Below are 144,179 nucleotides of genomic sequence, written 5' to 3' on the forward strand. Positions count from 1 at the left end.
AGACTTATCTGAATATTCTGATAACGTGTGAGCATTAATATTCAGATAATTATTTCACCACATGTCTTTATGACTTTGGTTAAACTTTAGACAGATTTCAACACCATTGCAAACCATATGAAATAGTTGCACTTCTTTCTTACAATTAACTCTGATTTTCATATTACAGAATGTTACACTTAAGTCAGTGTTTCTGTTTAAGATGTGTGAACTTCAATTCCCAGAATTCTGGGAATTCTTAAACTTTTTGTTTAAGAATTTTGGACCAACTGATATAGGATCAAGATGAAGCTTTAACATATTGGTAGTCCTCGTCTTTCAAACACAGTTGAGCCCAAAATTTCTACTGCTAAACAAGACAGTTGTTAACTGAGTTTTGCCCCCATTTTTACGACCTTTCTTGCCACAGTTGTTAAGTGAATCATTGCAGTTGTTAAGTTAGTAACACAATTTGTAAGTGAATCTGGTTCCCCCATTGACTTTACTTGTCAAAAGGGTTGTAAAAAGTGATCACGTGACCCCGGGACACTGCAACCGTCATAAATACGAGTCAGTTGCCAAGTGCCTGAATTCTGATCACGTCACCACGGGGATGCTGCAATGGTCATAAGTGTGAAAAACGGTCACAACTCCTTTTCCAGTGCCGTTGTTAAATTGTTAAATCCTTCAAAATTAAAACATCTACTGTACATTTTTACAGATGTTTGTTGTCAATAAATCAATTTGATATGCAGATGTAAATACATGAATGACATAAATAAAAAGTATTAGAAATATATCTGTACTTGAATAATATTTGCATTTGATAACTATATATAGAATTGAAACTGATTACTGTACTGACATATTTCATAGAATACAGTTTTCTTTCACTGTTTCACTAGAACCCTTTTGATGTGTTTTCCCCCCTTCTCCTTTCTCTTTGACAATTATGTATCTCTGTCTTCATCATCTTGTCTTTTCCTTCTTTCTCTTTCCCTTTTTTTTACCATTAAAAGGCAATAAATAACTAATACTAAAGATCTGAAGATTCCAGGTGTTTACTGCTTGTTTTCATCAAGTTGTTTTCAACAAGTGGGCATCTTGTTAATAAATGTGGTACTGAGGATGAAGGGTCTTCTCCTCTCATGAAGATCCTCTCATTAAGATTGTCAGATCCTGCAACTTGTTATTATCCCACGATAATTAATCCCAGGATAGGAATTATTAACACATCAGTAGCTCCTCTCCCTGGTGAATAAAAACCACACTGAACTGTGATCCAAGAAATGCCCAGGCTTCCAGCAAGTTTCACAATTTACTATTTATTTTGCAATCTGCAGCAGAGCAAGTGAGGGCCACTCACATATTTCACGCTGCATCTAATTGGACCCTAAAGAGTCTGTAGCTAATCTTTGCTTAACAATATTTACTGTTGTGCCCAGATCATTAGTAATTCTTCTTGCAAACAGTTCCACATTTAATCACCTTCAAAACAGAACCATTTCGGTTGTTTTGTCATTTGTCCCATGCATGCGATGGGTGGATTCCATGAGCCAAGTGATTCATAAGGAACTCTTTTATTGGCACTCATTAGTATTTCTCATCAGAATCAAGAATGCAACTTGAAAGAATTTAACGGGATGCCTGCAGTGGAGAAATTTGTGAGTAAGCTTTAGCATTATTGGCTAGGCATAATGCATTTGCTAGCTGTAAGGTTCTTCTAGATGTTGTATTGCTCTTCTTTGGGGGTTGGGATGTTATGGGGTATTTTTCTAGTTTGGGGAACTACATTGCAAAAGAAACCTGTTATCTCTGGAAGTGTCAGAGGAAGATAACCAGGAGTTTGAGAGACCAAATCTCAAATCAATGTGGAATAATTAAAAGAATTGGATATGTTAATCAGAGAAAACAGATGAAGTGAAGGCATATTTGGATGTCAGACAACTGCAAGTATGCCCCCCTCTAAGCAATAGCAATAGCACTTAGACATTATACCCCTTCATAGTGCTTTTACAGCCCTCTCTCATGGTTTACAGAGTCAGCATATTTCCCCCAACAATCTGGGTCCTTATTTTACCGACCTCGGAAGGATGGAAGACTGAGTCAGCATTGCGCCTGGTGAGATTTAAACTGCAAAACTGCAGGCAGCCAGCAGTCAGTGGAAGTAGCTTGCAGTACTGCACTCTAACCAGTGGTGGGTTCCTACCGGCTCGGACTTCTTGGGAGACAGCGAACATTTTATTCACTTGAGTTATGTCAGGAAAAAACTCTACAGTGTAGGAAGTTAGATGTATTGCTTTGCTTGAGGCTCCTTGCTAATGTATAACATTTTGATTCTCTTTTAGTTGATTGTGCACGTGTGCGTCTAAACAAGGTGCACTGAGAGCAATATGGGTTACTTTCAAGGAAAGATGAATACAATTTCAAGTGTGAATTGCATTTGTCAGTGGACCTAATCAAGCTTACTCTCTTGTAAGCCTGTCTAGAATTGCTTTATTAGTTACAAGTTGTAAGACTGCTTTAGTTTTCACTATGTGGCTAGTTCTACTGTATTTACAAAAGCAGCATGCTAACTAGGGAATTTTGGGACCAGATAGCTTTCTAGTCCAGATAGCTTAAGGTTGCCGAGGTTGAGAAACACTATCCTCAGTCAATGAAATCACAATAAAGGCCCTGGAAATCACGGTCATTTTCCTGCCTCAAGGTAAAACTATAGAGATGAGCTGCTTGCTTGCTACATCGTGCCAGGGATGTCAATAGTTTGGCTACATGCTTACCCTGTTTTCCCAGAAATAGACCTCCCAGATCATAAGCCCAATCGGGCATTTGAGCACATGCACTAAAATAAGCCCTCCCCTGAAAATAAGCCCTCCCCTAAGATATTTAAATGCATGCTCAGCCGGTCCCCACCATTTCCTGGGGAGAAAGGGGGGACATGCCCTAAGCGCCCACATGCATCTGCCATCCACATGGAATGTTCTTGCGGATGGCCGTTCCCACAAACCCTACCTACTGTGCTTCTTCTCTTAGTGGCGGCTGCAAAAAGAGCAGCAGGCCCAGTGATGCTAGGGCTGGCAAGAGTGTGCCAGAAACAGAGACAGAACCTCCGGCCCTCTCTGGATCAGCTGATTCACGGGCCAAGGTTAAGTGGCCTCCTGTGCCTCAAAAATAATAAGACCTCCCCCAAAATAAGGCCCAGCACTTATTTCGGGGGGGGCAAAAGAAAATAAGACCCTGTCTTATTTCAGGGAAACACGCTATTAAGGGCCTGAATAAAGGTCTATGTTAAAGGATTAATTTATTTTGTCGTTCTTGTTTTATTTCCGCCAAGTGAACGTACTGGATCTCTGAAGTATAAAGAAAATGGATTTTGCCACTTTTTCTCCAGCAATCACGGGATCTCTTTGTGACCCAGAGGAAGCTGAGCTGGAAATATAAACTGGCCCTTTTTGCTCTATGCAGCGCCATCAGTTTTAATAGCAAACCTGTTCCTGCTTTCTACCTGGGTATTCCTTCCTGTTGGACTATCCAATGCTCTCTATCATCACAGTCAATATTTTATGGATTCTCCTGTCTATAAATCTGTACTTTTTCCAGTATTTTCGCTGCTTTGTGGTGGTATTCTTCCTTTCTTGTGGATTGCGCGAAGGCAGAAGAACACTCTCATTGCTGCTGGAACGGCGATGGTGGTTGCTGGCAACATCCAAATATTTTTTTCAACCTGAAGCAGCTGGCAGACAGTGTGACTTGTGCTCTCCGTTCCCACAACTGGACTTTCCTTGACCTCACCTATCTTAAAGCAATCCGGTGGATTACAGTCAATTGAGGATTTCAACACATCTGTTTGTGGTGCGTGACAGTTTAAACATGTCCTTTTTTGGTTTCAGACGAAGACCTGAAGCTGCAACTGGAAAAAAACAAGACTGAGCTTCACAATATCTCCAGCCAGATCTCCTCCATAATAGCTCTACAGTCCCTTTTGGGCAAGAAAGTGCTGCCTTTTGTGGGGACAATTTTGGTTCTGCTTGGCACATACCTCTTCATCCGAAACTTCCTGAGACCACAGACCATCAGGTTTAAGAACACGTACATTACACGAGGGTTCATCAAGTACAATGAGCAAGTATGGCAGCAGGAAAAGCTCTCGGTGCTCCCCCTGAGTAAAGAAGAGAGAAACGTGTATTCGCTGGTGCCGTCTTTTTGCCAAACACCTAAAGAAAGGAAATGCACAGCACGCTTTTTTCTCCCTGTGCTTGCTAACCTTTGCATTTGGGTCGTCTTTTCAGCAGTAGATTATTTGCTTTACGGCTCATTTTTTCCCGTGAGCAAGCATCTCCACGATTTCCCTGAGCTAGAGGTCCACTTCAAATTATATTACCACGTAAGTATCTTAGCTACAGGGCAACACTTTGGTATTGCTTCTGATACAGATTTTCTACAGAATAAAATTATGCTAAAAAATAGGATTGGAAAAACTGGAGGTGGGTAGGCATGGCATTTAAAAAACAAACAAACCCCAAGGTTTGAAGGGCCTGAATATTAAACAACAAGCAAATGCAATACCAAGGTTGGTGTTTAAGGCAGCTGAAAGCATCCATTGTGTTATCAAGAGGAATACTTGATGTGCCTGAGGGAGAGAAATGTGAAAAACATAAGAAACTCGGTTTTAGAAGGTATGGAAAATGCAGTGCGATGGTCTTTACCTGACTGGTTTAAGCAAGGTCTGTGACTTCAGCCAATATAAAGGCACTTTGCATATTTTAAGTGTCTTCAATAAGTGATTTTTAAATCACCGAAATTTGGAGATTTACTGGGGTAAAAGATTCTTTGTGTAGTGTTCTTCTCGTGCCTTTATTTCTTAACATTTGTATTTTATCCATTTTCAAATGATGTGTGAGGATGACCTTCATTTTATCCCAACACCACAGTAGGGTAGGGCAGGAGAGTAGTGTTTCTCAACCTTAGCAAATCTGAATTCCCAGAATTCCCCAGCCAGTGTGATGGCTCGGCAGTTTAGAATTTAGAATTTATTTGTTATTATAGGCCGCCCTTTTCCCTGAGGGGACTCAGGGCGGCTTACAGTTCATGGGAGGGGGTGCAAGATAAACATAAGACAGTGCGTAAATAAAAAATAAAACAATAAAACACAACTTTCATTCAGCATTCAGGTGGGGTGGATTAGAATCTTATCCCCAGGCCTGATGGGATAGCCAGTACTTAAGGGCTGTGCGGAAGGTCTGGATGGTGGTGAGGGTGCGAATCTCCACGGGGAGATCGTTCCAAAGGGTCGGAGCTGCTACTGAGAAGGCTCTCCTCCGCGTAGTCGCCAGTCGGTTAAAGATGTTGAGTTGGAAACTAACAGCCCGGGTTTGCGACCCAAGCACTGTGCAATGGCATGAGCTCCCATACTTGTCCTAGCTCCTGGCCACTTAGCAGTTCGAAAGCATGCAAATGCAAGTAGATAAATAGGTACCACTTATTGGTACCTATTTCTCTACTTGCATTTGCATACTTGTTGGTTGGTACCTATTTGGTGGGAAAGTAACAGTGCTTCAGGGTACAGTCATACTGTACACATGACTGCAGAAGTGTCTTCAGACAATCCTGGCTCCCTTGGCTAAGAAACATAGATGAGCATAGAGTTGGATATGACTGGACGGGGAAAACCTTTACTTCTTTTTTTTAAAGTTTCCATGACTGACTACAACCTGGGTCTCCCCAGCCACAATCCTACACCCTTAACCACTGTGCCACATTGATTTTATTAACTGCATTGTCAGCCAAGTGACCTACATAAACTGCTTGCCCACAAAACAGAGCCTGGAACTGTAAAAAGCAGAGAACAAGAAGCTGAAACCATATTAACTGCAGACAAAGCTAACAGCATCTAAAGCTCACATATAACACATCAAGAGAATACCTTCTCATATTAAACTAAAGTCAACCCCAATAGATTTGTTACCAGATTGCTTCCAATTCCCATGAGCTACCGGAAGCTGCTGGAAGAAAAATGTATCTTCTTTTGCTAGCTCTCAAAGAGGCAATAGGCATACAACTCTTGGAAATGTTCTTTTTTTCAGCTGAGGTTTTCAGATCTGCTTGCTAATGATGAGTGACTCAGCATTCAGCTGATTTATGGCCTGTATTTCCTGCCAATTGTTGGGCAAACTGGAACATTGAGCAACCCCTTATATAAGGACACAATCACTTCATAACTCTGGAAGCTAAACAATTCTCAGCAGGCATCAAAATGTTTCTCTGATACAATGGCATAAGCTAAGATTTTTTTTCTTTTTGCTAGCTCGCTTTGCTCTCAGCAAGTTACCTCACTTTCTTGCTTTTCAAAAGGAGAGAAATATATATTTTTTTAAAAACACAACTGTTGCAAACACCATTTTTCATTTGGGAATTTTTCCTTCAACTATTTTTGACTTCAAGTTCATTGCATAGATTTCCATAAGACTCTCTGAAAATGCTTTTTGGCTGTATTCATGCATTGATTGAACTTAGTGCATGCTTTGGGATTAGGGTTTTAGGGTTTTATTAACACTTATAGGCCGCCCTTTTCCCTGAGGGGACTCAGGCGGCTTACATAAATCAAGGGAAGGGATATACAAACAATAACACATACAAAACATAGAGTAAAATAATAAGCAACATTCATTCATCATTCGGGTGGGGGCACTTATCTTTGTCCCAGGCCTGACGGGCTAGCCAGGTCTTAAGGGCTGTGCGGAAGACCTGGACGGTGGTGAGGGTACGAATCTCCACGGGGAGATCGTTCCAAAGGGTCGGAGCTACTGCTGAGAAGGCTCTCCTCCTTGTAGTTGCCAGTCGGCACTGACTGGCAGATGGAACTCGGAGGAGGCCTAGTCTATGAGATCTAATTGGTCGCAGGGAGGTAATTGGCAGAAGGCGGTCTCTCAAGTATGCAGACCCACTACCATGAAGGGCTTTATGGGTGACAAGTAGCACCTTAAAGCGCACCCGGAGATCAACAGGTAGCCAGCGCAGCTCGCGGAGGATAGGTGTTATGTGGGTGAACCGAGGTGCACCCACAATCACTCGCGCGGCTGCGTTCTGGACTAGCTGAAGTCGCCGGATGCTCTTCAAGGGCAGCCCCATGTAGAGCACATTGCAGTATTCCAGCCTAGAGGTCACAAGGGCCCGAGTGACTGTTGTGAGAGCCTCCCCGATTCAGGTAGGGTCGCAACTGGCGCACCAGGCGAACCTGGGCAAATGCCCCCCTGGTCACAGCCGTCAAATTATGGTCGAAAGTCAGCTGTGGGTCCAGGAGGACTCCCAAGTTGCGAACCCTCTCTGAGGGTGTAGAATTTGACCCCCCCAGCCTGAGCGATGGAGCACTGGTCGAATTGTTGGGAGGAAAGCACAACAGCCACTCGGTCTTCTCCGGGTTGAGTACAAGCTTGTTATTAGTTTCAGAGGTGGTATTCAGCAGGTTCTGACCAGTTCTGGAGAACCAGTGACGGAAATTTTGAGTAGTTTGGAGAACTGGTAACCCTGATTGGCCCCATCTGCATCTATTCTCTGCCCCCTGAATCCCAGCTGATCGGGAGGAAATGGGGATTTTGCAATATCCTCCCCCCTGCCACGCCTACTAAGCCACACCATGCCCACCAAGCTATGCCCATAGAACCGGTAGGAAAACATTTTTGATTAGTTTCAATCTAAATTATGTTGTGTTTGGTGGCATGCAAAATATTCAGTATGTGCCCTGCTTCTTTTGACCATCCTGAAAGAATTTTAAGAAACTCTTCCTAAATGGTTGGAACAAGCATCACAAACTTGGGAACCATCCAATTTTGCATACCATGTTTGTGGTGTTTGTGGAGGTTGCCTTGATTTCCAAGAAAAAAGTAGGGTAATAATTGAGAATATATATGTAGAATTAGCAAATGCTGAATATGACATAAAACTGTGATCCAAAAGCACATAGTTCTGAAATATCGAAGCACTCCATAAAACAGCAAAAAAGAAAAAAAGAAAAAAAAAGAATTAGCACTGAACAATCATTTTTCGTCTCACCCTTGAGGAAATTATTTTACAAGAAGCAATTATGAAAACATAAGTTTTCCAGCAAACAAGTCATTTGGGTTCACCAATATAACTGGTTCTTATCTTCTAATTACAATTAAACAGGAAAGATGTAATAACTGTTACCTTACGGTGGGACAAGGCAAATTAATGGTCTCCCATTACATGTATATGTTAGCTAATTTTATCTCCAGAGGAAACTAAAGTCTTTTAGTGTCATCAGAAGGGTCAGATGAACAGATAACAGAGTTGGAAGGGAATTTATAGGTCATCTAGTCCAACCCCCCCTTCCCCTGCTCAAGCAGGAGACCCTACACTATTTCTGACAAATGGCAGTCCAATTTCTTCTTGAAAGTCTCAAGTGATGAAGCCCAGGGGTGGGTTGCTACCAGCATTACTGTTGGTTTGGTGCAAAAAGTTCTTTTGCAATGAAGATTGTTCTGTACATGTGCAGAACCAAAAATCAAGATGGCGCCGATGACGATAGAACCAGTTCAGGGGCCATGGCAGACTGAGTTACTACCTACTCAGCGGAACCAGTAGGAACCCACCTCTGATGAAGCCCCACAACTTCCGAAGGCAAGCTGTTCCATTGATTGATTGTTCTCACTATCAGAAAGTTCCTCCTTATTTCTAGGTTGAATCTCTCCTTGGTCAGTTTCCATCCATTATTCCTTGTTGGCCTTCAGGGGTTTGGGAAAACAGCTTGACCCCCTCCTCTCTGTGGCAGCCCCTCAAATATTGGAACACTGCTATCATGTCTCTCCTGGTCCTTCTCTTCACTAGACAAGACAAGCCCAATTCCTGTAACCGTTCTTCATATGTTTTAGTCTCCAATCCCCTAATCATCCTGGTGGTTCTCCTCTGCAATTTTTCTAGAGTCTCAACATCTTTTTTATAGTGTGGTCTGCAGAATGTGGTCAAAAGAATTGAGAGGGTGACCATGAGACTATGAGTTGCTCATAATAAAAAACAGGCAAAGTTTTAATCACACTACTGCAGATGCGATCTTGAACTTTTCTGACCATGCCCTGTAGACATCCCTTGAAATTCTAAAAGGTTTAATTCTGAATAGCCAAGGGATTTGTTTGGTTTTCATTATCTCTCTGTCTTTCCTTGCTCCAAAGGGCTTTTCTGAAGAGAAATGTATTTCAAAGAAATGTACCAGAAAGTAGCAATAAGAGAAATAGCATGCTTCCAACAACAACAACAAAATAAACCCAAAACACCACCCAGGGAAATTTGAAGCAGGTTTAAAAACACCTATTCAAGACAGAAAAGCAGAAGTTTATTACAAGAAGATTTTCTTTGAGATAGCAGACACAGTTCTGGGCTGCATTAACAGAGGAATAGAATCAAGATGACGTGACAGGTTAATACCACTTTATAAAGCCTTGGTAAGGCCACACTTGGAATACTGCATCCAGTTTTGGTTGCCATGATGTAAAAAAGATGTGGAGACTCTAGAAAGAGTGCAGAAAAGAACAACAAAGATGATTAGGGGACTGGAGACTAAAACATGTGAAGAACGGTTGTAGGAACTGGGTATGTCTAGTTTAATGAAAAGAAGGTCTAAGGGAGACATGTTAGCAGTCCTCCCAAATCTCAGGGGGTGCCACAAAGAAGAGGGAGTCAAACTATTCTCCAAGGCAACTGAGTGTAGAACAAGAAGCAATGGGTGGAAATTAATCAAGGAGAGAAGCAACTTAGAACTAAGGACAAATTTCCTGACAGTTAGAACAATTAATCAGTGCAACAATTTGCCTCCAGAAATTATAAATGCTCCAACACTGGAAGTTTTAAAGAAAAGATTGGATCATCATTTGTCTCAAATGGGGTTTCGTGAGAAGGGGGTTTCCTGAGCAAGGAGTGGGACTGGACAAACTCCAAGGTCCCTTCCAACTCTGTTATTCTGTGCTGTTATTTGGAATATATAGTTAAAGGAGAGGTGCATAGATGCAAACACCCCACAAGAGCTCATTATTGAGCCTAAACAACTCTTTGCTTCTTTTCATTGATCAACCACAAATAATCTTTGTATACCTGCAATGAGTGGGAACAGTGGCTGGTTGCCAGATCCTACTTTTAACAATTGTTAGCTGTGAACTGAACTCTTTGCTTAAATATTTATTTAAAGTCTTCTCCAATATGATAATATTGAGATGTGGAACTAGATCAGCCTAGCATGGCTCTGCTATTGGGATTGAATGGACCTGCAGCCCAAAATAAATGACCACATTAACATTGTCCAATTTATGCTTAATTATACATTAAATTGTCTAGTGCGATGAAGGAAGAAATGCTAGGATATTGTAACTTTCTATGACCATCACATTGATCAGATAATGATAGGGTATGTGTGCAGTGACGGTGATGGAGGGATATTAGGAGATCTACCATTCTTGATTCTCTTCACCTGACTCATGCTAATCTGTTTCTTTATTTATTAAGTTTCTATTGTGTTCATCTCACTGATACAGTATTGGACTCTGTTGGAACTCTTCAGTTTGCTCTCATCTAATAAATTGTATGGTAGTCACTATCTAATGCTTGCCACATTCATATGGCCAACACATACATACACATCCAAAAATATAAATTTCAATCAACGTATCCATAAATAACTAAATAAAATATTTTGTTTGACTGCCCCTCATTCTTTTTTAAAAAATATTACCAAGCTCAACAAAAGTCATGATCATTGGTCAACTCATTCTGAAAGCTTGATCAACAGGGTGTGGGTGCCACCCACAATTTTGGAAATCACAGAACATAACAAAGGGTTGCGAGGATCCTTAGAAAAAGAGAAATATGGAAGGGTTGAACTATATCCTCACCCAAAGGGTAAAATGTTTCTTAACAGAGTGACTTTTTTTTAATTGCCTCCTAAAATTGCGGAGGGATGTGGGGGGAGAAATCATCATCAGGAACAAAAATATATTGTTAACTAGCCAAATTATTTGTTCACTGACATATAATTAATGGAGCAAGTTGAAAACCACTAGTTCTTTCCAATACCAATTACTGGAAGGTGACTAGTACCTGTTCAGATTTGGATTATATTTTTATTAAACTTTAAGAGGACCATTTGTGCACTTACTATAAACTCAACCCTCTGCGTGCTGTTTGTGTCTTATCGCTTAGCTAGTTCCACTTAAATGGATCTGTTAAGAAGCCCAGAGACATAGAACCATCTCTTCTAATCAGGGCAGCCCAGATGTAAGAACTTCAGCTGTAAAGTCTGCCTTTTGTGTGCAGGAGGGGGGGGGGGAGGAAATGCTCAGCCCTCACTTCACCCAGACTCTGCTAAATAAGTTGGTCAGCAAATCATGAAATATTGATGGCATAATTTCCCATTGATTTCTGACAGAAAGCCAAAGAAGTAAGGTCTGGGAAGCTTTCACGGAGTCTTTGCACGCATAAAACAGCAATTTTAGTAAGCTTTAAAAAATTAAGTAAGGGGAAAAACTTCAGCTCTGCATGATATCATCATCCCAGCCTCTGAATCCCAGACACTGGAAATTATACATATAAAAGAAAACCTTTGGCTGTCAGTAGATATGATACCTCATTGTAAGTACCAGCCATTACTGCTTCACAGCAGTTGGGAGAATATGGGAAAGGAATATCTCTCTTTCCTGGCAATTGCCTTTTCTCTTTTATTTTCTGCTAGAATGCTACTTTCTATTTTCATACTTTAGTGCACTTGTTCTTCTTCATTTGGGACCTTATAGACTGCATGTCCACCCTACAAGCCACCTGCCCTCATTACTGTTATCTTAGCCTGTCTATAGTTGGGCGATGCTAGAAAATGCTATAAATCACGGAGTTATCCAAGGGAAATCCATGCCACTAATCCAAATGCTTCTGCTACTTCCTCGGCCTCATTTGACCCAAACAGTACTTTTCCAAACTGCTGCCTTCAGGCACGTTGGACTACAGTTCCCAGAATTCTAAGTCTGTCTGCTAGGAGTTGCTGTCCAAGGTATCTGTAAGGCACAAACCTGCAGAAGTGTGCTGGGCCTTTTTTCCAGCCCTCCTATGTTAGAATATAATAGAGTATAACAGAATAGAATAGAATAGAATAGAATAGAATAACAAAGTTGGAAGGGACCTTGGAGATCTTCTAGTTCAACCTCCTGCCTAGACAGGAAACCCTACACACCACTTCAGACAAATGATTATCCCACACCTTCTAGAAAATGTCCAGTGTTGGAGCATTCACAACTTCTGGAGGCAAGTTGTTCCACTGATTAATTGTTCTAACTGTCAGGAAATTTCTCCTCAGTTCTAAGGTGAGAATTTTTTTTCAACAGGGCATTTGGCACTCAAGGAGAAAAAAATGGTGCTCCTTTGGATATCTATTTACATAACTGTGGATATCATCCCACAGTTTAGGTACAACCTTGGTAGATCCCCTTTGTACCAGTGGGAAAAACCTCCACAAATTGCTCTCCTTCCGGTGGGATACAACTGGGGAAGGAGGAGGCAGGGTCTGACCAATGGCAAGAGTGGGGGGATTAAGCCATCTGTCAGAATCTGACTTGGGGGAGCTCTCAGTGAAGCAAGAGAAACTCTCAGAAGTATCTGCAACAAAATAGCAAAGCCTCACCCACCATTGATGTCATTGTATAATCCCCGCCTTTAAGTGCCTATGTCATGATGTCATTGTGGGCAGGGCTACATCACAACATTCTTTCAAATGTTCAACTGCATGAAATCACATTGTGTTCCTTGCTTGTTAGAAGAAACCTGAGGCCAGTCTCTCCAATTGTTTTCTTTTGGTATGATCTCTTGGCAAGGAATAATTACATCTCCATTTATTTATGTTTTAGTCACACTCTGCTTGAGGTTTAAATGTTTAGTTTCTAGGATGTGAGTTATATCCATTCATGTACTGACTGTGAGGATGCTTCTCTCTCTTCTCCTAAAGCAGGGATGTCAAACTCATGTCATCACGGCATTGTCACATGATGTACCACAACTTTCCCCCTCTTCGCTAAACCAACCATGGGCGGGCCACAAGTTTGACATCCCTGTCCTAAATCATATGGTACACTGGATTAATATACCAGAGGCAGCAACCTCTGGATTGTGCTTGTAAGATTCTCAGTAAAGGAGGAGAGGTTTTATTGCAAAGCTCCCAGATCTCATGACCTACCCAGGGGTCAGCAACCCTCGTCTCTGGAGCCCCATATGGGTCTTTCATCCCTCTGCTGTGCCTTCCTGTTGCCAGTCAACCCCACAATTGATAGGGCTTTCAGTTAGGACAGGTAGAGGAAAAAGGACGCTATGCTAGAAGGAGACTCTATCGTGGGGGAACCGGAGTTCAGGTTGGCAGAGGAAAAAGGATGCCATGCTAGGAGGTGGCTCTATGGTGGGGAACCGGACTTCCAGTCAGCTCCAGAATTGAAGGGGCTTCCAGTTAAGATCTTTGTGGCTCTTTGAGTGTTTAAGATTGCTGATCCCTGATCTACCCACACACTGACAGACAATAGCACTGGCTAATCTTGTTTCAGCCAATCCAGCCACTTTCTACACAACCAACTCAGGTGAGCAATTGTACAAATCACTGATATATTGGTATGTACAGGACTCTGGATTACCACACGGGAAGGAGTGCAGTGAAGTTTAGATTGTTTGGTTGGGAGGAAGAGAGTTAAGACAGTTCCTTCCTAGGAGTTCTCAGAGTATATACTTAATGATGCAAATAGTTTTCTTTAGCTTCATAAAATTTCTGTCTGTAGGTGAGAAACGATAAAGGAAACTGTTCAGAAAAACCTCAGCATATCTTTCCTGCATTCTAGAGCCTGGCATCTATTTGGCATGTCAAAATTACATTGACCTGTGACTGAATTTGGAGTGTTCTCCCTTTCCTACCAGAAATGTGTCAACAACACTGTTGCCTAAGCTGACAGAACACCCTGCTGGGTATACTGACTGGATAGTCATATTGTTGAGGTGACTGACAGGAGCCAGGCAAATTTTAATCTCTTTTAGGTTATTGGCCCAAGTGTGACATTGCACAATAGACAGACTTCTGCAAGGAAAAGTGGAAAATGCAAATTCAGGTGTTAATTCTGAAAAATAATGGAAATCAACTGGCTTCTGCTACGGGCTCTGGATAACAGAAAGGAGACTCCGTCTGGAAACTTCCTTCCAAAATGGTTATCCAACCATCTTAAATTAGGTCATGGAGAAAACTTTTACAAATGTATGGGGATCCTGCTTCTAATTGCAGAACAGAGAATCTAACTTCAGAGTTAGTATGACAGCAAATATTTACTGAGGGGGACTGTATGGGAGAATAAATAATTTAGGTCTGCTTCCTCCTGATTCAATATAGGATTTGGCAGTGCCAAAACAACATCACCAATAGATAATCTAGACGAATATTTCTCAAGCTGGGGAACTTTAAGATATATGGACTTTAATTCCCAGAATTCCCCCAATCTCTTCACGCAACACTATTTTAGCCCTCTGATAATCTTGTTCTTTCCTCAAAACCATTTGAGCTTGTTTCACACGTTCTTGACTCTTATATCGAAAAGCACATAGGTGACCATTGCTGAATCGAGGGGGCAAGAGAGTGGGATCTTTAATCCCATCCATCATTATTCTGTTCTTATTTAGGACCATAATTCAGATGATGATGCTTTTAGCATTGCTAAATCTTGCACTACTGCCAAATGTGAAAGATATACTAATGGCTTAAGGTCTAGGCCAGACAGTTAAGAGACTGTTACATCCTGTTACAGGAAAATAAACACAGACATCTTATTGAGAAATGTCACCATTGCCTTGTAATTTGAGGGGGTCCTTGGTGCTCTCTGAACTTGCCTCATTACCCAAACATCAAGTGCTAGTGCTACAATGGTACCTAGTTTGGATAATGAAACATCTGCAGGAAAACAAGCAAGCTTAGAGAGCACCAAGGATTCTGCTTTTCAACCCTGGGCTACAAATATTCTTCTTTATTGGTGCATTGTAATTTATTCAGAATAGCCATTTTAAAGATCAGCATAGATCATGGCATAATTTTTATCTTTCATTTCCTCTTATACAGAAAAATGCAGCTAAATTTATCTTGAACAATGGGGAGATTGTTGACAAGACTATTTACTTTAAGACACCCCTTTTTGAAGAGAGCTGCATTCCCAAACCAAAGATTTCCCTCTCTGCTACGTGGATCCAACTTGGAGTTATTTTGTTCTTTCTAATCGTGTTGGGGCTTATGACGTCTATACTCACACAACTTAAAATATTAGTGGCAACTGCGTTCTTTCCGAGCACAGACATGAAACGGCTAAAGTATCTGCACACAAAATTGTTAAACAGAAGATCCAAGTTCTCCGGGAAAAACGTGAAAAGGAAACTTAATTCATTTGCAAAGGTAAACTGTAAATAACATGAAATACAGTGCTGGTTGGTTACTGTTCAGAATGTAATTGTAGAATCCACCAAAAATAAGCACCATCAAAACTTTTATCTATAGAACCGGGATCAATACTACTCTCCTCAAGATTGCCCTAAAGGGAATCTTCACGTATTTTTCAATAAATATGGAAGCTACTTAGACCATAGACCACATCACGCTGGTTATATCTCTATTACAAAGTAATGTTTTGACTCACATAGCTATTGTCTCTGCACAAATACCTATAGCCATTATTGAAATGCATATGTGTCTGAGGTTAATCTTCCCGCTTTCTCCATCAATACCTGAAGGATGAAGGAGAAGAAATGCTCAGCATTCATCCTGAAATGGGCCTACACATAATTTTTCTGGGGTTTTTTCTTCATTACTTTTCACTTCTGCTTAGGAGACAGATACCAAATAAAAACCTCTTCTTTTGTAATAAGTAAAACTAACCTTTTTCTCTTTCCTTTCTCCTTTACAGTTGCATTTTTGGTTTCCCATCTTCCAGGCGCTGGGAAATGCCAGGAAGAAACCAACCAAGGTGGAAAAAGAAAGTCCTATTTTATAGCATTAACTACAGGTTCTCAAGCTCAACATTTTGCCTAGTGAAGAGCTCTTGGAACTTCAAATGTTTGGGTGTGTTTTGCAAAAGACTGATTGCCTTAATATGAAATTTGAAAACATTAAAGAAATATTTAAAAATGTAAGGCTCCATTAGTAAAAAAAAAAAAAATCAAAAACATTTGCCTCATTTCCCTTATGCTGCTTCATGTTTCACTGCAGAATTGTGCCATTTAGCTTAAGGTGACTCAGTTGAGCAGACTATTTTTGACACCCCATCAAAACATCACTTCCTTTCCAGATATATAATTATTATTATTATTAAACAGAAGAGGAAAAGAGAAAGAACTGGGGAAAATCAGGAAATACAATGACCGGCAAATAGTAATAGAAGGACTTTGATGAAAGTAAGTACCAATAGTATTAGGTGCCTTAGGTGAAATGCCAAAACATCAGCATTGACAAAATCACTGGTCAATTGCAAAAACCAACTTTAGTTGGAACAGTTTAATATCATCAAGCAATAACATCTGCCTATCCCATCTCTTTGGGAAGGAGTCGGTAGGTGAATAAAAATGCAAATCCAGTCTAAACATCTGGCTGACTGGGTGACCAGCTATAATTCTATGGAAATTCTCAGTCATCCAGGTCATGGTTGTCCTAAAGGTGCTTTTTCAGGAGGCAACTGGAATTTCTTGTTTTTTCTTTGAAGATGTTTCGCTTCTCATCCAAGAAGTTTCTTTAGTTCTGACTGCTGAAAAAGCACCTTTGGGACAACCATTAACTGGATGACTGAGAATCTCCACAGAAATTTAACTATGGACTTTGGGATGAACACCCTTTAAATAATATGAGAGTATGAACAGATTTCCAGAAAAATTGCAGACTATAGGAACCATTTGCAGTTCAATTTGAGATGCAGAAAACACAAACTCATTCCCAACAGCCTGCATCTGTCTTCAACAGTGAAGGGACACATGGCAGAACTCATCCTTCAGCCAAGAAGGCTCCACACCCATTTTCACTAATCAGGTGACCCTGAGGACACAGGTGAACCTCCAAGTGGCCTCAGCGACTGTCTAACAGAATAAAAATGACCAGCTGTCTGCAAGGAATATAAATCCTTTCATTCTCTACCATCCTGTTAGAGCTGAAGAAGCTTCTTCAATGAGAAGCGAAACATTTTCAAAGAAAAAAAATAAAAATGAGAAAGTTCAATTGCCTCCTGAAAAAGCACCTTTGGGACGACCAGCTATAATGTATTAAATATATATGCTTCCCAATTTTTTCCAATATTGTTTTCAATTTGCTTTCTTATGCCTTCTAAAAGATTTGCCCAATCTCTTCTCCTTCACTTTTGCCCTATAATGTTTTGTGTCTGGGCATTGTCTTTTCTGATAAATCATCATTATCATCATCAAGTGCCTTCAGGTCTTCTAGCAATAATGACAAATGTGCATAGAAAAACCCAGAACCCCACCCCCATCTCCCTTTTTTTCTTTGAGGCAAGGGGAAAAGACATTTAGTTTGTTGTGCAAATTTCCTCAAATCAGAGCGGTTGTATTTTCTTAAAACTATAAAATCCTGGTCCAGTTGTCTTGAGATGCCAAGGCAATACAGGTCATTGAAATGTGAGGCAAAAAAACCCATTTAGGGGTAATCAAGCTTTGTTCCGAGTTCAGTAAACCAGAGCAAAACCAAAAATCTGATTAAATAAACAAGAACAGTTCCAATTGATGACTCAATGCCACTTAACAGATAAAACCAAATCTGCTTCTGGAATGCTGCAGAGGTGTTGGATGTACACCAGGGGTAGGTTGCTGCCGGCATTATTGCTGCTTCCCTCGTGCGCACTCCAGATGTGCATCCTGTGCGCATGCACATTTACAAATAAAAAGGTCTGCGCATGCGCAAAACCTAAAAAATGAAAAAATATATAATTTTTTGCAATGAAAATTGTTCTGCGCATACGCAGAACCAAAAAACAAGATGGCGCCGCTGTAGGAGAACCAATCTGGGGGCATGGCAGGCCTGGGTCGCTACCGGTTCCAGCGACCCAGGCTGCCAAGTTGCTACCTATTCAGCTGAACTGGTCCAAACCAGTAGGAATGTGATGTACACATTCTGAAAGGGAGTGCAGTAAAAGGATCTAATGAGGGTTTTCCAAAATGGAAAGGAAAATACTTGAGACGAGGAAAGGAAAGCATTTGGGATGAGCCCATCACTTAGCTCTCAAATACAGGCATCAAGTCATATATCCAGTTTAATCATGATTGTTTTCATTGTTAAGATTAACTCATGCCTTAAAGCTGGAAACATTTATTTCAAAGACTGTTGAGTTAAACAGCAGTTGAGGAGCTGCTTCCTGCTCAAATCAAATAATTCATCCTGTCCAGATTTTATTCTAGCAGACATTCATGGCAGGTGCTCTATGTCATCTAATTGGACAGTTCTAATTGCTATAAATCAGGCACTAAAAGAAGACCTGAGAACGAGGTTATCATGTGCTGGAAAAACAACAGTGATTTCTCTGAAAGTCAAAATATGTGAACAGAGGGAGGATCTTGCTTTAATTTTGTAAGATATAGCAATGATTACAACAGCAATGTCCAGTTTCATCATCCAGAAATCTTCAGGCACCACAAATCAAGAATTGCCACTGTTTTGACCTACAGAGAAAAAAAAGGAAATGGTGTGAATAAATCTTTTTTTAAAAATAAAGCAGTCTTCCGCTTTGCAATTTGTCACCCAGTGAAGCAATAACAAAATTAGAGCACACAAAAGAAGAAGAAAAAAGCCCTCCAAGGATGACAATATTTTCCTCAGGTTCTGCCACTTTAGATTTTCCTTCTTGGTCAGAATTATGCCTTCCTTAACGATAACGGGGAAAATATTGATTCCACGAACAGTCTTTCCATCTCTGCAATTCTAGGAGTTTATTCCAGTCATGTTCTGGCTGAAAGAAATTCTACAACATTGTTAAAGGAATATAAGATGAAATTATATGATTGTGTTTGCCTAACCCAGGGGTTAGCAACCTGTAGCTCTGAAGCTGCATGTGGCTCTTTCATCTCTCTGCTGTGACTCCCTGTAGCTGGTTGGCTCCACAATTGATAGAGCTTTCAGTTAGGACAGGTAGAGGAAAAAAGACGCTGCGCTAGGAGGAGACTCTATGGTGGGGAGAAGCAGACTTCCGGTCAGCTCCAGAATTGAATGGGGGTCTTCCGGTTAGGACTTTTGTGGCTCTTTGAGCGTTTAAGGCTGCTGACCCCTGGCCTAACCCCTTGCACTGGTTCTGAAAAATAGGAGCCCACATCAGACAGGATCTCCGCTACTGAAGTACTCTAGCAAAAGAAAAGTGTTGGGCAACAGGACAAACTGTATTATCTGAAGGCACAGAAATCCTAAACCTGAATAAAGTACAATAATCAATTGGCCAATACTTACTACCCAAGACATGTGGAATTCAGGACTTCCTCCTGCTTCTTCAAAAGATTTTGATTGTGTAATGAAAGGTGTTTTTAAAAAACATTCTACTGCAGGTTATAGGATCTATACCCAACACCTTCCTTGTTTAGCTTTATTTCCTGTAATTTGTATTCCATTTTTTCTTTGTCAACCCATGTAACATTAATTCATCTCAAAAAGTTCCCAACAGCTTAGTAATTGGATGGGACACCATTATAAAACCACATGGTTACAGATTATTTTTAAAAGTTGGGGGGGGGGGATTCCAGAAAAAGGCAGTTAATAAGCCACTTTTCATACTGTTCCCAAGAAAATTACCTGGACAAGTCCACGAAGTCACCACTCAACTCAAAGAAGTCTTTATCTTTCTTCAAAGAAGCTCGCAATGATAGGATATGCCTATTTTATCCTCATATACAATCCTGTGAAGTAGCTTCCATTAAAGATCAAATTGCATATTCTGCTGCATCTACACCGAGGAGGGTTAAGCTTTCCCTCTCTTGTCATTGATGCTAAAATCCCATTGCAAACACCATGGGCTAAAATCCTATTGCAAACACCATGGGACTGCAGTGACAGCAAATGGGTAGGGAAAGTTTACCTCTTCCAAATCAACACAGGTCCTGATCAATGGTGGGTTGCAAATATTTTTACTACTGTTTCAGGTGTGCTCGTGTGTGCACTTGCGCATGTGTGCAAAGCTTCTACACATGTGCAGAAGTGTCCGGGTGGGTGGGTGAGACCTCCTGCCACTGCTACAGCCAGTTTGGTCGAACCAGGCCAAACCGGGAGCAACCCACCACTGGTTCTGATCCATATTAGGTGCCATCCACTTATAATGCTAGAAAGATCTAGGATCTGATGCATGTTATTGTCCAAGCTTCTATAGGGACCAAAGTGGGCTCATGGCCATTGTGCACAAGGGAAAGGCTTGATCAGCTATTTGCCAAACTTATTTTCATAAGATATAATAAGAACATGCCTCCTGTTGGCATCTCCTGAGTGGGAGGAGGCAACAGATCCAAAACTAGGAGAGATTTTTAAAAGTGCTTTAGAGTAATCAAGAACATCTATTACTGAGATGATTTACAGCAGGCCTGTCAAACTGGTAGCCCCTGGCTCAATATGGCCCATGCAGGCCATGCCAACCCCGGCTCTGTAAAGGCAAAAAATATCCCAATACATCATGATACGACCCAAGATGTGATCGGGTTTGACACTCCTGATTTACAGGGTTCAGAACTAATGTGACTAAATTAATTAAGCCAGAGTCTTTAGAAGACTCTGGCCTTAGAAGAACTGAGTGCTTAACCCCTAAGGTGGAGAACAGTATTTGAATTGCATTTGTAAAAAAAGATGATTAATTCAAGCCTATATCATAGTATCATAGTATCATAGTTTGGCAATTTCAGGAGAATATACACATGGAACTGGGAAGAGTCTTACATATCAAAACACTTTCCAGTTTGTCAAAATAAGCAAAATCTTTTGGACTAAGAGGGAAGTTAATATGTATTTTGATTGGTACAAAGTTCAGAAAAATAATCCTTGGAATTCCATGACACAATATTAATTTTAAAATATTTTGATTTTGGCTCTTCTGTAGTGGGCTCCCAAATCATTAGAAGTAACCTTTCTGAAAGGTTTTGAGTTATCTTCTGCATTTCATCTGACTTACATCTCCTTACTTTGTCTAGTCGAGATGGTTCACAATTCCAAAGTTCTGAAACTGGTCTCAGTATGTCATTCAACATACTTTCAGTCCAATAAAAGAATTCCTGCATGAGGATTTGAGCCTATTGCTTGCCAATAAAACTCAAGCAAATAATGAGCAAATGAGACAGTTACCTGAAGAATACTAAGTATATCATGAAGTTATTTTGATGCAGTGACGAGTGAGTACACTTTTCCCACATATGGTGCTCGCTTCACACCGACAGGCTGACATTCCTGCAATGATATATTTAATTATTTTAAAATCTTGTCTTTCTTTTCTTAACGGTGAAGTCAAAAATAAAGAAATAGAATACCTAATAGTCGTGATGCTTTGCAAATCTGGCCTAGATGTTAAAAAAAGGAGGAAGCTGACAAAACTCTTGTCAATTTTACTTGTCCGGACTATTGAGGGAGAGCTGCATGACCATCAATGCAGCATTTCCCTTACAGGACCCTATAGATTCCTAGTATCTCTTCTCATTCCCCCTTAACTTCACCTCACTTGCCTCAAATTCTAGCTCTGCAGTGTTTTTAGCACCATATCAGTAAGTTGAGATAAATCAAGTTCCGGTTTCCTCTAAGAAGTCTGACATCAGACCCAGAATTCTGAAGTTGTTTTCATAAAATCACAGAAGTCGAAGAAACCATTTAGATTTATAATTGAACTCCCTGCTCTATGCAGACATCCAAATTAAAATATCCCCAAGAGATGGCAGTCTAGCCTTTGTTTGAAAAATTAATGAAGAACAGTCCAACATTTCTCCAGTTAATTGGTTCCATTGTCATTATGCTCTTACTGTCACAGATGCCTCGTATGCATGAATTGGCAGCATTAACTGAATATATAGAATTACTCTAACAAAATCTCTTAGCTGAAAATAAAAAAACAAAACTTTGGAACAGTAAAAGTTATAACATACATAATTAGTGCAGAATCCACTAGAACATTTCTGACAGATCCAACTTCTGTTTAGAGACCTCCAAACATTTTATAACAAGATATAACTTATATTTAGGTTAACTTCATCTATATCTTCTATAGCAGAGATTTTCAAACTTGGCAATTTTAAGACTTGTGGACTTCAACTCCCAGAATTCCGCAGACAGGAATTCTGGGAGTCAAAGTCCACCTTACTTTATTGTCATTGTACATATATACACAGTATACACATACAACGAAATTCACATAACACCCAGAGACCAGGCCCAACACACATAACAATCCCCAAACACTCCCACCCACCCACCAAAAAATTCTCCACCCCTAAACCACCCAAGCATCCACACAACAGATCAAGTAGTGCTGTCCAATAGTTCACTGATGGTGGCCCTTTAGTTCATTGTTGAGTCCATTTATAGCTCTGGGATAAAAGCTATTCAGAAGATGTGTGGTCCTAGTTTTAATTGTTCTGTATCTTCTGCCAGAAGGCAACAGTCTGAAAAGATTGTAAGCATGATGGGAAGAGTCTCTGAGAATGTTATGCAACTTCCTCAAACAGCGAGATGCAAAGATGTCATCCAGGGCTGGTAGCTGGAGCCTGGTGATATTCTGGGAAGTTTTAATGATTCTCTGTAGAAAGTTTTTGTCCACTGCAGAGCTGCTCCCATACCATGCAAGAATGGCGTATGTCAGGACACTCTCAATAGTGCTGCAATAGTAGGACAGAAGTAGATGCTGAGATAGATTTATCTTCAGCCTCTTCTGTGTCTTCTTCACAAGCATGTTAGCATTCATGGTCCATGAGAGGTCCTCCGAGATATAAATGCCCAGAAATTTAAAACTACCAACCCTCTTCACCTCCTCACCATTTATGTACAATGGTAAATGTACATCTCTCTTCCTCCTGAAGTCAATTATAAGTTATTTAGTTTTTTTGGTGTTAAGTGTAAGATTAAAAGTTGCCAAGTCTTAATGTTGCCAAGTTTGGACACCTCTACTCTATAGTTAGGGAACCTTCAGCTATATGATTCAAAGCCATGAGAATTATATGTTCAATTAAAAGACTTAGCAAAATTTGCTATGGTTTGATTGGCTGTTTTTGTCAAAGGAAGAAAAGGGAACATTCTGCAACCTCTAACCTATTTCATGAAACATACAAAACCTCAAATATTTGTTTAATCAAGAAAAGAAGCAATATACTGTATAAATACAGACCTGATCCCGTTGCCAGATTCGTTTGTAAACATATTCTGGGAAAGGGTCACAAGGAACGTATCTCCCCTCTCCTGCTTTGATATGAAAGTTTCCACTTTGAAAAGCCACTTTGCCCCGTAAAATTGTCACAAGGGGAACTCCATGGCAGACCATTCCTTCAAATATATTAAAATCAGTGGCCTGATGATGTGTCTTTGCTGAAATGGTCCTGTGTTTGAAAGAAGAATGAAATGATACCAGCTCTTATTTTGGGCTTTCTGTTTTAATCCAGAATTTAAGCCTCCTGAGAACTTTTCAAAGCTCAAAACAAGCAGCAACAACAACAACAATAACAACAACAACAGAGAAGCAATATCAAAAACACTCCTTTAGAAATTCCACTGAAGCAGACAGAATTTTATGTAGGTTACAGTTTTCAGACACAATCAATATTGATATTTATATGATTTTTATGTTTTTAATTGTACAGCTCCCAGAGACAATCTGTAAGTGAGATAGGCAGCCTCTATAATTTGATATATTAATAAAAAATAAATCAGAAATATTTTCATACGATGGAGAACTTTTTGAGTATCACGGTTTGGAAGGAAAGAAACTCTGAAATAGTAATGTAGTTCATTGGATCACTGAAAATATTCAGATGGAAAAACTTCGACATACTCAAAAAGAGCCTGAAAAATGGCTAAGGAACTGTTTGTCTGGAGCTCCTTAAATCAATGTTCGAGGAACTAAGTAAGAGTTAAGACAGCTGATAGGGAGACTAAAAATACAGGGAAGGCACAGATTGATTGAACTACCAATAAATTACTCAACATAGAACAATACAGAGAGTGAATGAGAAGGTACTCAAAGGGTAAAGGAGTGCAAATAGATTTGTTTCCTATAACTCCTATTGCAAACACCACTTGAAAAATTTCAGCTTTGTATTTTCCATTCAACTATTTTTCACTTCAAGTTTATCTCATAGAATTCCATAAGACATTCTGAAAATGCTTTCTGGCTGTGTTCATGGAGATCTTCAACTCAGTGCATGCTTATGGATTGGTTTCAACCTAAATTATGTTGTGACTGAGGCATGCAAAACATTCATCATGTGGCCCTGCTTGTTTGATCATTCTGAACATATTTTCAGCTAGGATTACTTCCTTAATGGTTGAAACAACCATCTCAAACTTAGAAAACTTCACAATTTGAATACTTTTTTTTGCTCATCTGTGTTCGTGGTGGAAAGAAATAATTGAAACGTCTTTGTAAGTTGCCTTGATATCTTAGAAAAAAGACCATAAAATGCAATCCGTCTTCATAATTACACAGAGCTAAAATCAACAAACATTAAATGTGGCATAAATCCATGATCCCACAGTACACAGTTCTAAAATATTGAAGTGTTACTGTAAATAAATCAGTGAAAAAAGGAACTCATCTAGGACAATACCAGGTGCTCTAACTCACTCATGTCCTTCAAGTTAGGTAAAGAAAGGTTTTGACATAAAATCATAGCATTGGAAAGGGTAATTAAGGCCACTGGTTCAATTCTCTGCTCATTACAGGATTAAAACATCTTGAACAGATGGATGCCTAATCTCCACTTCAACTTTGCAACAAACCAGACAGGTATATTGGTATATAAGGGATTGTACATAGGTGTAGGGACGTGGTAGCTCAGTGGCTAAGATGCTGAACTTGTCAATCAGAAGGTTCGGCAGTTCGAATCTCTAGCGCCGCATAACAGAGTGAGCTCCTGTTACTTGTCTCAGCTTCTGCCAACCTAGCAGTTCGAAAGCATGTAAAAATGCAAGTAGAAAAATAGGAACTACCTTTGGTGGGAAGGTAACAGCATTCTATGAACCTTCGGCATTTAGTCATGCTGCCTACATGACCACGGAGACGTCTTCGGACAGCACTGGCTTTTTGGCTTAGAAACAGAAGTGAGCACTGCCCCCTAGAGTCAGGAACGATTAGCACATATGTGCGAGAGGAACCTTTACCTTTACATTACATAGGTGTAATAGTCTACAGGTGTATCATTTTTTTCTCATGACACCTATTCTAATGTATCCTGCAATGGTGTTGTCCCTCACAATTCTGTACTCTCACTGCTTCAAATACAAGTTATTCATACAAATGCAGCTTCCTAGCCCTGTTGAGTACAATATAATTCAAAGTGGTATTCTCAGTTTCATGAAGGAACAATGCCTTACATAAGAAGGGAAAATCCAGGTTTAGGTTTTTTGAAGGAACTGAGACCCAACCAGCACAGATGAGTCAGTGCATGATCAGCTTGTTAAATGAAGTAGAAAGCGCAAACTTCCCAAGATGAGGGTAGGGGGCATAAAGTATGCTCAAAATGAGGGTGAGGGATAAACATTGTCTCCAAGATCTTTGCTTCTCACAAAGGATAATGATAACCAGGTTTCTTTCTTTTCTTTAACAGCATTATCAAACATGCAGGAATAAAAAAAAATGCTTGCTTCAACCTGCCCATATTTGCAGACTGAAAAAAAATGGATAAAGCCCACAGCCAGAAACCATGGATTATGCAAATGCTGGTTTTCTAACATCTACTCCTTATTTTTCCATAATTGCCAGTTACGCTTCATCTTATGTTGGAAACCCAGCAGATGTCAGCCATTTAGGAAGGACTCATAGGCTTCATTGTTCCCTCAGGCATTATTGCTAGGACACTGGAGAAGCGTGCCCCTTGTACGTCAACTGTGTCTTTTGCGGTTGTTTCTATTTTTTGTTGTATTGTAAATTTGCTTTTGTTGTTTGCCACCAAGAGTTGCACTTGTATTAGTTGGGGTGCATATATAAATCTTTAAAATAAATGTAATAAATAAATGTACCTTCAAATCAAACACTGCATTTTGTTCTAACCTAGGCATCCCAAGAGCATGAAACAGTAAATTATATTAATTTACTGTGAATTCTGCTCATTCACATCCAGCAAAGTCTTTCAAGGGAGGATTTATAGTCACAGACCTTATCTGGTTTGGAGAGTTGCCAGGCCGATATCTGCAAAACTTGGCAAGAAGTCTTGGAGAGTCACAAACCAATTAAGCAAACTAATTGTCTCCTGCAAACTCCACTCCCCTTTTGCTCCTCTTTTATTTCCTCTGGGAGGGCCATCCATTGTACACCTGTGGCCTTACTACCAAGTTGACCCCTGTTCTCCACAGACTCCAGGACTGCCCATGTTCCTCCCCAACTTCTTCACTGTCTGAATCTGCTGCCAGCTCTGCTGGCTGCTGATGGGCCACAACACATTTTGGCAAACATCACTACTCAGAACTATACAAGTAGTCCTCGATTTAGAACTGATCGCTTAGTATCCATTCAAAGTTACAATGGACCTCCCCTGAGCCAAAAAAGGTATTTACAACCAGGTTCCAAAATTCTGACAGCCAGGCTTCCCTTCTGTCATGTGACTGTATTTTGGCTGTTCTGCAACCAATCCTCATTTATGTCTGTTTGCAGAGTCCCATGGTCACATGACTGCAATTGACAACATTTTTGCTGAAAACCAGCACCTACAGTTTCTGGCAAAAATGCTCTGTAGCAAACATTTCGCTTAATGACCACAGCTTGGCTTAATGAGTGCCGCATTTGCATTGTTTGCTTAACAACCACCACAAAAATGGTTATAAGATTGGGTCGGTCACAGGATGACCTGCTTAATGACTGTCACAACTTATGACCGTAATTAGTAAAGGTAAAGGCTCCCCTCGCACATATGTGCTAGTCATTCCTGACTCAAGGGGGTGGTGCTCATCCATGTTGTAAAGCCGAAGAGCCAGCGGTCTGAAGACATCTCCATGGTGATGTGGATGGCATGACTAAACACTAAAGGCACATGGAATGCTGTTACCTTCCCACCAAAGGTGGTTCCTATTTTTCTACTTGCATTTTCACATGCTTTCGAACTACTAGGTTGGCAGAAGCTGGGACAAGTAACGGGAGCTCACTCCGTTACATGGGGCTAGGGATTGAAACTGCTGACTGCCGACCTTTCTGATCAACAAGCTCAGCATCTTAGTCACTGAGCCACTGCATCCCTATGACTGTAATTAGCAAGCTCAATTAGAGTCATAAGTTGAGGACAATCCGTAGATTCTATTGCCTGAGATTCCCCTGCTGCAGTGAGATGTAGGCTAGATTTAAAATTATAGCAATGCAATACATTATTTCCGAATTAACATCTTGGTCTATAAATTAACTCTGAAAGTTTTAGGCCACTCTGTGTTCTCTTTCCTTTGGTGATACCTTCCCCCCTTCAAACGGTAATGCAGGAGTAGAAACTCTTTTTATAGGAGATGATCCTAATTTCGCAAACAATCAGCATTCAGGGTCAGAGTCATCTCTTGGAACACCACTTATAGACTCCTTCAGGCCTAAAGAGGTAAAAGAACATGAACAGTCTTCTCTTATATCCATCAAAGCTGACAGCGGTTCCAAGCCAGCACAATAAAATGAAGCAAAACAAAACAAATAAAAAATGCAGTAGTTCTAAAATGCAATTTCCCTGAGCAAAACTAATTTACTCTCAGCACCACAAACTTGCCCAGATCAAACGGGGTGCTGTCGAAGGCAGGCTGAAGGTCACAGTAATATTAACTTTACAAACTGTTACTAGACTCCTAAGATTTCCAATCTGGAACCGGAGATAAAATACAGGAACAGAAACATGACACAAAACAGAAAATTCAGGGCTTGTTGGGGCATCAGGTGAGGTCAGACACCCCCCCCCCCCGAATTCACTGAAATGATTAACTTTTATATGCTAATACACACTTGTACTGGAGAAGACTCCTGTGAGTCCCTTGGACTGCAAGGTGATCAAACCGGTCAGTCCTAGAGAAGATCAACCCTGACTGCTCTTTAGAAGGCCAGGTCCTGAAGAGGAGACTCAAATACTTTGGCCACCCAATGAGAAGGAAGGACTCACTGGAGAAGAGCCTCAATGCTGGAAAAGACTGAGGGCAAAAGAAGAAGGGGACGACAGAGGATGAGGTGGCTGGATGGAGTCACCAAAGCAGTTGGCGTGAGCTTAAATGGATTCCAGAGGATGGTAGAGGACAGCAAGGCCTGGAGGAATGTTGTATATGGCCTAGGACCTGGGTATCTACGAGACCGTCTTCTGCCACATATCTCCCTCAGACCAATAAGATCGCACAGGATGGGCCTTGTCCGGGTGCCTTCAGTGGGACAATGCCGGCTGGCGATGCCTAGGAGTAGGGCCTTCTCTGTTGCCGCTCCGGCCCTATGGAATGAGCTGCCGCCAGAGATCCAGGCCCTGCCCACTCTCATGGCCTTTCGCAAAGCCATTAAAACCTGGCTTTTCCGGCAGGCTTGGGGCTGTTGACCCCTTGATTGAGGTCCAGCCCCTTCTGATTGGGTGTCTGTTGTGTTCCTTTTTAACTTGTTGTGTTCCATTGTTTTTAATAATTCTTCTTAATTTTTTTTTTCATTTCTGTAAGCCGCCCGGAGTCCTCCGGGATTGGGCGACATAGAAATTCAATAAATGAAATGAAATGAAATGTTGTACATGAAGTCGTGGTGGTTTGGATACGACTTGGCAACTAATAACACCACAGACCTGTTGTTTGGGCTGAAGATCAAGGATTCTAATAGCCCAGAAAAGTAGAAGTTGCATTTGTTTTGCCATGCTTAACCATCTTACCAAACTACCACCTCTTTAATGCTACACCTTCTATCTTGCAGATTTTAATCATATCCTCCAGAGAGAGACCCTTGAGATTCTGTCTTAAACTCGTCCACGCTCTGTAAGATATTTAGCAGCAGACTAAATAGCCACAACCTTTGGGCATGGTGTACTTTCTCTACCCAGCAAACCCACATTCCCAGAACACAAATTTATGCAACGTTTTCCTTTTGAAAATGTAACTGAGCCTGGAATTACAGTCATACTTTATAGCCAAAGCATTTGGACTTACAAAGCATTTAGCCCCATAGCACTTTAAAGCACTCTCTGGGCAGTTTACAATGTAAGCATTATTTGCATATTGCCCCCAAACTGGCCCCTTATTTTACCGACCCCAGATGGATGGAAGGCTAAGTCAACCTTAAGCCCATCAAACCGAACTCTAGGCTGTGGGTAGAGTTTGCCTGTAATACTGCATTCTATCCAATGTGCCACCCATAATGCCATCTGTTGTAGCTCGCCAGCAGAGCTGGCAGCAGATTCAGACAATAAGGAAGTTGGGGAGAAACATGGGCCAGTTGTGGAGTATGGAAAAAGCTCTGATGAGAGCTCTGTTTTGGAGGCAGAAAGGGGGCCAGAGCCGTATGCCAGATATCAGCTGCCTTCAGAGTCAGACATCACTGAGGCAGACGAACATCTGGAGCCTGTTCCCAATGTGTGCCTGCGCAGAGTTGCCAGACGAAGGGAACAGCTAAAAAACAGGGGTTGACTTGGGGAGTAAAGCCACATGTGGATGATGAATGGCTCCTCCCAGAGGAACTAAAAGAGGAGTGAAAGGGGAGTGGAGTTTGCAGGAGACAATTAGTTCACTTAATTAGTTTGTGATTCTCTGAGACTCCTTGCCAAGTTTTGCAGATATCGGTCTGTCAGCTCTCCAAGCCAGATAAGATCTGTGACTGTAAATCCTCCCTTGAAAGACTTTGTTGGATGTGAATGTTTTGTTCCGATCACTAAATTAATGCCATGGCATTAAGTAAATGTGATATTCACTAAGCAAACCCATATTAGCCAATGGGTGCTTTTTGTGGGAAACTGGAAGTAAATACCAGTTTGGGGCAAAAAAATATAATAAATGACCACAGGATGCTGCAAATGGCCATAAATGTGGTCCAGTTGCCAAGTGCTCAAAATGTTATCATGTGGCCACAGTTGGAGGGAGGGGAGGAAGCTGTTCTAACTTTGAAACCAGGTTGTAAGTAGCTCTGGGGAGGTATGTCTTAGCTTCGAATGGTTGCTAAACAGCCAGTCATAAGTGAAAGACTACCTGTAATAAATCAGGGGCATCTTCAGGATGAATTAAAAAGGCAAGATGGTAGCACATATAAAAATATAGGATGTAACTGAAGACAAATGGCAAACAATTATTTTAATTTATCCAGGTTATACATTTATAACAGTAAATTAAAAATAAATAAAATGCATCCAGTTTTGTCCCATCAATAACACTGAAGTATATCTATCTGCTGTGAATGATACCATTTGGTATTCAGCATATATTTGGTATGACTTTTATGATGGACTTCCTTTCATAACAACCTTTTATTATTTTTCAATCACTTTTCCACTTATCGTTAAAATAAGCAAGCACTGAAATCAAATCAAAATAGTACTTTAGTACTTTAACATCATCATGCTTTTTAGTATCAGAAATCACTTTTTAAAAGTTAAAGGGCAAGTTCATCATATTAAGCATGTCATTTTTGTTTTATGCTGTCACAGAAGTAAGAAAAAAAGATGTTTAAAAAGAAGATCGTCTGGAAAGTAGGTTATTCAGAACTAAAAGTTAATAAAAGAATTTCATAAATTATTGTATGATGATAGAGTCCACTAAGCAATTGATGTTTAATTGTAACAGCAGGAAAATGCTTTGCCATTGTCTTGCCAGGTAAAGGTTTGGTCTATCTTGCGATCCCAGAGCTCTCTAATGCTGTGATTTAAAACTAAGTAATAATAATAACCAAGCCCAACCACAATTAATTTTTGACTGCAGATAAAATCGCCCTGATCTGTCACCTGTTGTCTGGTACATGATCTCAAAATCCAGTTCTTCAAAAAAAGTAAAGAAAATAGGGGGAAACATGTCTTGCAGGATTCAATCTGAGTCAGTCACTGGGAGCAGAAGTTTAGCCTTCTGAGATGGTGCTGATGACTGACCCAGGTTGGATCCTGCAACATTATTCTTGGGCCATCTACATTTGCCTTCATTTGTGTAAACTCCTGTTTTCCAAGATGAAGCTCTACAGAAGCCCTAGACCTCATCCCTAGTGTTTATGCTTGCTGTAAATATAAGAGTTAGGCTGCCCGATCTTGAAGGTGCCCAGCTGGAGGAGGCTGGGTGACTATGACTATGAAATTCATCCAGACTGCTTGCTGTTGTCACAACAGTGAATAATGCTAGAATTTAAGGAGGAAAGTCTAATTATCTGCTATATCCTCAGGGAAGAGAGCACTGGCATTTTAAATTTATGGATTCAGAAAGGATATAAAATGAGTCCGAAAAACAAATAAACCTTGAGTGTATTGTTTAAAAGTTGGAATGATTAAACTACTTTGACTTACAAGTTGATTCTGGAAAACAAAACAGGATTTATAGATTTATTTACAGTATGCCTAGATAAATAGCTAAGGCATTATGTTAGCCCTCTTCAGTCTGCCCTTCTGTTGTATTAAGTCAATGACTCCCAGACTGTCTTAGTATGGCCTGTGTGTCATGAGCCCTTCTAATGCAGAACTGAGGCTATGCCTCAGCCTTTCTCAACCTACTCTACTCAGAAAGGCTTCCAAAATTCCCTAACCAGTATGATTGGGGAATTCCAGACTTTTCAACTGCAATACAGACAGGTTGCATCAGGTTCAGAGGTGGGTTCCTAACAAAATGTCTTCTGTTCACTAGAATTTATTTCTTAAAAATTATTCTTCCTTTACCCAGAGATACGATGGCCAAATGGATAGGTCAGACCTTACCTTGTAGCTTTGGGGTCCCAAATGACGATGTCAGCATCAGAGCCCACGGCTATTCTTCCCTTCTTTGGGTATATGTTAAAGATTTTAGCTGCATTTGTGCTAGTAACAGCTACAAATCTGTTTTCATCCATTTTGCCACTATGCTGTAAAACAAAGCGGGTGGATTCTTAATAAAAACATATGAAGAAGGGAAAATATTCATAAGCTTAGTGCAGGCGAGCCCCGTTTTGTCATTGGATATGAGATGAGTGGCAAATAAATGTTATACAGGTAGTCCTTGAGTTACAACCACAATTGAGCCCGAAATTTCTGTTGCTAAGTGAAAATTTGTTAAGTGAGCATTGCCCCATTTTACGACCTTTCTTGCCACAGTTAAATGAATCAGGCTTCCCCTTGACTTTGCTTGTCAGAAGGTCACAAAAGGGGATCACATGACCCTGGAACACTCCAAACGTCATAAATATGAGTCACTTGCCAAGCATCTGAATGTTGACCATGTGACCAAACAGATGCCACAATAGTAGTAAGTGTGAAAAAAGGTCATGTCCCCTTTTCCAGTGCCATTGTAACTTCAGGGCAGAGGTGGTATTATACCGGTTCTGACCGGTTCGCCCGAACCGGTAGCAGAAATCGCGGGTAACCCCACCCATTCTTCCTGGCTCTACGGCATCCCATTTGGGCCCTTTTTTCACCCAAAGTGCATGCACGGAAGGCTGGGCGCATGCGCTGAGGTGGTGCATGCAAGCGAAGCAAGCGAGAGGACACGGGCTCACATTTGCAAACTGGTAGAGAAGGTAAGTGAATACCACCCCTGCTTCAAGAGGACACTAAATGAACTGTTGTAAGTTAAGGACTACCTGTATATAAATCAATCCAAGACTGGACTACTGCAATGCGCTCTACATGGGGCAGCCCTTGAAGAGCATTCGGAGACTTCAGCTCGTCCAGAATGCAGCCGCGCGAGCGATTGTGGGTGCACCTCGGTACACCCACGTTACACCTATCCTCCGCAAGCTGCACTGGTTACCGATTGGTCTCCGGATACGCTTCAAGGTGCTAGTCATCACTTATAAAGCCCTTCATGGTATTGGACCTGGGTACTTGAGAGACCACCTGCTGCCAATTACCTCCCAAAGACCCATTAGATCACACAGATTAGGCCTCCTCCGGGTTCCGTCTACTAGCCAATGTCATCTGGCCACTACCCGGGGGAGGGCTTTCTCTGTGGCAGCTCCGGCCCTTTGGAACGAGCTCCCTGCAGAGATTCGGACCCTCACCTCTCTCCAGGCCTTCTGAAAAGCCGTTAAAACCTGGCTGTGTCAGCAGGCCTGGGGTCGATGAGTTCCCTTCCCCTCTCGAATCGTGTGGCTGTTGGTTGTTTTAAATGCCCTGTACTTTTTGTAGTTTTTGTGTTTTTCCCTCCCCCCTCCTTGGGTTTGTGCGCCGCCCTGAGTCCCGCTGGGAATAGGGCGGCATATAAATAAAATGAACCTCGAACCTCGAATCAATCAATCAATCAATCAAAATGATAAACTTTCCAATCTGGGAAAATAATTCCCATATAACAAAGGTACTATACCCGGACTTTCAAAGTAGGATGGGGGTGGGGTGTCAAAAAAAGTAAAGGCAGATATAACCAAGCAATCAGGACCCCACTCATTTTGATGTACATTTGTGTATTTGTGGCTGCCGTTTTGGGATTTTTGAATTTACGTGGATCATTTCGTCCTGGACAGAATATTTCAAGACATAAAATGTCAACTCCCAACAGCTAATCAAAAACATAGCACCAAGGGAATAATTTTCTTAGGAGAAACTCGTAGTTTGGAAACAGCTCCAAATTTATAACCTGGATACATTAAAATAATGGTTGGGTATTTGGCTTCAGGGAAATTAAACAGGCTAATACAGTAGGATTTAGGATTTTTTTTTAGGATTTTATTGAGGATTTATATGCCGCCCTTTTCCCTGAGGGGACTCAGGGCGGCTTACAACAATGAGGGGAAGGGAGTGCAAGACAAGACTTAAAAAGAAAAAGAATCGTGAATAAAAGAAAATTATCCATAAAAACACAACATTCACTCAACATTCGGGCGGGGTGAGAGTAATCCTATCCCCAGGCCTGACGGGATAGCCAGATCTTGAGGGCTGTGCGGAAGGCCTGGACTGTGGTGAGGGTACGGCTCTCCACGGGGAGGTTGTTCCATAATGTCGGAGCTGCAACTGAGAAGGCTCTCCTCCGCGTAGTCGCCAGTCGGCACTGACTGGCGGATGGAATTCGGAGGAGGCCTACTCTGTGCGATCTGATGGGACGCAGGGAGGTAATTGGCAGGAGGCGGTCTCTCAAATAGTCAGATCCACTACCATGGAGCGCTTTATAGGTGGTAAGTAAGACCTTGAAGTGCACCCGACGATCAACAGGTAGCCAGCGCAGCTCACGGAGGATTGGTGTTATATGGGCGAACCGTGGTGCGCCCATGATCACTCGCGCGGCCGCGTTCTGAACTAGCTGAAGTCGCCGGATGCTCTTCAAGGGCAGCCCCATGTAGAGCACATTGCAGTATTCCAGCCTAGAGACCACAAGGGCTCGAGTGACTGTTGTGAGAGCCTCCCGGTTCAGGTAGGGCCGCAACTGGCGCACCAGGCGAACCTGGGCAAATGCCCCCCTGGTCACAGCCGACAAGTGGTGGTCAAAACTCAGCTGTGGATCCAGGAGGATTCCCAAGTTGCGGACCCTGTCTGAGGGGTATAAATTTTGCCCCCCCAGCCTGATTGATGGAACGTTAGCCAAATTTTTGGGAGGAAAACACAACAGCCACTCGGTCTTTTCCGGGTTGAGTACCAGTTTGTTAGCTCTCATCCAGTCTTTAACAGCCTCAAGGCCCCGGTTCATCACGTCCACCGCTTCATTGAGTTGGCACGGGGCGGACAGATACAACTGCGTATCGTCCGCATATTGATGGTACTTAATCCCGTGCCTCCGAATGATCTCGCCCAGCGGTTTCATGTATATGTTAAATAGCAGGGGGGACAGAACCGAGCCCTGCGGCACCCCATAGGTTAGGGGCTTCGGGGACGATCTCTCCCTCCCCACCAACACCGACTGCGACCTGTCCGAGAGGTAGGAGGAGAACCACTGTAAAACAGTGCCACCCACCCCCACCTCCCGCAGTCGTCGCAGAAGGATACCATGGTCGATGGTATCGAAAGCCGCTGAGAGGTCGAGGAGAACCAGGATGGACGCGTAGCCTCCATGAAACTAGTACATGAAACTACTACACATTCTTAAAATTCATACAGCTTATCACTATAATAATTCTGAAGTGGGGGGCCCAATAAATAAATAAAACCAAAAAAAGTCTTGGCGAAAGTATAGAGAAAGGAAGTGCAGCAATCAGCAAAACTGAATATGTATGTTATGGATACAATTCCTGCCTAAACAGAAAGCTTGCCTAAGTGAAGTTCTAAATTTGATGGCTATTAATATAAATTGTTTCAATAATTTTGCATGTGCTGTCAAGAAAGCTCTCAGAGGTTGCCATTCGTTAAAAGGTAGAACAGGTGCAAATCAAATAGTAGATTATTTGCAAATTTAGCAATCCTGAGCATATTTAAAATTAAAAAAAAACTCATATAGGAACTCATTTCCAAGCTGGTAAAAACATTTTTACTCTTCTGCTAGGGAACTGATTTGGTTCCTTAGAATTATTAACTATATTTCAAGAATAACTTTCTGTAGTACAAATGAGATGTTCTCTTTTGGGGCAAAGTAAGATGATATTCCCTTTTGGTGCATAGTAAGATGATAATGGGACAAGAGTAAAGACATTATCAAATAAATGAACCCTTTTAAACTCCCACAAAGGTCCCAAACCAGAGTGAGTTCCTATGCCTATTTTAGAAATCTTTTTCATGTCCTTGTTCTGATCTATATCTGAATAATCTTAGTAGATGATCTAGTTATTTAGAATAGTTTATCCTTCTTGTTTTCTTAAAAAGTATTCAGAGTGATTTAGTTTGATCTAGCTAGATATTAAGGATTAAGGAACGACAGATGATAGAAATATACTCAAGCATCTAAGACAAACATTTATATTAACCCCAGATCAGAGGTGGGTTCCAGTGGTGGGTTGCAGGCGGTACACCCTGGTATGGGCGTACTGGAGCATGGCTGGAGCACTGGATACCATCCCGGTATGGTGCGCCAGAGGGCCTACCCACCCGCCCAAACTCCTTACCTGTCTTTTAAGGCTTCCGTGCACACGCATGACACATACAGCACCTGCGTGACGCTCCACTGAACAACTGGAGCATTGCAGAGGTTTGCAGAAGTGTCGCTGACAGGAACAATGCATGCGTGTGTCAGACGTGTGTGCACGTGCGCTACGCACATCCATGTGGGCAACACTAGATGTCCAGAGCCCACCACTGGTGTGTTCCTACTGGTTCGGACTGGTTCAGCTGAACCAGTAGTGGTTTGGCAGCCTGGGTTGCTGGAACCGGCAGTGACCCTGGCCTGCCACTCCCCCAAACCGGTTCTCCAGGTGGCGCCATAGGTGCTGCCATCTTTGTTTTTTGCTTCTGCGCATGAGCAGAGCAATTTTTATTGCACTGCACATCAAGTGTGTGCGGCATGGCCACGAGCGAACCGCAGTAGTGACTGCCATAACCCACCCCTGCCCCAGATCCTTGAATTTAGGTAAAACTCACTCCCCCCTCCCAACAACAGGGCTCAAATAAATTTCTAATGTTTTTTCCAGGCAGCTAATTCTACAAATTTACCTGCCATAGTCTGGATCATTTCCAGGTGCTATCCAGTATCAAGAGCAACCCAAAGCGATTTATATAATCAAATCAGAAATATTACTAAAATAAGTACAGTAACAAGGCTTCTATCTTCCAGGAAAGAGAAATCAATTACATATCTATATTCAAGCCATACCTTTGAAAGAATTTAGTTCAGATCATAAAGCTAGAGAAAAGAGCAACTATTTTGAGAGTGCATGCTTATTGTGCATGCTTTAGATTTAAAGATACTTTAGACACTAAAAATATTTTAGTGCCCACAGAGGGTGCTCATGAAGTACCTTTCTGCAGCTCTGAGGTTAAGTATGTGTGCTGGGGCTTCACTGTAGCTGAAATGGCGAGCATGCAATTCTAGGGAAAGACGTAGCTGCTTTAATGAGAACTCTTTGTTCTTTGTTTTCACCATTGTGGTAAAGAATGAATTGAAATCTCACTTACCACTCCTTTTTCCCAGATCACAGACATCCTGTCTTCCACTCCATTCACTCCATATGGGATCTTTGTGAAATCATTTTTTCCCACAGCCTTCTGGCAGATATCATATGTACAGTTATCTGTTCCCGTCAGAGTCAAGTCACCACTTTTTTTAAAAAGGTAAAAAGAAATACTACTATTGAAGTGGCATAAAGGACAAGATAATTTTATATGCCCCAACAAACCTTACATTTCAGAATTATACACCCTACATGCTTCATTGTTTAAAAAACATTAAAGTGAAAAGAAATTTGTTGAGAAAATGGTAAGGAAAGAAAAAGAATGAATCACCTATAAAGGAATCATATCACTTTCAGGTAAAACCAATACAACTCTAGTGAATGCTGACATTTGTGAAGATAATAGCTTGTATTTGACCATAACTCCAAATTAGAAGGGACAATGTCATATGAGCAGTGAAAATAGAGCAAGGCAGATGTTCTGTTCAACCACATCAGGAAGCTCCTAAGATCTTGATAGCCCTCATATATTGCTTCCCAAAGATGATAGGGACTCAGCGGCTCAGTGGCTAAGACGCTGAGCTTGTTGATCAGAAGGTTGACAGTTGGTTCGAATCCCCAACGGAATGAGCTCCTGTTACTTGTCCCAGCTTCTGCCAATCTATCAGTTCGAAAGCACGTAAAAAATGCAAGTAGAAAAATAGGAACCACCTTTGGTGGGAAGGTAACAGTGTTCCGTGCACTTTCGGCATTTAGTTATGCTGGCCACATGACCACGGAGACGTCTTCGGACAGTGATGGCTCTTCGGCTTTGAAACGGAACTGAGCACTGCCGGGAAGTCGGGAATGACTAGCACATATATGCAAGGGGAACCGTTACCTTTTCCTAAAGAGGATATTGCTCCCTAGTGATATTAGGATCATTATTCTACTGTAGATTCTGGAAGTACAGGTAGTCCTTAATTTGCAACATTTAGTGTTCAAAGTTACAATGGCGCTGAAAAAAACACTTATGACCATTTTCACACGACCATTGCAACATTCCTATGGTCAGGTGATCAAAATTCAGGCGCTTGGCAAGGGAGTCATATTTATGATGGCTGCAGTGCGCTGGGGTCATGTGATCCCCTTTTGTGACCTTCTGGAAAGCAAAGTTTGAGCCAAGGTGGCGCAGTGGTTAAATGCAGCACTGCAGGCTACTGCTAGATCAGCAGGTCAGCGGTTCAAATCTCACCGGCTCAGGGTTGACTCAGCCTTCCATCCTTCCGAGGTGGGTAAAATGAGGACCCAGATTGTTGGGGGCAATATGCTGACTCTCTGTAAACCGCTTAGAGAGGCCTGAAAGGCCTATGAAGCGGTATATAAGTCTACTGCTATTGCTATTGCTATAAAGTCAGATTCACTTTGCAACAGTGTTATTAACTTAATGATTGCAGTGATTCACTTAACTGTGGCAAGAAAAGTCATCCAATGGGGCAAAACTCATTGATTGAACTGTCTCGCTTAGTAATGTAAATTTTGGCCTCATTTGCGGTCGTGAGTTGAGGACTACCTGTACTCTTTTGGTGGGTTGAGGGGCAGGCTTAAATTCCTTTCATTAACCAATGAAAGGAAACCTAGAATGCTGCAGTATGAAGAGTGCCTTGGAGCCACATAATCCTTTCAGGAAATAGAAATGGTAGGTGGATGCATTCTAATGCTTTCTTTGGAATAAATATTTAGAAATTGACCAAGACAAGCTGGACAAATTAGGAGGATAGTGGAGTTGGGCTAGAAGAGGAGAGAAGGATGGAGAAAGCAACCTATTGAAATTGGGTCCTAGTAAACAGAGATTAAAAGGGACGCGGTGGCTCAGTGGCTAAGACGCTGTGCTTGTTGTTCAGAAAGGTTGGCAGTTCGGCAGTTTGAATCCCTAGTGCCGCGTAACGGAGTGAGCTCCCATTACTTTTCCCAGCTTCTGCCAACCTAGCAGTTCAAAAGCATGTAAAAATGCAAGTACAAAAAATAGGGACTACTTTGGTGAGAAGGTAACAGCGTTCCGTGTGCCTTTGGTGTTTAGTCATGCCGGCCACATGACCACACAGACATCTTCAGACAGCGCTGGCTCTTTGACTTTGAAACAGAGATGAGCACTGCCCCCTAGAGTTGGAACTGCAAGTCGAACCTTTACCTTTAGATTTAAACAGAGACTTGTTACATTATGGCTATCAAGAGGGCAATAGCTCCCCAAGGGGCTGATGTTGAAAAACTAAGCAGGCTTAGACCTGGTTATTATTTGCCTGGAATGCCACAAAGAAATACCTGAATTGAGGTTAGATGGAAAGTTGGAAAACAACTCAGGATATAGCAATGGCAAATCAAGTAAACAACATGGATGTGTCTCTAAGGTCAGGCTTGACTCAAAGGACATTTTCATTTTTAATCTTTGCTACTGATGAAATTTCCCTTCCAAAATCAGCTATTTTCTGAGAGGGTCTATGACAGAGGTGGATTTCTGCCGGTTCAACCCAGATCAGGTGAACCAGTAGCGGCAGTGGCGGGAGGCTCCGCCCATCCACCCGGATGCTTCTGCACATGCGCAGAAGCGTCACAGGAGTGAGCAGATGAACCAGTAGTAAGAAAAATAGAAAGCCACAACTGGTCTATGATATCCTCTCAAAATAAGCTGCATGACTTCTGTTCCAATATTTAGCTGTTTCCAAGCAAACTGGGACAACCAAACTGTAAATAACAACCGTACATATATCAGAATCTTAATTATTTCTCCCAAAAGGAATATTAGAACTCCTCTCCATATTAGTTTACATTTTCTCTTCAAAATCCATTGAAACACATTGCTGTATTTTGCATTTTTGTCTATGCTGGCTTTAACAGCCACTTAGGATCCATCTATGAAAGGGCTCTTGTGAATTGTTAGGAATATAATCTAATGGTTGGGTTGGCAATATATAAATCATGTAACAATGCTATACCTGTTTCTTTAAATCATACTGTAAAATGTGATTGGTTGCTGTTTTCCTCAATCGGCCATAAGAGGGAGCCAGAATGACTGTTAGTTCTCTGTTTGTTAGATGCTAGGCTGATCTGATCTGAGTGTTTTGGAAGCTGGCTGTTAGAAAGTGCCATGAGCTATTGTAAGTTTTGCAACTGCTAGCAAACTTTGAGTATTGAACTGATTATATGATACTGGACTATGTTATTTGGATTATCCCTTAACTGAAAGACATTGATGACTGTCTTATCCGTGTATGACTTGGACTGTTTGATGGACTCTGATACCTCTATTTCCACAAAAGTAAAAGCCTATTTAAACTGCAGTGTCTCTGTATGCTGGTTTGTGTGATCTCCAACACAACCATCACAACGCTCTCCCAATGGGGAGCTTACCTAACATGAATGATAAACCTCCTTACTTTGCTAGAAGATTCATGAGGAAGTCTGGAGTGGAAGCATCAGGCCTCAATGGAGGAGCCATGACGTGGGCTGCTGCATGAGGCCAGTCCTTATTCCAATAGTGAGTGCCATCTGTAGCAAGGCTTGCAGCTATCGGCTCCCCATACACAACTTTGCCTAGGGAGAGAAAAATGAGGCAAATTAATGGTAAGAAGAACAAGGCTAGTAATACTAACTTGCAATTCCACATGAAAGGATTGGATCAGGTATAATATACTCAATGCATGTAACCTAAGTGTAACCACCCCAATTAGTGGATGAGCAGATGTCGGAGGGGAGGGGACTAATGATGGAGTGGGCAAGTTTGGGGAACACATGTACACTCCCCCCCAGCTTTTCTGTGGTCACTGAAGCTTGCTATAGAAATTGTTATTTGTTGTAAATCATGTCAATAATTGTATGCACACACTGGTCTTCCAAGTATGGGTAGACATAAAATCAAAATATATACACATGCATGTTGGAATCAACAGCAGTGGTAGGATTCAAATAATTTAACAACTGGTTCTCTGCCCTAATGATTTATTCCAACAACCAGTTCATCAAACTGCTTAGAAAGTTAACAACCGGTTCTCCCGAAAGTGATGCGAACTAGCTGAATCCTACCACTTAATAAGTCCATATAGAAAAAATGATATGAACGGCAAAATTTTGATGATAAGGCTTAGAAAAGGTGATGGGAAGTTAATATTACATTGTGGTTCAGATAATTTAAAAGAAGGATTGATGTCTGTCCTCTTATGCAAAATAATGAAGACAAATTTCCAGATAGACCAACATTTAGTAGCAAAGTGCCAAGGAATATGATAGACTTTGGCATACTTCTTATTGATCTCTTTCCCTCTCTCCCTCTCACTTTTCTCTGAAGGAAACTCTAATTTCACTCATCTTAAAATTGTCATGGTTGAGAAACAATGCTCTAGGGGTGTCAAATTCAAAGCGCTTAGATCTGGTCCATGGGGCCACCCTGGAAACAGCAAAGGACCAGCCCATGGTCCCTCTGCCAGTAAAAATAGAGCTTGGAAGGGCCCCCCCCCCCCTGAGCTCAGTTTTCACTTTGACTGCCTACTGCAACCCTCTGGATGCACACACACACACACCCCAAGCACGATTTTCACTGGCATAGCACTTGGGCCATCATAGGTGCCCCTAAGGCAAGTGACATCGAGCTGGCCACACCCCTCCCAGATCAAATGCATCCCTGATGCGGCTCTCAATGAAATCGAGTTTGACACCCCTGCTCTACAGGAAAGATAGCTTTACCTCTAGAGCATCATCATCATCATCATCATCATCATCATCATCATCATCATCATCATCATCATCACAACAACCACAACCACCACCTACTAATATAGAATCAGTAATTGGACTCCAGCATAAACTGTTAATTAGAGGAACTACTGCAATTTACCACTGGTTAATCATGATCATTCCCATCCTTCCTTGTCTCCCAAATGATCTTTATATTAATAATCACACATTTTTTAAAAAAAAATCTATATTTTTGTTCTAGGTGTTTTTAAGGCTACTTGTTACAACTATGCAATAAGAAATAACATTACATGTTCGTGTGCAGCCTTCTACCTTCTGCAGAATCTTTAAATCAATATTGTTGACATATCTCTGCCCATCTATTTTTGACAGGGAGATCAAAGAAACAAAATAACCATTGAGGATATAAAGGCAAAAGCTCTGGGACCAGCTGAAGATGCTGCTGCTTCATATAGGTTTAGAGGGAAAAGCTAAGAGTGTTTACTCAATAGCTGATGCTTATTTAAAAACTTTGTAAACCATGTTTCGTATTATTTATCCCAGGACTGTTTACTATGCAAATTGAAGTGAAACAAAACAATAACATGTCTCATAAAAAAATAAAACCACAAAAAGAATTTAAATTCAAATTAAAGCAGCCCTTTGAAAATTTGATATTTGAATCCCAAACTATTGAAGGCTAAGAAAATTGAAGACAATCTATCCAGGACAGATTTTGCAAAATTGACAGCATAACTTCCCAAAGAGCCAACTCAGGAAAAATTTGACTGCTATATTTTGAACTGTGATTGTAGCTATGTATTGAACTACAATTGTCATCAAAAACAGCTCTGGATCTACATACAACAGATTACAATGTACAGATTACCTTACTACCATGTTGAGGTTACATAGACAATTACTAGTTGGCAGCAAAAAAAAATCACAGAAAGCTAACCCTTTGTTGTCACTTAGTGATTATTTTTGCCAGATGTTGTACAGGAAAAAAAATAGAACCAGTTTGATTTGGAAGTTAAGGCACAAGGCAGGGAACTGCAAGATTGGGAGTCCTAGTCCCACTTCTGGCATGAAGACCAATTGGGCCAGTCATTCTCAGGCCATAGCTTCGAAGAGAAGCCAGTTGGTCAATTCCTATTGCAACTAATAAATCAATACTTTGTTGACTCAAAAAAAGTGGATGCTAGGAAGAAGAAAAGAAGCTACAGGTGAGATTTCATAGAACTTGAAAACCTGAATGTAAGATTTTATAATCTTGCCATCTGCAGCTTTTATCCTAAAACAGAGATTCCTCCTATTGTTTCCCATTAGATGGCTAGTTCAACCATTCCCAAATGAGGATAACTGGTAGGGCTACTGCAAATGATTTCTTATTTGCAATAAGAACAGCATCCAATGGGCTTTCCATGCATCATAGATAGTAAGGAAAGTGATCTGGATGGAGATGTGCAGAATCATTACCTGCACAAAAGGGGCTGAAACATATTAAAAATCCAGAACAGTGAAATAACATTCAGAAGCAATCAATGCAGATGCCTCCTTAATTCCCTGAACTGTTAAATAGAGGAAGAAGAATAACACAGTGTAGGAACTGTGGTAGTGCAGTGGTTAAATGCAGCACTGCAGGCTACTGCTAGATCAGCAGTTCAGCGGTTCAAATCTCACCGGCTCAGGGTTGACTCAGCCTTCCATCCTTCCGAGGTGGGTAAAATGAGGACCCAGATTGTTGGGGGCAATATGCTGACTCTCTGTAAACCGCTTAGAGAGGCCTGAAAGGCCTATGAAGCGGTATATAAGTCTACTGCTATTGCTATTGCTATTATAATGCAGTATTATTGCAGGCTAACTCTGCCTATTGCCAGGAGTTCAATCTTGACCAAATCATCCATCCTTCCATCCTTCTGAGGTCAATAAAATAAGGAGCCAGGTTGTTGGGCAAAATATGCTGACTCTGTAAACCACTTAGAGAGTGCTCTAAAGCACTATGAAGCGGTATATAAGTCTAAATGTTATTGCTATAATCGGACTAGCAAGATTCTGTTATTATAGCCAATAAACGTAGTTTTAGCCTTCCTGTGCAGTTGATTTCCTGCTCTGGATCATCTAGTGGAGTTGCCAATGCCTGAGGTTATCTGAATCTCAATGCAATTTTTCCTAGAAACTGCAGTAGTGAATGTACTGCACTGAATACAATGTTTGCAAGTGGCCATAATAAATGCTTAGAAATAGCTGCAGTTTATTGCTTCTTAATGTACAAGTCTGACTCCTCTCAGCCAAATGTGTTTATGTGGTGTCTGCAAAAACATGTGATGATGATTGATGATTCACATTAAGTGGAAGGTTGGGAACCATTGGCTTAATTGATTAAGAGCCCTATAATGTTGACTTCAAAATAAATGAAGTTGAGTAATGACATAATCTCAGACAAGAATTTATACAAATGTACATTTATATGATCAGATGAATGTTAAGAGATGTACATTAAATATATTTCGCCTGGCAAAAACTCATATATAGCTGAATAGGGGTGATGAACAATACCTTTAAACCTGTCTGGTCCCAGCTCAAAAAAGTTATTCAGTAGCAGACATGGTTAAGAGTTGTCTAGTGTGGTCAGACTTAGTCATCTTAAAATCATTCTGGGAAAAGGCAATAGTGAATCTATGTAGTCACCACATTATTTACTCTGATTTTTTTCTCCAGTTGTTAGATCATCTCCCTACAAGGACATTATCTGAAGAAACAGGATCTATAATGTGTAAAAATGATAAAATACACTGAACTAGTCGGTTGGATACCTGTGCTTCGCTACAGAACTATGTGATCGGGCTTGATAAATTGACGATTAAAGCTTGAACATTAATGAGTAGTTACGATCAGCCTTTCCTCTCCCTTTCTCTCCCTCAGGCTTGTCCCACCGAAGCCTCTCCTCTCCTATTCTCCTTCTCTCCCTCAGGGTTGCCCCACTGATCTTCTCCTATCCCCATCTCTCCCTCAGGCTTGCACCACAGAAACCTCTTCTATATTATCCCCTTCTCCCCTGCTCAGGTGGGGAGGGGGAGTAGAATGTCTAAATTCCCAGCCTGCAGGCCGGATGAGTCACACGCTGGCCATGACCACACACAAGTGGCAGTTGAAACATATTTCTTTTCAGGTAGGGAGGAGGAGTAGAACGTCTAACTCCTTGGTATCAGAGTGATATGTATGTATGTAGTATGTATGTGTGTGTATGTATGTATGTAATTTTTGCAGGTGAGTTCTGTATTACAATGTTTCTCAACCAATACTATGAGTTGAAGTCCACACATCTTAAATTTGCCAGGGTTGAGAAAGACTGAATGTATATATGTACATGATGAAGCACAAACACTCTAATCCTTACAGTTTGGAAGCTTCTGGATAGCCTTGGGAAATTTTGCTCTGACCTACATATTTTAGCTGATTATACAGTTTATTACACTTGATTCTGAAAACACCTCAATTCCCACCAAAGATAGCTATTCCAACTGCAAAATAAATTCATTGCATTGTCAACAGTGACATCTTGTGGACATCTCAGGGACAATGAAACCAGCCTAATAATAAGGGGAAAAGGGACTCAGCTCAGCCTTATATTTAGGTTAATTAAATATTGATTAGTTACAGGGAAAAGAACTGAAGCCTAGACTGCAGAAGAAAGTAGAAATGTTCTTTAAGCCCAGAGACAGACTCCATTTAAGCTGAAAGATTAATCACAGAGAGCTTTGCAGATTCATCTATAAGGAAATGCAATGTTTCATAGTCATATCTTCATGTAACCCGGACTCCAAATCTTGTCAAGCTTTTAATACAAGAACTTGAGCTCCTAAATATAAATCTAAGACATGCCTGAGAGCATATTCTGTAAACTCAGACAAAATGGCTGCCAGTGAGGGATAAAATGAGGATAAAATGGTGAAGTGGTTCTCCACAAGGGTTTTTAGTCCTACAGGATGCATCCCCTTCTAGAGTTTACTTCTACATTCCTCATCCCACTGGTAGGTTTACAGAAAAAAAAATCCAAACGCAAGAACTTCTAATTTTCATTTCATAAGAATACCTGCAGGTCTTATGTGGAAGCTGAGGACATTTTTCTAAATAAAGGTAAGGGTAAATAGTTGGGACTTCGCTTTGCAACTTGCCCATTTCTTTTTGTTTAATTAAAGACACTGTAAGGAGTGGGGGCAGGATAGCAATAGCAATAGCAGTTCGACTTATATACCGCTTCATAGGGCTTTCAGCCCTCTCTAAGCAGTTTACAGAGTCAGCATATCGCCCCCAACAATCCGGGTCCTCATTTTACCCACCTCGGAAGGATGGAAGGCTGAGTCAACCCTGAGCCGGTGAGATTTGAACTGCCAAACTGCAGTTAGCAGTCAGCTGAAGTGGCCTGCAGTACTGAACCCTAACCACTGCGCCACCTCGGCTCTGGATGGAGGAATTAAAACTGGATAGGACAATCAACTAAGCAACCTCCAATGGAGATGACTGTAGAATCATATTGGAGCCCCAGGTCTAACCAAATAAGAATATTCAAGCATGTTTAGCAAGTACTTACCTTGCCTGCGGGCATCTGCGACTATCTTGGCTGCAGACTTACTCATCACGTGTACAATATAGAGAGGGCAATTTACTGAATTTGCAATGGTAATAGCTCTCAACGTGGCTTCTGCTTCCACTTCTTCTGGTCGGGCCATTTCATGTCCCTCTGGACCAGTTATTCCCAAAGCCAGCATCTTCTTTTCACCCTGTAGGCCAACCATGGTGAATACATGCCAGCGTTACCAACAGCAAAACTAAGAAATGAAATTCGGTCAACAAATCGCTGTAAAAATTGCAGTCCCACTCATTTGCTTGCCATGGTACAGGAAGTTTTGGTCCAACAACCAGTTTGAAGTTTTATTTTATTTATATGCCGCCCTATTCCCTATAGGGACTCAGGGCGGCGAACAACTCAAACGGGAAAGGGAACATACAAATACAAAACAGGCATTTAAAATAACCAACAACCACACCTGTCGAGAGGGGAAGGGAGCTCATCAACCCCAGGCCTGCCGACACAGCCAGGTTTTAATGGCTTTTCGGAAGGCCAGGAGAGAGGTGAGGGTCCGAATCTCCGCGGGGAGTTCGTTCCAAAGGGCCGGAGTTGCAACAGAGAAGGCCCTCCCCCGGGTCGTAGCCAGATGGCATTGGCTGGTGGATGAAACCCAGAGGAGGCCGACCCTGTGCGATCTAATGGGTCTTTGGGAGGTAATTGGCAGCAGGCTGTCTCTCAAGTACCCAGGTCCAATACCATGAAGGGCTTTATAAGTAATAACTAGCACCTTGAAGCGTATCCGGAGACCGATTGGAAGCCAGTGCAGCTCGCGGAGGATAGATGTAACGTGGGTGTATTGAGGTACACCCACAATCGCTCACGCGGCTGCATTCTGGACAAGTTGAAGTCTCCGAATGCTCTTCAAGGGCTGCCCCATGTAGAGCGCATTGCAGTAGTCCAGTCTTGAGGTCACGAGGGCGTGGGTGACTGTTGCGAGTGCCTCCCAGTTCAGCTAGGGACGCAACTGGTGCACCAGGCGAACCTGGGCAAATGCCCCCCTGGTCACAGCCGACAAATGATGTTCTAAAGTCAGCTGTGGGTCCAGGAGGACTCCCAAGTTACGAGCCCTGTCTGAGGGGCGTAAAATTTCACCCCCCAGCCTGAGTGATGGAATACTAACCAGATTTTTGGGAGGGAAACACAACCAAACTGATTATACCATGATACTTAGAATCCAGCAAAGCAATTGCATTATATTCAAGTCCTAACGTGGGAAACTACTTAGGGCTAAGCTACATGTTACATGAACAAATGCATGATTTTTCAGGGAAAGAAAAGTCGGGATGAACTTTTGCTAGTGTTGTTTGCAGGGATTGAATGTGTGTGAAATGATTTGGTATACCAAAGCATTGTTATGCTATTGTGATGCAAACCCTACCCTTTTTGTATGGGCTGTCATACACAAGCACACACATATCCCAAAAGGGCAGAACTTGCAGGTTGACTCTGCTTTCATTCTTTTGACAATATAGATTTAGGTATATGATCCCCGCTGCATTCCCCAACATTAATTTGAAATTTTCTGCCTTCCACTGAAGAAGAATTTTCTTTTAGTTCAATGAGAACATACAGGCTGGGAGAGATCACCTATGATTTCTCATATGATCTCTCGCACCTGAGGGTAGAACAAGAAGCAATGGGTGGAAACTAATCAAGGAGAGAAGCAACTTAGAAGTGTGGAGGAATTTCCTGACAGTTAGAACAATTAATCAGTGGAACAGCTTGCCTCCAGAAGTTGTGAATGCCCCAACACTGGAAGTCTTTAAGATGATGTTGGATAGCCATTTGTCTGAAACGGTATAGGGTTTCCTGCCTAGGCAGGGGGTTGGACTAGAAGACCTCCAAGGGCCCTTCCAACTCTGCTATTGTATTGTATATATGAATATCATAGGTGATATTCAGCATCCTACTATAGAATAAAGATTATTCCTACCAGCTATTTATGGAGAACAAATTATGGGATTAGCTTTTGGTTTGGTTTGGTTCTTTCTGGTGGTATGTAAAGGAGAGATTAATTACTGATATAAAAGGAAATAACTACACACTGTAAAAATTCAATGACTTTAATGGGTACATACTTATTTCCTTTAAGGAATCAAGGAATGAAGTCATTATTCAATCACTTTAACTAGCAGATCCCTTAAAGAAGTGGCATCTTTCTTTTTAAGGCTATGATGGACAATTGGAAAAAGAGAGACTGTTTTAATGGCTGGCAGAGATGAAGTGCCTTTCTCAGGCTCCTAAATTTTTCCTCCAAATCATTTGCAAAGCACGAATATATAATGGATGTATTTGTAACTGTTGAATGCTTAGTTTACATGCACATACATAGATGTGTGACAGATGCATGCAATATAATTAGGGTGGTTAAGGAGTGAGTGTGTGTATCAGTGGTGGGATTCACTTACCTTCCCTACTGGTTCGGAAATCTGAGCACCCATGTGCAGAAGTATTATATTGGGGCGGGTAGGCAGACCCTCCCGCAGCCACTGCTACCTGTTCGCCCGAACCAGAGAGAACCGGCTGAATACCATCTCAGGTGTGTGTGTGTGTGTGTGTGTGTGTGTGTGTGTGTATGTGTGTGTGTCTTCTCCTAGGTTTCCTGTATTTTGGTCAAATCTGAGGTTCTTTGCAGTAGAAGAGGTCTTGAGAAATTGCACGGCAAACTGAGGGCATTGATCTGTATAGGCATCTTGATTGAATAAAGCAAATTGCAGGTAGAAACTGGATTGCTTTTTTCAAGCAGACATAAATGCCCCAAAGGGAATAAGAAAGAACTTGGAAACACTGAAGTGGATCTAATGAGTCAGGTTTCTTTGCACTTCCATGTCTTCTTACTTCTATGTATGTATGTATGTATGTATGTATGTATGTATGTATGTATGTATGTCTGTCTATATGTATGTATATATATAGCGGCTAATACTAATACTACTGCCTAATATGTAATACAGCCCAGGTTCGAATCCCAGTAAGGGTATGGCTAGCTGATGAGAGCTAAATAGCTTGAAATAGATCTATTTGTAAGGATTTATCTCCCTTTATTTATTTATCAGCACAAATGCAACACAAATGTAACAAAGGCAACAGTAAAAATAATGGCTTTCTGTCTGGATGGTCTCTTGTGATGAGCCGATAGACAGAGAAAGGAAGCAGTATGCTTCCTCCCATATTTGGGCATACCAGGGGTTGTGACACAATACATACCTATTTCCCTGGCTTAGCTGATAAAGGAGTAGAGCCTGCGGCTTAGTGGCTAATACTACTGCCTGATATGTAATACAGCCCAGGTTTGAATCCCAGTAAGGGTATGGCTAGCTGATGAGAGCTAAATAGCTTGAAATAGATAGATCTATACTAGTCCATGAGAGGCTACTTTTAGGACTGTGGACATCTTGGATGCTTTGCTTTGATGGACGTCCCATCTCCAAATGATCAGGATGTACCTTCTCTGACTGCCTCGGTCGTCACTCCGAGTTGCAGGGCAAGACTGAGAAGTGAGATCAACGCCTTATTAAGCAGCTTGTGGAGCTTCAATCATGTACTTGGAGACTTTTTAACACACACAATTTCCCATATACTCCTTTGGTGTCCTAGGTGCTCTCTGAGCATGGTTGTTTTCTTGCAGACATTTCATTACCAAACTAGGTAACATCATCAATGTATTTCACCAATGTGCATTACCCAACTGTCTGCAAGAAAACAACCAAGCTCAGAGAGCACCAAGGACCTCACAATTCAACCCTGTATGTCATATATACTGCATATTATAATTGCAAGTGACTGAAGAGATCATCTTAAACATGGGAATTACCTCTGCAATCAAATCCCCATTCTCTGCATGAACTTGAGCAATTGCACCAATTTGTTTACATTGACTGAAGAGGGTGTGCAATTCTTGATCTCCAATCATATAGACATCTTTATATGCCATAAACATCTTAAATGAATTGACACCCTTTTCCTTGGTAAGAAGTTTCATTTCCTCTTTGACCTGAAAAAAAAGTAAGAAAAATATTGTCACAAAGCTCAATTTGTTCTCTTCATAGTGCTGAAACTTTTCCTTTTTTTAAAAAAAATCAACATATCCAGCTATGATCATTCCTGTTTCAGCGTTATGCCCATAATCATTCTGGTAACATTAATTTTTCATTTCAAAATTATCTAGTGCAGTGTTTCTCAACCTTGGCAACTTGAAGATGTCCAGGCTTCAACTCCCAGAATTCCCCAGCCAACATTTGCTATAGTTGTAACTCTCCTTGATAAGGTAGAGAAAGGAACTGATTGTAGGAGGACTTCCAAGAGTTATTAAAACTGTAATTACTGAGAAATTCAGTTTTAATTATAAGAAAAAAACCTCACATGGGACATACCATTCTTCCTGCATCAACCAATTAGTATCTTACATTGAGTTAATCACCAGAAGGTATGTTGAAGGCTATAAGCTAAGATGGCTTTAAGGGGGATTAGACAAATTTAAGAGGAACAGATATATTTGTAAAACATTTCCTAAAACATTTGTATGATTAAGCACTGCCCTTTAGTGAGATTAATTATTTTCATAATTGACTGTAGAAATCCCTTACATTTCTTGGAAACTTATCTGGGGTTATCCATGTGAAAATCAGTAAGTGGGTGTTCCATAACTGGAGGTTTTAAAGAAAATAATGATATAGGGTCTTCTGCTTGAGCAGGGGGTTGGACTAGAAGACCTCCAAGGACCCTTTGAGCTTATTCTGTTACGAGTGTGCAGTTTTCATGAGAGACACGCTGCACCAATTTGTAATTAACATTTCTAGGATAGATCATACCTTAATTTCAAACAACAATTATGGAAATGCATTTAACTATTTCCAAATGGATAAGTTCCAGATGTTTTGGGACTGCAATATCCCAATATGATCCAGGAAGGATTGCAATGATATTAAAGTGGGATGTGTGACCAGATGATCAAAGCCCTGTCCTTGTTTATATGTTCTTGAGTTTCCAGGGACTGCTGGTTTAACAATCCCAGTAGATTTATTTATTTAAAAAATGTACACAGCTGTTTATTTTCTAATCAACTCTGGGTGACTCCCAATTAAAAGTTAAAACAGCATAGAAAACTATACTGAAACTATAAAACTAAAAACGTTAAAAACCACAGAAACCTGGCGCCGAGTCAGACTTCTAATTTAGTTCAGTTATCTAATCTTATCCTGATGTGTGGAGGGGAAAGCCAAATCTTCAAAGCTTGATGGAAAGTTAGGAGGGTACAGGTCTGCCTAACCTCAGGGGGCAGAATATTCCAAAGGGTGGGGGGCTGTATTGGAAAAGGCCCACTTCCTAGCTGCCATCACATGGCAATGTTTAGGGGAAGCGATTTGGAGCATGCCTGCCCCATCTCACCTGGTAGATTTCCCTAGGGAAAAGTGGCCCTGCAGATGATTTATGCATAAACCATCAAAAGAAGACCAGATTCGGAAAGGCTAGTTCAGGAGTCTTCAACCTGAAACTCTGGAGCCACATGGGGCTCTTTCATCCCTCTGCTGCAGCTCCCTGGTACTCAAAATATGCGTCACAACTGCCAATGTATGATATTTTGACTCACCTTTTTGTGGGGTGGGGGAGTTCAATAGCAATAGCAGTTAGACTTATATACCGCTTCATAGGGCTTTCAGCCCTCTCTAAGCGGTTTACAGAGTCAGCATATCGCCCCCACAGTCTGGGTCCTCATTTCACCCACCTCGGAAGGATGGAAGGCTGAGTTCAAAATGTTTTTGTTGCATTCAGAAATAAAAAATTGTTTTCTCTGCAGCAGTTCAATGATTTCATAAATGAAACACACTATAGTTTTTTTTTTACACATAACATAAATGCAAAAAAATAATATATGCAGTGCTCTCTTTGTTTTAGGTGTCAAAGGGGTTTTGTGGCTCTCGGTGTTTTCTTCTCTGTGGGAGATGGGTCCAAATGGCTCTTTGAGTGCTTAAGGTTGCCGACCCCTGGGCTAGTTTAAAGCCAGGTCTTTGTCCACATTGTTAAACAATCCCAGCAGTGGTGGGATTCATTTTTTTTTACTACCGGTTCTGTGGGCGTGGCTTGGTGCGCATGTCATGGCTTGGTGGGTGTGGCTTGGTGGGTGTGACAGGGGAAGGATAATGTAAAATCTCCATTCCCACCCTACTCCAGGGGAAGGATACTGCAAAATCCCCATTTCCTAGCAATCAACTGGACTCGTGAGGCAGTGGTGGTATTTCTCTGAGCAACTCAAAATTTCTGCTACCGGTTCTTCAGAACTGGTCAGAACCTGCTGAATACCACCTCTGAATCCCAGGTTGATACCCTATACAAATTAAAAACTCATTCTAGTTTTTGCAGCTCTTTGAACATTACAACGTACTTTTCAGACCTCAAATTATCCTAGCTGGCTAGGGAATTCTGGGGGTTGAAGTACGCATATCTTGCCAAGGTTGATAAGCACAGCCCAACACTCAATCAACTGTCCTCAGGTTGAGAGAGTTGCACCTCTATGCTCCAGTTCTCATATTCTTGAATCAGGCCAATGACTCTTGATACTTGTGCCTAGGAAAATGGCAATCCTTTTGCTTCTGTGCCACTGGTACCATCCATGCTGCATGCTGGGCTTCCTTAAAGAAATAAATGTACAGTTGATGTTACCATACCTGCTCACTGCACCATGATACGACCATATGAAGTGCATAATCACAGCAGACTTTAGGATCAGCCCTGTTTCTCCATTGGTTATAGGCTTCAATAAGGGAACAGCCTTTCTGAGCGAGTGCGAAGTCCATGATCATAGTGGTACCTCCTGCAAGGGCAGCCTGAAAAGCAAGGTTGAAATTAAATAGTTATTTTCCCACTGAGCAATATATAATATTAGAATTATAACAATTTAGAACCATTCCAACATGAAAGGAACCCATCTATAAACTATGGGGAAGGGAGGATGAATTAATGACATACGGCTATAATATACTACAATACAATACAATAGAAGAGTTGGAAGGGACCTTGGAGGTCTTCTAGTCCAACCCCCTGCCTAGGCAGGAAACCCTATACCATTTCAGACAGATGGCTATCCAACATCTTCTTAAAGACTTCCAGTGTTGGGGCATTCACAACTTCTGGAGGCAAGTTGTTCCACTGATTAATTGTTCTAACTATCAGGAAATTTCTTCTCAGTCCTAAATTGCTTCTCTCCTTGATTAGTTTCCACCCATTGCTTCTTGTTCTACCCTCAGGTGCCTATTATTCACACACGCACACACCCACAAAAATTTATGTCTTTATTAAAAATATAAGCTCCTTTTTAATGACTCTGTAATCACTTCATTCAGGGTAGAGTCAGGGCAACTACTGGGTGGATATAACATAACACAAATTTGTGTGGTATACATGTCAATTTATGAAAAGTGATGGAGAGATAAAAAATCATGTGAAAGTGATGGAGACATAAAAATTTCTAACACAATATAAATTCCCATAGAACTAAAATCATTACACATAAATCATAATATTAACATTGAACTATGTAAATTTATTATACAGTATACTAGAGTATTAAAAAAAACTAAAATCATACATGCAGTCAATTAAAAAAAAAACTAAAAAACCTTTTAAAAATCTGAATGACATATAAAAGTAATTGATTTACAATAGCTCATTTATTGACTGTGAAAAGTTACTTTCAAAAGGGATTTATGACCATTTTTTTTACTTATGACCTTTGTAGCATCCCCATGATCATGTGATCAAAATTCAGATACTTGGCAGCTGGTTCATACTTGTGACCATTGCTGTGTCCCAAGGTCACGTGATCCTCTTTTGTGACCTTTTGACAAGCAAAGTTAATGGGGAAATCGGATTCACTTAACAACCTCCCTGCCTTGAAAGAAGAACCAATTTTTCACCAATCTTCCTAATCTGGGAAGGGACTGGTGATCAGTGGTGGGATTCAAATTGTTTTACTACCGGTTCTGTGGGCATGGCTTAGTGGGCGTGGCATGGCTTGGTGGGTGTGGCAGGGGAACGATACTATAAAATCTCCATTCCCACCCCACTCCAGGGGAAGGTTACAATTGTGGTCATATGTCAAAGCTCTTGTAGCTTTGATATGCTTCCCAAAGACAAAAGCATCTCCTCAGTTAACTGGGGAAATATTTTAAAGATGCATCAAGTAAAAAGCAATGTTCCACACCCAGAACTGCTTTTATATGAATACACATGTACACGTATGCATAAAGGAGAATATTTGTAGGTCTCAGGGTTGGCATGAGGGGTCCTTGGTGCTCTCTGAGCTTGGTTGTTTTCTTGCAGACATTTCATTACCCAAACTAGGTAACATCATCAGTACTAGTTAGGGCAAGGGTGTCAAACGTAAGGCCCATGGGCCAGATTCTGTCTGTGGGGGTGCTTAGATCTGATCCATGGGACCACCCTGGAAACAGTGAGGGACCAGCTTGTGGTGCCTCTGCCAATGAAAAGGGAGCTCCGTTTTCGCTGGCAGAAGTTTGAAGGAGGTCGCCACAGCCAAAAACAGAGTTTCAGAGCCCATTTTCGCTGGCCGAGCTCTCAGTCACCATAGGTTCCCCCGACATGAGCGATGTTGATCTGGCCATGCCCTCCCCCCCCAAGGTCAAACCCAATCCTGATGCAGCCCTCAATGAAATCAACCTACCCTTGAGTTAGGGTAATGAAACATCTGCAAAAAAACAACCAAACTCAGAGAGCACATGAGGACCCCTCATACATATATGTGTTCAAGACTACAGGTAGTCTTCGACTTATGACCACAATTGAGCCCAAACTTTATGTTGCTAAGCGAGACATTTGTTCAGTGAGTTTTGCCCCATTTTATGACCTTTTTTTGCTATAGTCATTAAATAACTCATTCCCGTTGATAAGGTTGTTGTCCAGTTGTTAAGTGAATCTGGCTTCCCCACTGACTTTGCTTGTCAGAAGGTCGCAAAGGATGATCACATGACCTTGGGACACAGCAAGGGTCATCAATGTGAACCCGTTGCCAAGCATTGAAATTTTGACCACAGGGACACTGCCAAAGTTGATAACTGTGAAAACAGCCATAAGTCACTTTTTTCAGTGTCGTTGTAGCTTTGAAGGGTCGCTAAATGAACTCTTGTATATCTTGTGGTCCACTGGTGGCCTGCGGAGTTGGCAGCAGAGTCAGACAGTGAGGAGGTTGGTGAGGAACAGGGGCCAGGCCTGAGGGAAGCTCAGATGAAGGCTCTGTGTTGGAGGCAGAGGGAGATAGATTGCAGCGAAGCAGAGGAACAGCTGGAGCCTATTCCCTGTGCACGCATACACAGACTGCCAGAAGACAAGAACAACTAAGAAAGCAAGGTAAAGCCACACCTTGGAGGTGATTGGCCCCTCCCATAGGAAACAAAAGAGGAACAAAAGAGTGGGCTTTTGCAGGAAACAATTTGTTCATTGGTCTGGAAAGTTCTGTTTGTGAGAAACTCTTTGCCAAGTTTTGCTTTGCTCTGTGTTTGGACACTAGTTATCTGGCAGTGCTCCTAAAGAGATAAGGTGCGTGTGGATAAACATTCCTTTGAAAGACTGTTTGATAAGATTTGCTGACTGTGAATGAAAGGAATTCACAGTCATGTAAATAAAAGAGGTTTTGGTGGGACTAAGACTTTGCTTTTGCTTTCTAAGGAAGCCTGGATCAGAACAGTATGTGGAGGACTACCTGTATGGGCAGCCTCAAAGGCTTTGCCTGGAAGTTTCTGCATCATTTATGTGTTACTGAGCCTCACTAGCTCACCAGGCCAGATGGTCTGCAGATAAGGAAGAAGGGAGCCAGAAGCACCTAAGGCACACAATTTTCCGAGTGACTGCTGAGCTGGAAGAATAAATCTGTATCTCAGCAGAACAATAACAGAAGTGGAAATGATGACTTTGAAATACGGCAGTTGTGACCCAGAAGAAGAAAGCAAAGCCCCTCAGGGATTCATGAGGGTTTCATGTGAAATACCTTTATCTGGTCTCAGGGAAATATATCAGTTGAAGAAACAGAGAAGGGAAGGTAGATTTCAAGTAGATCCTAACATTAATATGGGCAGGGAAGACTCAAGAACATCAGGGTCTTAGAGAAGAAAGGCAATGCAGCCAGGGGTGGGATTCAGTCGGTTTGGACTGGTTCAGGCGAACCGGTAATTCCGACAATCAGCTGGGAATGGACTGGTTTATTCCGACGATCAGGTGGGCCTGCCCACCTGCCCCTGCGCTTTACTTACCTATATCCTCTCAGCTGATCTGCACGGCACAGCGGATTGCCACGTTTCAGCTGTGTTATTCTCCAGAAGTAGCGTGAAAGGTAAGTTTTGTTAAAACTGTGCATATACACTGAGCAAAACATGCGATCACCGAACCAGTTGTTAAACTGGCAGGATCCCACCATTGAATGGAGTGAATACGATACTAAGGCAGACAAAGTCGCCACGATGTAAAAAAGATGTGGAGATTCTACAAAGAGTACAGAGAAGAGCAACAAAGATGACTGGGGACTGGAGGCTAAAACATATGAAGAACGGTTGCAGGAACTGGGTATGTTGTTTAAGAGAAAGAAGGACTAGGGGAGACATGATAGCAGTGTTCCAAAATCTCAGGGGTTGCCACAAAGAAGAGGGAGTCAAACTATTCTCCAGAGCACCTGAGGGCAGAACAAGAAGCAGTGGGTAAAAACTAACCAAGGAGAAAAGCAACTTAGAACTAAGGAGAAATTTCCTGACAGTTAGAACAATTAATCAGTGGAACAGCTTGCCTTCAGAAGTTGTGAATGCCCCAACACTGGAAGTCTTTAAGAAGATGTTGGATAGCCATTTGTCTGAAATGGTATAGGGCAGTGATGGCGAACCTATGGCACACGTGCCACAGGTGGCACACGGAGCCATTTGTCAGCACGCAAGGTGCTGCCCTGTCAGCTGGCCAGCGTGCATGCGTGCGCTGGCCAGCTGAGTTCACCCTTTTTTAAAGCCTCCCCAGGCTCCAGAGGCTTTTTATGAGCCTGGGGAGGACAAAAAGAGCCTCTCCCAGCCCCACCCGGAGGCCCTCCGGAGGCTTCATGAGCTTCCCCGAAGCCTCTGGAGCGCAAAAAACCGTCCCTACAGGCAAACCGGAAGTTCAGGCTTCTGGTTTGTTTGGAGGGTCATTTTGACTGCTTTGGAGGCTTCAGGGAAGCCTCCTGAAGGTCCGTTGAAGCCTCCGGAGTGCTCAAAACGATTCTCCGAGCAAACTGGAAGTGACTTCCGGTTTGCTTGGAGGGTCATTTTGACTGCTCTGAAGGCTTCAGGAAAGCCTCTTGAAGATCCTTGAAGCCTCTGGGGGGCGGGGAGGCTGTTTTCGCCCTCCCCAGGCTCCTATAAAGCCTCTGGAGCCAGGCTCCTATAAAGCCTCTGGAGCCAGGCTCCTATAAAGCCTCTGGAACCTGGGGAGGGCAAAAAAAGCATGAAAAAAATTAGGGGGAGCACCTGTAGTGCGCGCATTCGCACTGGGGGTGTGTCACACATTACATTATGGGTGCGGCACATCTGCACATGACTACCCCTGTGCTCCCTCACTTATGGCACGCGAGCCAAAAAAAGTTCACCATTGCTGGTATAGGGTTTCCTGCCTAGGCAGGGAGTCGGACAAGAAGACCTCCAAGGTCCCTTCCAACTCTGCTATTGCATTAATGCATTAAAGCTGGCAGTTCATGATTGCTAAATAAGACACCCAGATGAAAAGGACAGTTGCTTTCTTAATGGCACGCATCCCTCCAGGATGAATGGCAGCACTCCGTAATTCTGGCATTTTTCTGACCAAACTGCTCCAGAGGAGAAAAGAAGTAGAACTGAAACAGCCTTGACAAGGTGCTTTGGTGCTCAGAGAGTATACGTAGAAACTAACTTTGCTTTTGTCTTCCTTGGTTTCAGAGAACATTTAAGCCACAATGTGATCTCTTAATTTAAGGCTGCTTTTGGAGGATGTTTTTTCCTAGGAAAGCAGCTTGTAAACAGAATTGACTGAATCCTGTTGCCAGCAAGAATGAGCAAAGGGCTGTTTAATAAGGTTTTCATGTTGTCCCCCCCTACATCAGCAGGAACTGAAATAATTATTTCTGTATCATTATTTATTTATTTATATTTATTAACCAAATTTATATAGCCATCCATCTTTCCCAAAGGGGACTCTGGGCAGCACACAATAAATACAACAGCCAATATATAACTGATAAAGATCTGATAAAAATCACAGGAATAAATAACATAAAAATAAAAATGCTAACCTTGGGAAAAGGGAGGATAAAAATGGCTCTCTCAAATCCCCTGGGAATTCTGGCTCTGGCAGTATAACCAGGTCTGGAGGGTCTTATGATGGGACTGATCCAGCGGTGGGATTTACTTACCTTCCCTACCGGTTCACAAATGTGAGTGCACATGCCTCATCTGTGCATGTGCACCGCCTTCTGTGCATGCGCAGTGCTCACACATTACGTCGGGGGGTGGTGGTGTAGGTGGGCAGAGCCTCCCGTAGCCGCCACTACCGGTTCACCTAAACCGGAGAGAACCAGCTGAATACTGCCTCTGGACTGATCCCATTAGCAAGTTAATTCCTCCTTATCTGGGTGTTGGCTGTTTCTTTTTCTTTCCTTTTTTTGTTGTCTCTTTGGAAAGATGTGTAAATGTGGTCCATCTATATGTGTTTAGTGATGGGTGATGTGTCTGAATGCTAGGTTTCTATGAATTCCTAAGCATGGAACCAGATAAACAAGCAAAAAAACAAAAAAGCAAAGCCTTAATCAAGGAACTACCAATGAGAAAACTACATACTCCAATCAACACTACCAGTTCAAACTACAAACCCCACATTCACTAGCAGTGATGATGTTATCTAGTTGAATAATGAAATGTCGGCAAGCAAAGAAAGCACCAAGGACTCCATAGTTCCATCCTGAGTTACCTATGTTCATTTTGGGATTTCAATATCACTTTGTGCAACTTATGATTTATTTTTTTCCTGATTTGTTATTTTTATGAACAACTCAAGGTGGAACAAGAATCCTTCTTCCTCCTCCTATTTTCCCCCCACAACAATCCTGTAAGATTGAATTGGGCTGAGAGAGAGAACTAGCTTGAAGTTACCCAGCTGGCTTTCATGCCTAAATTGGGACAAGAACTCCTAGTCTCCTGGTCTCTAAATTAAAACTGCATTGTTCTTGGACATATTCTTAGGGAGAAGTGATGAAGGCAAACACTAATGATTTATTTGGTATAGGAGTCTCAATCAAGAAGATACAGACCTGCTTCTTTCCAAATAAAAGTGTCAAATGATTGTTCCTCTTTACTAAATTAAAGATAAAACCTAAGTATGAGATTTATTTCCTAATTTATCTCCTGACCATCTTTGATGCTGTGGGTGGCAATCCTCCAACCATTAAGCAGAGTTTCAGGAGGCACAGTTTTGGAGGTTAAGTGTTAGAGGACAGAGTTGGGTTCCACATGACCTACTCTGCACTCCTAATTCAATTGTGGTCCCCAGGTGTCTGTGTAGATTAACCTCTCTCTGTCATCTTTTATAAGTGGAACAGAAGCTGTGTCAGCTCTGTCCTCTTCACCTTGGACAGCCAACTCTCCTGATTATGAAATTCCGACTTCCATTAACCCTAATCAATGGTCAACAATGATGGCAGCGGTAAACTAACACTATCCGGAGAATGGAACATTCATTGCTCTTCTCACAGTGACTCTGGTGATATTATTATATATTTTATGTTATATGCTATGAATATATTACAAATATGGTATTAGTTATGAATATAGAAGGTCTGTAACATGAACTTCTTAGGAACCCGTTATGCAACCACTTTTAGTCATGAAAAGACTAAAAGTGGTTGCATAAGAGGGGTTCATGAACAAGGGTTCATTCCAGGATGCTGGAATGTGTATACTACTGATAAGTAAAGATGGGTGTGTATACAAGTGATTCATTGTTGGTGGTAGAACATTAGTGGGCTTAAGGAATGCAGTGGCTTCATTTTTCATTGAGTCCTGGAACAAGAGTGAGGATCCAAAGATTCTGATGTGGCTGGGACAAGATGTACCATATACATGGATTGTGGGTAAACAAGTTGGGTATAAAGGGAAGACTGGAATGGACCCAGACTCCTGAAGTTCGAGACAATTCTTGTTGTAAATATTGTGTGAATGTGTAGCCTAGTTGGGCAACAATACTTAACTTGAGTAGCCTTGTTGGGCATACTAACTCGAATAGCCTGGTTGGGCATAGTTTATTGTAGTAAGATAACTTTGAAATTGGACAAGTATGTGTACAAATATAAAGGAACTAATTAAACTTAATTGCCCGTTTGTTTTGCTTTTTGTTCGAATAACACAAAAATAAAGGAACTATTTGAAAACTTTATTTTGAGTGGCTTGAACTCAATTTTATAACAACATAAGCATTCTTCCATTATTCACAGTCCTAGATTATTACTGGCACTGTGAACAATATCCCTGAATTGGGGTTATCCTTTTGAACTCAGTTTGTTGGTTTGTATTAGCTCATGCAAAATAGAAATTATATTTCATAATTTAGTTGTGGAAGAAAGAGCAATTTGATGGCAACATACAACAGTTATATTGAATACTTCAATTGGCCATATATGCTGCCCAGGGCATGGAACCACTGGGTTTGAAGCATGAAAGTGGAAAGAAATGTGTTTTAGAAATATTGGGTATATATAGACTGAAAAGGGGCTGTTTTGTTTTTGATACCCATAAAACAGTTATTTTGAAAAGATGTTTCGCTTCTCTTGAAAAAGAACCTTTGGGACAACCATTACCTGGATCACTAAGACTCTTCATAGATATCTTCTCTAGTGGTCAATACTTGACATGACCCAAACTTTCCCAGCAGAATCTCACAAAGGGAGAGACGTGGCTTCCAAGTGAGACAAAAGGGAGATATAAAACACCTTTAATATAGACCCTCCTTTGAGAATCAGGTTTGATTCTCAATGAATCATAGACCTTTCCATGTAATTGTCTGGTAACAGTATGGAATATGGAATAATATGGAACAATATCTTATATATCAGCAAAAAAATCCAGAACACAAAATATAAGCTGGCTGGATACGACCTCGTAGATGATCCCCACTCTGTCAAAGACCTTGGACTACTCATCTCTAATGATCTAAGTGCCAGAGCCCATTGTAACAACATTGCCAAAAATGCACTAAGAGTTGTTAACCTAATCCTGCGTAGCTTTTTCTCTGGTAACACTGTACAACTAACCAGAGCATACAAACCATTTGCTAGACCAATTCTTGAATACAGCTCATCTGTCTGGAACCCGCACTGCATATCGGACATTAATACAATGGAGTGAGTCCAGAGATATTTCACGAGAAGATCCTTCACTCCACTGCTCGCAACAGAATACCTTATGCCATCAGAAATTTTGGGCTTACACAACTTAGAACTAAGCTGCCTTCAGTCTGACCTAAGCGTACTACATAAAATTATCTACTACAATGTTGTAGTACTACCTGACTACCTGTCAATGATTACTTCAGCTTCAACTACAACAATACACAAACACACAATAGATACAAAATTAAGGTAAATCGCTCCAAACTGGATTGCAGAAAATACAACTTCAGCAACAGAGTGGTCAATCCTGGAATGTGTTACCTGACTCAGTGGTTTCTTTGCCTTAACCCCCACAACTTTAACCTTAGACTGTCTACTGTTGACCTCACCCCAATTCCTAAGAGGTCTGTAAGGGGCATGCATAAGTTCACTAATGTGCCTACCATCCCTGCCCTAATAACCCCATTTATTTGTACCCATTTCATGTATTCATAATCTTGTATGTACTTATATCTATTATCTTATACACACTTGACAAAATAAATAAGTGAGTGGCCCTTGGTTGTAAAGAAGACCTTCTTTACAATATAATATTCTTTACAATAACATACAATACTGTTGTAAAGAAGACCTTTTTTTAAAAGAGTGTTGCCTTAGTTACTCCTATCTTCCTAAAGGGGATATTAAAGAAAATGTCTTGCAGGGTTTCACAAGCTACACAATTTACCAGTTGTTGGAGGAAACTGGAGGGGGGGGGGAGCAGGATCCTTGTTGGCCATCTCAGAAAACAGCTCCACTCACTCAACCCAAGCGAGGTAAGGAAAAGCAGCTGGTGCTGATTTGCAGGACCCTGTAAAAAGAAGCGGGAGTGGGCACACCTGCAGCAGCTGCTCTACCGTTCCTAGGGGCCCTCACGGAAGCCATGGTGGGCGGGAGGGAGAGGGTTACCTTCGTTCCTTGGTAAAAGTCGTCTTTTGTCGGAATCCCCATGAAGGGGAATTCCATGTGCGTGTGCGTGTCGATTCCGCCGGGAAGCACCAACTTGCGAGTGGCATCCAACACCTGGATTCCATCGGAAGAAGGCTGAAGATTCGGCCCCACCGCCCGCACGATCCCGTCCTCGATGTACACATCGGCCACTTGCGAGAAGTCCGCGTTCACCACTTTCCCACCGCGGATCAAGAGTTTCTGCATGTTGGACGCTTCTGGGGGAGTTTCTGAGCTTTCGGTCGCCGCGCGCGGAACTCCTCGGAGCCGCGTTTTAAAGATTCCCTCTCCGCCCCACCCTCGGGGCCTCCTCCCCGCCCCCTCCGAAGGGACTCGGATTCGCCCCTGCGTCCTTGCCAAAGGCCGCTTGGTGCTTTCTTGCGACACAGGTGAGGGTGGCTCTGGAGGAGCAAACGGACCCCGGGTCATTATAACTACAAAGAACCCTCCCACCCCCATTCTATTAAACCCGCCAATAATTACTGTGGAATAAGAATACATAATTAGCATTACTGCCCAGTTTTTTTTTTACTGAATCTGGTAGTTTAAGGCATGGAGACATTTTCCCTCTCTCCCCAATGCGTATTTTTCCCCCCGTAGAATTAGTTTTTCTACTTTGTCCTGATTCTAACTCCATAATTGCTACCAGGCTTGCCAACTAGGGTTTGCAAAGGCCATTCATAAATTGTTTCAATTTCTATGCTCAAAACTATAGGGCACTGCACATCAGAACAACTAGACACACTGTCCCCCCCCCCCCATGCCATCACTCTGCTAAACAACTAATCCCCACAACCCTGTCATATTATCTACTAAGACTGTATTAATATATTATTCTTCTCATAACTATAACCTCGTTGCTAGTGTCTTTAAAATTTATATTGTTTTATTTGTTCCTAGTATAATTTGATTGCTTATTAGTAACTTATAACTTTCACTAAGTGTTGTATCTTATGATTCTTGATGAATGCATTCTATTTGTCTTTATGTACACTGAGAGCATATGCACCAAAGACAAATTCCTTGTGTGTCCAATCACACTTAGCCAATAAAGAATTCTATTCTATTCTATTCTATTCTATTCTATTCTATTCTATTCTATTCTATTCTATTCTATTTGTGATCCAGATTTTTGCAGACCAGATAAAGTAGTCCTAAATTTGGGATTACCGCTGTTGAAGTCAAACATCTTAGGGGAAAGAGGAGAGTATTCTAGTCTATGAAATATCTTTAATATAGATTCAGGTTTGATTTCTGGTGAATTGTAGATTTTTCCATGTAATTGTCTGGGTAACAGAATGGAAGGAAGGGGTCCTTGGTGCTTTCTGAGCTTGATTTTCTTGCAGATTTTTCATTAGCCAAAAATCATCATTGCTACAAGGAAGTGAGATTTGCTCCCCGTCTATATTCCAATGGCTTGCCCTGTCAATGTTGGTGGGAATGGTCTTGGAGTTACTTTGATAAGATTGTTTACTGTTAGCTTGTTGGCAGTTCCTTGATTGGGGTATTGTTTACTTCTTGATTGTTGGTCTGGTGTTCTTGATGTCAATGTATGCAAGAAAACAACCAAGCTCAGAGAGCACCAACGATGCCTTATTTCCACCCTGAGCTACAAATATTCTCCTTTATTAATATGGAAGTGATTTAGCACTGCTTATTCCTGAAATGGTTTTTCAGTTCTTTGAGCTTGTGTACTGCTCCACTGTTCCTTCTGTGCAGTATTTCTCAACTTTGGCAACTTTAAGATGAATGGACTTCAACTATCTAGCTAACATTCTGCGAGTGAAGTCCACATATCAAAGATGCCAAGAAACACTGTCCTGAAGGAACAATATCCCAAAACCAACTAACCTACTCCTAATTTCCCACCTGACACATGGTTAAACTATACTTGCATTACCATATGCTGAGTCAATGAACTTTATCTCTTTTTCTTTTTGGCTTGTTTACTTTTCTGATAAGAAGTTGAAATTTAATGTTTGGTCTGTAAACATTCAGCGGCCTTGTGTCTATGGAGATCCTCGGTCTTCCACGTCAGTTATCTCAAAGGTGCTTTTTCAAAAGATAACTGCACTAATTTTTCTTTGAGGAAGACCGATGTTCTACTTCTCATTCAAGAAACTTCATCAAGCTTGTCACAACTGATGAAGCGTCTTGGATGAGAAACTAAATATCATCTTCTTTCTCAAAGAAAAAACAGCCCAGTTGCCTTTTGAAAAAGGCACATATCAAATTCAGTGGCCTTGAACTCAAACACAATTTTCTCTTAGGTAATGACAGATTTGCAAAGTGCTAAAGGGCCCATTTGGAAAATGAATCGATATTCTTGAGAAGTAACAGCAGTGGTGAGGAAGGTCTATTCAGAAAATACCAAATTGCGATAATGCTGCCTAAAATTGCCTGTAGACTTCTCCGCCTACAGTGAGGCTCTCTATTGCCTCCCTCAACTTAAATTACTTATATATTTGATCCATGTTTGTTCACCAAAACACCACAGTTGTTACATGAATCCCATTAACTTTCTTTGTTCCAAGTCGGCTGGGAAGATTGCAAAAGGAATTCACATGACCCTCAGGACGCTGCAACCATTACAAATACATGCCAAGTGTCAAGCACCACAATTTTGATCAAGAGACTGTGACGGTCATAAGTGTGAGGACTGGTTGTAAGTCACTTTTTTCAATGACCCTGAAACTTCAAACAGTCGCTAAACAAATAGTTGTAAGTTTAGGACTATCTACATGGTTTCATTACAGAAATGGCCAACAATTTGAATCTGGTTTTCTCCAGGTAATCACAACTTAATATCTACTACCGTGTTTCCCCCAAAATAAGACAGGGTCTTATTTTCTTTTGACCCCCAAAATAAGCACTTGGCCTTATTTTCGGGGAAGTCTTATTGTTTCTGAGGTGCAAGAAGTGGCGAGTGTGGTCATCTCATGGTTGCTGCTATGTTGCAATATTTTTGGGAAGTGCTTATTTTAGCGCATGCGCTCAAAAGCCCAATTGGGCTTATTCTTCAGGGAGGTCTTATTTTCAGGGAAAACAGGATAAATCAAGGGTCTCCAACTTTGGCAACTTTAAGCCTGGTGGACTTCAACTCCTAGAATTCTGGGAATTGAAGTCCACCAGGCTCAAATTTGCCAAGGTTGGGGACCCCTATACTAAATCATACCAATTTTTGCTGTATCAGCTCAGGATGGCCTATTATTTACCAGATTAAAATAGAGAAATCTCTAACTATTTTTTGTGGTGGTAGGAAGGCCTGTCTCTTCATATGTTTTTGGAAGGGTGGCTTTTCTTTGCCAACTGCAAACAAATTAAATACAACAGAAGGCATATAAATTGAATACAAAAATAAATAATAAATGTTGTTTTTGCTGCAACAAACAGGGTTGGAATCACTTCAAAAATATTTTGTTGACAGTACATTTCACAAATGTTCAGTTTCTTATAGCCCTGCTTAATACAACCATTTCTGTAATATTATTTAATATATAATCTGTAATAATGCAATAAAAGTATGATAATCCATAATACTTCTGTCTCTCTCTCCCTGGACTATAATTGCCATCAAAACATTTATGATAAGTTACCTCCATCTCTGCAAGTAGATCTTTTCCCTCTTTCTTCACATTGCTGGGCTATTAAGGTCATCCAAAAGATTGCAGCTTGTTTCACAAACGTTATCTTTGACTGAAAAGTACTTTGCTCTTTCTGAAAAATTTGTCAATTGCTTTGCAGGAAAATCTATTTTAATTTTTTCCTATTTCTTCAGTAGACATAAATGATCTGCTTTTTACAAATCATGTTTCCCTTTTAATAACTATACATTATGCATAGAAAAATAGGTTGTTCGTGCTACTCTACGTAAGCATATTAATTATTTCCTGACTCTGTTTATAACTAACTAAAGGAGGTGAATATATTTACAATATTTTTCAGAGTATAAGACGCACCTTTTTCCCTCAAAAAAAGAGGCTGAAAATCTGGGTGCGTCTTATAGATTGAATACAGCATTTTTGCCCCCCCCCCCCAATCCCGCTCCCTTCAGCAAAATGGCTGTGCATAGCCTCTAGGAAGCTTTTAGAGAGCCCGGTTTTTGTTCAATTTTACCCCCCACCACCCCAGTCCCCAGGAGCACTCTATAAGCTTCCTAAAGGCTATGCATGCCCTTTTTAAATGAAAAAGGGCCATTTTTTGCTTGTTTTTGCCCCCACCTCCAGGAGCACTCTGAAAGCTCCCTAAAGGCTATTCATGCCTTTTTTGGGGGGAAAAACAGGCCCGTTTTCATGAAAAATGGGCTGTTTGGGGGAGGTTTGCAAAGTGCAAAAACTTTTTTTTTTATTTTCCTCTTCAAAACCTTGCTGTGTCTTATACTCTGGTGTGACTTATACTCCAAAAATACGGTAATACACTATGCTCCTCCTATTTTCCCTACAGCAACCATCCTGTGAGATGGGCTGGGTTGAGAGTATGACTGGCAAAGGTTGCCCAACTAGCTTTCATGTTTAAGGTGGGACTAGAATTTACGACTTCTTGCATGGTGTCTTAACCATTAGACCCAACTGGATCGCTTGTGGACTCTTATGGAGAAGTTTGCACTTAAGCTTATGAATAGTGATTCTAACACCACAGTCACTCTGAACATAGCATGGTAGAAATGGGTGAAGGGTCCATCCATAGAGATGTTCTCTCCTAAAGTGTCCCTCTGCTATAAGGCTATAAAAGAGTCAGCACACAATTTCATTCACATGTGCTGCATGATCAAGACAAGATCTGGCTCTTACCTAATTCAAGTGGTCATCTCATGCTTACAGGTGATACATTTATACAAAGGCCCATCTGAGACCTTACAGAACTATGTGGCAGGAGCCCTCTCCTCCAAGCATACCATAATATTATAGTCAGCTTCTGCTAAATGCTCAGTTTTAAGATAAACACAGCAGATTTGAAGAAGATATAAGACAAAGTGGGTTAGAATTATAGGTCATGTGAATGCACAGGTAAACCATTCAAAGGCCCTGGAAATACAGTTCATTATCTCATTTCTTTGTTTAAGTGTAGAATTGTCTATAGAAGTTGGAGCTTGTTAAAGGACACCCTCTAATCCTGCTTTGGAAATGTTTTAATCACCTCTGTGAATAACACACACTGATGAATAGTAAAATATAGTCCTAGCAAAATGATACCATAAAATAAAAGGCAGGAATTTAATAAGACATCCAGGGAACAAAGCAATGTTTCCATTGGTGTGAAGGAGTTGGTAAAATACAGGAAATGGATCATAATTCAGAAGGAACGTAAAGTCCAACTTTGAAAGGAAGTAAATCTTTAGATTTAAGAACTTTGTAATAAGCAGGGTTCTCCAGCTCAACTAGCCAAAATTACAACAAAAATTGCATTTCCATTGAGGAGGAATTTGGGATGGCAGCCACAAACTCAAAGGATTTCAACATTAAAATAGAACAAGAAAGAAGCTCAAAGACAGAAGTGGTAGAGACACTGGATGGTAGCGAGGCATGCTGTCTTTCATGAAATGTTTTATTAGCAAGTTAGAAAAAAAGAACCTAAGGGCAGTAGAAAAAGGAGGCCTGTAAGATATGTTTTTATACTTAAAGAAAAAGGCAAGTTAATGAAAGAGAAAAGCGGAAATGAGATGGATCTGATATTAAAAAATCAGATTAATTGAGTTCTTTACTGGTCTGTTGGAGCCTTACATTTTTTCCCATAAAATTGGCTGGAAAATTATTTTTCTACATCTAGGAAAATGTGTGTGATTGCATCTAAAGTTGCAAAATAATGCATGCCTACTTAGTATGAAGCTGCTTAAACAAACTAACAATAAGAAGGGACTTCTATGTATAGTATTATACAGAACAACTTAATTGTTTACAATGCAGGATAAAACAAATGTTTTATTCTTAAAAGTCATAATCTATTCAAGCACTGCTTCATTATTTTCTTGAAATCACTGAAAATGAAATGTTTAATTCTAGGCATTCAACTTTTGCAATAGGTTTGTATCTTTTTAAGTTATTTTAGCCTAATTCCGCCAGTATGTTTAAAGAAAAACAGCCTGATATTTAGCTTCAAAGATTAAATAATACTTGAAACTTAGCAGCCAATTTTGCAATTAGAAATCTTGAATTTGATTCCAGAATCCACTCCCCACCCCCAAATATAAAACATACTGAGTACTCTATGTCAGGGTCCCCAACCCCCGGGGCCACAGCCCACTACTGGGGTTGCGGCCTGTTTGGAACTGGGCCACGCAATACATGACAGGTTTTTTTAATGTGATATATCTTAAAACATGAGGTTTTTTTTGATAGCATAACAAGAATTCCACAAGTCTTTAAACATGCTTTAAAATGACATTCAACAATGTATGTAAAATTTAATAAATAAGACACAATCATACACAAATACATTTTTCATAATAAATCATTAAACCTACTTAGACTGCCCAAATATAAATATAACAGCAATTCACAACCTTTTCTTCTCAAAAGATTCTTTTCTTGGTATCATCAAAAAGTAACAACCACCAGCTAGCCATTAAACTGGAAACTGATTTTTTTCCCCTATTGCTGATATATTTTGCACTAACAACGGGATGTAATAAAATAAAAACCTAGAACTTTTTGTTGTTTTAAAGCGAGAACTGATACTACATAAACTAATTTTTTTAAATACAGTGAATAAATAGGAAGTTAGTAAAGCAAATTCAATTGTATCAACCAACAAAAGAAAGTTAGAACACAAGAACAGAGCTATGGAACTATATATTCATTGTTGCATTAGAGACTAATATTTAAAGTTATAGTGCATGTGCACTAATTCTTTAGAGACCTTAATATAGGTTTAGTGCAAATCCCTTTAGACTGAACAAATTTAAACTCTATTAGGGAAAGATTCATTGTAGTTTTCTAAAGTTATGTGTACCTATTTCATCTTAAAAAACATGTTATATACAAGAATCAAATGCATATTTATCTGCTTTAAGTATCTATCTACAAAGATAGATGAAAAATTTCTTTGAATTTTTACACCTTATTTGGTTGTACCATTCTAGACCAACGTATTGAAATTAATGTTATAAAAGCTACAAAACATTTTTTTGCCATCAGTTTCTGCCATTTCAACATTTACAAGTAAAAGAAAAAAACAAATACAGTGTAGTGTACTGGAAAAAAAATCCAACCTTTAAAAAAAAACTTGACAAGAGAACATTCAGTAATTTGACAATATAAACCACAATACTTTCAGAAATAATTAGCATTTAGTATATTGTATTAAATTATATTGGCAATTTATGCTGGATTTGATTTTAACATGAAGTAAATATTACATAAAAAACAATCTGACAAATGGGAGTGAATGGTAGGCAGACAAAAGTGTGGATGAGCAGCCATGTTCCTACTGTAAATTACACAATGTTAAAACTATCTGAAACCAAGGACCACTTCCTAGATAGCGCTATTCTTTCTTTCTTCCAGAAAGCATGAGTAAGGAACTGGTGATAGATGCATGCCTTTACAACACTGAAAATGCACACGTACAGGTATGCCAGAAAATTGCATGCTGCAAAATTCCACCAAGTTCATTCGTTGGTGACATGTTTTATAAATTACAGAGGCAACGTACTCTCCGTCAACTCCTTGTGCAGGCTTTAAGGAGTCTAGTAGAAAAAGCAGTACTAGGAAAAGCTCTCAAGAAAAGGACCCTTAAAGGGTAATAGTAACAACAACAACAAAACAACCACTCTAGCAACAAACATACGTTATGTATGTAGACCAATAACAATCTTTCTTTGTTGCAACAGATTCATTCAGTCATGCACAGTCAAATTTGGAAGTCATGTGAGTTGCCCTGGATTCTTTTTTGAAACAAAAATCTATTTTTTTCCTTAAAGATGAAGTACAAAAACCAATCACCATATTGCTCCAACTTGCAGACATTTCCACTCATTCAATTAATACTTAGCAGAGTAACAAAGCCTCATCATCACTAGTTTCATTTTTCAACATAGCTTCTAAGCACGAGTCAGGTATCTGAGCAGTGTGTACTATTCCACAGTGCTCACAGGGGCCCTCTCGATTGGAGGGCTGTACTCCATTAGGTGTTGCACTGTATGGCTGTCTAGGCCCTTGTCCTTGATCTGAAGTGAGATCGAGCAGAGGTTGTGAACAATCATTCACATCAAAGTCTGATGCTACATCAGAAACTGGAATTAGCATTTCAACATCGTCATCTTCATCTCTTCCTCCACCTACTCCATTATCAAGCTGTCTCAAAGGGCTTTGGTTCTGATTAACTGGACTTGATCTTCCTAAGGTAAAGCGTACCCAACGTAACCCTTGAGTCATTCGACTTAATGCACTAGAAAACTGATGGCGTCCTGGACTAGAACTTGGAGGTTCCATGCTTGCTGGTTCTCTTCCACTGTCTGTACTACTGCTAGTATTCTGGATTGAGGAAGTTCCACAGAAAACAGTTGCTTCCACGGCGGTTGCAGGAGGGACCTTTTGAGGCAATGTAGCAGCAACACCACCAACTGCACCTGTTGTGTCTCTTCGTTCAGTTTCTGTATCAGTATCATCAGATTCCACCGAAAAGAGATTTCGATGTGAACTATTTCTTTCCGTTTCTCTGTTACTGTTCTGGCTGGTAAGATCATCTCCATCTGATGACACCAATGACATGGATGCAGAATGACGGGATCTTGCAAAATTAAAGATTCGGTTCCAAATATTGCTTGACCGGCCAGCAATTGGAAATCTAATAGATGTAAATCCAAGCTGAGATCTCACTGCCAGTCTCAAATTTTCTAAGACCGAGGCCTGAAAAACAAACATAGGGAAACTTAGTGTTATAAAAGGGTAAACATGAATGTAATAATTGGTTTCATTTTATTTTTTCTGCAAGTCATTTTCTGCTAACATGGAACTAATAGCTTACTGAATCTGAGCAGAAGAGAGATGAGGCAGCCAAGAAGCCTGCTTTGGCTAAAAATGTCTTAAAAGTAAAAGTATTTAAATCATGCTGAAGATTGAACTTCTACTTCATCTAAGAATAGTCTTTCAAAAGTATATTGCCCCTACTTGTTACTAGACAAACAATCTAGAGTGCACTTCATGCAGCATTAATTTTAGTTTCATAAGTAGCTTGAAACCCAATCCAGATTGTTTCCTGATTTGCTACATATCATCTACTTGAAAAAAACTAAGGGTGTGTATGAGTGAGGCATGGCCAAATAATAGAGTGGAATGCTTAGAGCCCCCACTGTTGACCCTGAAGGAGGCCTCCAAGATATAAAGTAGAATTGTTAAGAGCCTTGAGACAGGCCCACCAGTATTCTGAAGTACTGGGCAATCTTCAAAGTCAGAGTACAGACCTACTAAACATTGTGTTAGAAAGAGGAAAGATACATGGATTTGTCCCAGGTTAATTATAATTTCAGTTCTTTAGTTCACCATACACACTGGCTTGGTAATGGATTTAATTAATGGTGCAGCTGCTATTATTTTCCAGATTGAGACATTACTGACAAGAACAATGGTGTTCTGATATTTAAAGAACTACTTAGAAATTTTTTTAAAAATAGGACATGGTGAAAATTCCTGTCATTGGTTTTTTTTTTGTCATGGTGCAATAGTTTGCCAACAGTAACATCTGTCCAACTACATTATTACAGTGATGATATAAATACTATGCATATAAAAATCTGTATGATTTCCCCCAAACACTCCACAGAATTTATACTGAGACTAGTAATGAGAGAAAAGACGTTATTTCAACATGCTTTGAGGACTTCTGTTTTTTTTTAAAAAAAAAAAACAGGAAGAATTTCAATAGAAATTAAAAGACAATAAGAACTCATAAAATGCAAGTAATCAAAATTCAACTTTTCGTGTATAATGAGCAGAACTATTACTCATACTGTATATGTAGCGTACGTAAGAGTCATTCCCAAGGTAGCATCCATATGCAGTTTGTGAATCTGAAATATTTTTCAGATTTATTTCAGAAATGTTTCAAGAACCCATGAAATGTAATTATTTCACATATTAAACTAAAGCACCCTGAGTTTTATGACCAAAACTGTTGGCCAACTTTGTATCTCTGTAAAAATCCTAATCTTGTGGCAATTAGATTTAGCAAAAAAAAATATTCCCAATCTAATTGCCTTATTTTGAAGAGAAAGGAAAAGGCAGGATGAAAGAGGTGCTGGGTTGGATCTAAACAACCCAGTGTGTCAAAAATTATATATCTGGCAATTATATATCTTCCTCTCTTTGAGGGAGATGGGGTGTTCAAAAATGTAAATAAATATAATTTGAGTCTAGAGAACCCTGTTTTTGTAGTAAGGAGCTGAACATAGTGCATGATTTTCCAGAGCAACTGATTTATAGTTACCGTAGAAGTTCTTACCTGATTTGGTGAACAAACTGGGAAATCTTCAACGGGTGGAATTAGTCCTTGTGCAATCAACTGTCCATAAGAAGGAGGAGCTTCTCTTCTCAATAGCTCTGCCTCAACCCTTGATAGCTGTGTTTCAAATGACCTGTCCAAAAATACAGAGATACTATATGGAGTCCAATTCACTTGTTTCATGGTATATATAACAGCAACCACATTTTGTGTTATACAGTACCTTTGTGCTAATCTTAGACGACAACTGCCAAGGAAAAAGACATTCGCAAATCATTTTGTGAAATAATTTCTCCAAAGGAAGAACTAACTTTGTGTAAGCATATCAACTTCATTTTTTTTATTTTTTTTCATATATTTCAAGCAGTCACCTTTTAAAAAACTTTTTCTTTGACAAATAATGTGTAGAATTAATCAGTGACAAAAGCTATTCTGTGTACATCCAGGTAGGCTTTGACTTATAACCACAATTGAGCCCCGAATTTCTGTCTTAAAGCAAGACAGTTTTAAGCGGGTTTTGCCCCGTTTTATGACCCTTCTTGCCACAGTTGTTAAGTGAAGCACTGCAGTCCTTAAGGTAGTCACACCGGTTATTAAATGAATCTGGCTTCCCCATTGACTTTGTTTGTCAGATCACAAAAGGTGATCTATGATCTCAAGACATTGCAACCCTCATAAATATAAACCAGTTGCCAAGAATCCAAATTTTGATCACGTGACATGGGGATGCGGCAACGATCATTAGTGTGAAAAACAATCCTAAATCACTTTTTCTCTGCTGTTGTAATTTTGCATGGTCACTAAATGAATGGTTGTTAAGTCAAGGGCTACCTGTATAATATTTTCAGACAAAGAAAAACAAGCCAGCAGTTTAAGGTTTAAACAGGTTGCTTACCTTCGTTCAAACATTCTTAATGAATACAGTTTACAAGTACATCCCAACGCAATGACAAGAAGCAACCCACAGATTAGGCTTCCAATGACAGCAGCTGTGATTACTCTGGTGGGTACAATCACTGGACAGTTCTCTTCATCACTGCCATCACCACAGTCATCTTGAGAATCACACACCCAGCTTTCAAACACACAGCGATTGTTTTTGCAGTGGAAGTTCCCTGGCTGGCAAAAGAAGCAATTCTTTTCATCAGAACCATTGGGACAGTGATTCTGGTAGTTGCAGCGATCAGACCGTGGGTAACAGACACCATTCCGGGAGCAGGGGAATTCTTCCTTCTGACACATGGTGCAGTTGGTTTCATCCCTTCCATTTGGGCAATGCCAGTAGCCATCGCAACGCTGCTGCTCGGTGTAACATCCCCAGTTTCCACCACAGGGAATTTCCCATGGCAGACAAAAACCGTCTACTTGATAGGTAGCATTAAACCCTCTTGCAGCATTTACTTTGTCAGCACAAAAATGCACTCTGATTTGACCAGAAGTTGAAACAACTGTAAGAGGTGCATGGGAGTCAAAGGCAGTTAAAACACGCAAGAGCTTGTGTGGATTTTCTTCTAGTCCATCGTATATTTTGACATAATCCCCATAACCAGTACCGTCAAGTTTAAAGTCAGTGAAACGCAAAATAACTTTGCGGTGATCTCCTGTATCTATCAGCCAAGTGCAATTGCTCCCTGGTGGATAAAAGTCTGGATAATTAGGAGAATTGAAAGTACCATAAAAATATTTTAGTAACTGCCCACAGCTTGGCATGCCACAGTCTATTTCATCTCCTAAATCAAGACAGTCAAGATTTCCGTCACATCTTGAAGATTCTGGAATGCAAGTGTAAACATTGAAACGTGAGAGACACTGGAACTGATTGTATGCACATGGCGGGAAGGGAGCAGCAGTTGGAGGACTAGCCTTGGGACAGATCTCTTCATCAGAATTATCTCCACATTCATCCATGTCATTACACTTCCAAGATTCTGGAATACATTTTCCATTAGCACAGTGGAACTGGTTACAGTCGCAATGCAATTCGCTGGATTTTCCTGAAACCGATATATTTAAGAAACGTTTAATTATTTAACCACTTTATATCCCTACTACTTTCTAATTTTACATTAGCCTCATCTACCTGTGAGGTAAACTATAGAAAAAGGAACTGGAGTATAAAGATCTGTTTTTTTCTCCTAGCTTACTCATATTTCTGTGGATATCTGAGGTTTGGAAGCCCATCCTAAAATAACTAGGTTCACCTAAACTCTTGCATGTCTGATGTAACAAAATCAAGAATCAGAATCCTGACTCTCGGCCACATGGAGGGGTTAGAAACTAGCATTGACTGTCAACTTTACGAGGTACATCCAATCAAGAAATTGAATCTACATGAAGAGTAGAATTGCACTTCATTGAGGGTAAACTTTACAGAAGAGAATCTAGCAAGTATGCATGCTGGGCTTTCTATGTCTTAAATGCTCTACTCTTTCCCTCTACTCCTTAATGTATGCTTTAGCATTTGCTGCTTCCTAACAGCTTCTCCAAGGTGATGCTAAGGTTCTTTATACTTTGAGAGAAAATCTTAAAATGAAAAATCATTTTTGTGTCTAAATGCTTTTATTCCTTTTCATATGTGAACAGTCCTGTAACTTAATTCTGACATAATTAAGAGCCAGTTTGGTGTAATAGTTAAGGAATAAGACTAGAAACCAGGAAACAGTGACTTCTAGTTCTGTCTTAGACAAAAAGCTATCTTAAACACCTTGGGCCAGTCACTCTCTCTCAGCCCTAAAAAGGAGGCAGTTGCAAATCATTTCTTAAACCTTGCCAATAAAATTGCAAGAACTACCTAGTTGAGGCAGCCATCAAGAGTAAAAATTGACACAAAGGCACAAGGAATAAAATATACATAATTAATAAAGCTTTCACTAATTAATAAAAAATGATTGGATTGTATTCTATCAACTTGAGCAATACATAACATAAATTTATATTGTGTGTCACTTTGTCTGTTTCAGAATGGCAGTAAGTATTTTTCAGAGTATATTTTCACATTATTGCCAAGACTAGGAACTCTTCCTAAGCTGTAGATCAACTATTAACATATTTAAGTTAATCAAATTGTCAATGCCTAACAATCCTCAAGTGTTTCTAAAATTAAAATATAAAAAAAATTACCTGTTAGCAGTTTTTTCACCTAAAACACTAGAAAAATTATAGGATTCTATCATAAAGAAGGCTTATGTATAGACTAAAGCCAATGACAATGAAATTCATTTAGTTTGGACTTAGCCATTCATGTATACTGAGCCATTTTTGTTTGTAAATCACAATTTACAAATTTGTATGTTGTGTGATTTGATAAACTCCAGTTAAACAAAATCACTTTTTTGAATCTAGTCATTACTTTCCACATGAAACTATACTGAGCCCACATTTTAAATAAATATGTAACATATTGACCATACCATTTTAAAATTTAAACATACCCGCAAAATAAGTCAATCTGAAGCCCTTTCGTGATATGATATCATCTGAATGAAATCTGATCCAAACATGGTCTTGTGAAGAGATATATGGAGATGGAACTGAGGATCCACAAACTCTGTAATTTTCCATATTTTTGTAGGTCCCTATTGTTAAAGAATCTGAACTGCATCGCCGTGATCCCTGAACATCAAAATCCTGAAAACTTTTTTTGGGGGGAAAGGAATTTTGTTAATAATTACCAACATTATTTAACAAAAGGCAATTTCATACATATATATGATTAATTTCTGATATGAGCGTGTTTAACAAGACTTAAAGAAATATTAATAACATTATCATAAGAGTCTGTATTTATTTTATTAAACAAATTTATATAGCTGCCCAACTCACATAAATGTGGCTTACAAAATTTAATAATTTACATATATTCTATTCAATAAGTTAATACATTTATCATTCAATCTTTTGCCTAATTTTTTGAAGAGAAAGGGAAAAACTTTGAAAGCTCTACCAGTTTTAAACTAAACTGTATGGTATAATACCTAAAAACTATCTGCATCTGTGACTTTTTTTGTCATTATAAAAATATGGGTTATTCTACTTCTCTAGTATAATTGAAGGATTATTCCCTTATGAGGGAAATTAACCTGTCAAAAAAGTAGGATATATCAGTCAGAATATTCCTTTTTCTCTTTTATCTATCCTAAGGAAGCAATCTGTATCTATGTCAGAGACTTGATAGTCTACTATTAAAAACCATAGCAAATTTTATATTTTTTCTTGTGCAAAAGGTAGATGAATTGGAAACAGTTTTCAATTTTGTTTCACTTTGGACGTTTCGAAAACTTGTCACATCCCTTCTCAGCAAGTTAAATGTTACAGTAAATAAGAACATCCAAGAATGGGGGGGGGGGGGGAAATCTTCGGTATAATTAAGATTTTTTTTTTTTTTGCCTAATGAATGTTATTTGTTCAAAAGATTTTGCTACTTTGTGGCAAGGAGTCTTTGTGCCACCAAGATACTGCTTTCAAAACAAAATTGTGATGGACATGGAGAAAATCCATGGTTAGTGACCAGTTTTGCTTGACCTTTTTCAAAAAGTTGAACTTGTAAATATTTACTTCCTGCCTTAATAAACTCTGCAACAGAATCCAATATGATAAATTATGGGAAATGTTATTGGGCTTCATTTTTTACTTTTGGATTCAACATTCTGTCTTAATAATAGAAAGATTTGTATTTGAAAGTCTAGTATAAGGATGCTTTTTTTAAATAATCAAGTGATACTGATAAATCTGAAGATAGATGCAATTAATCAAAATATCTGTAAAGCTCTTAATTTTCAGTAGAGAAGCATCTAATACAAACATGTTTAATTAACACTTTTCACATTATATCCCTAAAATATAAATGACTTACCTTATTGTAATAATTTCTCCTGGATTTGCCTGGATATACCAGCTACAATTCAATCTAGCAGGATATTCAAGAGGCCAGCCTGGGCTTGTGATTATCCCACTTGGACCTTTAATTTGTTCTGGAATATCTCCACAACCTGAAAAATATATATGTAGAGTTGATGTTACTAGTCACAAAGTATTATTACATTCTGTTACTTAAGTTTAAGCGAAAGAACATTTGGAGCTGCACCCAATAACAGTCCTTCTAGTACAGGAGTGTCAAACTGGATTTCATTGAGGGCCGCATTAGGGTTGTGTTTGACCTCCACAAGCTGGGGCGGGTGTGGCCAGGTTAGGTGTAGCTAGGGTGGGCTTCACCAGTTCGATGTCATTCGTGTCAGGGGTCCCTGTGGTGGCCCAGTCTGCCAGCAAAAACAGGCTCTCGAGCTCCGTTTTTGGCTGCCATGGCCTCCTGCAACCCTCTGCCAGCAAAAATGGACCTGGAAGGGTGCATGCAGCCCTCCTGAACTCTATTTTCATTGGCAGAAGCACTGCGGGCCAGTCCTTCACTTTTTCCAGTGCAGCCCCGCAGGCCAGATCTAAGTACTCCGTGGGCCAGAGCCTTGAGTTTGCCTAGAATCCCTGTTCTAGTAGAACCATCTTTCCACTTGAAGCCAAACACATATCTCGAAATCTGTTATATAGAACTGTAGTTTATCAGGAGAATGGTTGCACAACAAAAATAACATTTCTTTCCCCTAGCAGTCATTTTTCACTACTATCACAACTGAATAAAACTATAAGTAAAATAAAACTTAATAAATATTTTGATGGTCATTTTTGGAAAATGCATATACATATTTTAATTAATTTCAGTAAAGAAATAGCTTTTATTATAATAATTCATATAATTTACATAGGAAATTGTAAATCACAAATAGGATCAGATTTTCAATCCAATAGGTAAATTAATTGTAGGACATTAAATATGTTTTAATTTAGTATTAATTTCATTGCATCTCCAACAACATGAACTACTAATAATTTTAACCATATAAGTGTAATAGAATTAAAATAATTCTGAAATCTTATTTTTTGTTGTTGAATAAACTGTACACTAAGATACACAGCATTGTTTTGACAAAAATGGGGATATCCAATTCCATGCTCTATTCACATCAAATTGCTTAATCAATACCAAGTACTTATAACTAATCATGGATTTTTAAATATCTTATAATTACATGTACTAATTTAAGTATCATTTAAATGATTGCTTCTAATAACTTAAGTGCCTCTAAAGCTAAAATTGTCACTTGTCCAGATCAAGTTATTGAGATATTGTTACAAGGCAGCAACAGTTAAATGATATTTGACTTTTAAATGTCAGTTCAATGCATAACCATTGCAAACATTTTCCCAAAGTCTATACAAACTCACATATGCAAGTGCTCAGAAATGAGGTAAAAAATACTGAAATGCATTTAATATTTCAATCATTTATTCTAAAGAAAACAAAACCAGAAATACTAGACCTATATGATAAAAGAACAAAAATAAAAATAAAATGGAATGAAAATTAATCTTGTCAATAAAATAAATATAAATGCAGCAGCTCCTTATTATGTGAGAACAATGTAAGATCCAACATTGTACTACGTAAAATACAGTGTGCACAAATGTAATATGGTAAAGGTTACAGACTGTAGGCAAATATACCTCTAGTAAAAATGTTTTATTATATAGCTGAAATGAGCACATGTTATAAAGTAAAGAAGTTTATGTTCATTATATACGATTACTATTACTGGTAAAAATGCAAACCTTAAAAGATTTAGAATTCAGATTTTCCACAAATATACAGCAATGATTTGAGAGTTTATTTAGTTTATTTTTGTTTAATTACTCATTAGGTGGTGCTCTTATCCCACCATTTGGGGGGAACTTCTATATTTATTTACATATATGTAATCTTTTCTTGGAATTCATGATATTATCTAGAACAGATGATCTCATTTCCATAGAAAGTTCAACAAATCTCAAGACAAATCATTTCCCTTCCAAAGAATTTTGAAATCGTAATTTTAAAACTGCAGCTATATATCATTAATATTAGTTGTTTTTTTAAAAATGCAATTAATTCCTTCAAAAACAGAAATTTCCCAAATGTCATTCTCCCAACAGACCTTTAGTAATAAAAAAAACACTGAAAAAAACCTCTAAATGTGTTATGACAAGTCATTGTTTATTTTGTTTTTATCTTTTAACTGGTAAGTTAACTCTCAATTTTGTAAAATCTCTAAATCTAATTCAGGCTACTTTCTTATGAACCCCAATATGGCCAGAATATCAGACTAAGCTTTAGAAAGAACTTTTGGTAGAAAGACCCTTATGCCTCTTGTGGGCAAAAGATGGAACGTGGTTGAACTTGTTAGCTTTTGGACGGGCTTCCTATAGGAAATATCACATGTAGGCTTGAGAAAACACACCGGGAGAAGCTAATGGCAAATTGCAAGTCCATGAAATCATTAAGCCCCTAAAGCAATAGAACCTTTAAAGCCATCACTGTGGTTTTTTAGGACCAAAGTCCATCTAGTTTAGCAACAATTAGTCTTCTGAGCCTGCAGCTGCTAATTGAACTTAGCCAGGAATTTTGCCACTAAAATCTCTCTGTCTGCCTTTAAGAGTAGGCATGAAGATAGAAAAGAGGATGCTGACTCACTTCTGCCCATCTCCTTAGTGGGACAAACTGCTTTCTACAGCAAGCCCTGTCAATTGTAATGAATATTATTATGCAAATTACACAAATTAACACAAATTAACTTCTCATGAGATGGGTGGCTAAAGAAATTTGGTAAATAAATAAAACATGGAACTAGAGATCTTGGGTAGGAATTTCAGAAACCCAGGAAAGAAACAAGGCAGGAAGAATTCTAAATACAAATGGATTCAGAGCTGGAATGTGGTCTGATTGGATTCTTATTCTGTACTAACAAATCAGACGGGCACCTTTTCAAATTTGCTAAAAGCTCGGGGGGGTGGGGTGGGGTTGTAACTCACAATCTCAAAATTACAATACAGGATTTGAAAGCAATAAAATTAATGGAGGGCACAATTGATTATAGTACTTTCAAACACTGTGATTCATTTGCAGTTCTTTAGTGTATACTGTTTTGCCCGCCTCATGCTTCTGTTAGAAAGAAAAAGACCAAGGAAAAATATATTTCTGACTTTCTATTAATGGTTGTTCTTTATTTAAGATTGCCTTTCTACCATTATTAAAATTAAAGCCCCAAATATTTAAAGATTTAGTGTATACAGACATTCCATTATTCCCAATTCCTGATTTCTATGGGATTTCAGATGGTTAATGCCTTTAGTATATGTTCACTCAATTCTTATAGCTTATGAAGTAAATCAGTATTATTATCTCCATATTATATATGGTGAGTGGGGGGGGGGATTAGTGGCACAATGCTTATGTCAGAGGCTAATACCAACTATAACAATTAAAATGTAAGGTTAGAAAAAAAAAGTAAGAACCCCATAAAATTAGAATAGATTAAATTCTGTAGAATCATGCTGATTTCCAGTCATACAATATTCCTGGCAATTTGAATGTTATTTAGTGAATGCATACCGGACACATTTAATTAATAAAATATAGTTTTGTTTTAAACTAGAAATGCATGTTTGGTCTGAAAGAAGTTTAATTCCAGAACTTAAAAGAACTATCAACCTATTCTCGTCAACCTTTCTCCAAAGCACCTGAAGACAGGAGAAGAAGCAATGGATGGAAATTAATGAAGGAGAGAAGCAATCTAGAACTAAGGAGAAATTTCCTGTCAGTTAGAACAATTAATCATTGGAACAACTTGCTTCCAGAAGTTGTGAATGCGCCAACACTGGAAGTTTTTAAGAAGATGTTGGACAACCAATCTCTTGTCTGGAATGATATACTACTTCCTGCCTAAGCAGGGGTTTGGACTAGAAGAACTCCAAGGTCCCTTTCAACTCGGTCATTCTGTTTTGAAGAAATTTGGCTGAATGAATAATTTCAATCAATTGTAGATATTGAGACTTATTTTGAAGCAAAGAAAATATGTGTCAAAAATATACTTTTTTCTTAGCTTGCTCCTTATTTTAAAAAAAGGTCAAAGTATAGAAGAAGTAGCTCCAGAACTGTTCCCTCTAGCTTTTAATCCGGGATTTTTATTAGGGATTTTTAATTCCAATTGCAGGTATGCAAGAAATACAAAAGATCTTTTGTTTTGAGAACAAAATAGCCTGACTTTAAATCTTTTTGTTGGAACTTTCTGAGTACAAAACTCAAAAATGGTCCAAGTGTTCCATGTTCTGACAAAAGTGAAATAGTTCAACATTGGAGGCCATAGGAAGCAATGAGAACTTGAACAAACCCATAGTTTCCTTTGTTTGCACCTTAACTGCTACCTCCTATCTAATTTGTCTAAAACCAGATAAGATGTATTTTACTGTTTCCTATGTTTGCCATGCCACAGTATTCTCTGTTTACAAAAGTAGAAGAAGTTTGAAAAATGATTATAGTTCCTTGAAATTCAATTACTTATCTTACAGTGTCCCATTTTACTATGGTGAATCTCGACCACCCAAAACATTGTTCAATTAACTTACTTAGAAAATTATTTGTATATATTTATATATTTAAAATCTTATAAAGTTGCTTGAGGTCAGGCAACATATACAGTTTATAAATTATTATTACTACTACTACTATTATTATTATTATTAGTAGTAGTAGTAATAATAGTAGCACCATCATCATTATCATTATCATCAAAATTTCAATGTAGAAAGTTGTGATTAAAGGACAAATCACACATCAGCCCTTTTCCAGCACTATTCACTGTGTTTCCTATTGAAGGTTTATGTTACATCTTCCTGCTGATGTCTGGGGAACCATGTCCTTGCAGAATTGTTTTTGCTTTATCCTCATATTTATGCTTTCTATTAAAAATACTTGGAATGAGGACCCAGATTGTTGGGGGCAATATGCTGATTGTAAACCGCTTAGTGAAGGCTGTAAAAGCACTGCAAAATGGTATATAAGTTTAAGTGCTATCGCTACAACTGAAGTTTTTTTTTTTTAAGTGTGTGATTATTTCACTTCGTATATACGAACATTTATTTGTGTACCTTTGAATCAGTTTTTCACTCTACTGGTTCTTTTCATCAGAACCATTGGGATCGCGACTACTGGGACACGTTCTTGCAGGTTTCCTTGGCAAGGTCTTTCAGAAATAAGCTTGCCAATGTCTGCTTCCTGGAGTTGATATGTGTAACTGGACCAAGGCCACCTACCAGGCTTTGTTCCAAAGGCAGGATTAGAACTTGTGTCTACTGGTTTCTAACCTGGCATCTTATCCACTATACCAAACCCACTGACTCTCTTACTTACAATTCAGGTGAATTGATTCACTATGCAAGACCAGACTTAATTCATATTCTATTCATAGCAGCCTTAATGCTTGTACATTAATATAAAGCTGGAGCTGCAGATGTCCACACTATTTATCCATCAGGTAGACAAGCAAGAAAGGTCAATGGATTTTTTTTTTTTTGAGAAAACGTGTCCTGACTGGCTTTAAAGCAAAATAATTCAATGATTGCTTTCACCCTGCTTGTACTCTGCGTTTTATGTTCAGTAATAGAGATCCTTCTTGCTTGTCTACATTTGAGGCAACTAAAGTAGCACGGGCAAGGAAGATGGCCTTTTCTATAGCCATAGCCTAGGCGTGGCACAGTTTTCTACTTGAAGTCCATTGAAGCCAATCATTATAGATTTTCAAAAAATCTTTGGATACCCTTCTATTTTTTTCTTTTTCTTTGCTGTGTTTTAATGGGCAATGTATCTTTTTATTCAATTGTTTAATTATAAATATGAATGTTTATTACTGCTTAATATACTTTATTAATTTTGTTCTTTAGGATGCAAAAAAATTGAATTGCTTTTGCTATTTTAAATACACACACACATGCCCAAAACAATACAACCAAGTATCAGGAATTCTTTGTATTTTTTTTCCTTTTGGCTACAAAGGAATAGAACAAACTTTAAGGACCTCACCCTATTATTCTGTAGAGTAGATTGTAGTGTAGTCAAATGAACAGTATCCTCAGATGTTGCCTCATGTTTTTTGATGTGTAATACACACTTTAAAAAGACTCAAAACATTTAATTGCACAAAACTTTGATATAAGAAATCAAATTAGCTAACTTTTCTTTTTAATGTTTCTATGAAAATATAATTAAACAGAGAAGAATAATCTGTTCGTGACCATAGTAGTGGTATCAAATTTATCTTATGAAAATTTTTTTCCATGTTCCAGTTGCTTCCTTCCTTATTACATGCTGCAAAAGGCAGTAATAATTTTTATAGCCAAATATCTCTTCATAAGATACCAGGTGGCTTTCAATATTTACTATTTAAGTCATGCATGAAATTTAAACATTACAAAAAAGAGAGACTTACCAGTTGAGCTTTCTGAAATATGCACATTTTCGGAACGTTCTGCAAGAGCACTGTTTCCTAAAATTAAACATAATGAATAAACTAATTTTCAAGATAAAATTTGTAAAAAAATATTCAGATACAGTATTACAGAAAAGAATAAAAAAGTGAACTACTTTAATATTCTAATTTAATACTACGTTAACATTTAATTTTCAAATAGTGCAGATCCTAGGTCTCTTGTGCTGTATTTTTAAAAGAAAAAGAAACGATGGGTGGGAATAAAATGATGATATAATTAAAGAACCAAAGGAATCCATGTTACACAATGAATAAGTTATGCAAAGAACTAAGTAGGTTCTAAGAGCTTGGTTAGCCTGCAACAGACAAGGGATTTGAACTATTTAGTTTAGTTTAGTCTTCCAGTGCTCTTCCACTCTATTTATACTTCCCTACTTGCTTTTAAGGGAAGAATATAATGAGGCACATAAAGATAATAAAAGGAAAAATCCCAATGGCTGAAATACTTTCAGATTTTCTCTTATAGGGAGCCAGCATATGAACCCTGACCAAGCAGATACTGATTGCTTTTGAAATAAGCTAGCATCTGACATTTTTTTTAAAAAAAATGTTGCCAGGTGCTTTAATAGCGTCATCTTTATGATATTGATGTACACACTGCATCTCAGTTCCATTTATTAGATAGGCAGCTACACATATCACCCTGTGATGGTTGTCAACAAGTGGAGTGGTTTGTTTCAGTGACCTGTAGGAAGTTAGCACCCACCCCTCTCCTAGAAGAATGACATATTCTAAAAATACTAAAAAGACAGAATATTATATTTCCCTGGATGAAAAATGGAGAAACATGTTTTTTTTAAGGCAGGAAGCAGACTCACTCTTCATAGACCCTACCCTCCTCAATAGTCCACAGCAGATGTCAGCACTTAAGAGAAAAAGAGATGGCTAGGTCTATTCATAAGCAAATACCCTCACCCAAGATCCAACAAAGGTAAGATTAGCCCTCAGCTATTATAGGAATTGCCCCAAACCTCTTCATTACATCATCACACAGCAAGATTCAACCACGCCTGGGACAACCTACGAAGTTACCCCTGCATGGCCGCATGGGACAACCAATCAGGATACCTGGTCTTACACAGGAACAGGAAGCTCTAAGGCAGGGCCCAAGAGAGGGTATGTATACATCTATATCTATATCGTCCATCATTAAACCATATTTCCAAACAGTCTCCATGCTTCCAGGGTCTTTCTCTCCCCACTTGGAACTCAACCCAGATGGACATTTCTTTCAACAGACCAAAAATATAAATCATGTCATCATTGATAATCAAGCAGCATGTAAGTTTAATGAGTAAGTAAATAATATTTACTACATAAGAATAATAAGAATATCGGTTCCCACCCAAACAGAATGTAAGGCAATATTTTCTATTGCATAATACACTGTGTTCCTTCCCATTGGATTCTAAACATTTTCCCCCTTTGGTCTATGGAGATTCTTAATCATCCAGGTCACGGCTGTTTGAAAGGTACTCTTTTTCCCCTCAAAAGGCAACTAGACTTTCTTTGTGTGTTTTTTTTCCTTTGAAAATGTTTCACTTCTCCTCCAAGAAGCTTCTTCAGTTTTTCAGGAAGAATTTCAAGAAGCTTCTTAAAACGAAATGTTTTCAAAGGGGGGAAAAAGGAAGTCCAGTTGCCTTTTGAGGAAAAAAAAAACACAACTTCTGGATTTTCTCCCTTTGTTAATGTTCTTTTATTACCATGCATGAATGTGAGGGGATGTTCTTTATGATTTTTATCCAGCAAGGCAACAGCTACCCTAGAAATGATATACTTATTATAGTTATGGAGAAAACAAGTGCTTCAATCTTTTTATTCTGTGCCAAAAAAGGACCCTATGGCACACTCCGAATATTTATGAATTTCTGTATTGTCTGAAACTGCAGACTGAAATCTTTGGCAAACTGGACTTCAACATTACTGCATAGTACATTATGTAAATCTTAAAAAATAAAAAATAGGCATAAAGAAAGGCACTTTCTAGTAGAACAGATGAAATCTAATACTCTTCTAAACCTCTTGAGAATTTTTAGTTTTCTAAACTCCCCACCAAATGCTTGAGACTTACAACTTCCCCAGGGCAGAATTATTTTGGGGGGTGGGGAGAGGAGGGAAAGGTACAAGATGAATGATGAAAGAACTGAGTTGGATTAAAGCTGTCCTCATTTCATGACTACATGGTGAGAGATTTTGAGCAGCTGTTGGCAGATGTAGTGATTCCTCACTCAAAGCAGTATGCTGGGAAAATCAGATATAAGGGGAAAAAACAGGACAATTTGGCTAAAAACCTGGTACAAATCTAAAGGAATCTAAAGTGTTTTAGTTAAACAAATGTAATTCTCAGTTAACTTTCAAAAACTTTCATGAGGAAATCTAAGAGCAAAAACATTTAGTGTTAGCTGCTCATAAATAAATCATGATAAACAGAAACTGTAACAAAATAGCAGCTTTTTATATAAGTGATATAAAGGGAGAAACCTTTGAGACAGCAATGAGCAATAACATTTTGAAGGATTATGTAGAACTGACGCAATTACTCAAAATGATCACTAACATCAGAAGAGATGCTAGAAAGAAAACAAATAATCCTGAGTACATTACAGAGAATATCGTATTATCTTTGGCTATAAACAAGGTCTCATAAACAGGATGTACTGCACAATATTGTACTGAAAATTATTCAGTATAACAGAACAGAAGCTTTAAAAATATTGCAAAAGTATTATAAAAGAAATAAAATTTGTTCACCATTGGTTGACTCTAAACCTACAGAAAACTAGCTATCTTTCTTAGCATTATCTCCTTGACTTAGTAAACACTTAAAACTGAACATTTTATATTGTATTACCTTTTTTAAAAGTTGTCAACAGTTGCTCAATGCAATTCACAAACTGCATTAAGTATTACTCTGAGAAATGCATAATGTAAACAATTCAACTTAAAGGTAATGAAATGTAACCTTTTTCATGTATGTATTAGCATAACTGATATAATGTAGTTTGTTGCAATGAGTAGTTTGAAAAAGACTGGTACTTCAGAAATATTCAGCTATATAATGGAATCACAGACTTAGATGGAAAAGACTGTAAAGTATTATGACCCCTTTGCTAAAATATACTTCTCCATAAAACATTCCATTTTACATAAACATGAAGCTAATGGGGGTAAGGTGGATTGGGGGGAAAAGCTTCATTTTTAAACTTTGCCAATGAATTCTAGCTGCTTTGCAATTACAGGTAGCCCTTGACTTATAACAGTTTGTTTAGTGACCATTCAAAATTACATCAGCACTGAAAAGTGACATAATCATTTTTCACAGTTATGACTTTTGTATGATCAAAATTCAGATATTCTTGGCAACTGGTTAACATTGTCTGGGGGTCATGTGATCTCCTCTTGTGACCTTCTGGCAAGCAAAGGCAATGGGGAAGCCAAATTCACTTAACAACCAGGTTACTAACTTATCAATTGTAGTAATTCACTTAACAACTGTGGCATGAAAGTTTGTAAAATGGGGTAAAGCTCAGTTAACAAACATCTCACTTAACAACAGAAAATTTGGGTCAATTGTGGTCGTAAGTCGAGGATTACCTGTGGTTTGTATCTGTGTGTGAAGGTGTGTGTGTACACATGCATGGCTTTGTCAATGTTGACTCCTGAAGACTACTTGAAGAAGACCCTGGTGAAGTTACTTGGCAAGGTTTTTTAGAAGTGGTTTGCCATTGCTTCCTTCTTAGGATTGAGACAGTGAGATGGAGTAAACTTGCAAAAAATCTATAATATTATATGATTGCTTTTTCTTAAAATATGCTTCCCCCTTAAAATTTGTCATTCCCATAAATATGCAATAAAGCTTATAGGGGCAGTGGATTACAGCAAAAACTCCGTTTTTACAGTTTGCCAATAAATTCTAGCTGTTGTGCAGTCAGGAAAAGTCACACAAATCAGTTTCAACTTTCCTGTTGCAAACACTCAATTCTACTGATCTATAGATTCACCAGGAAGGGGGGAGGAAGGGAGAGGAAGGAAGGAAGGAAAGAAAGGAAAGGGAAGCAAAGGAGGGAGGGAGGAACCTTTAGCAGGCAATCACTTGACATATTACTGTGGTGAGAATATGGCCTTGGAATAAGAAAATTCCCATTCCTAATTTAGGTAGTCAGGACAGGATTTAAGATTTCTACAACAGCACATTCTGTAAAATCTACACATTAAAGGAAAGAGAGAATAATAGAAACAGTAATTCAAATTGCTTCAAAATATGTTTAAATATGGATTGATTTTCCTTTTATGGGCAATCTTAATATTTTGGAACAATGTAGTTACTTCTTGCCTGCTAAGTAATAAAAAGTAATAAAAATCATATAAGCTTCCAATTATAACAGTGGAACTGAAGACAAATCCTTTATTGCATTTTGTGAAATCAAAGGTTTCTGCTGAACTTAACTGCTGGCACAGGCAGACAATATTACAAGCTAGGATAGGATCTGTAAGTAGGTTTCTTTAACATTTCCCTTCTTTTTGGAGAGGGAGGTAATTCTGTCTCTCTCTTGGTAAATTTCCCTATGGTATCTATATTGTATTTTATTGTTGTGAGCTGCCCAGAGCCATGAAAATTAGATAGAAACAAATTTTAATAAATAGATTATTATTATAATAAACCTTTTTTTCCAAGTAGTTTTTGCCTTATGACCTGCAGTCACAACTGCCCAAAAAGCACTTCCGGCAATTGTAACACATGATGCTGCCACTTTCTTCACATGATCCCATTTCATGTGCTTGGCAACCTACCTGCATTATCAATCAATCGCTAAGTGCCCTGCAATCATGTGATCGCCATTCACAACCTTCTCTGCTGGCTTCTCCAGAAAGTCAGTGGGGAAACTGTCAGGTTGCATGGGAAGGAAAATCTTCCTACACACTGGAGGAATCAATGGTAGAATACGTCCAATGAGACTTCAGGGGCTCAAGCCAAAGTTTTAGCCCCTGAAGAAAGCCCAGCAACTCTACCAATAGATCAGGAGTCAGCTGGGTGGATAACTCACGAAAAATATGTCCAAAATTCTTATTGTCCTAAAAATGATCCAGAAATTCTAAAATGGAAGGATTTTGACACACCTGTCCAAGCTGAGGGACTGAATCAAAATCTGGGAAGCCCTAGCAACAGGGGCATGTCTTCACAGCTCTGACAGACTCAGTCCAATCAGCTAAGCAGATAAGGTCAACCCTATTCCTGGATGCTATCTCCACCACAATGGAGAACACCAGTGTTTTGAGACTTTCAGTGATATTTGCTAGTGTTTTTCACCAGATTTCTCTGTACACTGAGGAATTAGAGAAATCCAAGAAATCCATCAGCTTACTGGAACAACAGGTCTCAAATTGGCAAAGCAGATGCCATTGTTCACACAATCATTATCCAGGTGGGGCTTGAGAGAGCCTGGGGAGGAAGTCTGGGCCCTCTCCCTTCTGCACCATACTCAAAGAGTCCAAGTACCCTCTTCCAAGTACTTCGTTGATTCACGTGGCAGCTTAACGACTTCAACTAAGGAACCTGGGATTGTGGTCGTTCACGAAATGATTAAGGGGCAGCTTGCTTAATCATTGGTTTGCTCAACAACTGAGATTCTAGATCCAATTGTGGTTGTAAGCGGAGGACTACCTATACATTATTACATTTGTCCTTCTATATCAAAATACCAGCAAACATAACTACCCATTAGAATGATCCAAGAAAGTTCTAGATTCGTATTTCAACCCAGCTTAACAATTCACTCTTGCTTTTATCGTATTTACTCAGCTGCCTTTCTATTCATTATTCAATGTTATTCCAAATCAGATAATGCATTCCAAATAAATATTTATACAGAAAATTCCTCAGTTAAGTCAGATTTTCAAACACTGACATTTGGCTTCTAGAATTGTAAACTGGTTAGACAGAAGAAGGCTCAATCTTTTCCAACAAATTTTTGTTTTGTCTTGCCAGACATAGAAGATTACATACTGCAATGTTACAATTGTGGGTTTTATTTTGTCAACTTAAAAATCTCATCCTTTTTTCCACATGTATCACACTGCATGATATCAAATTATGATTGGTTAGTTCTGTATTATGTATATACATAATGGTTGAACCACAAAGTCCCTCATAAAATCAGAATGATGGCCAGACTAGGCTACTATTGTTTCTGCCCTCAAGACTTGGTAACTTTAAAATGTGGGGCCTCTTATTCACAGAATTCACCAAGGGAATTCTGGGAATTTAGGTTATACATCTTAAAAGTTGCCAAATATGAAAAACTGAACTCAATGCTTCCAAGTTATTTTACTGTTATGGGTGGAATTTATTGATATATTTTATGCTGATTTTTTTTCTAAATCATTAACCTTTAAATATCTAATCCAGAGAAAAGCAAAACTGGTTCCCTCCAGATGTTCTGAAATTTAACTTTTAACAGCTTTAATATATGGGAATTGCAATCCAAAGAAAATCCTGTTGCACCGGACAATATTATAAAATCTAAATGTCTGCCAAGCAGGAAAAAAGATTTTCTAGCATTTATAATTTTCTTTAAAAATGTATTTGAATTATTTTACCGTATATTTTGCTAAAATATCAACTTCTATGTATATTAGCTATTTTTATTGTTTTAATGTTTATACATTAGTTTTTTATAAAGAATGTTGTGCTTTTTCAATTGTAATATGTAAAGATATATAATTATTAGTTGCCACCTATATTCTGATGTTTTCATTATTTTCTGAATTCTTTATTATGTGCCTTGCTGAAAGATATACAGTAAATACTGTGATTTGATAGGAGACTGACAACTCTATCTAAACTCTATATAAGCTACTCCCATATTTCTAAAGAATGAACATATTAGATATGGAATTAATAACTACTTACAGATCAGCAACATTCCATTTTACAAGAATAATGTGAGGCAAATTGTTTATATTTCTCATGGTCCCTATATGAACAACTCAAGGAGATTTATCCCTGATCTTGGTCTAATTTTCTCAGTATGAAAATGTGCCCTTGGTTTTGTCACCTGGTCCATGAAATGCATGCGCCTGAAATAATTCTTGGTTAAGCAAGGTCTGCCATGAATTATTCATAAAATGTATGCACAAAAATAATCACAGTAAAATTATTATGGAATAATTGTACAAAACTTTAATCCCACAAAGCTATATCTAATCCAGCTGTCTACAACTAACTCATACAGCTTGTTCAAGCTGACTGACTTTTCTGTTTCAATTTGAAACTCATTAAAACACATCTTACAACTTTACTTTAGCTTGTAGCCCCTGTTCATCTCTATATCTTTATAAGATTCTTATTTGGAGTTTAAATCGGGAGGTTCAGAGGGGAGGAGATGTAGAGGAATGTTACCCCATTCTTACAATAGCCACTAGGCTTAGTTAACAGCACCCTTAATAATTCTGTTATTATACAAAAATGTTTTATAAAACTTTGGATTTCATTGGACACCTATTTCATAATAAAAACCATATCATACTATTTTAAAAGTTCACTTCCCTTCAGTTTATTAAATAAGCAAAGAAATAGGGAATATTTTTGAATATCTCCTACAATTTCTCCAATTCATTTTTACTATCTCAATTTTAAGTTTAAACTTGTTAAAAATCCTACTCTTCTCTCAGCAATGTTTTTCATGCTTAAAAATCTGCACTTGTTAAATTCACTGCATATAATTATGTTTATTTTAAAATGATCACTAAGTATGTTAAATTTCTATCATAACATGCTATGTAATATTTGTATATACACTCTGTATATAATATTGATTCGGTATCTGTATTTAGGTATTAAAGGTAGAAAACATATTGGCATCTATGTGAGACAGACCCAGCTGAAGAATTCTGTATCCCAGAATATCCATTTCTTTTCCTTTCAGAAAACTCAGTGTAATTTATAAGAAAACATCTGAAAGTGTTAAATTTAGTCATGATTGAGTATGGTGTCATATCTTGCATTACAAGGATATTCTCTAAAATAAATCTTGGTTTTCTTTGCCCATTTCATTCATGTGAATATAAAAGATGACCATTAATTAATATTCTCTTCTACTGTTATAGTATTTAAATTTCTGAACTACAGTATTTTTTTCTTTTCCATACATGGACAAACATATTTCATTTCTAAAGTTTCAGACCTTAAACCTTTTGTAGTACATCCATTCAAGTAAACCATACATTAGATACCTTGGTACAATGAGGCACTACTTTTAAATAAATTATGTGTCCTTGAATAGTTATCTAACACTGTCTATCGGGACAAAGATGCATTTCAGTGAAACCTTTGTCCACACCTTGCCACACATGATTATCAAACTAAAATCATAGTACACCGGCCCTCAATCACGTCTCAATTTTCTCTTTCAAAAAGAACAGTAAGTCAAGTATGCACTACTATTATATTCTACTATAGCAGCTGCTTTTGTTAAGGAAGGAAGAACTGGAATATATCTTCTCTATTACAATGCAGAATGAAAATTACTATTATTAAATTTAACAACAAATTATCTAGTTTGTTATGCTCAGAGGTATTATATTTTTAAGTCTGAATTTTTTAAAAAAACAGATTCTGTCCACAGACAGTTTTTACATATTAACATGCAAACTATGTATATCAAAATAGAACGCTGATGAACACTTAAGAAAAAGTGGGAAATGTTTTCAGTTTAGAGTTGTATTTGTCCAAATTCTTAACACTAATTATAGCTAACAAAGAAAAACAGTTTTCTACAAGAAGGATAGCCTTCTTGATTATGCTAGTTTTAAATACTGGAAGTAGAGGCATTCCATGCCTAAAATTATACAAAGTTTTATATAGAAAGGTGTGTTGCCAAACAGTAAAGAGTTCTGCAAGCCATTTAAGATGTTTTATTTTTTCTTTTAAAGGGAGAAATTAGCAATAGCTTTATTACTAATCACTTGTAATAAATAACTCAAGGTAGGTTGGCAACTTATGTCTGCAAAACATTGGACTAAATAATCTCTGATGTATCATCTCATTTTATCACTCTGTCTCTTAGAGTTTGAAGAATTTGATTTATAATTAATGATTTCTAATATGTTTAGGTGTTTTGAAATTTTAAAAAAACATTGTTAAATTTCTTTGTTTCTTTCCTCAAAACTTTACCAATCAAGAACAACAAAGTAGATGTCAGTCAGAGCAGTTTTGACTCCATTTGTGGTGTAAAAAGTTGTACTTTTAACTAGATAATATAGTCCTTGACTTACAACAGATCATTGAGTGACTGAAGTTACAACAGCACTGAAAAAAGTGACATGATCATTTTTCACACATATGACATACTTGTAGAAGTCCCATGGTCACATGATTTACATTTGAAGTTTGACCACTGACTCACATTTGAGTCCTGCGCAATGTCCTGATCATCTTTTGCAATCTTCTGACAAGCAAACTCAATGGGGAAGCCAGAGTCACTTAACAACCGTGTTACTAATTTAACACAGTGCAATGATTCACTTAACAAATGTGTCAAGAAAGATCATAAAAACTTCACTTAACAAATTTCTCACTTAGCAGCATAAATTTTGGGCTCCATTGTGGTCATATGTTGCAGACTACCTGTGGTTAAGCTTTATCAAAATGCTATAATGTTATTCCTGATTTCTATCTTTCATCCATGCAGAATAAAATATTCAATAGCAAAATTGTTATTTAAAACAATTATATTTTCTTGGTGTTTCTTCCTGCCTTTAGGTGAACATCTGTGTAAAAGGTTACAAACTCTAATCACGTTCATTATAGGAAACTGTAATAACATATTTTCACCAATATTTGCATTTATAAGGACTTTGTTGGCTATAAGAGCCGAGGTGGCGCAGTGGTTAAATGCAGCACTGCAGGCTACTGCTAGATCAGCAGTTCAGCGGTTCAAATCTCACCGGCTCAGGGTTGACTCAGCCTTCCATCCTTCCGAGGTGGGTAAAATGAGGACCCAGATTGTTGGGGGCAATATGCTGACTCTTTGTAAACCGCTTAGAGAGGGCTGAAAGCCCTATGAAGCGGTATATAAGTCTACTGCTATTGCTATTGCTATTTCACTCACTAAGTCTCTCCTCCCACTCCAAGTTACACATCCTGCACATCCCTAGTAGCTTTGCAAGGTTGGAGCATATCTTTCTTAGTTCAAGAGTTATAAATGGCTATTGTCAGGCATGGAAGCCATCTTTTGCATTGGGCTTCAAGCTGCCACGTTTAATGCTGTTGGAATATGGGAGGGAGGATTATATGGAGTATGGGAGATATATAGTCTAAATAACATTCCTTTCTCAGAGAGTCAAGGACATCTTGCCCTGCACCTGGAGTGGTGTGACTGGGAGGCATCTCCAGTTGGGACCGAGTCTGATTGGACCATGTGAGGATATGTGGGTGCCGGACAGGGACTTGAACTTTAAATTGGATGGGAAAACCTGGAAGCTTTCAGATTCGGGTTTTCCCAGATGTGCCAATATGACATCTCTAATAAAATGGAACTGTGAGGAAATTCAAGCCTCGGAGTCTTCTTTTATTAGGGGTGTTACTTGGAACCCTGACAGCTATATCTCCAAGAGAGCAATACATTAGGAATATGCGAGCGATCTTGAAATGGTGTCTTCATTTGAAATTTTGCTTAGCTGGGGCTACAAGGATGAAGAACCATTTGTAGAGTGAACAGGAAGAGGGTTTAAATGAGGAAGAGACAGAAGCATAAAACAGGAAGACACTGAGTGAGGTAAGTTAAGAAACAGGTAGTAGAGAAAAAAAAATAGAACTCCAAAATAGGAAAAATACTGCTGCTCTTATTTTTCCAGGCTTTAAGAGAAAAACATGACAATTTTATCTTCCTTTTTCTCCAGAGAAATCAGAGTATATAAATGTGTGTTCATATTTACATGGTTATATCAGAGGATGTTTTTGTGTGCATGTGCTCATTTGCGCCCTGGCAGACATACACCAAAGGCCCGAGAGATTATTGATGTATAGTATACCTATGTCCCCAAAGTTGCTTACTACTTTTGTGAGTAATTAGAAAAAATGGCTATTTGTGAACAGCAAGAAGTTTTATATCTTGATCTTCTGTTTATGACAGGCAACCATACAGGCTTTAACATAAATGTGATCTAAAATAGAAAGCCTTGAAAGAAATAACCTTTCGTGCAGTTTTACTGAGGTTTCTGAGGATAATTTCATGTTAACTGTTTTTTATAGCTAGGCTCATAGTCAGGTTTTCATGGCCAAAAAGAACTGATAAAGCATGACAGGCTCACAGTTCATTATTTGAAAGAGGTACGGTGCATATTAAGTATTGTGAAATAGAGGAGGACAAAGAACATTAAAGAAAAGGAGCACTGGGTCCATACAGCTATGCCTGAAGTGTGCCATCATGCTGTTCCATTGTTTAGCATCAAGAACACCAGCACTGAAAGCGGTAAGGCAAGACAACATTGAAAAGGCATTTAATGCAATCTCTGCCACATTGCACGACATAATTAGAATTGCCATGGAGCAAAAGCAGCTGTTGAGCTTTTCTTCAGCCTACCCATCCACCTTCTGCATAATGTTTGACAAGTGGCATATGTCATTTACAATGCTAGTGACTAAAATGTTTGAAAAGTGTGACTCAGAATTAGCTTTAATCATTGTTAGGATGCCTAATACATTAAATATATTGGAATTATTACTGCAAAAGCAATACAGGTTTATAAATTTAAGTAGGACGGTATCTTACTTCTTTATCTTAAGGGTTTACAGCAAACCTTTTAATAGAAACATAGAATGTAATCTTCAAGCGAAGATTTACATTAGTAGATATTTATCAAAGAAGACTATAGTTAAACTTATTTAAAGGATAGGGTGTTATTTACTCACAAATATGTTAAATTGGTGAGACCACCACCAGGGCAATTTATGTTGCCTGGGTAATGTTGCCACCATCCATCATTTTAGGACATTTAACTGGTTGTGAAATTCACCATGTTGAACTCCATAAACAAGCTTTCATTGTATTAAGGAATGTTTGGATCAATAAAATGAGAAAGCAGCCTAGATAGTAAGATTTTGAAAGAAAGAGTGGCTTGGTGCACACTAGATGCATTTAGTAGTATAAAATTAGGAAACCTTGGATATTTTTATCTACAGTCCAGATAATAAGTTCTGGGTAAGATCGTGTGAAACAATAAATACATGTTGATGTGTCATTACTCATTCTGTTAGCTTATTCACAGTTAAAATAAAACTCAGCTCAACAGCTATGCCATCATATACTGCTTATATTTAATGCTGCAGAGAACCTAAAACTTTTCATTACCTACCTCCAGAAAGACAATAGTTGATAACCTACATATTGATGATCTCTAGATTAAGATTTTGGTCTTTGTACCTGGTCAACATTGGTAAATATTCTGGGCTAAAGTTACTTCCTTAACTTTTCTAATTTTCTAGCATCTATTTTGTCCCATGCAATTATCCCCACTTTATGTACATGTTCTTTTGGTTCTTGATTTTAAGAGTTGGTATTATTAGTAGACTACAATGTTTCTCTACCCAAATATTACTCCTACAATCCCCCCCCCCCCAATTCTAATTGTATGATTTATGGTTCACCCACTATTTGAACCACATAGCACAGCTGTTAGATTTCTTTTGATCTGCCAATCACATTACTTATTTTGTGGAGAATATATGTACCCTGCAGGGGGGGGGAATCATTTGCCAAAATATCAAGGTTGGGTTTAACAGTAAGAATGCTTTCAATTTTTTTTTTGATAAATAGAAACAAAGAGGTTAAGAGTTACTTACAGACTTGCCCTTTAGAGAGCTTACTATAAACACAAGCATTTTCTGAGAAGAAGTAATTACTTTTAAGCCAATTTAGACATGTAAATACATAAGATCTTTTGCAAATGTGTAAACAAGAGGCCTACTATTTCCACTTCCCCAGACTCTGGCAATCCTAAAAGCAGAGGGCAACTACATACAATAATCCTTTACTTTTAATCATTTGGTAAACTACAGTAATAGAAATATTACGTAGTGCATAAAAATGTTTTAAAGGCAGCCAAGAACTTCATATTGATGAGTAAAAGCACAGAAAAAGTTTGTTCTCTCTCTAATTTGAAAGCAGAAATATTGGAAATTAAGAACACTAAAATATTAATAGTCATTCTTCTTTGAGAACAAAATAAATGCCTTCTAAAACAGATTTTTTCAAAGCACTTCAAAGGATGGTTTATGTGTAATCTATAGCATTAAAATAAAGGTAAGCATAATGAATATTATAGTTCAATATATCAATGTTTTTAGCTGTTAGTGAGACAGCAAAAACAATTTTCAACTAATCAAAGACCATTAGTTTTATATTTAGCATATACTTAAATTCTAGTAAGCAGCAGTCTTACTCAACATTCTAGGGCAGATTTCCCCAATTTATTGCCTAGCAATTAATAGGATTGAATTCAATGCATCTGGTTTGCACCATGTTGAGGAAGCTGATTTTTTGTATTTGGCAGCAATCCACCAATTAAGTGTATTGGTCTATGGCTTATGGCTTCAAGAAAGTGATAGACAAAATTGAATCTACGTATCACATTAATTCATAATGTGATAAACTTGACTTAATACAATAAGTGAACTTCTATTTCAACAGAACATGTTTAAAGCTAACCATGGCTTACTGTGATTCATGGACTCAGGGGGAAATAATTATCTATTAATTTCCAGTTTCTATTCCATGTCTTGCACTCAAGGTTGTTTGTCTTATCAACTTGATGTAATTAAGTTGCAAAATAAAAGAAAATATCTCAGGATTTAGATTACATTCCCTGAAAGGATACAGATTTTACAGTGGGAAACTAACATGTTAACTGTTATATCAACCAATTAATATACAGTTCTATTATGTAAAGGCACAAATCCCACTCTGGAAACCCGAGATTTAAATGATGTGTTATTATTCATAAAGAGAAACCAACAGGATGCCCCAAAACTCAGATAAGAGTAGTCTCTATATTCAGTTACATAATATTTTACATCAGATCTTAGGATGAATGCAGTCTTGACAAGAAAGGCCATGCTTTGAAACATATTTCCTTTGACTTCTTAATAACAGAAATCAATCCCTCATCTCAAGGTTCAAGCCATACCTGCTGTTTACCCGTTACAATCTATTAGACTGTAGTGTTTCTTAAAAACTGCAATTCAACGTTTAGCCAAGTTGTGTGAACAGCTTCTTCCCTTGAGACCACCCTCACAAATATAGTATCAACTTTCTTCCCAAGTGCAGTGCTGAAAATGTTGCTCTAAAACTCTTAGCAGAAAGCAGCTTCCTGTTGCAGAACCTGTAAAACACACCAAGTCTATTCCTGCCAAATACCAATCACCTATTTCAGAACCAAGTTAAATGCAGAATAGGGGAAATTTTAAGAGATCATTTATAAGCCTCCAGGGCAAATTCTAAAAACTAAAAACAGCTACCCTATTTAAGGATGCCAATATATATATGATTTGACATTTAGCATGTCCCCCCCCCACACCCGCAGAATATTTTTTTTTAAAAAATCAGATGAAAATTCGGCCATTCAGGGAAGGAATTATATAAAATGAACTTAAAATAGGCTGCAAAGGCTGGTGCTCTAGATAGACTTCTAGATTTAACTTCCATTGAACTTCACTGGCACTAAAGAGACGGTTTCCCGGTACTGCAATGTAATTGCTGACAGGAATGGGATGAAGGTGCTTGAGGTTCAGGAAAATCAGTCCTAAAAACAGAGGTCTTGAGAGGGGGGGTATAGCACCAAGATACCCCCCCCTTGAAGTTTCAGGGGTCCTCCCATTGCCTCAGCACTAACAATGGACGGCTGGCATCTCTTGACAGCCAAATCCCCCATTTCAAAAGGGGGCAAGAAGGGCAACCTTCCAGGCCCTGCTTTAAACCCCAGAAGGCTTTTTGACTCATTCACAGCGAAAAACATCCTTCCTGGTAAAGTCGGGGACGGCCCGAGAGACTCCGGTGCCGGCAATGAGGGGTGGGTGGGTGAGAGACGGGCAACGAAAGGCAGGGCCGCCCGCCGCCGTCCCAGACTTCCTCGGAAACAAAAGCCGGGCCAGGAAGTCTCGTCCCGCCGGCTTGCTGGGGGAAGGGGGTGGGGAGGGGAAGGAGGGAGGGTCGGCGAAAGAGAAGAGCGGCGTTTCGTCCAGCAACAGCCCGGCTTCCCGGGCGGACACAAAGGACATCACCTACCGCAACAGGAGGCGACGAGGAGCAGGAGCTGCGCTGACCTCCAAGCAAGGGACCCTTCCGCGCCCCAGCAAGAGGCCATAACACCGCCGCGCGGGGGAGGGAGGGGGGAGGAGGGAGGAGGAGACCAGCCGGAGTTGCGTCGCGAGCCCCGCAGCGGGAGGGCCTCGCCGTCGCCTGGCCGGGGAAGAGCCCCCCCCTCCCGCCGCTGCTGCTCCGCGCGCGCGCCCCGCCCTCCTCCCCCTCCCCCCTTCTCCCCCTCAGCCTCCGGGAGCCATGAGCCGCCCGCCGTTGCCTTTACTGCTGCTCCCCCCCTCCTCCGCCGGCTTCTTCTTTCTCGCCTGTCTCCGGAGCGCTCGACGGGGACGGGAGGGGCTCCGCCGGCGCAGCTGCGCATGACAAAAGCCGAGCAGCTGCCTCCCGAGAAGGCTGGCCGGGGCGGGGAAACCCCAGCTTTTCTCCCCCGGGAAAAGGAGGAGGAGCAGAGGCAGAAGGCTTCGGCCGGCGAGCGGGGGCGCGTGTCTGGATGTCTGGGCTCTCAGTTCTGCCGCCTCGCGGGGGGGTGGGTGTGGGTGGTGGTGGCAACCGAGGTGCCAGCCTTAGACCTTCCACCCGGAGCTGCGTCGCGGAGGGCAGGCGTGCTATGCTGTTCCCGCGCTTCTGACCTCGGGCGATGCTCTTGGGAAGGGTGGTGGTTGTTAGTGTCGAAGTCGTGTCCGACCCACCGCGACCCCATGGACAACACATCTTTAACCTTAAACTGTGGACCTCACACGTTCCCAAAGAGGCACCAGCGTGCCTACCGTCCCTGTCCTACTGTCCCCATTGATAAGTACTCATTTCACGTGTTCATGGACCATGTTATACTTATATCCATCTATTTATATACCAATCTCATGTGATAATGTCCATGTCTGTACTAATACCTGTTACGTTGTACCATGTTCCTCTAGGCCAGTGGTTCTCAACCTTTCCAATGCCGATCCTTTAATACAGTTCTTCATGTGGTGAATTTTGCTCCATTTTACGACACAGTTAAGCGAATCAGTGTTAAGTGAATCACTTCAGTTGTTAAGTTGATGACCTGATTGTTAAGTGAATGTGGCTTCTCCATTGATTTTGCTTGTGAAAAGGTTGCAAAAGTCTTTTTAAGAGGCAACTTTTTGGGTTTTCTTTGAAGACATTTTGCTTCTCATCAAGTAAGTAAGTAAGTAAGTAAGTAAGTAAGTAAGTAAGTAAGTAAGTAAGTAAGTAAGTAAATAAATAAATAAATAAATAAATAAATAAATAAATAAATAAAATCTTTACCGTTAACTTCCCTGTCTGAATTGGTCATTTCTGTGTAAAGCATTCTTTGGGGAACAGAATACTTATGGATACGTTATGCAGGTCAAACATCTTGTGTTGGAATTTTGCTTATTGTGACTACCTGTCAGTTGCCACACTCCCCACTTAACCTACTTTGTATAGCAACGCTGATTCAGGGTTGCTGTATGTGCCTGACTTTCACTATGCAATATTATGGGAACCCAGTAAATAACAAATTTTGCTTTTTCTTTTTTAAACAAACACTTTGAATCACTTAATCAAAGAGAAGTCCTATTGATATCCAGAGCTTAGCTGATAAGGAACCACCAAATCACTGCAAGGCGATTTCATCCAAGATTTTAAAAAAATAAGTTTTAGATATTGCCAATTAAATCTGACCTTTAATATAGATTTTACTATATTATTATTAGTTAAACTTGTTTGTTGCCTGACTCACAACTATATATGGCTTACAACAATTAAATCACAATAAAATTAACCATAAAACATAAAAGTAAAAAGATGCCAAAAGTGATGAAGTGAAGAATCAAATTCCTACTCCCTCACCAAAAGCCTATAAACAAATACACGAATCAGATGTGCAGGGAAGTTGTGCAGGGAGCAATGTGATCAGCTTTTAAGTTAACATTTGTTTCTTAGTTTGGATGACCAGCATGTCCATTAAGATTAATTATTAGTGAAGGGGGGATAGTAGTGGTGGTGAGAAGGTTAATCCTTATCTAGATTTCTCACCTCATGAGGTCAATTCTATGTAACTGGGAAGAATCCTTTGTTTCAAGCGGTTTCTGCTACCTCAGGCCTATATGTTGATTCAAATGCTTCAAAAACTATTAGTACCTTTTCCGTTAATTTAGAGAAGGCTATCTTTTCTTTTAAGCCGCCTACATCCGGGAAAGAAATGTTTATGTGATAAGGAAAATAAATATAAGTGTTATGGCCCTGCAGTATTTTGTAAATTGCCTCTCTCATTCCTATGGTCACAGAATTTAACAGTAAGGCTTTTTTCCCTCTTGACAGTTTCTTTACAATAACATAAACATGTACTGGGCGTTTAGAAGGCCTTTAGGGCCTCCATGTCAGCCTACAAGAAATAGGACACAAGAGGTCTCAAACAGCCTTGAGGAAACCTTGAGGTTATAGCTTTCACAATATTTATTATATCTTGTCTGCATTAGAAATACAGTACTTTGCTGAAGGATATTTCTCCTACCACCACTATAGAATTCAATTGGTCTCATATACCACTGAGTGCTAGATCTTTGCCCTAGATTTTTCAGGCAAAGATTTATGTTGATAAAAAGGAGTTTTTAGTTAATTATATAAGGTACACAGCTAGTTCTCAAAATAGAATCAAATTATAAAGTCATGCTTAATCTCCATGCAATATTTTAAAGTTAAATAGGAATACATTGATATGTGTTATATAGTTTACTGATTGATTAGCCTTATGACCATATTAAAAAAAAACAAAGGTAAAATGCAAGATCTATTTCCAAGATAAAATAGGTTTTAAAAAATGCAGTAATAAAATACATATATGCTAAACACAAAGAATCAACATTCAGATAAATACATTGCCTTTACATGATACCCTGATCTATTCAATAGAATGGATTTTCACCTTATCTATAAACTTAGCAGTTCTATATATTATAGCCCAGGATGAAACAGAACAATCTGCAATTCATATCCCAAATGTACAGATCTGCCATGCTGATCTGCACATCTACATTGGGGAAACAAAACAACCACTTCACAATTCCACCAAACAATATAGGAGAACAAACCCATCAGGACAAGATTCAGCAACCCATTGCATCTGAAAGAGAAAAATCACTTTTTTTGAAGACAGCAAAGCCCCGATCTGGACAGAGAAGACCACTGGTTTGAAAGAGGAGTCTAAGAAGCCTTTTATGTTAAAGTTGAACAGCCCTCAACAGAGAGAGAAGAATATGACATCACCTATCTCCTGTCTACAACACAGTCCTTTCAGCAGTCCCAAGAAGGTTCCACACCAAATATGGTTTTCAGCCAGTTCTGACAGGTTCTGCAGAACCGGTAGCGGAAATTTTGAGAGTGGAGAGGGAATAGGGATTTTGCCGATTCTGCCATGCCCACAAAGCCACGCCCACAGAACAGGTAGTAATTTTTTTTAATCCCACCAGTGTTCCACACCCATCTACACTCTGATTCAGATGATCCTGAGCATACAGATAAATTCCCAAGTGGCCACAACAACTTAACAACCAACCTAAAGACCAGATGACCCCAAAGAATATAAATTCTTCCATTCCTCACCATTCAGTCAGAACTAAAGAAGTTTCTTGGATGAGAAGTTAAATGTTTTTAAAAGAAAAAAAGATAGAAAGTCAATTGCTTTTTAAAAAGCACCTTTGGGACAACCATGACCAGGATGATTGAGAATCTCCATAAACATTTTTAAATATGTATTGTTAGAAATCTGCACAACTATTGTATGAATTTAAGAAAAGCCATGGCTCCCTCAAGGAACCTCAAAACATATAGTGAGGATTCCCATGTTGGACCTGAAGCATCTTTGCCTTGTTCATATCCAAATACTGGCTTAGCTGATTTGTACTGAATTTTTTTGGTCTGTGGCTGCCTGGGATGGAAACAGCAATGATGGCTAGTGGTAGGTTTTTCTTTGTAGTTTTTAGAACCAAGAACAAGATAGGGGAAAGATCAATCTACTACCCTGGATTTTATCCAATGACTGGGAAGTGAGTTATCTGTTTCTGTACAAAAGACTGCCAACAGGAGATCATAACTCTTACGAATTTCTATTTCTAAAAATAAAATAGTGTAAGAAAAAGTTCCTATGAAGAACGTTTATTTATAGTAAAAAAATTTCTTTAAAAAAAATAAGTGATAGGCTTTTATTTACACGTATGTGACTAATTTAATCTGACAGAAAGCACACACAAAAAAACCCCCCAAATGAAAAGGAGTTTAATAATGGAGAATAGTTAGAGAAGCAATCGAGCCGAACGAAGTACAATCCTCAATAGAAATGCTAAGAACAGCAAAGGAAGGTGATTGCTGAACCAGCACAGTTCAGAAGAGTTTTTGCTTCTGATATCGATTAAATGCCTGCCAAGAGGCAATAAATGAAGTTATTTAGAATAAAGTTAAAGACAGGGAAATATATTCCTAAAAATTCTTAGCAGGTCGAAGAAACATGTTAGCCATTACAGGTAGTGCTTAACTTATGACCACAATTTTGCACAAAGGTTCTGTGAGAAATTTATTAAGTGAGTTTTGCTCCATTTTATGACTTTTCTTGCCACATTTGTTGTTAATCACTGCAATTGTTAAATTAGTAACACGGTGGTTAAGTGAATTTGGTTTTCCCATTGACTTTGCTTGTCAGGAGGTTGCTGAAGGTGATCACATGACCCTGGGACGTTGCAACCCCCACAAATGTGAGTCAGTTGTCAAACTTCCAAATGTAAATGATATGACCATGGGGATGCTGCAATGGTCGTATGGGTGAAAAAATTGTCATAAGTCACTTTTTTCAGTGCCTTTGTAACTTTGAACGGTCATTAAATAAACAGTTGTAAGTCAAGGACTACCTGTACTAAAGATAGGTTAACAGTTAAAATTATCTTTGACAACTTTAGGTTGTTAAGTGGGAACAAAAGGTCTAAGTATCATTTAGAGATCTTATAAGTGTCTGCATATTCTAAATATGGGTCTCATTTTACGGTATGAATTAATATGTTGTTGTTAGTTGCGAAGTCGTGTCCGACCCATCGCAACCCCATGGACAACGTTCATCCAGGCCTCCCTGTCCTCTACCATCCTCTGGAGTCCATTTAAGCTGACACCTATTGCTTCAGTTACTTCATCCATCCACCCCATTCTCTGTCGTCCCCTTCTTCTTTTGCCCTCAATCTTTCCCAGCATTGAGGCTCTTCTTCAGTGAGTCCTTCCTTCTCATTAGGTAGCCAAAGTATTTGAGTTTCATCTTCAGGATCTAGCCTTCTAAAGGGCAGTCAGGGTTGATCTCTTCTAGGACTGACAAGTCTCCACTTCTCTCCTCCATTCCATTCCATTATAATTCTGATTAAAATATTACAAATTAAGGGCTAGAATTCATGATTCATTCTGTGTATACAATGTAGATGTAGAAATGAAAAAACAGTCATGGAGATAGATTGCGGATTGTATCACAGAAACTTTCTTAGTGGAAGATTCCCTAGTCCCATACAGATCCAAAGGTGTGACCTGACAAAAGCGCGCACGACAAAAGCGCGCTGACAAAACCGCATAGCTAAAACCACGACATCATCAACGCGGCGACAACAGCGCGGTGACAGAAGGGCGCTTTACAACAGCGCATTGACAGAAAGCCGATTTAAGTTAAGGTAAGGCTTAGGCTTAGGGTTAGGTTTAGGGTTAGGTTTAGGGTTAGGGTTAGGTTTAGGTTTAGGTTTAGGCTTAGGCTTAGGCTTAGGTTTAGGGTTAGGGTTAGGTTTAGGGTTAGGTTTAGGGCTAGGTTTAGGGTTAGCGTTACGTTTAGAGTTAGGTTTAGGGTTAGGTTTAGGTTTACAGCGTGCTTCTGTTGCCGAACGCTGTTGTCAGTGCGATTCAGCGCTCATTCGTTGGAGCACTTTAGAACACGCGGTTTTGTCACCGCAGTTTAGTCGGGCGTGGTTTTGTAGTTCGCCATTTTGTCGGTGAACCATCCAAGGGGGATTGCTAGGGATTCTGCAGGAAGTCAACAAATAAATACAACCAAATTATTGTTTTTGGATCTTTGTGCAGTACACATTGCTAACACAATAGTGAAAAATTTTATGCACCACAACTACCTGCCACTTGGCTGTTGTAAATATTGTAAAACACAGATAACACAGATTGTGTGAGTTAGAAGACTTGCATCATGATGTTTTGGTGTGTGTGTGTGTGTTTTTTTGTGTGTGTGTGTGTGTGTGTGTGTGTGTTGCAATTTTTATGTAGGTTGTCCCTGAGACCTGAAAATTATTTCAAGGATTCCTCATGTTGATAAAGACTGCATCTAACTCCTGGATATGTAAACCATCAAGAGGTCTATCAATGGATCCCATTCTATTTTCTAGGGTCTTCTAGGTGTTACTGAAATCAAGGGAAATTAGTGTTAAAGAAGGATTGTTCTATTTGACGGTGATGAAGTAAAAGAAAAATAAAATCATGTGACGGGCAGAGCATAAGCAAATAATATTTTGTGTTTTATTTCCTATTTTACTTGGACTCTGTCCCTGTGCAAACCACGCAATAGCATCTTTTTGAAATTCATGGCCATTTGGTGCTAAATGAACAGTATTATAGATGTTTTTGATGATGATATAATCATTTCATGTTCCATTTTCTTGGAAAGCTATTTCTGAATTTTCATTATACATATAGACAATTCAAAGAAGAGGGAGGAATATATTGCTAAGAAGCTCTGGAGCATGTACTCACTCTGTGTATATGCTTTCTTGCTTTGAGTTCTGTATAGTTATTTTTAAACATCACTTTTGTTAGTCTGGTGAGAGCATGGGAGGACAGGAATTGAAGCATGCAATTTTCATTAGTAATGTGCAAAATATGAAATGCGGCCTCCGTATTATTTAAGCTATAATAAATGTGATGACAGTTATAGACTTTGTATAATAGAAATCAGGATAAATTCATCTAATTTAAATTTAATGGGAGTCTCCTTAATTTTGTATTTTCAAACCAATTCATAAGCAAGCTACACAGTTCTTTATATATTTTTTTCAATGCAGTTCACTCAAAATTAGAAAGGATCATGTTAGGGAGAAATGTATATAAACGTATTCAAATTCATGCAGTTTCTCAGCAGCAGGCCTTCTGGAGAAGCGAACAAAAAGAACAGGGCTTTGGTGGCAGAATTAAATAGGAAGAAGAGTCAAGAAGCCCAAATGAATGACTAGGGAATTGTGTTCTGAACAAACTGAGCTCAGTTGTGTGGGAAGAAAAGGTTATATTTTGAAGAGCTCTGTTTGCAGTGGGTGGGTGGCCTGAGAGTTGGCAATTACGATTGTCTTCAGTAGAAGAAAAAGATGCATTGTTGAAGAGGGGAAAGAATAGAGAAGATGGAACTATACTGTGCAAGAAGACAATAAAGTTGGGCCTATATACTGTGCAGGAAGACAATAAAGTTAGTGACTCACTACTATGAGGAACTTCAACAAATTGTACCAACCGGAATCACTGACTTGTGATATGTATTTACTAGATATGGACAGAGGTGGGCTTCAAAATTTTTAGCAAGGGGTTCTCTGTCAGTTGCTAGGTGGGTGTGGCCTAGTTGGCCTCCTGCACCAATGCGGGATGTGTGTGTGTTTTTCCTTCCCAGGCTTCGGAGGCTTTCCTTGAGCCTTCCCTAGACTCTGGAGGCCCTCCTGAACTTCCAGTAGACACGTTTTTCGCTCTCCCTGAGCCTCTGTGCGTTCATCCAAAATGGGCTGCATGGGGACTCCTGGGAGGGGCAGGGCAGAGTGGGTGGGGGCAGCCAGGAGTGAGATTTGGGGGTTCTCAGAACTGCACAGAATTTTAGCTAGAGGTTCTCCCGAACCCCTGCGAACCCCCAGCAGCCCAGGGGGTATCAGGGAAGTCGCAAAAGAACACCCAAGTTTTATTAAGTCTACTGATAATTGTTCTTTCCAAGTGGGGACAACTAGTACTGGAGAAGCAATTACAAGTTGTCCTTGACTTACAACCATTTGTTTAGTGACCATTCAAAGTGACAGCAGCACTGAAAAAAGTGACTTATAGTCCTTGCACTTATAACCATTGCAGCATTACTATGGTCAAGTGATCCATGTTCGGGCACTTGGCAACCTGCATATATTTACAACAGATGCAGTATCCTGGGGTTATGTGATCACCATTCCCAAAGGAATTCTGTTATGTATTGTATATAGCCGTGATGGTGAACCTATGGCACACCTGCCACAGGAGGCAAGTGGAGTCATATCTGCCGGCACGCGAGCCATCAGCTCCAGCGCACATGTATGCGCTGGTCAGCTGATTTTTGGTCTTCTGGAGGGCCGGGGAGGCCATTTTCACTCTCCCCAGACTTCAGGAAAGCCTCCAGAGCCTGGGGAGGGCAAAAAACACCTATTTGAAGTTCATTTCCAGAGGCTTCCCTGGAGCCTGGGGAGGGCGAAAATGGCCTACCTCAGCCCCCTGTAGGAAATACCAAGCTCAGTTTGGAGGCGAGCAGTGTAGCGCGCGTAAGGGGGGAGCGTGAAGGAGATTGTGTGTACATGCACATGTGGGGGGCATGCTTTGCATCATGGGTGCCGGCATGCATGCACGCTATTGTGTGCATGCCCTCGCATTTTTGGCATCCAACAATGAAAAGGTTCACCATCACTGGTATATAGTGTGTCAGTTAAGTTCTCAGTCTGGTCCTCTGTTGTAGCGGGAAAATATTGTCTCCTGATTGGTTGTGGACTGATCAGCTTCCCTATAAAAGGAGCTGTGTAAGCCATGGAGAAACAGTTGTCTCACAGGCAGTATTGAATAAAGAGCAGTTAGAAGTCACTCAGGTCTCACCTCCATTCTTCATCCAGAATACAACAGATTCCAATCAAGCAAAATCAATGGGGGAAGCCAGATTTTTGCTTAACAACATGTGATCCATTTAACAAGTAGAGTGGTTTGCTTAACAATGTGGCACAAAAGGTCATTAAATTGGGTGCAACTCCCTTAAGAACAACCTTTAAACTCTGGTTTCACTCATGGTCATAAGGCAAAGATTATTTGTACAGTTATATTGCCATGGCTATTGAAGATGTAGGAAGGAAGTTGAAGCTACTGGGGTTTGGTATTCTCCTGCATTACCTGGCAGAGGACTGGAAAGGGTCAAAACACACCGCAGGTAAATAACTGGCTATGCAAGTTGTGTTGGATAGCAAAGATTTGTTTCTGGATCTGTGGTCTGGCAGAATTGGATAATGGATTGCTCGGGTGAATGAACTGAACTTTACAAGGTCTGGCAAAAATCTGTTTGATTATGAAGTTTTTAAACTGTTTCCTATGAAGGTTGGACGTGAAAACTCTGATTTGTGCGCTATAGAAAGAAATGGGAGTACTGTCATAAGAGGGCTTATTAAGCCATCACTTCAATAGCTTTCTGAAATCTACAGTTTGTGATTTATATACTAATCTTCGGAGTATGGGAACTCAGAAACAGGAGGATAAAGAAGTGGTAGGTAAGTATAATGAATATAAAATCACAAGAGGAAACAGTTGCCCACAATTGGTACCAGTTGATAGAAGTGGTTCCACCACAAATCCGCGAAGCCCTTATCCGCGGAGACATAATCGCGGAGGGCAAATTCGCGCATTCCCAAGCACTCAGTACCCTAACCCTAACCCTAACCCTAACCCTAACCTTAAACTTAACGCTAAACCTAACGCTAAACCTAACGCTAAACCTAACCCTAACCCTAACCCTAACCCTAACCTTAAACTTAACGCTAAACCTAACGCTAACCCTAACGCTAAACCTAACCCTAACCCTAACCCTAAACCTAACCCTAAACCTAATCCTAACTCTTACCTTAATTGAAGTCGGCTTTCTGCTGCGGTGCTGTTTTAAAGCACCCTTCTGTTGCTGCGCTGTTGTCGCGGCGGTGATGACGCGCGGTGATGACGTCGCGGCTTTAGCGCCGCAATTTTATCACCGCGATTTTGACGAGCGCGGTTTTGTCGTGCCACGGATAGAAGTAACCAACATGAGAAAAGTTACCAGGTGAGATGGCAGAATTCTTGATTTTAAGAGATACAAAACTAAATGTAATTGAACATAATCTTAATGAAAAAAACCCCAACAGATTTTAAGAGATACAGAGATAATGAACTCAGTGTCATGATAAGCAGAATCTAAAAGATGCCCTGAACATTTTATCCTAGTGTCTTTAATCTATGACTTTCAGCTGAGCAAGACAGAGTGGCTTTAGATTTGGAGGCCTACTGGTTCTATAGCTGTGCCATTTTTGGTGTTAGATGGGGTTGCACTGCCTTTTAAACTTTATAGCCCTTCATAGCATGGGACTTGGCTACCTGAAGAACCGCCTCTCCCCAGCTACATCATCCCATGTCTGCTGTGGTGCCAATTATGGAACAATCTTTTCTCAGAAATTAAACTAGCTCCATCCTTTTTATATTCCAGACAGTCCTCAAGACTTGGTTATGACATTAGGCCTGGGACTTCCAGGGAACCCAAAATATGTTTAGAAGGGTCCATTGCTGGAATGGCTATTCTTATGCTCTCCTTGCCTACGGTTTGCATACTTGTTTTTATAATATTTATTAATTAATGTAGATTTTCATATATTTTTTATATACCTGTGTTTTCTCCTGTGGCCTTCACTTTATGGAACATGCCTTCTTCCCCAAAGTGACACTGGCTTCATCCCTTTTAAATTTCTGGGAGTCCCTCAAGACCTAATTGTGTGATCAAGCCTAGAAACCCTAAAGCTGTGAAGGTGAACCTATGGGATGCGTGCCAGAGGTGGCACACAGCACCCTCTCTGATGGCACATGAGCCATTGCCCCAGTTCAGCTCCACTGCACATGTGCGCATGCCACCTGCCAGCCAGCTGGTTTTCAGGTCTCTGTTGGGCATTCGCGGGCGGAGTGTGAAGGGGCATGCATGCCTGCACCGGGGCAGGTGCATGTACGGGGGCAATGCACACATTGCATTTTGGGGGTTCGGGCACATGCAACGTTTGGGCACTCGGTCTGGAAAAGGTTAGCCATCACTGCCCTAAAGGATGGGCAAATTATTGAGATGGCTTCAGTATAATTAACATCTGTTCTTTGGCCAATCTGATTTTATCTTGCTTTGTGCCTTTTGTAATTTTAAAGTTTGTATATATTGTTTTCAACTTTATAACATGCTGCCCAGAATAATTCAGTGGGGAGATGGGTAGCCATATAAGACAGAGAAATAAATAAATAAATAAATGAATAAACAAATAAATAAATAAATGAATGTTGTCTTATGGTTCTATTCAGTATTTCAAGAAACAAAATAAATAAGACGAGACAATGGACATTACTATCTTGTTCTTTTTTTCTTTCTCATGGGGTTTTGTTACATCTTCATTAACAATTATGTGTACTTTCTGTGAAGTGTAAATCAATCTTTCCCATTTTATAAGCTTTTTCCCCAAAATCCATATTTTCCAAAACCTTGAACAAGAAAGCCCAGTTCAAATTGTCAAAGGTCTTCTCTGCATCTAAAGAAGATCAATACAGTCTGTTTTTGGTTATGTTGTTCGAAACATTCTAAAATGTCCAACACATTTCTAACATTGCCCTTTAACTGTCTTTCAGGTAAAAACCCACATTGATCCTTGTGAATAAATACTTCCAAATTATTTTCAGTTTATCAACCAGAACAGGGGTGTCAAACTCGATTTCATTGTGGACTGCATCAGGGTTGTGTTTGATCTGGGGGGGTGGCTGCTGATATGTCCAGGGTGGGCGTGGCCATCTCAATGCCACTCTTGTCAGGGGCATCTGTGGTGTCCCAAGTGTTCTGTCAATGAAAATGGGCTTCCGAGCTCCATTTTCGCTGGCAGAAGCACTGTGGGCTTGTCCTTTGCTGTTTTCAGGGAGGCCCCGTGGGCCAGATCTAAGCACCCTGTGGCCTGGTTCTGGCCTGCAGGCCTTGAGTTTGACACTGCAATAAGCACTGAATAATCACTGCAAGTTACAATGTCCTGCCTGTCAACGAGTACTTCAGCTTCAACCTCAATAATACATGGGCAAACAATCAATACAAACTCAAGGTAAACCACTTCAAACTCAATTGCAGAAAATACGACTTCAGCAACAGAGTGGTCAATGCCTGGAATGCTCTACCTGACCCCATTGCTACATCCTCAAACCTCCACAGCATCAACCTTAAACTGTCTATCGTGGATCTCACCCCATTCCTAAAAGGTCCATAAAGGGGGCATGCATGCCTACCATCCCTGTCCTACTGTCCCCATTTATTTGTATTCATTTCCTTCATGCATGTCCATGTTCATTTCCTTCATGCATGTCCATAGTATACCTGCTATCTTGTACATGTTTGACAAACTAATGAATAAAATAAATAAATAAAGTTGTTCCCAATTAGAATAACTAGAACTAGAATAATTGTGAACAACTTGCAGTGATCCATTAATAATATTGCTCCATAATTTCTTCTTAGAGTCAGATCTCGTCCTTCTTTGAGTTTTAATGCTCCTGGCTTTATTCCAGTTCTCTCATATCTTTCCTCCCTGTAGAATTTGAGTTCATAATTTTTGTAAAGTATGCAAAAGTTCACCTTCAAAACATTTCCAATAAGACCTCCTATTCCATCTGGTCCAGGAACTTGTCTAGTTTATTTCTTTTAAAGCTTCAGAAACTTTTATTATTATTATATAGATTATTATTATTATATAGAAGTCCTCGACTTACAGCCACAATTGGCACCAGAATTTTGATCAAGTGATACAGTCATAAAAAGAGACATCATGTGACTACGTCATTTAGCAACGACAATCCCAGTAGTCCTGGCTGCTGTAGTTTACAAAAATTTGTGGGTCATTAAGCAGAGGGAGTCTCATGTAAGGTACTCGTGGTGTGTGTGTGTGTTTGCTGTGGGTGGTGGGGAAGGCCCTGGGAGAATGCATGTAGAATGTGGGAGGTGCTGCTGTGATTTGTGATTCTCCAAATTGCATGCACCATTCCTTTTCCAAATTGAGTGATTATTTGGAGAATAAGTGGAAGAATTTGGAGAATAAAGTCTTCTAAAGCACTGCAAGAACAAGGCTCTTGCTGTTCTCCAAATTGCGGGCCTATTTTTGTGAAACCTAAGAAGAACCAAAAGGTTTCTGAAGAATTATCATGGTGGCACAGTGGTTAGAATGCAGTTCTGAGAAGAAAATCAAATATATAATTCTACGTATAACCAGGGCAGCAAGAATCTCTTATGCACAGAATTGGAAAAACAAACATACACCAACAGAAGACAATGTGATAAAAAAAAATCAGAATGTGTCGAAATGGAAAGACTCACAAAAGAGCTAAAAGACAAAGAGGAATCAGAGTACTACTTAGTATGGGACTTATGGCATAATTGGCTAGAGGAAAGAGGGAAAAAAACAGGATAGTAACAAAGAGAAGAAGAAAGATCAAGAAACTAGAAAACAAATACAAAACCGCAGAATCAATAAGAGGGGGAAATACAAGATAGATTGTAGACTTCCATCCATCTTTTTCCAAAGCTGTCAATTTAGTATCAAGTGATTCATCTAACTTACCGCTCAATTGCTCAGGCATTTTCTGAAGCAACACTGGTGTAATTCCTCTCTATGCCGATTGTTGTTAGAATCCACTCCCGCCCTCCATTCTTGACACTTTTCTGGTCGTTGTCAACAAGATATAATCCAAAAATGAAAGTGTGTTGTAGGAAGTTAGCACCCACTCCTAGAAAAATGAAATAATTTAGGAAATATTAAAAGGGCCAAATATTTCCCCTAAAAGGGAAGCAGAAACTCCCTACCCACCCACCCACCTTTGTCAATGGGCCATTAAGGCCTGGGTCAGTCTATTCTACATAACAAAGTTCTATCTCCTTCAGGCAGAGCCATAATAGGAATCCCAAAGCCATTTCGTTACATAATCACCCAGCAAGAGTCAACCAATCTTGGGACTCAGGACAACCTACAGATGCTCCTGAATGGCTCCATAGGAGTCTGACAACCATTCAGAATACAAGCTCAAATTCAAAGGCCAACAGAGGATATAAATCTATCTCTATCTCTCACCCATGTGCCCTTTTTCCTCAGGACCTCAAGCTATGTGATCCTGTCCACCATTAAACCATCTTTCCAAGCAGTCTCCATGTTTCCAGTGTCTTTCTTCCCATTTGGAACTGAACCAAGATGGGCATTTCCTCCAACAATGTCAAACAAGGGAAAAAGAAAAGGCAAGCTTCCCTCTTTATTTTCTCTTTTCTATTACTGTGATTAAAGTTTAATCAGAAATAAAACTCTATAATTATAGTCAGCATCACAATCTGGCTCATATTATCTTTATTTTATTTTATTTATAAAATCCGCTATTATCTGCACTCTTTAGTAGTAAACAAAAACATATCCATGAAGATTCAGTTTGCTTGTGTGATTTAATTTCAAAAGCAGTTTCACCAAAAATAAACTTTCAAATTTACTTCCCCTTTATTTATTTTAAACTTTCTTACAATGACTTTTTGTTAAGCCTTTTGACAAAGGTTTTTAAAACCATTTTTCTTTATTTCTTTGTAATCCATAAAAAAAAAACCTTCATAAAATGGAATTTTCTCATCCTTTTGCTCAGAAAAACCTCTGTTTAGTTATAAATTGGTTATATTTGAAAGTGGTTAAGAAATGACGCTTGTGTAAGCCTTGTATTCATATCGGCTGAGTTATGGCTGCAGTGAAATGCCTCAGCTGTCAGTTGCTCAATTCATAAGTCAACCGCGAAAAACATAGTTCCTGCAGTCTACTCATGAGGAGCAGCTGTCTGGAATGCAAATGGGCGATCTCATGATCTTTCTCTTTTATGGAGGGACTTTGCAGAGCAGAATTCACAATCCAGCTGCCATCTCTGCTGCATTGCTGTTCCTCTTCCTTTAGGGACATCTAGTTCAGGATGAACAGTTCCCTTTATCTCTTTTTTGTTTTATTAGGCATTTTCTTTAGACTATTGTGAGAATGCTTAGGACATTTTTATTTTTAGCAAAGCATTTCTCCAGAAATATATGACATTTGTTTAATCTGCTGCACTGTACGTAGATGTGGGTGGGATGGCATGACGATCAAATAGTATTTATCGGGTTTTTTTCCTCACCAAACTGCACCTATTTTCTCGATCCTTTATTCTTTGACACTAGTTATTTAAATGACAAGACAGAAGAAATGTTTCAAAATGGCATGTGAAAAAAAAAATCAGGTGGATATCTAATTCTCCAGAAGAAATAATAAACATAATTTCAATAGACTGAAGTGACAGGCTGGAGTAGAATCTAAATACTAACTAAATTGCTGAATTACTGTCATACTAAACTACAAAAACACTAGAAAACTACCATGCCAATCTCTATAGCAGACTTCTTTCATTTACTTTTATCATGATTTCTATGCAGTAGTCTCACAAAAGTTTGCCAGTTGTGATGTAATATTATGATCTTGTTTTTGGATATTTGACATAAAAATAATCAAGATTTTAACGAATTTAGAAATTATACTGTAGGAATTAGTAACCTTACAACTCTCTATAATATGAGTATAAAACTCATGGTGTCATATTGCCATCATGTGATGTTTTGTGATGTTTCTCCCATTCTCAGAACTGGGGTGGGCATGGCCTGTGCGTGACGCATCCAGCCCGCGGACCGTCAGTTTGAGTACCCTGAATTCTATAACAAAAAAGGAGGAAGGAGAAGTGGTATGTTATGGTCCATGGTGTCACAAAGTCAGACACAATTTAGCAACTGAACAACAAATTACAGAGACTACCACTCTTAACCCACAGAGGGTTTTTTTTTTAGTTTTAGCAAAAGGGAATTGATTTTTCCTGTATCTGAATCAGAGGTGGGTTCCTACCAGTTCGCACCTATTCGGTAGAACCGGTTCGTCAAATCTACCGAACTGGTTAGAAGAGATTCCACCTGTGGACCTGGAAAGCAGGCCACACCTATAGAAGAGGTTACAAAATTTTTTGAAACCCACCACTGGTCCTTGGATATGATTATTCTACACTATCATGCTCATATTTATAAAACTCAGTGCCTCTGTGAAAGGTAAGGATGACTACTGCGTTTGTGGTGCAATCAGAACATTGCATGTGTTGAAGTTGTTTTAACGCAAACCAAAGATGCCTTTTAAAAAACAAGTTTACATCATATTCTTATGCATGCCAGTGCTGTGTGTGAGGTAATTTAGGGTGGTTCTGACAAGTGTCGTCGGCATCTTCATATCCGGTCACATGGGCAGCAAGCCACTCCCACAAAGGAGGCCACACCCACAGAGTAAGTTCGAACAATTTTTGAAACCCACCACTGATCTGAATATTAGGGACCAAGACCTTCTAAGGAAAAAAAGTCATCTTACAGTGCTAGTAGAGAAGACTTAGACAGCTCAGTTCTCTCCTTTTGGTAGATCTAATTCTAAAGAGAGTGTGGTACTTGGAACAATAAAAAACTTTGAAAAACTTTGCATAGGAACTTGGTCTGAATGACCTCCAAGACACAGTCCTACTTTCTAGGCTAAGTTCCATCACAAGAGAGTTATACCAAAGACCTGGCAACACAAGCCTTTATGACATCTGGAAAATAATGGGCTCTCTTGGTGTGAAAGAAGGACAACGCAGCAACTAAGATCCTTTGTGTATTCTGAGCAACATTTTAAAAATGAGCCTTGCAGTTGCCCAAGGACATTAGGTAAGTCATTTAATTAATGCAGAGCAACACATTACCTCTACAGAATTACTGTAATTAGGACCCTTGTGCCAGTTAATCAACAACTTTATTTAAATTCAAATTAACACTGGAGTTTAAATGAAATTTTCTGGGTCTTTGAATTGTCATGATGTATATGTCCAATAAGGGGACGCAGTGGCTCAGTGGCTAAGACGGTCAGCTTGTCGATCAGAAAGGTCGGCAGTTTGGCGGTTCGAATCCCTAGTGCCGTGTAATGGAGTGAGCTCCTGTTACTTGTCCCAGCTTCTACCAACCTAGCAGTTCAAAAGCATGTAAAAATGCAAGTAGAAAAAATAGGAACTTCCTTTGGTGAGAAGGTAGCAGTGTTCCATGCGCCTTCAGCAATTAGTCATGCCAGCCACATGACCACAGAGCTGTCTTTAGACAGCGCTGGCTCTTCGGCTTTGAAACTGAGGTGAGCACTGCCTCCTAGAGTTGGGAATGACTAGCACATATGTGCGAGGGGAATCTTTACCTTTTCCTATATGCCCAATAGTTTGGAGTTGGTAAAAAAATCCCTTAGTTTGTTTTGCCTAAGGAGAATGTTGGTTGAAGTCAGGGAAATTCTGTTGTACATAACATCACAAACCTGAATGAGTCTAAGCCTAAGGCACAGAACCAAACATTTGTAATTTCCATCAATAGTAAGGTTTGCATTAATTCTGAATATACACAAATTCTTTGAAAATCATCAGTCTGACAGGAAGAATCTTTATAAATTAATCTGTATGCAGAGGTTAAAACTAGGAGTACGAAGTAGAAGTTTTGATTATGAGAGTCAATCTAGCAGCTGGCATTTCTAGTTTCAGACTTAATTAAGCAACTCCTGGATTACAGCAGCTTTAATCCATCATTAAAACAAAATTATCAGTCTTTTAAAAACCAGCAAAAGGAAAGAACAAAAGAAGCCCCAAACAATTAGCAAACAAAATGAAGCAACAGAATCAAAACATGTTTAAAATTAAAGATATATTCACTTGTGGGTGGAACACAATATAAAAGATTATGTAACCCTTTGGGCAAATGATTCCCCAAAGAAAAGCTTTTTCTCATATATTGCCATATCAGAACAAATGGTGCATTTACCAAAGTCCTGCAGAAAGTGCTCTTAAGGATAGATTTAAAGTTGTAAGTAGCTTCTTAAAGTACTTTATATATATGCACTGTGGTTCCTAGTTTTCATTTAAATACAAGGAAAATGTTCCTGATGGTCAATTCAGTTTTAATTTATTATGGCCATTTGCTAGCAACTGAATGCAAAAGCATGGAAAGATCAAAGGAAAAAAGCAAACAAAATATACTGTAAGCATACACATATTTCTGGCTTATTATGCACTTGTGCCTAACCCTAACCCTTAATCCTGCTGCAATCTTGAAGTTACATGTTATGCTTACCAGACCTTGTCTGCAAGAAATGAATCAACATAGAAGCAATCTGAATTGTTGGAGGTTGATGCTGTTGAAGATGATGATATTGGTACCTTATCAAACAAAATCTATAGTAAAAAATAACGGGCAAGCAATTCAACCTCATCTGTGTCACAGGGATTAAAACAATGCGCTACAAGAAGATCCAAAGGTACTTTTCCAAAAGATAACTGGACTTCCTTGAACTTCAGTTCTGAACTGAAGAAACCTCTTGGATGAGAAGCAAAATATTTTCAAGGGAAATATTTTTGGGGAAAACCCCAAGAAAATCCTGTTTCCTTTGTTCCATGATTTGGATGATTGAGAATCTCCATAGACATGCTATAGAAAGAATATTACAATATCTGCCTCAGTGGTGGGTTCCTAACAGGTTTACTACCACTTTGCTGAGAGAGGGTGTTTTGCGCGCGCAAAAACTGCATGCGCAGTTTAGTGAAAACTATCTGGGAAATCTTTTCAGCCACAGGCAATGCCTATTACAGTGTTTTCAACTTTGGCAATTTTAAGACATGTGGACTTCAACATCCAGAATGCTCTAGCCACCATGTGACTAATGATGCTGTAAAAGTTATAAAATAGTCCTTTTGGCCAAATTGAAGAAATAAACAGCACCACAGCTCCTTCTTCTGAGTTTCTTGAGCAGTTTAACTTTTTTTTAACCTTTGACCATTTAAGGATATATCTGAAAATTTTAAATATAATAGAAAAACTATCCTGGTTCCTTAGAAATTAGCTGTAAAGTGCCTCTCATGACAATGCTGAATTAAGGCAGGAATAGTTTTCTTTACACCAATACAGGCCTAGGATAAAATAGCAGCAGCAGCCGCTTAACAATTGGATTGAAATATATACAGTATATTCTCCAAATTGGGAGCAAAGCTGTTTATAGGTTTAAACTGCTGTATGAAGGAATTATTAGGCAGATGGATGCTTATATGAAGGTCAAACTAGATTTGGATGGAAGACCTACATGGTTATATCAGACTCACATAGAAGACCTGTTATGTGTCCTATGAAGAAGAAATAGAAGGCATTTAACAATTGAATTGTTTCTCAGTTTAGATCATGGTGACCTGTATGACATAGAATCCAACACCAGATTACAATCATTAATAGTTACAAACATTTTGCTCTTAGGCCTAGCATGTTTATTAATAAGATCTACCAAACCAGGCAACAATGCATAATCAAATTGCCGAATCTATACTGATCTTGTACACTCTCCAAAGCTTTCTTTTGGATAATCCAGGTTTCTATTTGATTGCCAATAGTTACTAAATGCATAACTTGCATCTTTTTAATGATGTTGAGAACACTAATTATCAGGGTAATCTCTGAACAAAGAACTCAGTTGTGCTCATTAATTGTGGATTTTTAAGAAAGAGTAGCTTAACAGTCAAATGAAGGCTATGAATTCAGTGAAGGCCTAGATTTATCCTTGTTTGACACAACCTCAAAACTTCATAGAAGGAAAGCTTCACAATGTACTAGACGGCAAATTATAGAATATAGCTTTCTTCATGTTTAATATTTAATAGCTACTTGAAAAAAAAAGATTTCCAACCCCTTTTGGTACCCATAATATAAATCTCATCCTCATTCTCTTTTTCCTGATCATTATTTTAGTTTGAGAACATAACACCATAATTAGACCATCCACCTGTTCATTCTGTTGCAGTTTCATTTCAGCACACCTGTTTAATGTTTTAAGTTATTAGCATCTTGACTATATTGCTTTTTCTAAATAACAGAAAGCAGGAAAGTGCTTTTTGTCTATGATAAAACAATAATTGTTTATTAAGTTTTGCTTGATATAATTGGAATTGTGTGGTGATCTCAATTTGTGGCATACATAAAAAAGAACTGGAGTTAGTTTACATGGATGTAGCTTTCATCTTGACTTTTTTGACACATGCCCTCCCTCTCCATGGATTCCAGAGGTGGTATTCAGCAGGTTTCTGACCAATTCTGGAGAAATTTTGAGTAGTTCGGAGAACTGGTAAATACTACCTCTGACTGGCCCCGCCCCCATCTATTATGTCCATCCAGAGTCCCAGCTGATTGGGAGGAAACAGGGATTTTGCAGTATCCTTCCCCTAGAGCGGGGAGGAAATGGAGATTTTACAGTAAACTTCCCCTGGAATGGGGAGGAAATGGAGATTTTACAGTAAACTTCCCCTGCCATGCCCACCAAGCCACACCCACCACACCACATCCACCAAGCCACGCCCATAGAACTGGTAGTAAAAGTTTTTGAATCCCACCACTGATGGATACTCCCCTGCTCCAGGAAGTAGCTTTTTACATTGTTTGGCTATATATTATTTTAAATACATTTTCTGTCACTCATCTCTTTTTTTAGTTCTAATTTCTTACCTTAAAGTTCTACAGCTCTCCCAATGTAGTAACTCATATTGCTGCTTTGCCAGCAGTAATCATCTTTTCTTCTTCTTACCTGTTACTTCCTAATTACTCTGTCTCATGTCCAGGGTCCTATTTCCTCTGCATGTTTTCATAATTTGATGTTTTTGCAACTCCTAATTGCTTGCTGCAAATCCCCCTTGCGTCAATCTTTAATTCTACTAGTCACTCCCAAGTTCTAATTGCAGCTGGGGTCCTACTGTATATCCAATGACATTCAGATAGCTCAGCAAAACTTTTAAATTAACATTTTAAACATTATGAAATAACATACTGGAGAAATAGTGCTGAGTAAGCTGTGACACAGTTGAAACCATCAAAAAGATAAGTTCAGAAAAGTAATTAAGCATCATCTGGTAGTCCATGTTTCTGAAAGAAAAATGAATCAATTTCCAGTAAGTCCTTTCAGTGAATCATCTCTATAAGTGGATCTATCCCTCTCTGTATTTGCAGAAAACTGGTGCGACATACAAATTAAGGTCTGAACTGTGGAGATGCAGGTTCAGATCAACCACGAGCTATGAAACTCTCTGAATGATTTTGGACTGTTCTCTATTTCTCAGCTCAATAGGCTTCACAGAATTGTTGGTGGAAAACATGAAGGAGGAAATACTGTATTGGTTGTCTTGATTTCCTGAAGAAAAGGTAGAATGATATGGGACAGGGGTGCCAAACTCAAGGGGGGTTCGGATCCTGCCCACAGGGTGCTTAGACCTGGCCCCCGGGGTTGCCCTGGAAGCAGTGAAGCCCTGCAGGCCTCTGCCAGTGAAAATGGAGCTCAGGAGGGCTGTGGGCAGAGGGTTGCAGGAGGCCATTGCAGCTGAAAGGCAGCATACAAAGGCCACAGGCGGCACTCCTGACCTCGTTTTCGCTGGCAGAGGGTTGCAGGAGTCCATCATAGCCAAAAATGGAGCTCGGGAGCCCGTTTTCACTGGCAGAGTACTTGAGCCTCCCAACAAAAGTGACGTTGAGCTGAATGTTGAGATGCCCCCCTGCCTCCCCCAACACAACCTTGATGCAGCCCTCTCAAAGAAATTGAGTGTGACACCACTGATATAGGAGAAGAGCAGGCAGAGTTGCAGAGGACGAAGTTGAGTCATCAGCCTAGAGTCAATTACATTCCCACAAAAGGTTCAAGTCCAACCCTTCTTTTAGGTTCAAAAGTTTTATTTCTTTTAAAACAAACATTTCATCATTCCTCAATCAGTAAGACATCGGAGTACAATTTTTTGTGTGTCAAAATAGTTCTAGTTTACCACCAAATTCTTGTCTAGCCTAATGTATACCCCTCCCTCCCTCCACCCTCCCCCCCCAACCTCCCTCCTCCTCCCCCCCTGACTTCCCAGAACCCGTACACGGTATGGATTTTTAACAAACACAGTCTAAAATCTATTGAGAAAAAAGAAATAAAGAAATTAATGACATCTCTACATTGATCTTAGCTTCTTCTTGCTGAGCTAACTTTAAACAATTTAAATCATTTCTGATCTTAAGCATAGGCTAACTGGAATTTCTTGGTCCCATATTTATTTTGTATATAGTCAATCCATTTTTTCCAGTCTCGTTTATATCTCTCATTTGAGTGATCTTTAAGATATGCCAATATTTTAGCCAAATCGGCTAAAGTTTGTAACTTTCAATGTCCATTCTTGAGTTGTGGGCAGGTCTTCCTTCTTCCAGTATTGCGCCACCAACAGTCTTGCTGCCGTTGTTAGGTGCAGAATCCCAAGTCCAACCCTTCTTGAATTCCATTGACCTTATCTGGCACCAATGTAGTACTGAAATTTAATCGACTAGATTCTTGCATCTAGGCTTGAGCAATAAATCCTCTTAACTGCAATTTAAAAGTATGGTCCTGATTCTTTGTGCCTGATAGAAAGAAATCTAACAAACAAATGTTGTTGGAATACTTTGAATACTTGACACACTTGGAATACTGCATTCAGTTTTGGTTGCCACGAAGTAGAAAAGATGTGGAGCCTCTAGAAAGAGTGCAGAGAAGAGCAACAAAGATGATTAGGGGATGGAGGCTAAAACAAGTGAAGAACGGTTGCAGGAACTGGGTATGTCTAGTTTAATGAAAAGAAGGACTAGGGGAGACATGATAGCAGTGTTCCAATATCTCAGGGGTTGCCACAAAGAAGAGGGAGTCAAACTATTCTCCAAGGCACCTGATGGTAGAACAAGAAACAATGAGTGGAAACAAGGAGAGAAGCAAGTTAGAACTGAGGAGAAATTTCCTGACAGTTAGAACAATTAATCAGAGGAATAATCTGCCTCCAAAAGTTGTGAATGCTCCAACACTGGAAGTTTTTAAGATGTTAGATAACCATTTGTCTGACATAGTGTAGGGTTTCCTGTCTGGGCAAGGGGGTTGGACTAGAAGACCTCCAAGGTCTATTCTATTCTATTCTATTCTATTCTATTCTAAATACAGCTGTTTAGTAAATACTATTTCTCAACTAATGCTGTTTTGTCTATATGGATTACACTTATGAACTGCATTTTTGTAAGCATTTTAATATGCTCCTAATATGCTCTGGTTTTAGTAGAGCAAGTTACATGAGTAAACATGGTCAAACATCTTCCTTGGTGAGATGGCAAAAGAGGTTGTGCTTTCTTTCCTTGGATCAATATGATTCCTTTTCAGATATTATTTCCAACACCATCACGTAAACAGGTTTTCACTTCTACTTGCTCCATTTCAGCCACCAATTGCTCTCTGCAACCTTTAGTAATCAGAATCATCTTCAGTCCATTAGAAGGATGCCTCCAATTTATATTTTGATGATAGCAATTCCTCCCACCAAATATTTGCGGTGGTACCTTTTATGAAGCATTTGGAGGCCAAAGGGATGTCTATAAAACTTTATCTTCCAAAGCCATATTAAAAATACACAGCCTTGAAGCTTTATTATCTAGATGAAATTGCTAAAACCCTACATCAAGAATTAAAAATATTTTTCACTAGCCTGTTTACTAAGTGCCTAATATTGTGTGGAAAGAAAATACTGAACTTTCAAACTAATTCTTAGTCTTATTTGGATTTACTTTCTCCCTCCATATTTTTGTGTTGACCAATTAATACATTATTGTAATATATTTATTTCTCTTGCTAATCTGTACTTTTCAGAGCATGGCTGCCAGGAGAACTAATAATCAGATCCAAAACATAGAAAATTAGCAGTTTGCATCAGAGGCAGCAGATGAAATTGATTCTAAGGCAATGTTTTTTAAATTTGGCAACTTTAAGATCTGTGGATTTCAACTCCGAGAATTCAAGGTTGGAGATTTCTGGGAACTGACATCCACACATCTTAAAATTGCCAAGTTTGAAAAAAAACACCAATATGATAGATTGGAAGCACTTGAGAAGATTCATATACATATTCTGTTTGACTAATATAAGATTTATAGTATTAGTTACCCTCATGTAATTCTGACAGTAATTTCACTAGAGCAGGGGTGTCAAACTGGCGGTAGTGCACTAGAGAAGTGATGTCACCATTCACTAGAGAATACCAGAGGTGGGTTGCTACCGGTTTCCACTGGTAGTGAAAATTGCGACTGGGTTGCTGAACCAGTAGGGTGGCAGGGGTGCCGGTTGTCATGGCATGTTTTTTGGCATTTTTAATGTTTTGCGCATGCTCAGACCTATTTACAGGCAACTGCACATGTGCGCGGAGCGTGCAAATCTTACGTGCACCGAACCAGCAGTAATGCTGGCAGCAACCCACCCCTGAAGTATACCATATACACCCTTGGAGTAGCTGACTACCACTAGAGTCTATCTTATTATTCATAGCAAATATAGTCAGGTTTTAAAATTGTATTACAAAATAATCCACTCCACCTTGCATTGAAAAAGACTGTACAGGTATTCCTTGAGTTGCTACTGTAATTGAGCCAGGCAATTACAGTCATAAGTTGTGATGTTTATAAACTGGATCATCACAAGACCATCCTGCATCAAGAATTAGACATATTTTTTCACTAGCCTGTTTACAAAGTATCTAAGTTGTAGAATACTATTCTAAGTTGTAGAGTGCAACTTATTTATGATGGTAGTTAAGCAAATTACTATAGTTGTTAAGTGGTTTTTAAGCAAAAGCTGCAGTCGTTAAATGAGCCCCTTGTTCGTTATGGGGTGTTTTTGGGGAAAAAAAATAGAAGTAAACACCAGTTTTCAGCAAAAATGTTATAAGTCTCAATCATGTGACCATGGAACACTGCAAATAGCTGGAAATGAAACTCAGTTGTTGAGAGGTCACATAACTACAGAAGATAGTTGTAACTCCTGAGTCATATATTTTTGTATGTTTGTTATAAATTTGAATTCCCCATTTCCCTAAAAATAAGACCTCCCTGGATAGTAAGCCCAATTGGGCTTTTGAGTGCATGCGCTAAAATAAGCATTCCCCTGAAAATAAGTCAGGCACCACTCCATTCCATAATTAGGAAAATTAGGAAAAAAGACTAAAAGACTCCATGGTTGGAAATCAAAAGTACTTTTACTAATTATAAATGGTAAGCGAGCAGTAGCAAAGCAAAGTCTGCTTAATTTGGCGCGAAAGCAATTGATATATAGAATAGCCCGTTCCCCCCCCTTAGGATCAAAGCTCCAGTCCAATCATAAGTCCTTCAAGTGTCAGGTGTGAGATAACTTCAAAAAGACAGGCCGAAAGATGGAATGCCGAGGCCGTTGATGCAGGCGGGAAACACAGACGCATGCGCAATCCCAACGTCTGGCACATCCTAGAACATTCCTCCAGCACATCAATTAACCCCTCCCAAATACAAGCCCCCCCCTTCCCGTTTCATGGCAGCTGAAGCAACAGCAAGGCAGAAGCTGACATCCGGCCGTCCCCCGGAAAAAGGCTGTCAGGCCTGGAAAAAAAAACAAAACAGACAAACGACAAAACACAAAAAGAAGAGGGAGGGGGAGAAAAGTCAAGGCTTGTCGGGATAAGAAGCATAAAATTTCTGTAGCAGGCGGGGAGCACGAACGTGGGATTTATCAACCCATTCCGTGTGGGAGGGGGGAAAGTGCTTCCAAGCAACCAGGTATTGGATGCGATTACGGTGCCTGCGGGAATCAAGAATTTCACGAACTTCAAAATGACGTTCCCCATCAATCAACAACGGAGCAGGCGGAGGTTCATCTGGGGGGCGTAAGTGGGAAACCCGAACAGGCTTGATGAGGTTGATGTGGAACACTGGGTGGATTCGGTTGAGGTGTTTGGGCAATTGTAAACGAACAGAAACAGGATTGATGACTTTCACAATAGGGAAAGGGCCAACATACTTGGGTCCCAATTTCTTTGATTTCTGTGTAGTGTGCAAGAATTTCGTGGACACATACACCAAATCCCCAATGCGGTATTCATAGGGCTGAGAGCGTTTCTTATCGGCTTGCTTCTTATGGGCCTTATGTGCAGCGTCCAAAGTGGAAAGAGTCAGAGGCCAAATGCGACTGAGACGCTCACTCCAGTCCGCAACTGAAGGAACCTCTGGTTGGGCAGTAGGCAATTCGGGAATAGCAACAAAATCTTGGCCGTAAACGACCCGAAAAGGGGTGAACCCTGTGCTGGAGTGAACCGAGTTGTTGTAGGCCACCTCAGCATGTGGCAACAAGTCGACCCAATCGTCTTGTTGATAATTGATGAAACAACGTAAATATTGCTCAAGGACGGAATTTGTACATTCACAGCCGCCATTAGTCTAAGGATGGTAGGCGGAGCTAAGGCCCTGGGCGGACCCAATGCGTTTGAGAAATTCCTTCCAAAAAGTAGATGTAAATTGGACCCCACGATCGGAGATAATACGGTCGGGAACTCCATGCAAACGGTAGATGTGTGAAAGGAACAGTTTAGCCAATGCCTTGGCGGAAGGAATTTTGTGACAAGGCACGAAATGAACTTGCTTGGAAAACAAATCAGTGACCACCCAGATGACGGTATGCCCCTGGCTTTCGGGAAGCTCAACAATAAAGTCCATAGAAATCTCCTTCCAAGGGGCAACCGGGCGAGCGACGGACTGGAGTAGTCCCTGCGGTTTCCCCGGCGGTTTTTTGGCGGTAGCGCAAACTGGGCAACTGGCCACATAAAGTTCAATGTCCTTTTTTAAAGAGGGCCACCAGAATTGTCTCTTCACGAGGTGCAAAGTTTTTACGAACCCAAAATGACCCGCCAATCTGGAGTCATGAGCGCGACGAAGGACGACCAGACGTAGGGACGCGGGGATGTATAATTTAGCACCAATCCACGGTAGATCGTCCCGCATGGTGCACTCGTCCCGATGGTTCAGAAACCAGTCGTCTTGAGGAAGAGCTTTTTTAAGGTCAGAAAGTAGATCTTGAGGCACTTCCCTCTGAGCTTGGGTCTGCTGACGTGTGAGTACCGGAGCTGCCAGGAGCGGTTGAACGATACTCAGTTTAGAGCAATTATATTGAGGTAATCGGGACAAAGCATCCGCCATGAAGTTCCTTCCACCCGGGATATACTTTAGAGTGAAATTGAAACGGTTGAAATATTGGGCCCATCGCATCTGTTTGGGGGAGAGACGACGAGGCGTTCGCAACGCTTCCAAGTTCTTGTGGTCAGTCCAAACCTCAAATGGGTGTTTAGCGCCTTCTAGGAAATGGCGCCAAGTAGCGAGGGCCCAACGGACGGCGAAAGCCTCCTTCTCCCAAACCGCCCAACGCCGCTCCGTGTCAGTGAGTTTACAGGAGGTGTATGCGCAGGGCTGCAAGTTACCGTGATCGTTGGCTTGCAGCAGAATGGCCCCTACGGCGACATCACTGGCATCAGCCTGGACGACGAAAGGCCGGTCGAGATCAGGATGCTTAAGAACTGGTTCAGCGGCAAAAAGGCGTTTAAGTTTCTCGAATGCCGCTTGGCATTCCATGTTCCAGTCTAAAGGCTTATTAGGCTTAGGCTTCGGGTCGCCTTTCGTCTTGAGCAAATTAGTAATAGGGAGGGCAATCTGAGCAAAAGAGGGAATGAATTGACGGTAGAAATTAGCGAAACCCAAAATTTTTTGCAATTGCTTATGAGTTTTGGGCGCGTCCCATTCAGTGACCGCCTTCACTTTTTCAGGGTCCATTTCAATGCCATCAGGGGAGATGCGGTAGCCCAGATAGTCAATTTTAGATTGGTGAAACTCACACTTAGACAATTTAGCATAAAGGTCAGCGGCACGGAGTTTTTTCAGAACAGTGCGCACCAGATTGACGTGGTGGTCGTAACTGCGAGTATAAATGAGGATATTGTCCAGGTATACGATAACGCCCTTGTAGAGATGATCGTGCAAGATTTCATTAATAAGTTGCATGAACACAGCAGGAGCCCCTTGTAGGCCAAAAGGCATAACCCAGAACTGGAAGCAACCAAGAGGGCAGTTGAAAGCAGTCTTCCATTCGTCCCCTTCCTTAATGCGTACTCTATAGTAAGCTTCTCGCAAGTCCAATTTAGTGAAAATGCGGCCCTTCCCTAGCTGTGCCAACAAGTCCTTCATCAATGGGAGTGGGTAGAGGTTCTGAGTTGATACAGCGTTAAGATTTCTAAAATCACAGCATAAGCGAAGAGAACCATCTTTCTTTTCACGAAACAGTACAGGGGCAGCCACTTTGGGTCGAGCCGGTTCAATGAAACCACGTTTCAAATTTTTGTCAATGAAAGAACGCATCTCCTCCATTTCCCTGGGCGACATGGAATAAATCCGGGGTTTAGGGAGCTTAACCCCGGGTAAAATGTCTATGGAGCAATCAGTAGGCCTGTGGGGGGGCAGAATGTCCGAAGATTGTTCGCTGAAGACGTCCTTAAGATCCAGATATTCCTTCGGAATTTTCTCCTCTCCTGCAATCCTCTCCTGCCCTCTAGCGGCCACTTCAGGGACGTCAGTGATAGGTTGGTCCGGAGAGCCCTCTCCCACTGGAGGCACCTTCGAGCGAACGCGTAAGCGGCCTGTTCGCCAATTTATGTGAGGGTTCCACTTCCGGAGCCATGGGATGCCCAAAATGAGTGGCCTGTCCATGCCAGGTGCGACCACAAAAGAGATTAATTCAGTATGGGTACCCATCCTCATTTCCAAAGGCTCTGTAAAAAAATGCCCCCCCCCCCCGCAATTGATCCATCTATTTGGCAAAATACAATTGGGGTTTTCAAAGTGCGCAATTTGAGGCCTAATTTCTCCACCATGGCTGGGTTGATCATGGATCGGGAACAGCCGGAATCAAGTAAGGCCAGGAGGGTGGCAGGTTCCCCCTCAGGAGGAACTTTTAATTCAATAGGGATTAGCAGGGGCCCCTTGTTTGAACTCACCCAGTGAGGCGATGTGTCGTCATCGGAGTCCTCCGAAGAAGAGGAGGTAGCGTCCGCGTCTCCCTTTAATGGCTGGGCCAAAGGAGGGGGGTTGGATTCCCCAGCGAAAGCCGATTCCTTCTTCTTCTTTTCAGGGCCTCTGCCAGACTTTTCCTCACGTTTGGGAGGGAGTTGCGCAGAGAGGGGTAATTTAGCATGGCATTCGGGGGCGGTGTGCCCTAATTTGCCACAGCGAAAACATGTTAAAGGCCTGGAGAGGCCAGAAGGGGGCCCCCTCGCTTCACTTCGTCGTTTGAAGAGTGATTGAGTGGCTGGAGGGGGGAGGGACTTGGCAGCCCTCTCCTTCCGCTTCCTTCTTTCCTCTTTAGCATAACGGAGACGGGTTAAGTCGAGTTCAGCGTCCGCTGCATGCTCAAACCAAGTGATTAAACGTCTAGGCAGGTTACGATTGACACATTGCTGATAAATGTCTTCATTCAATCCTTCAGCAAATCTGTCCAGTAGAGCGTCCTCCCCCCAGCCTCTCATGTATTGGGAAAGACACTGAAATTCCTGGATGTATTGGGCGACAGGTCTATCGTCTTGTTCAAAAGTTAAAAACTTCAATTTGCTTCGCTTCTCAGTTAACGGGTCATCAAAACGTTGGCGGAAAGCCTCCATAAAGTGGTTGAAATTCCCCAAGAGGGGAGAGCCAGACATATGCAAAGCAGTTGACCATTTAGCAGCCTCATCATCTAATGACAAAAGAACCATTCTGACCCTCATGATGTCAGTTTCAAAGTCTCGGCCATAAATCTCCATGTAATTAAACACCTGCATAAGAAAGGAAGCCAGGCTAGCAGAATCACCCTTGTAACGCACAGGCAAGGGAGGGATTTTAGCCATCCGATGTCTTCGGGGGGGAGGCCCTCCTTGGTCAGCAAAACCTCTAGCTGCAGGGGGTGAAGCAGGCCGAGGGGGAGGGGGAGATGTCGGGCGTGGGTAACGTTGCCAATTTCTCCAGTCTCTTTCCTCCTCCCCCCTTTTTCCCCCCAAATAAGTTTGACCCCAATAATCAGGTAATTCACTCCGCTGGGGTTTTCTCATGGGCCCCTGGAGCTGGTAGCTTCGGCATTCTCCTTCATCGCCTCCCCTTCTTTCCCCAAAGTACCTTTGGCTCCAATCGTCAGGGAATTCAGTCGTCTGGGGTTTTCTCACGGCACCCAGCTCCAGCGAAGGTTGTCTGGGTGGTCTTTGGGTGAGTCCAGCATTCCAGCTTGTCTCTGTCTCTCTTTGTCCCACCGAAGTTGACCATCGGGGTGGGGGGGCAGGTTCAGGCTGGCTGGAAATTTGCAGTTGAAATAAATCTTCGTGTAAGGATAAGTCAGGCGGGCTGGGCTCGTGTAGAGAAAGGTCGGGAGGTCCTACTCCACTGGAATCCGCACCTCCAACGGCCCCCTCCTCCTCTCTGATCGGAGAAGACATTATCTCCCTTCTCGGTAGACGTAAATCTCCTGGAAAGGGTTTCTTTTTGAGACTTTGCTTCTTGTCAGGCACCACTCCATTCCATAATTAGGAAAAAAGACTAAAAGACTCCATGGTTGGAAATCAAAAGTACTTTTACTAATTATAAATGGTAAGCGAGCAGTAGCAAAGCAAAGTCTGCTTAATTTGGCGCGAAAGCAATTGATATATAGAATAGCCCATTCCCCCCCCCTTAGGATCAAAGCTCCAGTCCAATCATAAGTCCTTCAAGTGTCAGGTGTGAGATAACTTCAAAAAGACAGGCCGAAAGATGGAATGCTGAGGCCGTTGATGCAGGCGGGAAACACAGACGCATGCGCAATCCCAACGTCTGGCACATCCTAGAACATTCCTCCAGCACATCAATTAACCCCTCCCAAATACAAGCCCCCCCCTTCCCGTTTCATGGCAGCTGAAGCAACAGCAAGGCAGAAGCTGACACCTCCCCTTAAAATATTTAAATGCATGCACAGCCGGTCCATGCCATTTCCTGGGGAGAAAAGGTGGGGAACATGCCCCATGCGCCCCACATGTACCTGCCTTCCATGCGGAATGCCCTTGTGGAGGCCGCTCCCGCAAACCCTAGCTCCTGCTCCCCTTCTCTTAGTGGTGGCTGCAAAAAGAACAGCAGGCCCAGTGATGTTATTCTGTTTCTGGCACATTCTTGCCATTCTTCTGGCAAGAATATGCCAGAAACAGAGACAGAACCTCCAGCCCTCTCTGGATCAGCTGATTCACAGGCCAAGGGTAAGGGGCCTCCTACACCCCAAAAATAATAAGACCTCCCCGAAAATAAGGCCAAGCACTTATTTTGGGAGCCGAAAGAAAATAAGATCCTGTCTTACTTTCGGGAAAACATGGTAGTCACTAAGCAACCTGTCACAAACCGAGAACTACCGCAGCCATTTATGCATGTAGAGCATCTAACCACTTTTGTAACATGTCACAATAGGAAAACTATTATCCTTTTTTCTCATTAAAGATGAGAAGATGCAGGTGTTAGCATGGAGTCTATTGAAACTTAGCATATTATACAGAGACCAAATAGAAAAAAAAAACTTGCAAACCACAAAAAGCCTTAGGAGGATTATGAAATATCAGTCTTTCTTGTCTTTTAATACCTAATCCATTCATTTTGGGTTCTTCTAATCTTGCTTTCTCTCTCCCTTCCTCTCCTTTTTCCTTTGAAGTGACCCTCTGCCTTTGCCCATCTGTGTTTTTCAATAAAAGCTAGTTTTTATAGTCATTTAAAGAAGTGGTGATTATTAGCTCTACTTAGGACAATCCTCAAGAATTCCAAATCAGTTTTAAATCCAATAAGACAATGATTCAAAAGTAAAAAGACTATAAATGCATTATTTTCTTGTGAGCAAGAGAGAAAAGGATTTAATTTATTTACAAAAAAACTATTTCATTTTTTTTCATTCTCTCTGGTTCCTGGATTAATCATTATCACCATGGTGATATCAGAAAATGTACATTAATAAAGACTTCCATTAGGTAAAAAGCTTTATTAAATATCTTTTACTGATTATCCTTTGGAAAATTTGTACATTTCAAGTAATTTACTCAGAAGCTGATGCCAGGACTAAAGAGAAGGCAATTATTGTCTTTGTTACAGGACAGATGGGATAACTTCTCACTTAATTTTCTTATAGCAAAGCTATAAGTATACACTGCTTCACAGTGTTTTACACCCCTCTCTAAGTAGTTAGGCCTCCTCCGAATTCCATCCGCCAGTCAGTGCCGACTGGCGACTACGCGGAGGAGAGCCTTCTCAGTTGCAGCTCCGACACTATGGAACAATCTCCCCGTGGAGATCCGCACCCTCACCACCGTCCAGGCCTTCCGCACGGCCCTCAAGATCTGGCTATCCCGTCAGGCCTGGGGATAGGACTTTACTCTCTCCCCGCCCGAATGCTGAGTGAATGTTGTGTTTTTATTGTTAATTATTTTTTATTCACATTTTTTTATGTCCTGTCTTGCACTCCCTTCCCTCATTATTGTAAGCCGCCCTGAGTCCCCTCAGGGAAAAGGGCGGCCTATAAGTGTTCAATAAAACTCAAAAAACTTTACAGAGTCAGCATATTGCCCCCAACAATCTGGGCCCTCATTTTATCAACCTCAGAAGGATGGAAGGCTGAGTAAACCTTGAGCCAGTCAGGATCGAACTGCTGGCTGTGAGCAGAGTTAGCCTGCATTTTAATCACTGTGCCACTACAGTTCTATGACATAATTTAAATTATAGATATTTTTATTTTAATTTTAAATATACATATTTTATATTTGATTTATACTTGAAACCTGGGGGAGCAGTTCATTAAAAGAGGAAGAAACATACATTTTGATCCAGTCTGATTTGAACTATTTGTTTGGGTTATTTAATCAACCTGATCTGAACTGTCAACTTGATTTGGATCTGTGAACCTATTTAGATTTAGAAACTGGATTATAAAAATCAGGTTTTAAATCCAGTTTTAAAAGTGGATTTGGTTCATGGCAAAAGACCATTGGATTTTTTGAACTGGATCAGAAGCCTCTAATTTATCTTGACAGTTTGGTTCAAGCTGGCAACCTCATTCTGAATTTTGATCTGGAGATTTGAGAGAACTGCTTTCAAAGGAGTATCACAATTATTTGCACCGCTCCGGAAACAAAGCAAAACCCTATTCTGATTTTCTCTGCTTACAAATCAGCACCCTCTAGTGGAGGGAAAATAATTTAAAAAAAAATTAATTTAGCAATACCTTTGATTAAGAGTAAACAATATACCATAAAAAGGTCAGCTTTTGTATTAACTTTTATAATTCCAGTATCTATTGATGATTAATTAATCTAATTTCTCCATCTTGATGAGAGTGATTGCCTTCTGTAGCACAACCATGTTTTGTGTTATTTGATTCTTACTAATACAGTTTCTCTAGTTGTGGGATCTCTTTGTTTTGCTCAGTTTTACTTTTAAATTTCTCAAGAACCAGCATAGATTTTAAAAGACCATTGCGTTTTTTACAAGTGAAAGACGGCTATTAAAACTGTGCTGATTGGCTATTTCTAGTGACAAATGCAGACTGACCACAATAGGATAAACATTGTATTGCTGTATGTATTACATTCTTAACATTATTGCAAATGCATTTTAAAAAAATCGGGAGGAACTTAATGATAACTGTGTTAATATGGAAACTTTATTGTATTAATACATTGAAAACAAAACAAAATGCTATTCTGAAATGTTAAGTGTAATAAAATAAAAATCTTTCAAAACAACACCAGCTCATTAGTTTGCCTAAACTGAATTCCTCAAAGGAGTTCTTTCCAAGTACAATGTGTATTTTATAGCCATTTTCCTGAGTTGGTTGTATCATCTGCCTGGAATTTGGGAAACCCTATTTTTGTCAAATATATAGAGGCCTGTTCTTGTATTGACAGACTTTGCACATATCTGTCTGCTCTTATATCAGTGGTGCGTTGCAGGCAGTATACCCGGGTACGGGTGTACCGGAGCCTGCCCGGAGCACCGGGTACCATTCTGGTAGGGTGTTCTGGAGGGCTCACCCGCCCGCCCGAGGTCCTTACTTGTCCTTTAAGTCTTTGGCGCTTCCGCTCATGCACATGGTGCATACGGCGCATGCGCGATGCTCCTCCAAGCAGCTGTGGAGGCATCACAGGCAGGTACGACGCATACATGCACCCCACGTGCGTCCATGTGGGTGATGCTGGGTCCGTTCCAACCAGTTGGAACCAGATCCGGAACCCACCACTGTCTTATATCATTGTTCTCTTAGGAAAGATTTACCCTAGCAGAGGAAGTAAGGGAGGAGAATTAAGAGTAGGAAAGAGGTAAGAATGCGTAGAAGAGAGGAGGAAGTGGGAAAGAAAGAAGGAGAGAAGGAAAGAAGAAGGCAGAGAAGGGAGATTGAGAAGATAGGCGGAGCAAGGTTGTTGCAAAATAAGATAGAGGCATGGGGTAACAAGAAAGTGACCCAACCTGTATTCTACATATTTGTAAGAAAATAAAGATTAAGATTAATGATGAATGGATAAATGTTAGTAGTAATTATAAGAGTGTATATTTGTGAATGAATTTGAAAGAAAAATTAAAAAAAACTTTTAATAAAAAAAGGGAAAGATTTACCCTTAACCCTAAGTCCTGCTTTAGGCATGAAAACTGGAGGGTGACTTTTGGCCAATCACACTCTTAGCTCAAGCCATTTCTCAGGAATGTTCTTGCAGGGAAAATAATAGGAGGAGGAAGGAGTGTTAAGTATGTTCATCAACTTGAGTTATTTATAAAAATAACAAAGCCAGAAAATACGTAAAATAAACAAATGCAGTTTAGAATGGAGTTGCATTCACACTTCACAGCTTGTACTCCCTCTTGAACAAGATGACACTACATAATGTTTGAATTAATACATCTTTAAATAATTTTAACCATGCTTACCCTATTTTAATTGCCTGATTTTCTTTTGTGGGAAGCCCACACACCAGAAGAATGAAATATTTTGGGAAATATTAAAAAGGCAGAATATTATACTACCTTAAAGGAGAAATGGAGAAACATGCTCTTAAAGACAGAAAGCAGTGCCAAGTCTTTCTTAATAGCCCATAACAGATGCCAGTACTTAAGAGATAAAGAGCTTATTGAAAGAGGACAACTATCTAGATGACTCTATTCATAAGCAAAGCAAATACTGCAGCCAGAATTTCAACCAAGCTAATAAAGGCAGAATTGTAGGATTGGAAAGCAGCCCCTCACCCAAGATCCAACACAGGACGAAAGCCACAATAGGAACTGCCCAACACCTTTTCAGAACAAAAGACTCTTCATTGCACCACCACCACCAGAAAAATCCAAACTTCAAAGTCACAGAAACCTATAAAGATCCATCCACTCATTCAACCATTTTGTCATCTGACCCAGGACTGCTGTTGGTTCTGTTCATCATTAAACTTTCTTTCCAAAGAGCCTCCATGTTGTTTCCAGCATCTTTCTCCTAGCTTGGAACTGAACTAGATGGAGTTTCCTTCCAACACTTTTGAATGCTCTCTGTACAGAATGGCTATAAGTGTGTGTGTGTGTGTGTGTGTGTGTGTGTGTGTGTGTGTGTGTGTGTGTATAAAATCTTTGAACCTATTCTCTATATTAAGAATATTATTAAGCTGGTCTGATTTAGATTGAGTAGTATAGGTATAAATCAGACTGCCATCTATTTTATATACCATATTTTTGGGAGTCTAAGATCAAGATTTTGAAGAGGCAAATTAAAAAAACGCTTTTGCACTCTGCAGACCTCCCAAAAACAGCCCGTTTTTCACAAAAATAGGCTTGCTTTTTGTCAAAAAGGGGCTTGTTTTTTTTGTTGAAAAAGGGCACGCATAGCCTTTAGGAGGCTTATAGAATGCTCCAGGGGGCTGGAGGGGGGGGGGGCAAAAATGAGCAAAAAATGGTTCATCAAAAAAAGGCTTTAGGAGACTTATAGAGTGTTCCTGGGGGCTTGGGGCGGACAAAAACGACCAAAAACCAGCCTGTCTTTTGCTCATTTCTGCCCTCTGCAGCCCCCAGGAGCACTCTGGAAGCCTCCTAAAGGCTATGCACGGCCATTTTTGGAAAGGGGGTGGGGTTTCAGGAGGCCAAAAATGCTGCATTCAGTGTATAAGATGCACCTTTTTGAGGGAAAAAGGTACGTCTTATACTGCGAAAAACATGGTATATAGTAATTTTGTTAAAGACTAGAATTACAACAGCAGAAAGTAATACAAGCAAAAAAAGAAGTATAAAAGGAAAGAGTAAAAGGTGCAGAACAGTGAAAAAAGGAAAAAAAGATAAAATAAACTCGCAGCCTATGATTTGTAAATCCACTTTGAGTTCAGTCTCTATCTTGTCAGACAAAATTTGTTTATTTTCCATAACATCTTTTAGAAACATAGAGGCAGATGTCTTTGCCACTTTTAATGACACTTTTAATAATAATAATTTCTGAGCCCATTTTTCAAAAACATCCTGCCATGTTAGAATATTTTGCCTCATTCTGGAATTGTAACTTAAGTTTATATAATTGTCTTTAATTGTATTCTTTACCTCTCTCTAGTTTCCAGTTCTTAAAATCTTATTTTATAATTTTTAAAAAAAATAAAAGTAAACACCTTTTCCCACAGGAAGGATTATTTATAACTAATTCCAAAGTGTTATTTAATTTCTCTGGACACTTATACCATATACATAGTATCAACAGTAGAGACCTTCAAATTTCTAGATTCTATTATATCTTAAGATCTAAATGGATACCTAACATCAAAATGTCATCAAAAAAGTACAACAAAGAATGTTCTTTCTACACCAACTCAGAAAGCTCAAACTGCCCAAGGAGCTGCTGATATAGTTTTACAGAGAAATTATTGAGTTTGTCATCTACACCTCCATAATTGTCTGGTTGGTTCTGCGACCCAACAAGACTGACAGACTTCTGAGGATAATTAGAACTGTAGAAAAAACAATTACTACCAACTTGCCTTCCATTGAGGACCTGTACACTGCATGAGTCAAAAATAGGGCTGTGGAAATATTTAAAGACCCCTCGCATCTTGGACATAAATTGTTTTGACTCATACCCTCAAAATGAAGCTGTAGAGCACTGCACACCAAGACAATTAGACACAAGAACAGTTTTTATCCCAAACGCCATCACAAATAAACAAACAAATAATTCCCTCAACACTATCAAACTATTGATTAAGTCTGAATTAGTATTAATCTTTTCATTGTTCCTATTACCATCTCCTCCCACTTATGACTGTATGACTGTAACTTTGTTGGTTGTATCCTTACCATTTATATATTTTCCTGGTATGATTTGATTGCTTATTTGTACCCTATGACTATCATTAAGTGTTGTACCTTATGATTCTTGATGAATGTATCTTTTCTTTTTACATACACTGAGAGCATAGGTGTCAAAGACAAATTCCCTGTGTGTCCAATCACACTTGGCCAATAAAGAATTGTATTCTATTGTATTCTATTGTATTCTATTGTATTCTATTGTATTCTATTGTATTCTATTGTATTCTATTCCATTCTATTCCATTCTATTCCATTCTATTCCATTCTATTCCATTCTATTCCATTCTATTGGTAACTTTCTAAAATAAAAGTTTCATCACTCTTTTGCTGTTTATTCCCCGTCCCCTCAATTGTAAGTCCTCGAACTTGTATTAAAACTTTATTTCGCTGGTTTGAATAAAATGCACTAGGTGCTGTCAGACTTGTCAATCTGTTGTAATATAGTTCCTTGTGTAGGCGTAGCGGTCACCCATGGCCCAGTGGATAACTTCACATCAATCCAAAGGTTTCTAATAGCTGAAAGGAAGGAAGAAATAGTGGGCTGAAAATGAGTCCATGAAAAATGGAGCCAATGATAGTAGTGGAATGAAGACGCATGGAGTAAATAGGCTCTTCAAAACTTCTCTGGACAAGGAAAGAACATGGTATCACCCACGGGTACTTTAGACAATTGCTCATCATGAGGAGCAGAGGTGGTATTCTACCAGTTCAGACTGGTTTCTCCGAATCGGTAGCGGAAATCTTGGGTGGCCCCATCCACCCATCCCGGCTCTACGGCATCCCATTTAGGCTCTGTTTTTGGCCAAAAGCACAGGTGTGGAAGGCTGTGAGCACGCTCACATTTGCAAACCGGTAGGGAAGGTAAGTGAGTACCATTCCAATCAGAACCCAAAATAACAGTCCCTGGTGAGTTTGGAGCTTTGGAAGACACAGCAGAAGCCACTTTGCTCAAACCACAATAGGTGTGTTTGAAAGGACATCAGGTTTGCATGCTTCCTTTACTAATCACTTTCAGAAATTGCTTGTTCAGACTGCAAATCAGACTGACATGTTAATAAGGACTTTATCTAGAAGTATGGTGTTGTTTTTTACTGAGAGTCACATTCATGTTCTGCACAAGTAGTCAGCATATGGAAGTACGAACAAGTAAATCTGGACCAGCTGCTGATGTATAAATATTGTATTAGTTAAATTCTTTACCAGACATTTCTTTCCTGAATACTGTCTAAATAAACAAATATGCATGGGGAGGGTTACAAAGCAACTCTTTGTAAAAGCACCTACCTTTTTCAAATGTTTGGGTAATCTCTGGGCCTCTGCCCCAATCTGTCTCCATTGACATGGGTACTTACTGTAAAATATTTTTTTCCCTAAGGATTTTTTCACCTCTCCTCTATGGTATGAACTCAGTTGAGCATTGAGTTGCATTTACAATGTGGGTAACTGAATACTCTAAACTGTGCAGTTCTGCTTGTTTGTTTATTTATTCTGTTCATAGACCATTGAATCTTGTGACACATGGAGGTTTACAGAAGGTAAAAGCATAAAAAAATGACAATACAATGGAAATCAGGTAATAAAATAAGCCAGCAAAATACCGGAAGCCAAAATGTAAGCAATGCAATACAATATACTTCAGATGAAAGTCCCATGGAGCTTAGAATGGCTTGTTTCCAATTTCCAGGGCTACTTAGATGATCAGAAGAATCCCACTAGATAGAATAACAGAGTTGGAAGGGACCTTGGAGGTCTTCTAGTCCAGCCCCCTACACCACTTCAGACAAATGGCTATCCAACATCTTCTTTAAAATTTCCTGTGTCCCAACGCATTCACAACTTCTGGAGGCAAGCTGTTCCACTGATCAATTGTTCCAACTGTCAGGAAATTTCTCCTCAGTTCTAAGTTGCTTCTCTCCACTGTTCCCTCTAAGGTGCGTGCCTGCGCGGCCGCGCACATGGAAAGAAATCCCCGCGCAGGACTTTTCAACTCCCGCGCAGAGATTTCTTTCATAGCAAACGTGGGGAAGTCCTTTGCAGGCAGCTAGAACTGGCCGCCCGCAAAGGACCTCCCCAGAGGAATCTCATGTCCTGCAGCCCAAACTTTCTCCTCCCAGCAACTTGGCCTGTTGGATACAGTTGTGGCGGGGGAAGAATGGGCTGGGTGGGCTGGCTGGCTGGGGAGGAGGGAGCCCTTTAAAGCCCTGCTGCCGCGTCTTCCCAGCAAGACTTCCTTTCGGCTCGCGGTTTCCCTTGCCTGCCTTAACCAAAGCTTGGCGCCCCGCCTCTGCTTTCGCTCTCCCTCCCTCAGCTGTGCAGCAGCAGCAGCAGCTCTCAGCCTAGGGCGTCACGCAGGCTGTGGAAGGAGGGGGAGGAGGAGGGAACCAAAGAGAGGCTTTTAGGGGCCTGCGCCCCACAGCCAGGACCGTCCTTGCGCCTCAAGCCGCGTTTCTTCGTGCAAAGCCCTTCGGGCGTCAGGCGGAGCTCTCGGGTTGCCCAAACCAGTTCCTCCCAGGTTCAAAACTACGGAGGGAGGAACTGGATTGGGCAACCCACGCTCACACACACACACACACACACATACACACAGAGAGAGATTCGGCTGCGTCCGGCGCTCATATTGCAAAAAGCCCAATCGGGGGCAGAGGAGGGGGGGAGACCCGTCGGAGAAACCAACGGTCCCAAGGCCGGAGGAGGGGGGTTCTTCCCAGACAGGCTCCCCAGGAGAGGGCGAGGCACCCCTCCCCCATCTCCCTACTGTCAATGTCGCACAGGAGGGCTGTTTCTATCTCGGTGCTTTCATGGAGAGTCAGCGAGAGATCCAAGCCGTCCAGCGAAGGCAGACTGCTGTTTAGTAAGAATGTTTTAAATATTGCATTTCAGCTTATTTGTCATGGATTGGTGATCAACCTACTTGCAAATACAAATTCTTTTTCATATGGCGTGCTGGTGCTCTGCAGATTTTATTTGATTTTAGAAAAAGAAAATAAAGGCTTCTTGGTCCACCTGGACCGGAAAGTCAAAATCCAGAAAATTAACCTTGTTTAGGAAAAGTTTTGCACTGATGGAAAAATAGTGTTTTCCAGTGAAAGTTTTTTCCCTACTTTTCCTTGTTTGCTTTTTTGGCCTCTATTCCTTCTCTACTCTCCTCTTTTCTTCCTTCCTTTTTTCTTCCTTTCCTTTTCTTCCTTCCTTCCTTCCTTCTTTCTTCCTTTCCTCTTTCTCTCTCTTTCTTTTTTCTGCCTCTTTTTCTTATCCTCCCACCCTCCTCTCCCCTTTCTTTTTCTCTTTCTCCTCTTTCCTTTTTTTTCTCTCCCGCTGTCTCTGTTTCTCTGTCCCTCTCCCTTCTTTCCTTCCTCCCTTCCTTCCTCTCCCCTCTTTGTTTGCTTCTTTAAGTGCTCCAATTGCTAATCTACATCAGTTGGTAATTTATTCATAACTTGCTAAATTACTGCAGACTATTGGATAGTAAGGGGGAAAGTATAGTCCTCAACTTACAACAGTTCACTTAATGACTAAAGCTACATCAGCACTGAAAAAAGTGAATTACAGCTGTTCTTCACACATGATCATTGCAGCATCCCCATGGTCATAGGATCAAAATTTGGATCTTTGGCAACTGCCTCATATTTATGACGGTTGCAGTGTCCTGGGGTTACCTTTTGCAACCATCTGCCAAGGAAAGTCAGTAGGAAAGTCAGACTGGACTTAACAACCAGGTTACTGATTTAACCGCAGTGATTCACTTAACTGTAGCAAGAAAGGTTGTAAAATGGGGCAAAACTCACTTAACAAATGTCTCATTAGCAATAGAAACTTTGGGCTCAATTATGGTCGTAGATTGAGGACTACCTGTATAGGGAGATTTCTTTACTTAATGGATATTTACATGGTAGAATTGAGTTTCAAATAACACTAATTTCGTTGTCTTGGGTGACATCTATGAAAAAATCCAGGTGCTCAGGTATGAAAATGTGCTGCTCAAACACTATACTTTTCCGCTCACACTGAAAAAAAATTAGAGGGAACATTGCTTCTCTCCTTGATTAGTTTCCACCCATTGCTTCTTGTTCTACCCTCAGATGTTTTGGAGATCAAAGTTATCTATTTTAGTGTGCTCTGTTCCAATAATTACCAAGTAGATGTTTAAAGAAATCTGCATTGTATCTGTGGTCCTTGGTAAATGATAATCAGATATTCCTTAAATGCTGATTGTGAGCCTGTCAGAAAGTATTAATTGTGAGCTACCCAGAGTTTAATATATTATGGGTGGTTATATAAGTGTTTGAAATAAAATAAATAAATAAATGAGGCATTCCCTTTTAAAGCCATCCAAAATAGATATCTTAGCATCTTGTAAATAACATGACTTATTCGAGTTTGTCTGCTTTTATGCATTTACTGTTACTGGGTTTTTATCTGCAAATTGTAGGATTTCATATAGTAGTGTATACAAAGTCAAAAATCAATGAATGAATGATTGATTGATTGATTGAATATAGTGTTGTCTGAATACTTGTTTTCTAATTTTAGTAAAATAGAGTAATTCTTTAGTTTGCTGTCATAGATTTGCCTAAAGAAAAAAAATACATTGTTGGTTGTAAATTTTCACCTGGAGTTCAACAGAAACTGTTCTTGAATGTCTGTGCTCTCCTGGTGATTGTATTGTATGCCGTTAATTGTTTAATTGATTTAAATGTTTGTGTTGTTTGAGTGGCTGTTTTAGTTTTTAATTCTTTGGTACTGTTTATGTTTTAATTGTAAGCCACCAGAGTCATGGATGTGAGCAGTTATATAAATTGAATAAGTTGAATAAACATACTGTTAATAAATAAACAGGAAGATACTCCTTAATGAAAATAAGAGAAAAAAATAATCCTAGAAGCAAACTGAAAATAAACAATAATTATTTCTCCACATCGTGGCTGTGTGTGTATATGAGTATGTGTGGAGAATATGTGTCTATTAGAATCAGAGCTGGTATTCAGCTGGTTCGCACTGGTTCAGGCGAGCTGGTAGCGGAAATTTTGAGTAGTTCGGAGAACCGGCAAATATCACCTCTGGTTGGCCCCACCCTCCCACCCCCATTGTTCCCTGTCCTATATTCTCTTGTTTTTCAGCTCAGCTGATTTGCTCCGTCATGCCTCAGCTGAGCTAAAAAACCAGCTCAGCTCACCAGCCCTGAGGACAGTTTTTCAGTGCTGTGTGTGTGCGCAAAGCGAGCTCTCATAGAACCGTTAAGATAAGATTGGAATCCCACCACTGATTAGAATATACTTTTGGAAAATAAAATTGCAGATATCGTCAATAAAAAAACCTCACGTTATAATTTTGCAAACTAAAAGAAAACATTCTCAGATGCTATTTCTATCAGAACAATACCCTGTGGGATTCTGACAATGTTCTAAGCCTCCTGAGATTCCATTATTCACCCATAGCTACTGGCAGGAGGAACAGAGAGGCCTGTTCAGCAGTCTTCTGGCATAGGTGGCCATGACTCTTCTTTCATGTGGACTGGCAGGCGCACTAGCTGGAAGGTTGAATGGATGGAAGTGGCAGTTCTTCTCAGGAGCTTTTTGATGGAATGAAACAGCCCTAGCTATAGTGACACTCATAATGGCAGCAGTGGCTTTGGCCAAAGAGCCATCAGTTGCAGCAAATGACTCTTTGAGCCTCTCCTGCCACTTGTTCTCATGGTGGTAAATCATCAACAAAGAGCAACCAAGATGATTAGGGGACTGGAGGCTAAAACATATGAAGAAACAGTTGCAGGAACTGGGCATGTCTAGTTTAATGAGAAAAAGGACTAGGGGAGACATGATAGCAGTGTTCCAATATCTCAAGGGCTGCCCCAAGAAGAGGGAGTCAAGCTATTCTCCAAATCACCTGAGGGTAGGACAAGAAGCAGTGAGTGGAAACTAATCAAGGAAAGAAGCAACTTAGAACTAAGGAGAAATTTCCTGACAGTTAAAGCAATTAATCAGTGGAACAACCTGCCTCCAGAATTTGTGAATGCTCCAACACTGGAAGTTTATAGAAGATATTGGATAATCCTTTGTCTGAAGTGGTATAGGGTCTCCTGCCTGAGCAGGGGGCTGGACTAGAAGACCTCCAAGGTCCCTCCCAATTCTGTTATCTATTCTATTCTATTCTATTCTATTCTATTCTATTCTATTCTATTCTATTCTAAGCAGACCATACTAATTTATGATCCTGAGGTAGAGAAACAGGTTGGCAGGTGAAAGTAGACATTAATAATGGGAGAAATCTCTTCAGCTCAAATACCTTTCTTCTCAATATACTTGTTCCAACTTGTATTTCTCTCACGTAATTGTAAAAGATATAGGATAACTGTCGTCCTCAACTTACAACAGTTCATTCAGTGACAGTTCAAAGTAACCATAGCACTTAAAAATGTGATTTATGACTGTTTTTCACACTTACGACCATTGCAGTGTTTTCCATGGAAATGTGAATGAAATTCAGATGGTCGGTAACTGACTCACATTTGAGAGTTTCAGTGTCATGTTGTCACTTTTTGTTACCTTCTGACAAGAAAAACCAACGAGGAATCCAAATCCACTTAACAACTGTTTACTAACTTAACAACTGCAGTAATTCACTTGACAAGTGTAGCAAGAAAAATCTTAAAAATGCGGCAAATTCACTTAACAACTATCTCAATGGAACTTTGGGGC

At 39.8% G+C, this 144,179-nt stretch overlaps 3 protein-coding genes across 4 annotated transcripts; 1 reads left to right on the top strand and 2 right to left on the bottom strand.

Annotated features, from left to right (window-relative positions):
- Window positions 1-1,741: 1,741 nt before the first annotated feature.
- On the top strand, window positions 1,742-16,190 carry DCSTAMP (dendrocyte expressed seven transmembrane protein). Its single transcript, XM_032222288.1, is given in 7 exon segments — window positions 1,742-1,746; window positions 3,343-3,472; window positions 3,475-3,636; window positions 3,639-3,684; window positions 3,687-4,363; window positions 15,104-15,430; window positions 15,939-16,190. Coding segments are annotated over 7 exon segments (1,434 nt in total). The 3' UTR covers window positions 16,026-16,190.
- Window positions 16,191-18,263: 2,073 nt separating this feature from the next.
- On the bottom strand, window positions 18,264-66,681 carry DPYS (dihydropyrimidinase). Of its 2 annotated transcripts, none has more exons than XM_032223191.1 (10): window positions 66,586-66,681; window positions 53,289-53,447; window positions 50,438-50,617; window positions 46,585-46,774; window positions 40,697-40,853; window positions 37,288-37,429; window positions 32,044-32,186; window positions 23,358-23,565; window positions 21,335-21,436; window positions 18,264-18,687 (listed from the first exon to the last, which is right to left on the bottom strand). In XM_032223191.1, exons 1-9 carry the CDS (start codon window positions 66,589-66,591, stop codon window positions 21,362-21,364), a joined length of 1,260 nt encoding a protein of 419 aa, XP_032079082.1. In that variant the 5' UTR covers window positions 66,592-66,681; the 3' UTR covers window positions 18,264-18,687; window positions 21,335-21,361. The 2 variants fall into 2 exon arrangements, with proteins under 2 accessions (XP_032079082.1, XP_032079081.1); XM_032223190.1 differs by lacking the exon at window positions 66,586-66,681 and adding an exon at window positions 62,951-63,278.
- Window positions 66,682-68,887: 2,206 nt separating this feature from the next.
- On the bottom strand, window positions 68,888-100,515 carry LRP12 (LDL receptor related protein 12). The gene is made up of 7 exons (XM_032222759.1): window positions 100,113-100,515; window positions 84,772-84,828; window positions 78,279-78,414; window positions 76,858-77,060; window positions 74,322-75,420; window positions 73,427-73,559; window positions 68,888-71,835 (listed from the first exon to the last, which is right to left on the bottom strand). Exons 1-7 carry the CDS (start codon window positions 100,504-100,506, stop codon window positions 70,975-70,977), a joined length of 2,883 nt encoding a protein of 960 aa, XP_032078650.1. The 5' UTR covers window positions 100,507-100,515; the 3' UTR covers window positions 68,888-70,974.
- Between the last annotated feature and the right edge of the window lie 43,664 nt (window positions 100,516-144,179).

The sequence above is a fragment of the Thamnophis elegans genome, chromosome 8, assembly GCF_009769535.1.
Source record: "Thamnophis elegans isolate rThaEle1 chromosome 8, rThaEle1.pri, whole genome shotgun sequence".
Taxonomy (NCBI): domain Eukaryota; kingdom Metazoa; phylum Chordata; class Lepidosauria; order Squamata; family Colubridae; genus Thamnophis; species Thamnophis elegans.

What these genes read in the sequence shown, in the direction of transcription:
- LRP12 (XM_032222759.1), bottom strand. Translation starts at nt 100,506, where the DNA reads ATGCGCAGCTGCGCCGGCGGAGCCCCTCCCGTCCCCGTCGAGCGCTCC. An exon ending in TATTTCAGAAAGCTCAACTG is followed by an intron (nt 78,415 to 84,771) that starts GTAAGTCTCTCT and finishes TATATTTTTCAG; the next exon opens with GTTGTGGAGATATTCCAGAA. An exon ending in GGAGAAATTATTACAATAAG is followed by an intron (nt 77,061 to 78,278) that starts GTAAGTCATTTA and finishes CCCCAAAAAAAG; the next exon opens with TTTTCAGGATTTTGATGTTC.
- DPYS (XM_032223190.1), bottom strand. Translation starts at nt 63,196, where the DNA reads ATGCAGAAACTCTTGATCCGCGGTGGGAAAGTGGTGAACGCGGACTTC. An exon ending in ATGGGGATTTGATTGCAGAG is followed by an intron (nt 46,775 to 50,437) that starts GTAATTCCCATG and finishes GTTGGCCTACAG; the next exon opens with GGTGAAAAGAAGATGCTGGC. An exon ending in TGGGACCCCAAAGCTACAAG is followed by an intron (nt 23,566 to 32,043) that starts GTAAGGTCTGAC and finishes TTTCAAACACAG; the next exon opens with GACCATTTCAGCAAAGACAC.